Source organism: Anopheles stephensi, chromosome 3 (assembly GCF_013141755.1).
Source record: "Anopheles stephensi strain Indian chromosome 3, UCI_ANSTEP_V1.0, whole genome shotgun sequence".
Classification (NCBI taxonomy): Eukaryota; Metazoa; Arthropoda; class Insecta; order Diptera; family Culicidae; genus Anopheles; species Anopheles stephensi.
In genome coordinates, this window is record NC_050203.1 from 38,611,170 (window position 1) to 38,753,624 (window position 142,455).

Genomic DNA, 142,455 nt, shown 5'->3' on the forward strand with positions numbered 1-142,455 from the left:
CGGGCCTAGACCTCATCTAACAGGATTCGGGTGTTTCCGTCAGATGTATGGGATCTGCAATTCCAGGTTCCGAGCCTCCAATCGTAAGTCCTTTTTTCCATGCGGGGGTCTGCATCGATTTAACTGAATAAGTTGAAATCCACTGCGTTCAATAGAATTTGTTGAACAAGTCGTCCAAGACGGAGACGGTGTAGCAATGCTAATGCAAACCATTTAAGATTTCACGGAATCGGGTGGCAATATCTTTTGTAAAATTGCTTCTAAAACGAAGAAATCAAGAGAAGTTGAATCCCTTAGTTTTATTTTCACTCAATTTTCGGATAGCGCAAGAAACCAGTACACACTTGGCCAGCATTACTTTCAACGTAACCATTTTATTATTTATCGTTCCTACGCAAACTGGCAGCTGCGCAGCTCACCACCATCGGTTATGTACAATGCTCCCTTGAACTACATCTTGGATAACATATTTGCGTCATCAGCATCAGGTGCGCAAATTGCGTTTGTTTTTGCCCATTGGGAGATATGGGCGCCCCATGAAAATCCCATTCCCCTTAAACACACAGCTATATTAGTTTAACCCAGTTGTTTGCCCATCTCAGCATCATCCTTCTGCTGACACAAACACTACTTAACAATCAGTGCACAAATTGAAGCTCAATTTATTGTGATAGTTCATCGGGTGAGGCATCGAAAAGATCGCCCTTTCGGGGGAGTGGGGGAAAGGGGAACGTTTTTTTCTTCTCTATTTTTTAGTTAGCTTAACCATTGTCTACTCGACATGCAAATCTAACCTTATGCACGCCTTGTTCGAATGAGGAGGATTCTGCTATTCGAATAAATAGTAATACACTGAACCCCGCACACACACACACATACACAAAACCGGTCAGTTCTGCCTCAATCCCTGCTTATTATCAAAAACACATGCCCACATGAAATCAGTCCCTTGCCTACCACCTTGCCTACCCTATCCCTTAGACAAGAGGCAAGGTGTTTTTCGGTGTTTGTTTCGGGCTCGTCCAGCCGCTAGCCGCACCTGTCTACACTATGTACAAACGAAACGTTAAACGCGCATGCAACGAAACGATACGAAACGAACAAACGAACAAAACAAACAAAAAAAAAAAAAACCCTGTAACAGTAACGTTAATGCGACCGCTTCTAATCGCCCCACTTTACAGCTCCGTCGAGTATTCTTCCGAGTTGATCGAAAACTTCCGCCAGCAGATGTGATCGCCACCACCACCGGTCGGTGCGTGCCCATTGCTGATGAAAATGTCCCGATTGTATCCCGGCAGTCGGTCAGTGTCGGTGGACGCACCACCCGCGTGCCTGGGTGCTCCACCCCCGTCCTGATGGTAGGACACGGGATTCGGTTTGGCACTGTGGTGCACCGGCACCATACCGTTGCCGTGGTGCTGGTGATGGTGATGATAGTGCCGTGCGGCTAGATTCTGCTGATTCTGGTGGCCGGCTTTGGCAAGCGGATTACGCACGATGGCGGTACTGCGACCGAACGCGTTCGTCACCTCCTCGTCCGTGGGCATAATGTCGATGCGCGACCCGAAACTGTTGTCCGAGCTTTTGCGCACGCTGGGCAACAGATCCGCCTGGCTACGTTCGCTGGGCGTGCGCTTGGTTTGGTCGGTCGCCCGGGAAGACTTCCGGGAGCTGGCCGATATGCGGGGCGAACTGTCGTCGGTAGTTTCGGTAAGCGGGAGCGGTGGTAAGGGGGGCGGTGTGTCCAACCCATACCCACCACCCACGTGTGCACCGGTCGTGTGCTGCTGCTGGGCGGAATGTTTGCCGTAGTGCGGATACTTCTCCACACTCATGTCCTCCTCGATGGCCGAATCACCAAACACCGAGCCGCTGTAGTTGGGCGAATTGCTCCCGGCAGTCGAAAGGTTACGGTTGGAGGACGCACCGTACTTGTGCGAGTGCGTGTACTGGCCCTTCTTGATGGAGTTGGTGTAGTCTTTGGTGCCGCGCCGGCGCAGCGTAAAGTCCCGCTCGCCCGTATCTTCGCAAACGGATTTCCACTGCTTCCAGGCGTGCCGTACCAGCGGATCGGCTGGACCCCAGTCCTTGGACGGTTTCGTTGCGCCGTGTATCATGCTGAACACGTTGTAGTCCACCTGCTTGCTGATCTCGACACAGGCCAGCAGCACGATCACGGACAGGCTGAACACGACCGGCAACCACTTGGGGAAGTAGTCGATCAGCAGATCGCTGTCGTAGTACGTGATCGACCACCAGCAAAGCAGCGCCATCAGCAGCACCGGTATGAAGCCCCAGATAAACAGCCACGCCTTCAGGACCGGCCGGCCGAGCGAGAACTCGAGGTCGGTGTAGAGATTCTTCGACCCGTACACCCAGATGATGAGGATGATCTCGAAGATCATTGCACAGACGGCCAGCGAACCTACGATGCGGGTGTCCAGGATGCGCGGGAAGATGTAGTTGGGACAGAGCAGCCCGGCAATGGCAACCACGAGCCCTGCGAGACAGACCGTGTAGTTCGGGTGCTTCCGGATAATCCGGGTCGAGGTGTAAACGTAGATCACGATCGATACGAGCGACGAAATGAAGATCATCGTGAAGGACAGCGCCGGTATGAGCCGCTGGAGCGTTGCGTCCGACTCTTGCACGCTTATTGCCCGATCGTAAATCACGGTCAGGGTGCTCAGCTCCGGGTAAAAGGGATGTGATTCGGTGAAGCTGTTGTTGAACTGGAACACGTAGAACAACACCGCGATCGCCGTGATGAGTATGTTGAAGAACATGTACACGAACGAGGTCCTGCAGAATGGGTGAAGTTTGTGAGTGAGTTACCGGTGTTGAGTGTTGAGTCCGCAAATAACACTACTCACTTGATCGCATCGCCTTTGTAGAGGAACTTGCCGGTCAGTACCGGGACCGCTCCGAACCCGATGTTGAGCGAGTAGATCACCTGCACCAGCGCATTGAACCAGACCGTGCTGTCCGCAAACGATTCCGGATGGAAGGGCCACAGGTCGGGGAAGTATTGCTCGTTGATCGCTTTCGTCACTTCCCAGCCGGTTTCGAAGATCAGCACTACGAGCGCCACAAAGCCGAACAGGTAGATCGATCGGCGATTGATTTTCCCGCTGTGCGTGCTGTAACGCAGGTATGTAGAGAGGGATTGAGAGACCCTGGACCGGGCGAATGGGCTGAATGCTTGATACCTACCACACCATCGATATGACCCACAGCAGTATCAGGCTCAGCGCCAGCAAGCCAAAGTACAGCGAGCTTCTCCACACTGGACGGAGAAATGTTAATCTGTGAGAGGGTGAAAGTAAGCAGAAGGGAAACATTGTTCAGTACCGAACTGTGTCACGCGATCGATGAATGCGCAAGTACGGCGCATAGAACGACGCTTACTTCAAACATTCCTGTCCACTGCTTTGCTGTACGTCGTAGCCATTCTGCAAGAAGCGAAGCGGTGAAACGAATGAATAAAAAAGGGACAACATTTTGGCTAGAGGCGGAGTGGACGGAATGACTCACATAGATGGCTTGCGGGTTGATCGTAACCGATTTGGAGCACTCCCGCAATGGCACAGATTTGAATGCTAGCATTCCGATGTAGAGCAGTGCAATCACGGATTGCATCGATGTCCATATCGCCGCCAGCCACGAAGCAATACGTCCCACCAAACTGGCACCTGTTGACGAGGGATTTGCAAGAGATCGCATAATGGTTTATAACAACGGTTGCGTAAATGTAATCGATTAAGAGCCAAAACCAAACTGTGCATGATTGGTGTTTAGTATCGATTTTGGTGTTTGCGACATAACCAGTGTCACTAACCAAGTGAAAACTAACTTACCCTTCAGAAAGGGAGCAGCGCGCCACATGTGCGCCGAACCTTGGCCAAGAAACTGGCCCAGCGATATCTCGAGCAGCACCACCGGGAGGCCGACTAGAAGGAGCAGTATCACGTAAGGTACTAGGAAGGCAGACCCGTGCAGCTGGAGCTCCCGCGGGAACCGGACCACGTTGGCGAAGGTAAGGTTCAAGCAGAGACATAGTATCACACCGCGAAATATTGATGATCTTGACTGTGGGGAGAGAGAAGGAAAAGAGCAAACACGAAAGACTTCAGTGATGGTGCACACGACGAACCTTGGACGAAAGAACGGGGCGGCCGATAATTGTTAATCGACGATCAGGAAATGCATTATTTATCGAAAGGGGCTGCGTCGATTGGTACATCATAAATGCAGTGGAGTTGGATGTTTTATATAATAGCTCCACATTTTACATTACAAAAATTGCTGTTGCTCTTGACACAGTTCAAGCGATCGATGCAGGTTATGGCAATAATGCGCATTGGGGTTTAAATGTATTTGTAATGTATTTATGTAGCAAATATCTCTATAAAGGCAAGCATTTCAACTACGTAGAATTGATATGTTATACTTGTAGCTCGATCACGTTCATGTCCCGCTTTATTTACCATGTCCGCGCACCAAATAATGTCCCGCTTTATTTACCAAAGTACATATTTATATATTCTTGTACTCTATCACACCTGACATCTTAAAGTCAGTCCTCACTTCGGGGGAACGGTTCGAACGGGATTCGATCTCTGATCCTGAGGTGTGAAGATCGACGCCGTTACGCCGATCAATCGCTGGACGTGCAAATATTTTCTGACAACTACACAACAACAACTTCGAAAGGTTCTACAACTTCGACAGGCCTCTGCCTGCCAGTTTTGGATTTCTTTAACTTGATTTTACCCTTAGCGTATAGGGAGGCTATCGCCACGACCACCCGACAACCCGCTCCATATTTGCGCCCGTAATACGATTGAATGTTCAGATTCCAAAAAATAATATGTGAGTGACTAATAAAGGGTCAGGTGCGGTCCGGTGGCCGAGGCGTCGGTCTTAACATGGCAGAACCGGGGTTCTAATCCCATCCAGACCGCCTCCCCGTACGTAAGGTTGACTACTTTACTACGGGTAAAATTAAGTCACAAAAAGCCAGAAATGGCAGGCGAGACCTCCCGAGGTTGTAGTTAGTGCCAAGGAAGATGAAGAGTTGCATAGTTTTTGGTGCGAGCTTCACCCATTTCAGAACAACTAAACAACTAAGATAAGGACAACGTTTGCTAATGCGGCGTACGAAGCATGGCTTGACAATAATGCTAGTGTTGTACATGCTGGAACCTTTGTCATCGTCATCCTTGTTTCTGACGTAAACGTCGGACGTCTTCCAGGAACATAATTTTTTATGTCAATAATCCAGATCACAAGTATTTTTAATCAAAAAAAGACTATTTTATTGCTGTCCAAAATCGTGTAGAATTTACTTCTGTTCATCACCAAGATTTCCGTTTGGGGCACGGATGTTTCATATGTTTTGATACTTTTTCTAATGATAAGTATCGACCTCCCATTATTACGACTAAGTCTTCAGTATCTTCTATACATATATTTTTTTAAGGATTTTTAGGATTTTTTTAAAAGTTGCTTGTCCTATTGTCAAGATTGCTTTCAACTAGTTTTAAAAGTTGCATGTCCTATTGTCAATATTGCTTTCAACTAGTAATTGCCGGGACAGACAATCGAATAGAATAATGCCCCTTTGATATTTTCAATAGGTTTGGGAAGTTGGGAAGACGCATCATCAACATCCTTGGGCCCAAGGAGCAAAGGCGGTAATGGCGTCGGTCTTCACACGGTAGGACCGGGGATCAAAACCCCGTTCGGACCGATTCCTCCTTTGGAGCAAACTATTCAGCTAAGGATAAAATCAAGCTAAGGTAGCCAAGGTAGTCAAGCTCTGCGTTTACAGCCTGGATGGGATTTGAACCCCGGTCCTGTCGTATGAAGACCAGCGCCGTTATCGCCTCGGACCCATTTCCAATAATGAAAAACTTCCAACTTAAAAATAAAAAAAGAACTAACAGACTTATTTTATTGTCAAATGTGTATTGGCCATATTTACATCAGCATGACAAAAAGATCGTTTTTCCAAAATCTTCAACTAAGTTTTAACTTCAACCAGTGGTGGGCCCCTCTAGTTGTGGGGGCCCCGAGCGGCAGCTCCTTCCGCTCCTATGTTGATCATCCGCCACTGACTTCAACTAAGTCAATTCACTGAAAATCAACATCTCATAAGCTCATTTTTAAGTTGTGTCTGCGGCTGCAGTTCTTATCTTCAAGACTCAAATATTGTTCAAAGAAATGTATTTACATCTAGTGCCTAAAACAACTATAACAGTATTCCTTTAATATAGGCCCAGAAGTATGATCTCAGAGTCAAAGCAGCCCTTGCATTTAAAATCACCCTGCAATAAAATGAGCTTTACACAGATTCCATTCAACTTCTCGAGATTCCATTTGATGGAGTTTAATAACACGCTATAGGACATCCCGGACGACCGTTGAACCAACCCCAATACACTTAAAAAATAAGGCGATTGAAAAACACTTTCCACATTGCTTACCTTCTTGTAGAAACGAAACTGCTCATCATCTCTCGTGTAGTAGAGATAATCGAGCAAATATTTTGCATTGTTCACGTCCATCTTCCTCATTGTGACTGGTCGGGGCGTGTGCAGTTTATGTAAAAATAATGCTGGCCAATATACTGGCCGTTCTTCCCGCCCGCCGTTACTTCCTATATAAAATTTGTCACACAAACTTCCCCGCAGCCTTTCGCTTGTTTACCCTTTGCCTCGCAGCGCGCGAGAGGCGATATTTTTAAATTAAAACTTTTACTAACATTGGCACATAAACATTTGCGGCTAAACAGCTGTTGTCGATGCGTGTGCGTCGCGGAGTTCGCTTCCGCACTGATCGTTTGTGTGTGTTTTTTTGTCTGCCGTTGTTTTGTTTGACTTCTTTCGTTTTGCTGAACGGTTCCGGTTTGTGGGTTAGATTACGTGTGCGATCACAGTTTGTTGACACTCCATTTGTTTGACGAGGGAACAACGAAAACAAACGGCAAACACTCGGCGAAAAACCAATGGGACCAACGAACCAACGGACGGCCGCCACTTCAATTCACGACTAATTGTGCGTGCTTTGCGACTGCGACAAGTGATTGTTTTTCGTCTATTGACTCCAGCCGCGTTCGGTAAACAGATTTCCCAGCCAAGGGTGATACACGTGCTGGCATCCACAAACATACGCGTATCGACACTTTTCTTCCACACTTTCGCTCTCGCGCTTAACGACCGCGTGGCGTCATCTCGATTTCAAAGCTACCACGCCGAAGAGTTAACAACAATGGCCATGAAGCTTCTCGCCCCCGGGGGGAGCAAAAAAAAGCTCCGTATCTCCGCACAGATTGCTTCACGCCCGCCGGTCACAGGGTGGTTAGCATTTCCGGTGATCCGGTGATCGGTCGATCCGATGCACTCGGTGGATTTGCACTCGTTTCGTTCTGCTCATGCGCCACCGGCAGCAGTACGCTTTCGGGTGCTTCAATGACCTCAACGCCCCAACGCCGACGGTACGCCAGCAGCATTTCACCGGCACAGCGGCGATCGTCTTCCGATTTGTATTGCCATCGACTGGTGCGAATGGGACTGCTAGGGTCCGATGACAGCGCGACATAATTATCGATTCCGGAGCATAACGAGGACGCACAGTACTTGTGTTTTGTTCACACTCGGTCCCACTTGTGCCCTGGGTCAGTGTTCCAGGAGGGTTGGCACTAATCACATTTTCACACACCGTTCAATAATAAGCGGCTCACTACGACAAAGTGCTAAACGGCACGGGAAACAACACTGAGAAGGTGGAAGAAAAAAGCACGACATGAAGCAAAACCCTTTCCATTCCAGCATCCATTCCCGAAGCGCCCACTGAACCCTGCTGCCGCTGGCCACCAACAGCACCACCGATCATCACTTTAGTCATGCATCTCTTCCAAGGCTCATCCGTGTGCACACGAACTGTTCGAAAGTACCCTAAGTACGTCCCATCCTCCTAAGCACAGAAAGTGCTGCCCTGCTGTGCAGCTCGCTCTACACCGGAGGGCACAAAACAAATTGGCAAATGAAAGCTGGTTTGTCCGATGAGCCACAGCAACGCGATGGCACAGCGGGGAACGAAAATTACAGCAAAACAAAACTATTTTCAATCACGCCATTTCGGTTTAGATAAGCTTTTCGTTAGCTGATCCTTATCAACGGTCATTAACAGTTGCATGTCTCTCGGAACGGTTTGACTGCGGGGACGTATGTCAGCAGGTCTTCATTACATGGTAGGCTCACAATTGAGAGGATAAAAAGGAGAAAATTGAATATTAATTCAATTGCTCATTTGATTGTTATCCATGAAAGGACTAATTACATGCAAACAGCTATGAATCGCACTGTGGAGTTTCCTGTTTTGATTGAATTGTGAAAGTGTAGTTCATGTCATGAACATGATACCGAACAATCTTTCCAAAAAAGTCGTTTTAGTATTCCTTTTAGTTTATGGAGATCATGATAGAATAAACTCAAGAAACATACTACAAGAATATTGTCTACCAGTCCCAGCCGGCCGTATGGTAACTATCTAGGACCAAGGCCATGGAGGCCTTCAAAAATTAATGTTAGCATGTTTAAACTCTCTACAGGCTTTACCAATCAGATGATTTAGCATCTAGGACTCAACATATTTAACAAGATCCTCTGATAGCGGTCTTTGGTCAAATAATTTTATTGGTGCTTGCTGAGGTCATTTGACAAGTCTTTTTCGATCGACGACTCAATTGGCGACGACTCAGCTAAGCTGCTTATTTGGGGTGAAATTCTCATGAACGAATCTACCTTTCTGCTTTGTATAACAATGCCCATGATATCACAAATATTCTTCACAAATATATATGCCATGTTGTCTGGACCTTTGCATGCTAGACTAAAAGTGAAAGCCAACCGGTCATACCAACAGCCTGAGGAATACCCAGTATTCGCATACTCCTCTGAGATATAGGGTCGTATCAGCCTTAGCAATGTATGAGAGAAAGATGCCCAGGACAATGGATAAGCCGTTGGAATGAGGAGGCTTGAGGCCGTCCACATAGACAGAGGAGGCTTAGAAGGACCCAAATAGAGAAGGATTAGTCCCAATACTGATTAGTCCCTTTAGCTTGATACGCGCTGGACGCTGAGTTCTGTTCAGTATAAGTAAGTATACATACAAGTAAGTATGTAAGCTAAACAATCATGAGATAGAACTTCGCTTTTCTAGATCATTTTGATTGGAACTACAAGACTGTCGACTGGAGACGTTCTGGAGTTCTCCAGAAGAGGGTCTGCCTTCCACGGGAGGACAGGGTATCAAATCCTGTCCGCCCGGTATCCTCAACAGTAGGACCGACTCTCCAGCTAAGGGGTATTATCAAGTCCTGGATGTCAGAAAAAAACCGCGGATATTGTGGGATCTCGGTTTATGCCAGTGGTAATCCTCCTTCTTCTTCTTTTGGTCTCAGCCTGTCATTTCTGGCATTTGTTGACTTGAATTCAACTCAGAATCTTTAATGACTTGGGCCGGGTTAAAGAGTACGGAACTTACAAATAGAAAAACCTTGTTCCTTTCCTCCTATTTTGAACAACTTTTGGCTCCTAATCGATTGGAAGCCCTATGCGATTGTGTTTTTACATTATTTGTACTTTTCAGGATACAAAAGAAAATAAATAGTTGGATGGATCGCTAGCACATAGGGCCATCGCATGAAAAAAGTCTCTGAAACGTTAAAGTACCAAGGTCAGTCTTGAACATGCCTGCCACTCATAAACTCTCCTAATATTCCTTTGGCATGGAAGAAAAAAACTCATTTTACAATTGTATCTAATAACTTGAAATTCCCACATTAATAAATCGTTTCTAATCATAAAAATCTTCATGCCATCATGCCGTCGTACGCCATCTAAAGCAGGACACGCGATTCGTTCCACAGCAAGTGTGCCCGTTCCTTGTGCTGTGCTGCAGAGTGGTGACAATAAATTTGTCGTTACGAATGACACCGCCCGGCTGGCTGGCTGGTACGTACGTACCCCAAGCCGTCGGTTCCAGCCCGATGTGCAACGGTGCGCAGCAAAGACGGTCCACCGAACGATAAATGTGAGAAATTGGATGCTTTTGTTGTATCTCATCTGCTCCCACTGCGGCGGAAACGGGACGGAGAAGGCCAACTTCATGCATCAGCTGACGACGGACCGCAGTCCCGTCGGGCGTTGATGATGAGGGCGGCATGCATATTGAGATCAAACTCGCCGATGCATGAAAAATGGTTACAGTGGCAGCAATGGACCAGCGCTGTCGTTCTGCTATCACCATCGACAAGTTGTTCGTTGTCGTTGGTTTCAGGTGTGTGTACTGAGCCCGATACGTGCGAGAGCGTCGTCGACTGATTGCTTAAGATTGGGGCGTCCAGTGGGAAACCGACAACTAACCCTGTTGTGGGCGAACGCCACTCTAACAACAAACCCAAACTGCTTCCCGCTGTGCCGTTCGTTCTGTTTAACAGCACCAAACGTTCCATCCAGCTGAAACTGGCGATGGATTCCAATCGAACATACGGATCTCCGGCCGGCTCCTACACGAATCGTTCGATCAAGTCATCGTACGAGACCGGGGGGCCCGGTGTTTCGTGTCGAAAGTTAGCCTTCGAACCACAGGCCGCATGCATCAAGGCGTCAAAAACAGTACCGAACAGTTCCGCGTTTCCGCGGTGTATGGAAAACAAAAGCCCACATCTTCTCGAGGAGGTCACCGGTGCTGTGAAATGAAGCACTCCCACACGATCATTTGCTTACTTTCTGTACGATCGGGCGGGCTGGCTGTTTTGGAGGACGCTTTCTAACTTCCTGCATGTCTTGGCGAGCGCGATTGAGAGTTTTGTGCGTGGAATTTGCGGCATTAAGTTGTAATTGTCATGCGAATAAGCAGAACTTGAACTTCCAATGCTGACTGTGGCGTAGGGAGAGTGACTGGTAGCTTTAGAAAGCTTCACACATGATTGAACCGACAAGCCTCGCACCGGGAACTGGTGTAACAATGCTGCAAACCAATCTTCCAAGCCGTAGCTGAGCTGAAGGCAGGAGAAGTGCATGGAAGGACAAACCCCGGGACAAACTGGTTCTCGGCTAATACAAATATTCATTCATCGAAGGCTGGTAGAGATTGCGTCACCGTACAGTTATTTTTGCTTCTTTTGTTCATGATCTCTCCCAAGCATTATTCCAAAACTCCTGACGATTTTTTAAAGTTCACTCCATGTTGCTCCACCACTCGTCTGCAAATTCTTACCGGTTAATGTATCTGGAGTTGTAAAGTGCCCTCCCGAAGCTAACTGCAGCACCAAAAACCTCTACGGAACCTCTGCCGCGGAACAGATTTATTGCATACTGCAATGTATGAAAGATGAGGCCTGCATTCTCGCCGCAGGCAAAACAATAGACCCCACACCAGAGTACACTTTCATCCGCATTGTACATAAATGCACACGTGGTAAATATTTTATTAGCATAAGGGTAGCATGGGTCTAATGGTCTGCCGATAAAGTAATTAAACCCCCAGGTCAGTGTTTCAAAAACCAAACCGTTTGAAGCGCTCGTTCCGATTGTTCCGCTAATACTTTCGCGGTGGCAATAGATGAACAGAGCTATGCATAAGCCCCCAACACCATGGGAACAACCGTGCAAAACAACAGCACTCATCATTGTAAGTTGGGTTTGCGATTAATAGGAGGATGAAATGGTTTGAACTAAAACCTCCGCCCGAAACGAAAGTCTCGATAGCCCCGGGTTGAGCGGGGCGCGAGTTTCACAAGAAGATGAAGCCTCCGGCCAAAGCGTTATGGTCAACCGGGAAGAATCGATGAGAATCGCTCCAGTTTCTTCCAGCTATGGTCCAGCGGTGAAGCTGCGAAGGCACCGTTTTTCTCGCCTTTATTACATTGCCAGTAATTTTTCCTTTCGAAAGGCGCAATAAGCTGGCATAATTGAGACAAGATCTTATCAAATAAGTGCTCTTCAAATCATGATGCCTCGACCGGCAGGGGCAAAATTGATGGCTTCTCGCGGCGAGAGAGTTCCGACAAGAATCTGCAAATTGTGAGATTGTGTTTTCTACTTTTAAGTGTACTAACAGTGGACATAAGGACTTGATCAAATTTCCTACAAAGCACATTGCGCAATAAACATAACCCTAATGCCAAACTTATCCAAAGTAACAACCTTTTACAGGATTAATTGCTGCCATAAGTTAGTATGGCGCGCACCCGATCGCTACCGGATCCGAAAGTGATCAGCTTCCGAGCCACAGCAAATTAATTACCCTCCGCCACAGGTATATGGCGCCTCATAACGATCTACTCTCGGTACCAGGGATGATGGCTCATTACGGGGTTTTTGCACGAAATTTCAAACATCAAACATCGGCCCACGGAACCCTCCCTTGGACGTGGACGCGGATAGATCAGCAAGCACACGTCAGCTTTAATTATGTGGCGCTTTTGGCAAGGCCGCTTTCGTTCGATGGGTGCTTTCTTTTTGCTGCTGCTCGGCGTGATTTGTGGCGTGAGTGGTGGCCGGTGGGACAAGATCCTCTGTCGGTATGGTTAACATAACCGCAACAATAATAGGTTTTTTTGTTGCTGCTTTGTTTCACTTTTAAACCCCGTACTGGAATGGAGTTGGAGTTGAGGGATACATCGATTAAGGGGTAGAAAATCTCCCAATATTAACTCATGCCGACTCGATCGATATACACATACACTATCACTGCTTCACAGACACACACACATACACACACCGATGGAGTGAAGGTAAAATGCACTTGCTGCACTTTCTGCACCCGTCGTCGATCGATCGTCAACAATCGTGTCGCGCTCAAGGATCGAATATGACCTTTACACATTCGTTGGCATTTTTCTTCCTCAGCACTAGCTCAGCACACCTTCCTTACGGTAATTGCAATCAAGATTCGCCAGGACACCAACAAAACCAACTGTCGGGCTATTCTACTGCACTTGTTTCACTGCCCGGCCAATCGCATGGCAAGGCAGAATATGGAAGGCAAAAATTTCCAAAAACCTTGGACCACTTTTTTGGACACTTTATTTATTCAACTTTTCAGCGACCTTCTTTGAGGGAGCTGGTGGTCACTTTTGCTTTTGGGTTCGTTCCATCTCATTGGCACACGGCACACGCGGTCACCATCGCAGTTCGATTGCCGAAAAGCACGACGCAGCGGACAACGCAGCACGAACGATGCTGCACCATCCGTATCCGAGAGAAAACTGAAGCGAAGGCTCGCCCGCCCGGCTCGCACAGCCGCTCCGGTGTGCCGGTCACGGAGTGCGGCGCACGCCAAGAAACACGAGAAGGCTAACAGGCCTTTCCACTTCCACCGGTGCCAACCGTGGCTGGGGTTTACCTGAAAGCGCTCTTAGTGTAGCGTAGTGAGGAGAAAAAAGCCAGCCAGCACAACACGAAAGAATATTCACCAGTCTGGTTGCAACAAGGCAGACCGCCGGCCACCGCGCTGTTTTCCAATGCACTTTGGAGTTTCGGTTGTGTGTGAGAATGCAATTACTGTTTCGCTCACGAGCCCAGTACGAGAGCGCGAGAGTGGCGGGTGATGATAGGCAAAGCTCAGCAGTTTTTTTTTTTGAATATCTCCCAGAGCAACAGTTGCTAAGCAGTCGTGGATGATTGTGCTTGGACTGCACGGTGCATCTAGAAGCGAATGGTGAAAGAAGGAAGCATCTCCACCGAGCTGGGGTTGACTTTCACGCCCGATGACACACGCACTTTGGCGATCGACCTGTCACTACAGGCTGACTGGGTACAAGAACAGGCAGGCAGACCCCAAACCAACTCCAACGAAAGGCATCGGGCCGCGAAACGGGGTTTAACATACAAACGACGATCACGTTGACAGATCGTCGCACGGCAACGTCACCTCACAAGGGCCGAACCCTGGGTTTGGTTGGAAAGGCTTGCCGAAAGAATATGACAAGCACGGAGAAAAGTGGCTAGCAAATCAAACAACAAAGCGTTGGAAAGGGAAATCATCAACAACAGCAACAGGCGCAAAAACCCATTTCCCAGCACAAGTGGGTCAGGTTTGGATGCGTATAAACGCTGTTTCTGTGTTTGTGTTTTTTTCTTTTTCTTCTTCATACTCTCGCTCCCCTTCGGCTTGGAATTGATACAGAATGTGTGTGTGTGTGTACGCGCACGCCGCACAACATGATTTCGCAAGCTTCCGGCCGCATTTGGCTGGTGTGCTGGATGGATTTACCACAATTACTAAGGTGTTTATGTTTGTGAGGGGTGGCGCCGGCATGGCTCACCTTCCCCAAACCACCCCTCTCCCCCCATTCCACGATATGTAAGGGGTGTGGTGCACCTGAATGATTTAATTCTATTTCCCTTTTACGCTGCGATTTGCCTAATTGTAAATGAATGGGTTAATGAGACAGAGAAAAAAAAGCTGAAGCATTAATTTGCAATGAGGCAAAGTATGAGTAAGATAGTGCGTAAGTGGTTCGTATAATATGGTTTACATTGTTTGTTTTAGAAATGGATATATAAATGAGTGATAGAGTAATTAAATTTCAATCATTTTTTGCGTATTACTCGCGTGTAAAAACAATACGGCATCAGTCCGTAATACTTAATAAATAAATTCGCGTGTAAAATTAGCATCATCACTATTTTAACATACAGCAGTTAATAATAAAACAGAAATTTATTTCCCCCTATTAAAGCTTACAGCTATCGATGATGATGATTATGGTAATGATTTTTTTAAATCTCCCTAAAACAAGGGTAAAAATATTCACATCCCTACTAACTTTCAAACTATTTCCAAGCAACAAAATTCCCTAACGTACCTACCGTTGCAACCCACTACCTAACAGAATAACAATAGCGCGCATCAAAAGTCCACCTGAAGTATCCCATTTCAGCGCCACCAGCCGTGGGCAGAAGACGTGGACGGGCGATTCCTCCGACACACACTTCTCTCTACAACTCCCCCCCTCTCTATCCTCTATCGGCCACCCACACGTGTTTCATTGAGTGTCGGTGTGCATTCATTCTGCCGGACCGTAATCCAACACCAGGGCCCAGAAGAAACAAGCTTTAAAAAGCTTTCTGCTTCGATACATTCGCGCGAACCAGCAGCAAGACCCGTGCCGGTGCGTGCGTGTTTGTGGATATTGCCCGATTCGATTGCCGATTGCTTCTCGTGCGGGTGTGTGCAAATGGACTGACTGGATGCAACGTGTCCCAATAGACGACGAAGGGGGGTGGGTGCTCGTGCGAATGGGCATCCCAACCGCAATTAGCGATGCGTTGTTGGTTAATCGTAAATGCATCCACCAGTCACTGTGCACAGTTATTGGTCGGCCAGAACAACATTCTGGGTCGGTGTCCAAAGAATTGCTGAAGCTCTGTAGGAAAGCTCGAAGGCGTTTGGAAGTTGAAAGCTAACGAAACTAAAGCGAATGATGTGCACCTCGAACTATGGGTTAGCTGTAATGGTTGTTAGATGCTAATTGAAACAAAGCCTGAGAGATGAGATGCGTTAAAACAGATGTGTTACATATGGCACATTACCACAAATGCTCAGAAAAGATATTCATTTCTAAGAATGATTTTTCTTGGACAGACCAAGTAACGTTTGGCTATAATAATTTAAAGGTTGGGTTTGAAGCTGATTTACGATTGGGATATTGGCGTTGGAAGTCGCAAACATTTATTCAGACTGCGTCCAATAGTCTTTCAAACTATCATCTCTCAACAGATCTTCCACGAAATAAATAAATCCTCCTATTAGGTAAGAAAAATGACACCTTCTTAACATGGGACAGAACTAATGCTGGGTCAAGTAGCTGTTTTAGAGAGGAAAAGAGAACTAATAATCTCTGACGTTTTTTAGTTGAGGTCTCAGGGAAGTTTTACTCACAGAGCTACTTCTTGAAGGAAGAACTACCTGGCGAAGATGAAGCTAGTTTAGAAATAACTTCCTTGACTTTGGAAAGGCAGAGCTACCTACCAAGGGCCGAAGTTCAAGTAAATAGCTTCAGAAAGCTAGTAAGGAACTTTTAAATCATCCGCAGAGCCATCCATTTATGTTGTTAAGGCCTCAAGGCAGCTTTTGAGGACAATACCCAGCATAATCCAGGAATGATTGGATTTCGATCCATTAAAATTAATATATGGAATCGCTACATTATCTGACTCAAAAAAATGACTCGTTCTGGTGAGCCCTTGTATTCGTTGGCGTACCTATCTTAACCAACTTTAAGATAGCTTTGATATGCTTAAAGGGATATGCCTTGTAGTCCGTTGAAATTTGGAATCAACTGACAAATAATATCCTAGATTAGACTACAAATCTTCATGCTATTCAGGGAAAAACTAAATCTACGAGTTCCCGATCGAAATATGGGATACAATATCTGGAGATTGTAGTGTCAAATTGGAATGCGAAAAATATTAGTTCGTCATAATTTATCTGATTGAATTGATGGAAGTCTTGGAGGAAGATATCGAAAATAATAATAATAACAGAATGGGCAAGATAACTAAAGGCTCTTTACTTTTTATAATCAGTTAAGCATATTCTTTAGCTTCTTTTGGGTTCAATTTATAATTCCCAATGGTGGAAAGTTAATAGAGTTGAACTTTATTTACCTAATAAGAACGAGCAGTTACTTGTTCTGCAATCGAGACCTATACTAATTCTACAGTGTCACATGCTGCCATAAAGCTCGAGCTTCTTGTGTCATAAAACATCGAACACCGGGGGATATAATACTTTCTTCACACCGGTCAAATTATATCATCAGCAAGCAAGCAAGCATCACCATTCCTCACCGGTGTTGATTTTTGTCAAACGCATTCCGAAACACCGTCGAACGCGCGCTGTGTGTCGTAACATCACTTCCTGCTTTGTATAGCGTTTGGAAGGTTTGAAGTGCGCCACACCGATCCAAACCATCGCACAGGAAACAGCGAATGCTCTGTGGCCTTGCCGTATGGACAGACAAACAGTACGAGACAGAGAGAGAGAGAGAAACAAAACGGATTAAGTTAACAAAAAACAATCAATCGAATCTTTCGTAAACCTTTAGGGTTAGGATATTGGACAACTTTCTCCCGAAATGTTTCGTGCGTCGTTGTCCTCGCCGACGTATTTTTGGGGAGGATGTAGAAATTTGTATAATCTATCCATTAGAGCTACGACGCGATGCGGCCGTACAGCGAGCCAAATAAGGGGGAAGTTTAAAGGCAAATGAGACTTCCCCGGGCGTCTAGCTGCGGGGTGTCGGTGAAGGACACAACCTTCCATTCCCGGTTGAAAAAGCGCTATCGCCCATGCCCCTGCCCGAACCACCATCATCGTCATCAACTTCTTGCGTGTGTCCCGAATCCCACGATTAGTGCTGGCTTTTATTGGTTTATGAGATGCATTTTCACTGTTTACCGACTGCAGCCGCCGTGATCAGTGGACGGAGACGGTGGAAAAAAGGGGTCGTTCAATGTTGCGCGGGTTCACCTGCTCAACTGCTCAGGCGTGACTTATTGCACTGTCTGGTACATAGCCCTCGCTGGAGCCTTCTCTGGAGCGAGCAGCGCATAGACCAGATTTCACTACATTATGCGGTTCATCCTTCATGGGCGACAAACTCCCACGTCCCCAACAGGCCATGGGGTGCTTTCCTTCCGAACCGAACCACCATATTAAATTCTATCTGCCCATCTGTGGAGCTCCCATTCGTTCGACGCTGTGTACGCTCGCTACGTAAAGTAATTCAATTAGCTTTTGAGCTGTCTAAGGGTGACAATGTGCGGTGCAGCTGTGCCACCACACGATATGAATTGTGGTGGTCGTGGTGGTGGTTGAGATGCATTTTTGAATTTAAATTCTATTCAACGAAATGCAAATACCCGGCATGGCTTGCATGTGGTACGGAGGGAGGCAGCAGCTTTTGTTTAACCTACAAATTGGGAAAATCAACCTATCGCGCTATCTACTGCACACTGTAGGGAAAGATCTTCCGCCTGTTAGTGTGTCGTGACACCTTCAATTTCTACTGCCTCCCCTCCACGTGCTCGCGTGCGAATGCGATGAAGATCGAGGTGAAAATGAAACATTATTGTAACCAAAACTCGCCTGTTCGTTACAAACAGCCGGCCAGGAGAAACTGGCCCGGGTTCCCGGGTGGGAAGGAACCTTGCTAGCTTGAAGAGGAAAAGTGAAGCTTTAATTTAATTTAGAAAACGCTACCACCATTTTTTAACCACTTTTCGAACAATCGACAGTGAAATTATTGTTCCCCCAGTCGACGAGACCCATCCAGCTCATCTGCTCTCATCTGTGGAGCTGCATGTTGATAATGGATGGAGCGTAAAAATTGGGCAAAACGTTGGGCCCAAAGGAAAGCAAAAGTCCGTACCGATTGAGCTGCCCATTGGAGCATAGTATTTGTTGTGATCGGTTTGCAATCCTTCCACGCACCTCGGTTGGAAGCGTTGGAGGCTCTAGCGTGTTTGGCAATGTTGTTTTTTTTTAGCCAACCACTTTTGGGCAATGCAGTTTGGTGCAACGAGACAGAGAAAACCGAACCGAACCGAGGCGAATGGTTTGTACAAATTCGGAGGCACACACACACACACATTGGGTCACACCGGTCCAAAATCGCTTCACTTTGCGACGCTACAGTCGGTGCAAGTGGTCCGATACACCGATTAACCGTGTCTGACGGACTGTCGGTGTAGCCCACCTAATGTCGGGATTACAAAGCTTGATCGCAAACACGCATTTGGCCCGCAGGTCGACGCAATGCGCCCATGGAAAAGAACTAAACCATCACACCTGATTTTATGCTGTTGATTTTTTAAAAGGGCATTTGTTGGGAATAATACACCACCATGATACATATGAAACATTTCTTAAGATACCGAAAACGGGGGGCTCATTATATAAGCATTAGAGCAGAGATGGGCACACAGAAGAAGAAGCGCATTGGACGAGCAGATAAATCTTTGAGTTTGGTTGGATTTGGTAACGCATTTGGGGATGTCACGTCGCCACGTAACGGGCGATTTGCATATTCGGTAAAAGTTTTTGTGTGGCAAAGTAGATTTAGATGTAAAATGTAAAGTGTCAAATGAAATATACTGGAAGTAATACCCTGATTGAAAGCGCTTTCTCCAGTGGCACCAATATTTTTTCCTGTAACTTTAAAGCTACCTAAGAATTTGATCTCTTAAAAATTTAATTTTCTTTTAATTTATGAAAATTGCCGGACTATTTTCGTTGGGTTTTAACTTTTTTTAAGTAATAATTTTTCCAAGTCTGTTTTTTTTTCAAGTTGCTTATATTGCAATAAGTTTAATCACAAAAATTAACACCTGTTCACAAATGATGGTGCACGTTTAACCATATTTTTCTATCAAAATCATCCCAGGCTCCGATTTCTATCATCATCATCCTCCGAGCTCATAACAACTAATATTATAAATTTAGTGACGCAATTTTCTGTATTAATTAATTTTTTAAATGTTTTAGTAAATGTTATTAATTACACTGGCCAGAACAACTTACCAATTGAATGACGAATATAGCATTTCATGAAAATAGTTTGAACAGCTGAGTTTATCGTAAAGAAATGTGGCTTATTTGGAGGGGATTTTTCCATAATGCTATAAATTAGCTCTAGTGCGATTAAGTTGGATTTTTTTTTAATAATTCTGGCCCTATAATGTTTGTATTTGTGCGTCAAACAAGTTCTTAAAGTTAGCTCCACTAATTTGAATTAAGAATTGTCTGTATCTTGATCATCTTTGTGGAAGAATTTTAGGTCGTAATACCGAATTTTATGTTTTTCTGCATAACATGGCATGTCTGGCTTACTGCACTTAATGATATCATGTAGCTGGAGAGTCAATCTTCACGACGGGGGAAACGTTCAGATGGGATTGGAACACCGCTCCTGCCGGTTGAAGACTGGCACCGTTGTCACCTCTAGCACTGGGCCGCCCCGGTTATATTAAAATAATTTTCAAGTTTTTTAGTTTGCATATGGCGAGTCTATGATCGATTTATGATCTGGATGCACTTTATGTTTCTAAATATATTCCAAGACAGCTTCAAAGTAAATTGCTTGCAAGAAGTGGACCAATAAGTGCGGTGATTCTATCAAAATATAACAAATGTCATTCACATTCTATTATTTCTTTCGATTAACTAACATTAATGTTTTCCGGAACTCTTTCGGAGCGGATTTGCCCTTTACAAAACTACAAAGTTTGGCGATATCAATCTAACTCCCCTGTCGGTCGCTCTTACCCAACACTTTGTGATCTCATTAAATGTGCTCGAATGTAAATCATCAACCATTTTGTACGAAGAAAAATCGTTATCGTTTTCCCTAATGATTGTAATTTGAAGAATCCAGTTAAAATCCCTCACCGAAAACGTAGCGAATGCAGCGGCGGCGTTGGAAACTGCCCGAAGCAGTAAACAAAAAAAAATCAGCTTCTTCTATCCGCAAAGCTTCGGATGCCCATTAAATCGTAATTATCCTGTGTGGTGCTGCCGCTGTGCTGATTCTGTTTTTGTTTTCTTTTCCTATCTCGCTCTCTCTTTGGTTGGGGCGTGAAAACCGATGGTACGATAATGAAGCGACCGTAACTAGAATCATTAAAAAACTAGTAGAACATATCCCGAGGCACTGAGCAGACTCGACTGAATCTCGCCCAAGAATGTGTCTGAGCCGGTCCTTTTTTTCGTCCCGTGCTGGAGCAGATAGATAGTAAAACTGGTTGTGGGTTGAAATTACATTGACCCATTTAGTCTGGGTGGTGTATTCATTTTTCTCGCCCGATTCGTCTTCCGATGCTGAGAACCGAGTGGTAGCAAATTTCTTACTCCGTACTACCTATCAACCAACCAAACGAGTGAAATGCGATGCAAAGCCAGCCAGTACTATTAAAATGATCACACACATCGAAGAAAAGTCGGGCCAGATGAAAATTCTCACAGGAAAAAGAGTAGCGATCGTCGGGCAAAAGGAAATATGGTTTCCTTTTTCGCTTGCAGTTTTGATGCTTCCGTGTCAGATAGCAAGTATTTATGCTTGAGATTAAGGCATGAAAGTTTTTACTGTACCGTGCAGCCGGTAAAGGTCGTGCGGGCCAAAGGCAGTAGCGTGTCAATTGTAAATTTGTTTAAAGTGCTTTTTACTTCCGATGGCAAGCTTTTGAAATATGATTTGTTATGGTGCTCATTAGCAACACCAAGCCACTTTTGATATGATAATTTAATTTATTATAATGTAGGTTACTAAAAAATAGTATCATACAACAGATTTTGAACAAATCAATAACTGTGCAATAGATTATTATTTATATTTATAATTAAAGTATGACGGCTAGACGCCGTATAGTTGTGCAAAATATTAGAAAAGAAAAAAAAAAAATTTAAAACTGGTAAAAAAAAACGTTTCAAATAAAATAAATTTAGTCTAAGTCAAATCTACAGCCTACACTACTGCCATCTGATTGTCAAAATTTGAAACAAATGAAACGTGTTTCATATATTGCATACCCTTAGGCGCAAACCATCCAACATTGCAATGCTTCAAGTGCATTGTAGGCAGATTGCATACTTTAGGCGCATATTCCCGACACACGGTTGAAAGTATTTGCATGACATGAACATATTTAACTTACAATATTCATCTTATGAACAGTTATTTCTTAAATAAAAATCTTTTTGGCTATTATGGGCTGCATAAGACATTTTTAAATCATGAAAAAACTTTTTTGAAAGACATTTAAAATCCGTTTCCAATTAATTTCTCTTTCAATGGCCAATCCATGCAATCCATTCTTTCCAAGTTTTATGTAGCATAGGTTTGTATATTCTAAAAAATCCAGAATAGATGCTGTACCAAGTTCCAACAGTTCGGTGTTTACGTGTAACATTTCTTTAAATTTTCAGGTCCAATGTTATCTGCATTTTGTAACAGATGTGGATATTTACATGAAATCAGATTCATTAAACACGTCCATTGATATATTGGACACAGTGCTCCCAATACGCTTGAGGTTTTCCTTGCTCAAACAAATATAAACACGCATGCTTAAGCTTTGTTTTGGTGTCCTGTTTTGTTTTGATTTCGGCGATTCGCGACGCCTCGTTCCGTCGTCCGTCCGTTTGGTAGGCCAACACAAAATAACCCATTAAAAACGGTGGTCACCAGCGCGTATTACGTGCGGTGCGGGGTTTCTCGGAACGGGCACCAAAAATTCCAGTTTTCCAACCGGACGTTCGTGACGTAACGAAGCGTAGCTCGACCCGGTGACTTGCGTCGAAAGGAGACACCGCGAGAGGATTCATCTTTGCCTTGGCGCATGAATGAACTCATGCTTTTGTCTTGGAAGTGTTAAACCCGTGCGGCTGGGATCGTGACTTTGAGAAGATGGCTGATCGTCGCTTCTCCTCAACGCCGAGCTTCGTCGTCGTCGTCGAAACATGATAAATCATCATTCGTCCGAACGACCCTTAAATGACCCGGTGTGTGGCGTCTCAAGCTACGGAGTGACGTCATGTTTCAGGAAGCAGGTCGATACTTTGGTCCTGCCTGTTGCTTCAAACTGGTGTGTTTCTAATTGCGTTGATTTGTAACTTTTTCATGACATCATGAGTCTTTTTTATGTGAGGTCCTATACACACACACATAAAGCTGGCAGTAATAGCATCAACCAACCGGCAGCTAGCCTCTTCGTTTGATCGTGATCAAAGACGAATGCTTTATCACTTGCACAAATGCAAATAAACTTAATTGCGTTGTTTCGGCAGCGTTCGCGAAGGGTCGGTCGGTCTCAGGAACCATATCACGGCAGAGACACCACCGTTGGTCCGTTGGGGTTCGGTCTGTGTGTGTGGTTTGCTCGCAAAAGGCAACAAACAGCACGTAAAAGCCATAAGTAATTACCTAATTGAAAATAAACCAGACCCAGGCCCAGGTAATCACCGGCGACGGTAGTTAGCAGCGGTACGAGTAATGAGCAACACCAAAACAGTGGACGAGGTTGTCCTAATGGAATTGGTCGTATTCGCAGAAAAACTTCAACATTAACCTTATCGAACGGTATTTTGCATTTGAATCACTGTGATTTGAACATGGGTAGGATGTTTTCTCCCTAATTTCTGTGTGCTGTTCTGTGGAAACAAGCGCAGCGCCACAAACTCCGATTGGTTTCCAGTTCAATGCCAACGCTGTACATTTATCAGAACAGAGTACAGTAATGAAATGCAGGTACATCCCAACCCGAGAGGACAGCATCCTGGAAATAATCCTCACCGGCAGCCTCGATGACGCCCACTTGGGGCTCTTCTTTATCGGGGTGGAAGGATTCTCGCTCACCCAGTGTCAAGCAATATACCTGGAATCCTGTCTCAATCAAGCGTTGTGCAGAACCGTATCCCAATCCCATTATTAATTGCTTTATCGCGGAAAAACAAAATTTTTCTCACAACGTGAAGCGTGGGCTTTGCCTATCCTTGTGGGGTGACGCTAAGCATCAGAAGGGAATGGATGTTTAGACGAGGATTTGCGTTCGACAGAAAGTTTCTTTTTCTATATCTCGATCTGGAGTATGTCTCGCTCCGGAGCTGGAGATTTCGTGTTTCGAATAGCTAGACAACCTGTCCTCATTTTCGTTGGTGGGTGGTGGTTATTGATCCTTGGTTTATTTTTTATTCGCTTAAAAATAACCTGCGATGATATGCTGCTGCTGCTACGGACGATGGCACCAGCATCCGGACCAGATATCAGTTGGATGATGCCGGCAGGGGCGGATGGCACCAACAACCAGCAGGACGAAACCAACAAAGAATTGGCTAGACATGGTGGAAAGTATTTTTGAAATCGTTCCAACAAAGTCTCAAAAACATGGTGCACAGGAATGGAAAAAGGATATCATCAATCAATGCGCAACCTTTAGTTTGGCTCTGTACTGGAAAATGCCACCACAAAAAAACCAGTCGAGGGGATTAGTATTCTATAGACTTTATTTTTATGATAAATAAAACAGCGAACAAAATACTGCTTCTGATAGAAATCATGAGTCTGCGTTTTTCTCAACAATCATAATCTGGAAAAAGGTGTCCCGTTCCATCGTTATTTGTGAAATGTCACATCGATTACACATCACGTCCGAATAAACCAATTCAGTGGCCGCCGTACCACCAATCACGCCGACGAGCTGACGAGCTTTGTCGTATGTGCGGGTCATCTCATCTGGAACAAACCCACGAGCAAGACCAAACACACGGCACATGCACATGACGCTCGCATCAGGAAACAAGGTTTGTCCAATTTTGCCATCAATCAAACTAGAGCAAATCATAACCGATAGCTGCTGCTACCGCGTTGTGGCTTTCTAGCGAATGCAAATGTGGCCGGGCGCGCAATAGCCAGGCCCGAGCCTTACCTCCCCAACAACAACAAAAAAAGCCATAGAAAGTGAGGAAATGTGGTGAGAAAAACTGCTAAACCAGCGTGTGGGCTCATATTTCCTCCGGCCTGACGCCTCCACCACCGCCGCCCATTTGACACCCGGCCGGCCGAGGAAGAAAACGAGGATAATGAAAACAAACTGTGCCGGCCGCCCCCAGGCAAGGGTGGCACCGAAACCGAATGAAACAATTCAAAGCGCGTAGCGGCAGCAGCCAGCCAGAAGCAGCATATCTCGTTGCCTCATAAGCATACGCGGCGAAACTGAGATGACCAACAGAGGCTGGGGTAAATAGTGTGGAGCTCAATGAAACCGAGAGAGCAGCCCATAGGCAACACACGATCAGCCAGCCAGCCCGGCGGCAGCCAGCCACTTGAAAGCGGTTCTTATGTTTAGTTTTTGCCTTACTTCCAATTGGTGTAATGTACACGCTCGCGGAACGATATGCGTAAGAGCGGAGTAATAACTGACGTGGTGGAATGGGATTTCAAAAAAAAAACAACGCCTCACAGAAGGAAAGTGAAGCCCACGCATGCTACCAGTACAATTGAGAAATGAGGTATGGATGCATCCAAATCATCATCGTCGTTGAGCACAATCGAACAACACTCACTCACTCACGGCTCGCTCCTGTCAAACAGGGACGGCCCCCATATCGTGCTTCTAATAAGCACGCCGCAGCATGTCGACAGTACCAAGAGACGATCGCGAACCGGCCACAGTTGGCAATCATTCCATGCTGTAATGGATGCGGTGATATCGGCATCGTTCGAAGCTGGCCAAATAATTGAAACCAATAATCTTGACGCAAGAAAGTCCCATCACACGCTAATGGCACCACTCCGAGGCTGTAATCAATGCAAGCGTCCACCACATGCATCCATCACCCGTGGTTCCAAATTTTCTCACCCACTCTGGCAGTGCCACTTTTTCTCCTGGCACTGAAATGCATGACGTACATTTGAGTACGCAACAAGCAACGGCCCCCCAAAAAATATAGGAGACTTTCCAACCCACAAAAACGACTGCAAAACTTCCGCTTTTATGGCGTTATGTTTAGCGTTACCGGCGAGGGAGCAAACAAATGAGTGCGCTGTTACAAGCGGTGATACAATCGAAACATTGTCGGCTGATAGGGCTGGCGAAGATGAGTCAGGTGAGTGCGGTAGAGTGGATGAGTTGCGGGCGTGAGCATTGAAGAATTCGAAAAGAAAGACATAGTTTTTCAACATTCATTTAGATCTTGAGGAAACGACTTTAACGTTTTATGTTTAAGGGATTAAATTAAATAATGTTTGGATAATTAATGATAGGCTAACAGATAACAGACACCTAATATACCGAGGTTGTTTGATGAGATCTTGTGTTTCGAAATGCCAGAGAACTGTTGCTCGAATCGTACTTTGAAGAAGCATTCTAAACAAAATATTACTACCTGTGCTCGAGAGGCCTTATGGTACTTAGTTGGGACCTTGGCTATTGCTGTCCTAAACATAAATGTTCGCTGTTTTTTTTTTCAAAACAATGTTCATTTAGTTATTGGTGATATCAACTATTGAGGATCTCTTCGTTTGACGCACTTACGATCGATCGTGAGCTTTGCTTCAAAGGCATCGTCAACTGCTCATTTAGAGTGATTGTCACATGGATGACTTCGTCTCCGACATAGACCTCTCACCATCTCTTAAAATGAGTAGATGCTATACAATTCAAGGCAGCTGATATCATTTATCAAGGATTGCCTAACTATATCCAATATTTGCGTCTAGCTGTAGATCTCATAGTACAAATAAATCTCCAATGTTCCCAATTCTTTTGACCATTGCTGCACCAAATGAACTGATAAAGCAGTAATATTCGACCTGTGCATAATTAAAAAGACCAGTGGTGGATTGTAGTATAGGCAAACTAAGCAGAAGCTGATTGTTAGATGCTGGGAGCCTCAATCATTAAGAGGGCCTCATACTCCATAAGGGGCCCCGTACAATATCTCCACCAGGCTTCTGACTCTGGGCCAGAGACTTCAGATTCGACGTGTAAGGGACCTCCAACGGACCTGATCCACCAATGCACTAGACAAAGGATGGTTGAGTGGACCTAAAACCAATTTGTACTGATAGTCTGTAGTACGAGGAGATGAATACGAATTGTTTGACTTTAAAAACCTCGTAAAAAGGTCTAGAAACCAATAATGCAAAGCAATTAATAGAGTAATAAAGGAGGAGACATCTTCATCAGCGCACAGCAAGAGACCTTCAAATGAGGATCGTATATTATAAATGAGCAAACAAAAGAGTCCAATCCGTTTTGTACGTTGTTAATTGTGATGGGTTATGAACAGTTTAGCCTGGCCCAGCAATTAATCACTTGATGTGCTCTTAGCAGACTGGTGCAATACCAGCAAGTGACGAATGCAAAAGCGCAGACAGCCAATAAGGGTCATCGAGAGTAATGCAGAAAGACAGCCAATAAAAGCCCCTCTGGATGGAATGAACGCTATGAGCGATCATGAATAATAGCTCTCGTGGAAGTACTACTCTTGGTATCCAGCTATAACAGGGAAGTACAGCATTGGGGATTTTTAAATGTAGGCGATCCTAATAAATAAATTTATAAGGATCTCTTCTAGAGCCATTCCACGAGCCATTTTGTATGAGTTCGGCATCCAGGCGAGCTATTTCAGATTTATTGATAGTGGAGGAATAAAATAAAGCAAAACAAATAAAAACCAATAAACAAAGCATAGTGATTAACAAACAAACAGTAGCTCATACGTCTGGTGAGGAAGTCTCTAGGAATCTTCACACTTCCGAAGTCTATGTTATTACTTTTTTATTTTGCTTCTCAAAGTTCACGTATTCATGCCAAGAGTATCAATTAATCTAAACCCCACTTCCTCAGGAAACAATGGTAAGTGAATCATATAATTGATTTCATATCACCTCCCCAGCAGAAACAGTTCTGCAAAGTGAAACATCATATCTAGAGAGACCTTTTTCCACTACGCAGTACACGCGAGAACCTGTTGCAAACGATCGTGCGCCCTCGAACACAAATCGTCGGCCGTTCGATGATGGCAAATGGAGCTCGAGGTTTCATTTATCTTGTTTGTAGTTCTTTCCCAAAAGATAACGAGCGCCGTGCATCCCTATTGTCTCTATCGGCGAAAGAACGTCGCCATAGTTCGAAGCCACTGTGGAATGGCACGAGGAATGCGAAGCAAATTCTTTCGCTGTCGAGTGGTAGCGCAAGGGATGCCACCAAGCAATTTGCTGTTGGTTGTAGGGCGTTTTAAATTGTGCTTTGTTTTGCTTTTTTGTTGTGCCAGTGAAAGTATGTTTGATATGTTAAACCATCTAAACACGCACAAAGTATGCAGCTTTATTTGTGGAATGTCGATTTCACACACTGCAAAAGGAAAATCACAGCGATATCGATGTGCTCTTCGGGTTTGAGCACATTGAAATGTGCATCGATCGTCGATCATTATCAGAAAAGTGAGGCCACCTGACCGACCAGAGAATCAAGGTCAAGAGGTTCACATTTAAAAAAGAAAACCCCCCGAAGATCTCGAGACACTTTGCGGTGAGCCGAATTTCACTACGCTGGCTTTTTGTTTTTCGTGTGCTCCATTTGACTTGATGGGCGCCACTGTAATTCAATGCGGTACGCCCACCAAGAAAGCGAAGGGCACTGCGAGTCGCGGTCGAACATCTCGGCCAGCGGATATCTTTAATGATGCGATGTTTACATTGGAAGATTAACGGCAAGGTGTTTGTATGGGGCGCCCTACCAAAAGGGTCCACCATCACCACCACCGCAAGAGCCCTCCAGAGAGTGCTACCACTTTCCTAGCCATGACCAATGTGCTCAGGTCAGGTGGCCACGACGAGTCATCAAATACGGTGCCTTATTTCGCACCACTCACAGACAGGAGAAAAACAAAAAGCGTAGGAAAAACAAAGTAATGCCGACCAAACACACAGCACCACCAGTGCCCTAGAATCCGTGATGAGTTAAGTTTTTCTTCTGGCCGCAAATCAGCACTCTAACAAATGAACGAACGAGAGCGCATTATGCTGGGAACAACACACCACCGGCGAGGCAAAAGCAAAGGTGGATATGAAAATTATCACGAAATTTTCCACGGGGCCTACAAATAGGCGGCGGCACGGTGCGGCGCCTGGACGAATGAATGGTTGAGTTTTTCCCGGCGCTTCATGGCGCCCTCCAAAGGGGCCATCCATCGACAGCAACTCTCCCACAGTCGCCCGCCGCCTCATTGCACACTTACTCTCGCTTTCTGTGCTCGAATGGTGATGCTGCTGCGGCGTTTTTATTGACCGCAAACAAGCGAGCGATTGCTCCGTTGGCCCCTGTCTCTCTGTGCGCCGTGTTGGTTTGGGTTTTTAGTTTTGAAGTGGAGTTTTATGAGCCAGAAAATTACTGGCACTGTAAATTGACACCTTCGAATACGGCACACGTTGCCATACGGTTCGGTTAGGCGCGCGCGTTACACAATATCGACACCTGGCGACGGTGTGTGTGTGTGAGCATGCTATAAATTTCCAGAATTACCATAATTTCTTTAACATATTTTCCCACCAACTGCGTAGATAATAAATTCATCACTAAATAAACGCATCGAGTGAACCTTCCGAACCTTTCGCGGTTCTCTCGATCGACCGTAATGTGGCTAAATGTATGCAACACGCAAATCAGAGCGTGCAATATGATAGCGCGCGCCAAGTACAAGCCCACCCCAATCAACCTTGATTGATTCCGGCGTCGACAAACCGCAAAAACCAGTACCGTGTGCACTAGTATCTCGTATCCAGCGCGGTAGCGTTGCAAAGTCAACTCCCGGACACGTTGTGGAAATGGAAAAGCGTCATCCTTCGCAATATATGCCCCCGCAAACCCGATATCCTACGGTGGACATGTTCGGTTTGCGGGTGTGTGTGTGTTTGGTGCGATCCTCCGTAAATTATGGCGTTCTAGGTCGCACGTGAAGTATGGTGACCGGGAGCTTAGTGGACGAAGAAAAAAATTGCTTTCTATGAATTTATGGCTCCCATGCTGCTGGTACTGGACACGATGAATCCTCGCGCACGGTATTATGCCACCGGGCACGCATCGCCGATAGGATGTTCCGTTTATCAAGCGAAGGCACACTCAACCGCACACGTTGGACACGTTCCGGTTTGCGAGGCCAAGACGGTTGTCGATATTCTCAGCGCTTTGTTGTACTTTGCCGACAGTCAAAGGTTCTGATGTTACTGTTCGAGAATTTTTCTGAGCAACTGAGATATTTAGCAGAAAGTTAACAAGAAGCCAGAAACGATTGTTGGATTATCTTAAACACGACAGAATACGTCGGATCTTAAAGCTTGTTAAGCGGGTTTCATCGGCTTGTTAAGGCTAACATATTCATGCCAATTTTCGGTCAAGGTTCGATGCGCTACAATGCAGCCAGCAGTCAGTAATTGGAAGTGTTGAGTGCAATTATTTAAATCAATGCATTAGTGGCCTCTTTGAGAACCTCGTGAGTTAGCTGGAAATTTGACCGAATATCCACTGTGTTAAAAAACAAAGAAGTTAAGGATCTCAAGTGTTGGAAACAGCTATGTCCACCTGTGCAACAAGGGAAAGACTCAAAAGAACTATTGATAAAAAAAACATGGGTTCTGCTTCAAGAAAACTTAGAACATTTTAAGCAGTTGCAGATTACTGATGCCCCTTTGAACAACGTTTTACACTACACCATAAAGTGAGGAGTGCTTTTGCGTATTAACCACCAATTAAATGGAAATCATTTCCCCTCAGACGAACGGCATAACGGCGGTAAGGGCTGTACAACTTCAGAACGTTAATTCTACGTTCTCAGCTACAGCAACGCCACCAACTCAGCGATTACGGTGAAATAATCAACCGATGTGACGACCGTTATTGCAATGGCTCAAAAGCCCCTTCCCCCCCCCGAGCAATCGAATCTGTCCGGCCAAAGCGAATAACCCGTTTCATGTTCTAATCTAAAACAACGTACGAAAATTTACCGGGCAACAACGCCGAAATTAAACCAACCGAGCGAAAGAACCTCCTCAAGATTACGACCGGAGCGGGTCGGTTCGGTTCTGTGGCATTAATATTTCACCCGGTCCTGCCATGCAATCGCCCGAAACACACGCCTCGGGGTGTGCCTGCGGGATGTCGGCGAAAAAAGTTCTATGAATAAAAGATGGTCCACCACGCCATTGGTCCAGATTCGCCACTGTAACGGAACTCGGCGCCTTCCCAATGGGTTAGAAGCAACGCGCGAGAACAAATGACCACCGGCTAAACGCACGGCGGAACTGCGACATCGTGTAACGTTGTGGCACCGAACGCACGTTCAGTGTGTGCACTTCTCTGTGCAGAAACGGTTCGGGATAGCGTAACGCATCCATCTCAGACACGGTCTTCAGGAACCGTTGGAATCCGTTGGCCGCCACCGAAGCCGGACAAAATTGCTGACCGACACGTGTACCGAATCAATCCGCAGCGAGTGTGTCGCACTGCAGCAACGATTGTTGCGACGGAAGCGCTGATGGGACCACCTGGTGGGTGGCACCAGGAAGGAGACAAAAGGAACGGAGCTTACCTGCTTGTTTGACTGATCATCGCTTGCTGCAACGGTGTTGGCGCTGACTTTGGTAGAGATGAGCTTCACGGTAGACCCGTTCTGAATCACGCTCGAGTTGTTCGGATTCGTCGAGGGCGACGATAGATAGCGCAGATCGCCCAGCGTCGGAATGCCGGCCGTCGTGGTGGAACCGCCGCCACCATCGCCATCGGTCGCATCGCCACCGCCCGGGGCAACGCTACGCGGGCGGCCCGCGTGCCGCCGGTTGCTGTTGGTGATGGTGTTGGTGGTGTAGTTGTTGAAGGACGCATTTGTCGTCCAGATCGGGGACGATCCCGTCGTTGCCTGGGTGTACGAGTGTTTTCGCACCCGTTCGATAGTGTGATGTTGTCCTCCAGTGTCGCCGTTCATGGTGCGGTTATCGCCGATGCCAGCGATGGCCGCCGAAGCTGGAGCAGTCTGTTTTGTGTTGGATCCGCTGACCATGGTCATCATGGGGGCACCACCGCCTCCACCTCCTCCTCCACCGTCTAGCACGTTTTGCATCGATTTTTTACGCTCAGAGGTGAACGAGATGGTTCCATCGGAGAAGCGGTGAAAGGTGAGATTTTCGTCTGATAAAAATGACATCGACGTGACGCTAGAGATCTGTGGGTGACATAAAAGTAAGGAAAAACACATTTATTAGTCTAATTTCAGAGTACATAACTCAAAATTACATTCTAAAACAATTTGTCTCTTATTTATAACATTCAGAAATACATAAACGTATCTACATCATCGTAACATGGATCTTTTAAACCTTCGAAAATTACGTGTGCGCGTTCTAATATACTTCACGATCTTCATACTATCGTGAGAAGTTCTGCAGCCTAGTTCCTAGACATACGGTGACAGACAATAAAATAGGACGATCTATTTTTTTCAAATTGTAATATTGATGTTATCATGATGATTTTCAACGAACCGATGTAGTTTTTTTAGTATAATTTAGACATTGAAAACAAACGATCAATAAAACCATTGTACGCAATACTGACTATCTAGCTACGGGTAACATCAAGTCACAGAAAGTGAGAAATGGCAGGCTCTCGAGCTTTCGTGGTTGTAGTGCCAAGGAAGAAGAAGTGAAAATTGCGTACTCCTGTACATTTAAATTGAATAATCTTTTGGTCAAAAATTCATTTAAGTCAGCTTAGATCATTGAAGGGTTGAGGAGTTGGAAATTTGTATTCTTCATAAAAGTTCTGATCAAAGGAGATGGCAAGTGATCCTTAAAAATCCCGAATCTTAGTTACCGTAACGAGTTCAAGTTGAACGCCATAAAGTCAAGCATTAAGAACAACCCGTTTGGCTTGCTTGGCTGGAAACACAAAGAGGCGAAGTAAGGCCTTAGAGACTTAAAGCTTCTACAGGCAAATTAGGAAATATGGTGAAAATAAAGAAATATTTGTGAACATCAGGGGCTTCATCAAAACTGAAGAACTGCTCATCGGAGAACTAATTCCACGCATTTTAACAAATAAACAATAAAACATTGGAATTCTAGGTGATACCTGAGACTAAACATAAGTTGATATTGACTCAGTATTATTGCGATCCAGTGGTCCAAACAATACGGTGTACGACTGATTATCTAGCTACGGGTAACATCATATCATCAACAAAATGACACACTAAAGACTTCTGAAGATTGTAACGCCAAAGCAGGAGAACCAGCGATATGGTGTTGGTGTACATTACTTTGACCTAGATTCCCAAAAAATCCTCTCATACAATTTAACATTCATATCAGCCTTCATCATATCTATATTTAATATTCAATCGCTACCTGTAGCCGTGTCATAGACACAATTAGCATCCCTCACGCATAGCGCGAACTATTTGCTTACTGGTAACATGATCCGCATCCTCAATCAATCAATGCCGAGCAGATCACTGGAACGCTGTTACGCCCGCTGAACACCACCCCCCCGAGTAAGTGTCCTTAATTGTCAGAGCATCGATCAATTAACAAGCACCATCGTTCAACAAAACATCCATCCGCAGGATGGTGGGGGGTTATTAACGCAAGACGATCATTTCTCCCCCAAGTTAGCCGTTGCTTGCTACAAAGGCGTTACAAAGGCGCCGTGGGCGTGGATTCGATTTCTTATGCGTGCGTGTGTAGTTTAGGCCTTGTCGGCATATATTAGATTAAGAGCAGCGATTCACCTTGCCGATCTGAACCCGGTACCGCAGCAGCAGCAAATCGATCACGTGCAAATCGTCCAGGCGGAAGAACTTGCTGCCGAAGAAGGGCAGCAACAGCTCGTGGCGGCCGCACGTAATAGGATAGGGTAGTACTGAGTAGCTGCTCTGAATATTCATTTGCGAAAATGCAAGTAGCTAACACGAGTTTTATCCTACTTCCCCAGTTTGCTGCTGCAAAGGCGGTCGCATTTTCCTTTTTTCCCAGGTAGCAGAGCCCCCCTTTTCTCTCAGTCAGGCTCTTCAGGAGCTCCGGCTATAACATCACCGTGTTATCGAAGTTTCTACTTCCCCGGGCTGCAAATGCAAACCTAGTTGCATCCGGAAGTGTGCCCCACTTGTGGAAAACACTATCATTTTCCGGGCCACGGGATCCTTGCAACCGATGGTTTGTACTTTCCAGAGCCAGCGGTAAAACTTTTCCAGCAAACTGGCAACGTGAGCTTCGCCTGCATGTACCTTTTAAGGATTCGGGTTATGATGCGAGAGCATGTGGCCCGACGAAAACGATCAATGCATCGGTAAACGCCGCGCTGTACCAGGTGCAGAAAACGGTAGAAAGTCGTTTGCAGAAAGATTCGTCAGGCAAGGAAATTGAAGCTTAATTGCTGACAAAGTAGAATGAAATTGCATTCGGAATGGCTTCTTGTGCCATTTAAAATGATGAATGCTGTTCGTAGGTTGTTAGATTTATTTTCGTTCTAAAGAAAGCATACTTTGTGCGTGTGTGAGTACTCCAAAGACTTTTTCCAAGTTGGTTGATTTTAGACAACTGAAAGCAATAGTTCATAAAAGTGTGCCTCTTTGAAGGCCTCTTTCAATATTTGTTGTTTACCACCATTATGCAACTAGCTGTAGCTCCCATTTCGTTTTCATTTACTATAAGCCACAAACAAGCAGTTACCATAAAGGAAACTTACTTTCGTCCCCGTAAGAGCTAGACTCACATGCTCGCAGCCGGTGCCGGTAAAACGAGCGCTTCCCGGTTCGTGCTTCGCGCTCGCAAACACACGCTTCACGAACGAACCACAGGAACAGGCATCGATCCGACTAAAAAAACAAAAATGAGTCTACTTGCAGGTTTGAGGTAAAAAGTAACTGTTACGCTACCTACTGCTATAGGTAGGCTTCTTGCACAGGCAGGGTTTCCGTGCGGTCTACGATAGGCTCGTTCTCGTTCGATTTCGCCTCAAGACGCTTAAGGCGGAAAAGTGAAACACACTAAATCAATACCACGTGTGGTACACACATTGAAGGACAACAACTTAAGCACATTTAGCTGCAAATGGAAAAAAACGCGACGAAAAAAAAAAACAAACATTTATGCATACAAATCGTTCACATTCTTCGGGCCAGCCAAGAGGGATATCTCCTGTGCTTTCCTGTGCTTCCGGCGTCAGATTTTAACGCAAAGTACGCCCCTTGTGTGTGATGGCCGAGAGGCGAAAGTTCCGGGACGGGAGCGACGCGGAGCTTAATCATCCGGAATCCACACCGACAACCCATAGGCACCGATCGATCGATTGTCCGCCGAAGGACAGTCACCTGGACAGGGTTGGATGATGTTGACGTTGAATTCCGCTCTCGTCGGAACAAGTGCTCGCGCGCTCGACTACAAACATCATGTTGGATGAACCGTAACATAACCATTTTGCGGGGAGGAATTTTCACTTTTCGATGTTCGATGTCCGCCCGTTGTGTTGTTGGGTTTCAATTTATCGGAATTTATTGGATATCGCACTAGTGGTGCTGAAGTACCGGGCGACGCCTCGTAAGCCCTACCACACACACACGCCGGATCTCCCTAATCCGGTCGAGTGAGCCAGACTGGAAAATGTTCTCCTTAATGGACCGTGCACACGTGTAATCAGCGTGTACAAATCATGCTCGACAACATCGAGCGAGAGAGAGAGAGACAGGTGACTCAGCGTGGTCATGTGCACCTGTAAAAAAATGCCAACTCCTGAAGGCGATGCACCCGAAACGGAATCATACGCAACATTTCCCACTCGGGTTGGGGGGCGAAGGACTGCCTGGTAAACAATCAAATCCAAACGCCCCTTATCAAAACATTAAAAAAAAAAACCGATCATCCTCGGCTTCGATAAACAATGTCGACATGATCGTTACGATCGACTTCAACACTAGCTCCGGGTATTTAGGGCTGGGGCGCAGTACTGTTTGTTTGAGTCCGCTGTTTTTTCACACAAACCTTACAGGGTAACGTAATCCATATGAAAACATCACTCGCTACTCAAAATCAATGTTAGCCGACGCAGGCCGGTTTAATAGAAAGCGAAAAAGAAGCCATTTCGGAAATGGCTGCTTAATGAAGCTAAAACCATCACTCGATGGGGTACGGATGCCATCGAAGCTTCTTCTTCTTGTTTTTTTTTGTTTGCAACGCTAGTCGTATTTGCCAAAGTGAGTGATAAGCTACCACCCACCGCTACCTCATGGAAGCGGGAATAGCCTCTCGAGTGGTGAGTGATGGGCTTGGGTTCGCATGCGAGAAGGTTGTTTAGTAGCCATTGTTAGTCAATAAGTCAGCTGAGCAAGCAAACTGGTGATGGTGCTGTCCGCGTGATCGTGTTTACATGCAGCTTACATGGAATTTGAAAACCTCACACTGGGGATCATGTTTAATACATGAAGCGTCACTTAGCTAAAGATGCTTTAAATTTTGACCAAATATTAGACAACAGAGCGATGCTTTCAAAGCTACATTGGGTGGTTAACTGGTTATGGTTATGGTGCAAATATCAAATATAAACCATCTTTGTTGTCTTGAGAAACCGAGCATGTAGTAGGATCAATTAAGAAATCGATGAAGCTTTTTTAATTATGATGCCAACTTCTGCCAACTTCTCCACTAAACTGATAAATCCTTTTTAGCTGCGTTCGTGAAAAATATGCTCAGAAGTATTTTTTGCCTCGAATGTACGGAGAAGAACGGTTCATAGTATCAGCAAAGTATGCAGATGCCTTTGTATCGATAGCAGAGTATCTTCCTGTAAGCTAGGTGTTCGATTCTGGGAACCTTAATCATTTTAAAAGCCTCGCACTCCATAAGGGGCCTCGAATAATATATCCACTTGGCCTCTGATTCTGTCCCAGTCAGCAGATTTGATTAAAGCCTCCAGGATAATTCAGGAGTCGTCACAATGACGAGTTCTACGAGGCTTTGGATCCCTGAAACCTCATTTGCCTCCAGAAACGAGCTGTACAGTGATCTCACCATCGTGCACAGAATGGCACCGGACGACGTAAAGTCCTTTTTGAGCATCCACATGAACAGAAGAGGCTGAGTAGATCTATACTGAGATGGAATGATGGCGTTGACGTACCGGTAGACCGTGGATGGTATCGAGGACTGCTGAAGCTCGATTGAATGCTGAATGCTGAATGATTTGGTTATTTCTGAACGAACCCAATCCAAACAAACTAATCAAAATGCACCGCAAAATCTAACAAAAAACGGAGGACTCTCAATTCCCCTTTTACCTCAAGCGTCGCTATAAAGACGCATTGTTATCAAAACCAATTGCACTTCCGATAATGGTTATCAAAAGACATTCACTTAACAGATACGTAAAATGCACTTACATCCTGTTTAGAAAAAACACGAACATTCATTCGACAAGATGTTTTTTAATTGCAAAACGATGTTGCCCTCAGGTGAGCAGCAGCAAAATACAGCTGTCTGTAGTCGGACAACTTTTGAACTCTTTTCAGTCTTTTTTTATCCCCCCGGTTGGCATCCGTAATTGTGCCATTAGGCGCCAATTGATTTCGCATGCCACCCCCGTCAAAAACATGAAAATGACCTTCGCGTCAAGGTGAATGTCAGCATTTTTCATGTCAACCGCTCGTAAACGTATCGACAGCGAGAGGAGGAGGGCCGAAACGCGCATGATGACTTCAATCGATATGGTGCATTTTTCGCTAGAATTTCGCCTTCCTACCGTACTCATTGCATCGTGGAGCTTTGCATAACAGTTTTCAGCTGCTGTCTTGCGTAATTTCACCACGGCCAGGTCAAACAACACACACACACACTTACCGACTGTTTTGGCTCCTTATTTTTCCATTTCATGTTGCCACTGGTGAAAGGTGTCCGGGGGCAACAGTGTGGCCGGGAAAGGGGATAGAATTCGGATTGACTCGTTCTGCGGTTAGTTGCAGTTGCTGGATCGGCTTGATGATGGAAAGCACATACACACACACATCAACACAAACACATTTGGGGATTTAATTTAAACTTTGCACCCACAACACTAGCTCCGACTCTTCCAGAATCTTCACGAGACTTTTTTTCAAAATCTTAGCACAACTTTGGCGATCTTTCTTGCCTTCTTGTTCTCACTTGCTTTGGGAGGATTAGTTGCTGGAGGTTTCACTTTCACGCTTATCGCGGGGACCACTGTGGGCCGATCACACCGACACTGTGGGGCCACAGAGTACACCGTCAGCCTTAAACGCACTCATGTTGGTTTCGCAAAAAAACGTCAGACCCATTCCTGGAAAAATCGGAGAGGAATTATGGAGCCGCTGGGAAAAGGTGGTCGGTCGGAAAAGTGTCGCAATGCCCGGTCGGTGTCACCGGTTGGTGTGTTGGTGGCTGAGTTTTGCAATAGTTTGGAAATGTGTTTCGTTGACAGCAAACGAAACACACACACACACACAAGATGCCGGTGTTTTTCTTCTGCTGTTTCGTTTTGTTTTTGTGACTACCCGAAAAAAAAAACGAAACGAGGAGATGTTGCTTTGAGGAAAACCGTTGACGCCTTTGTCTGCATACGCCCGGACTGGAGGAGGTGTTCGCTAAACAATAGCGCCAGCAAGCATACACATCCACAGGTTCGAGAACGGCTAGGCAGTAGGTAGGAAAGGGACAGCTCGAAAAACAAAAACCCGGTCAGCTCACCGTTCACAACCCATTGCATGATTAATTCAACGTCTATAAATGCTCACTATAAAGAAACGTGCGCCGAAAAACCGGGTGCGGGAAAACCCTCGCTCCGTGTATGTCGTACGACAGAGCAATAATGGAAAACAAAATTCGTTCTCATGCTTCAAGCTAGCCTTACAGGGGGTGGTTGGGGTTGGGTGGCATCGGATGGGGATGGGCGGCAGCTTTGAACGGGCCCACGTGTACTAGCAGTGCAGTAAACTTTTATTCTCCCACAGCAATATTTTGGCTGGGATAAAATAAGAACTTTTCCTTTGTGCTCTGCGATCACGGATGGTGTTACAAGAGAAAAATCGAAACAAAACAAGAAAATTGGAGAAAAACCCTACGAAGGTGTGGGCTATTTGGTACAAAACTTGTGGAAAAGTACTCAAAATTGAGTAGATAATTGGAACAAAAGCCTAAATGATCGTTACAGAAGGTTTGAAATATTTAATTCTAAACTATATGAGACCGAATTCTACTTAATCTGCATACACTTGCCGGCTTGTCCTCTTCAACTCTATCCCAACACACTAGCATTATGCCTCCCAAAAAATATCACGTGTGAACATAAAACACAATCGACCCGCAGCTGATGTCATAACCCTACAAGCTATTCCCTTCCTTCACCAAACCCAGGGCACAGCGCATCCACACAATGGTGCGCTCGTGACGAGGCAATGCGCATTGAGCTCGGATAACTCAATTACGACGAGATACGGATGCATTTGCTAGGAAACTTTGGCTTCGCACCATCGTCGTCGTACGCTCCCGCAAGCATCTTCAAGTGGGATGCGATCATTGAACAGGTCCGCCCGGGCTGAGCTGACTGCGCTGGCTGGCTGGTAAACAATAACGTTTGAAGATGCACTTAATTGTTGGCAGCGCAAGAAGATTTTGCAACGGTGGGCGTTATTTTGAGCCGATGTCTTCATTGCCGTGTTTAGTTTTCCATCTTTTGTTTGTGTTTCGCGAAACCGGACACGGAAGTTACCGTCTACGGTTCGGACGAGAGACGCAGACGCATCGGAATCGGTATGGCGCTTTCTGGTACCCCAGCTAGCTCCACTCGTTGTCCACTGGTGAGGATGAAAACTGCAAAGAAAAAACGGAGTTGGAGAACAAATAAAAAACATACATCAGGTAAACATACAGTGAATGTGTATAGGCAAATATTGTGTAACATAACAACTACCAACCGGAAGCTTTTTCGAACCGTATCAATAGACGAAGCTGGCAAAGTGGAAAATACGGAACCGAGGTTGCACATCGTGTTGATTAACGCGTAATCAATAAATTGGGTTTTGGTTTTAGCTCCATACTGAATTAGGATAAGATTTTATATTGGCATGATAAACTTGAAAACTTCCAAAGAATCTCAACCCATGTCGTTTATGACAATAGAATAGAAGCACATGTGACGTAATGATGGACACGAGGCATGAGAATTCAGAGAGTCGATGCCAATAATGAGCGAAACGTGACATTCGTACCAACATACATACACTACTGTGTGGCTAACTATACAATGTCATCATTGTGGCTGGTAGTCACTGAAGTACGCGTAATTTGTCGCGAACAAAGCAACGCAAGTGATCCCGTGCGCTAGGAAATTCCATTACTAAGGGGATTTTACAATCCGAAACAATTCCACAAAAAGGAAAAATTTAAATCAAACTACAATTTATGTACGACGTTTACTAAATTCAACTATATACTAGCAATATACAAACACCGAACTAATCGAATATTTTTTTATTGTTTTATTCAGCTTGCAAGGCCTAGATTGATGCTAAATTTATTAAATTGTTAACTAAATTCATTTCCTTGTATAGTTTCTTGTATACTATCTTCTTCTTCCTTTTCCTTGGCACTACAACCTCGAAAGGTCTCGGCCTGCCAATTTCTGGCTTTCTGTGACTTGGTTTCACCCGTAGCAAAGTAGTCAGCCCTGCGTACGGGAATCAGCCTGCGGTCTGGATGGGATTTTAACCCCGGTCCTGCCGTGTGAAGACCGGCGCTGCTGTTGCCTCGGCCACCGGACTGACCCTATCTTATCTTGGCATTTTATTCGTCACTTTTGCTGTGAGTTACACTCAATTTGTAAAAATGTTCTTCTTCTTCTTGACTCAACGACCTATATCTGCTATATCTTATAGCGACCATCAAAATAACTATTACAGGCTAGCTATCTAATGGCTTTACCACGTAGTTGGAAAGTCAGCCCTCACTACTGAGAAACGGTCTGGATAGGATTCGAGTCCCGTTCCTGCCGTGTGAAAACCGATGCCCCTAATTTAACCAATAGTCAAATGATGGTTGAAGATTATGACAGTATAAGAAGCAAGACAATAGTAATAATTTCAATTAACAACTTCATTTGTACTAGGTCAATTTGATCACTAAGGACACCAGAATTAGTGGGTGAGACCTTGGAAAATGTTGACGAGGACTCTGGCTGCTATCAGACCCCTCGAGCGAAGGACTTCTCCGTGCCTTCGCATGGCATTAACAGGCCACCAATTAGAATATTACTTCGGAATTCCAGCGCTTTATACGTTTTATATCCCGAAGAAATCCTTGGTACTACTTAATGACTCTTCATATGATACGTTCGTTGAATCCACCTGCTCTTCTGCTATAAAGACTCCATCCAATTAACCTGTACCATCGTTATCCGAATCAATCAGAACGCGTTTCAGGTGACAAAGCTTGGATCGGAGCTAGGTTAAACCGTCTTTCCAGCTGGTAAACAAAACCCCCGTCCATGAACTGCCCCACAATCGTGCCCGACCGATTGCACGCGGCACGCTTCCATGTTCCGTTTGTGCGGAACAATAGGGCAATGAAGTGAAATATGGAGTGCATGTCAGTAAAAATCACAAAATCACGCACACGCCTCCAAGGTGAGCTGGCACCACCTCACCACCATCGCTAGCTATCATCACCACCGGAAGCATGTCCGAAGGCAAAACGAAAGCAAAACTGGACGATTTACATGCTGCCGTTAGTGGTGATGGCGGTCGTTGATGGTGGCGCCCTGAAATCACCATTCGACAGGTAAATTTGCGGCGATAAGTTTGGCCGGGCCGCTATTACTCTACCGCCCCGTCACTGGGCTGTGAGGTGAGAGTTTTACCCGGTAATGGACACTAGCGGATGATGCGGAGAAATGGGCTTGAGGTCAGCTCGATTGGCAGAAGCTGGTCTCGATTGGAAGTGAAAAGGCGATCATTAGCCTAGTGACACTGTGATCTCAATCTTACCTGTGCCACCCTCACACAACCATCGAGCAGCAGCGGCAGCGGCAGGCAAGATTAGGACCAATCGATAAACACCACACCAGTTTAACCTCTCAAACACGCTAGCGGTCCGGGCAGCGATGTTTCCGATTCGGAAACAGCGCCCGGAAACATGACACTGACACCCGGACCATTTACAGTCGGATCAAAGCGACTGACCCTTATCGTAGTTGCTAACGCGAGAGGGGCGAGAGGTGTGGCCGGACGAGCCAGGTGATTTTATAGCCATGTTGGTACGATCAGCCGGAAACGTTCCGACACGCTACACTGGATAGTGCGATTGGTTTTTTTCCATTGCAGCGACTTGCAGCCGATGCAGCCGTTGCGAATGCGAACTGCCGCACCTGAAGCGGAAGATGATCGTCATCGGTTGATAAACGTCAACATTCGTCGCGAAACGGAATGCATGCTACCCTTCCTTGCCCGTCCCAACCAACCAGTTGACCTTGGAGCCATGAAACAGGTTATCCCGAGGTGGATGATTAGACGATTTCACCTCACTGTGAACGTCCGCCCCTCTACCGGTTTAAATCTCCGGCTAAGGTGGTGATACTAAGAGTGCAAGAGCCACACGTAAAAGGGAGAAATCATTAGCATCATTTGCAACTACGTACGTCCGAGCAGAATGAATGCGCTTCAAAGCCCGAAAGGAAAGCTTAACGTTGGGGAGCAACCAGGAGGAAGGACGAAGAATGTCCCGCCCGACGGCAAGTGTCAATGAGGTCGCCAACCATACCATACCTCTCCTGTGCAGAATCACTTCTCCTTTCGTTGGTGACCCCGTTTTCTTCACGCTGATGATGATGTATGTTTACCGAACGAATTCACACACTCCATTGTCGCTCCATATTTAATAACACCCCATCGTATGTGTGTGGAATCTCCGGCAAGTAGAGGGGGGGGGGGGGGGGGGGGGGGTTTGCAGACCAATTTGGAAAATGGAACCACTATGACACACAATCACAGCTCGCACTGAAATCAAATGTCACAGAGGCAGCAAGCTTTGCGAACGGCACGGTAGCTTAATCTTGTTTAGAAATGTGCTGCATTACGAATGGTACCTGATACGAGGAAAATTTAATTTAAATTATTTTACGAGACTTCCCTCTACATGAGTTTTTAAATAAAAATAAATAATGTCAATTTCTACACGTAAGTAGAATAAATCGGAGACATCACCAAACGACAACACACGCAACATTCAAGGTTCATCTAGTAGGGTTTTCGCAAAAGTTGAATGTTTTTGAAAATCCTTTTATACTAGGATCATAAATGGACAAGTTTGGAGATCTGGAGAAGATAACCTAGCTTCATACGAAGGACTAGTGTCTCCATTTCTCCAAGGGAGTAGCCTCTTTGCATATCTAGTGAGCTTCCGTACCGACGATATTTCTGTTGAAAGGTTGTAAGCCCCATTACTATACTCGAGAGAAGATCAAACTTTTATCGTGAAAGGGTCATGAAATGTTTCTTATTATTCGTGCCATTAGACCTAACATTTGATATGCTCTAGAGATTACTGATTCGTTTCGGGGCCACAATCGAAGACTGGCTGTCAGCTTTGTAATCAAAACTAACATGGTTTCTGGTTCTAGTGCACGAAAATAACATTTTGATGGTGAAAGGCATCACTCACTGTGGCGAGTATTTTAATGTCATCGGCTTATTTGGACAGCAATATGGCAACATCTTCCTATTACGATGTGTGACCAGTGACGGATCAACCTAGGAGCGGAAGGAGCGGTCGCTCGGAGCATCGTCGGTTAGAGGAGCCTCGTCGGAGAGGGAAATCCTGCTGTTTCTCTCTATTATCACAATTTGAGGGTCCTCAACAGCCATTCCGCTCGGGGCCTCCAAATATCTTGACTCGCAACTGTGTGTGACAATTTTTATGTAAAACTGGAAGTTGTCGCACCTTCTCTACAACGTTCAAGATAAGGTGGCGCGTTCAGATCATCAGATCAGATCGAAGTCGATAAAGTGCCTCTAGATTCAGTTCTAGACGTAAATTGTCGACATCGTCATGAGTAGTGTGGCCAGAAACTTCTAGGATATTACTAGTTCATCCCCGAACAGTTGGACCTCACCCATAATGTATCATTCGGCTTCAAACGAGCATAACAGCTCAAGAACTATTCACACATCTACCCCAAGCAGGCAGTTGGATAGTTCTCCAACGATGCATTTCCCACATTTCCAAAACTTTCATAATCTTGCAGCAACCTCGACCGTTGCAACCATTACCAGGGAAACTACCCTTTAAAAACACAGCATCCCCACACAATCAATTATTCCCACACTCACATGAACGATTCGCGCGTGTACTTCACCTCTCCGGCTCGCGGTGGAGATGGGCTCACGGGTCTCCACCATGGGAAGGAGGTGCAGAGCGTAAAGAACAATTTTGCGTGTTTAGTTGCATCTTTTGGCAGAGGCCGTGAACAATGGAAATTTTCGGACCAAAAGCTCACCACCGCTGGAATGGCGAAGCGGATTTTGCGTGCGTGTGCGTGCATTAGGTGCGGAACTTCGATCGAGCTTCGAGACGAAAACAACAAACACACAGCTCAGAACGGCAACAATTGTATGCCGGTGTGTGTGATTGTGTTTGTATGCACAATGTAAACGATTATTTTCCAAACCCTCTGCAGCACCGACCACCCCACCCGGTGTCCGACAACCCCACCATTACCGCGAGACACGGCCCAGTCATCGCAGAAACGCAATCCACATCAAATGATGAGTTACGCTCATTACGCGCATCGGTCCCGAGCCTCTCGACACAGGAGGTGACGAAGCAGGTGGTGTGGCGCGGCCAACCTAATAGTCTCCCATTCACGTCACACGCATCCCCCGTTGCTAGCCCACGGCACTTCACCACGCAGCACACAGCAAGCGCCACATCTAAACGAGAGTCAATGCCGCCGCCTCGTGCCTGACGACGTACTTTGGCTGTTTTTCGTACCACAACACACACACACACACACCTGTGGGGATGACCCTTGAGGCTCGTCCCACCGTAAAGGGGTAGGTTCAACGATCACACGGTGGGATGGGGTGAGGTGTTTTATTTGACCCTCCATCGAAAGTAATTTTAAGTTGAAGTTGGGCAGTTATTGGAGCGTGCTTTGGATGTGTGCTTTCAACAAAAACCTATGAAGCTTAACGCCTTAAGCTCTCTGCGTGGATATGGATATGAATCGTTTCTGAAAGAGTTGATTGTTCTTACTATAAATTATGCTAAAAAAAGTATCAAAATTATCTAAAAGGTGCTAAACACAGGTAAACAATCTCTATGTAACAGAAGTGCCATGAGAGTTTCTTTCTTCGTGATCATTTCTTCGTTCGCCCTAAAACCGCCCGAACGGCCTTTCCACAAAAATCAACCTCCGAATCTTCACACTCGAGGTGCCCTTGAGCGCAACTTCTTCACAATTGATTTATGCTGAAAACAAATTTACAACTCTCACACCACACATCTTGTCGGCTAGGGGAGTGTCAGGCTAAACGGTGTCGCAAAGCATCCACGGTTCCATGCACGGCACACAGCAGTCACGAGCACCGGTAAAACTTTATCGATTACCACGTGGCCGTAACGTGGCGTGTGTGTGTGTGTGTGTCTGTATGGCGGCCTCCGGTCTCCCAGGGCATGGATTTGTTTGTGAAAGCTTATTAAAAACTTCCTTCCCAAAGAATCCGGTGCGAACGCGTGGCTGCCGGCACATGAATGACCAATGGTGCGTCTGCCAATAGGAGGATAAGATTTATGGAAATTCTTGCACACATTCCGGCACTCCGGACGACGTGTCCGATTATCGACGGCAGCTAAATTATTGTACGTTGGGATGACCTCAGGCCAAAAGTTTCTTAATTAAAATCAACTTCCCTGTCGCAAGACTAAGTCTTTTCCTAACACCTCATTAGTGGGGCTTGTGTGTCCGGGGATCGTACGATACAGCAAGCGAGCTGTGGTTGAGCGTTAACAGTTTTTTTTTTCTTAATTACTTTACGCATATTATTTGCGAAATATGTTCATAAGTATGTGGCATAATGGTACTAATAAGGGATATTGTACAATGTATCATTGAAAGATCTCTCTTATGCTGAATTTCCAAATCATTTCTTTACTTGCTTGATGTAGACATTTGGATTGATTTTGGAGTGTCCTAATTAATTCCTTGATCAAATCAAGCAAGCTCAATCAAGCTTGCTGGAAGTTTCACTTTCCTCTAGACTGAAATATCTTTACAAAATTAAGAACTTCTTTCGTAGTCCAAACCCGATCTAGACGTCAACCCGTTACGGCACCTGCCTAATCGACAGCATCTTATGTGGCTCTAGACCCTCAAAATGGCCTTGGCCTGAAGTTTCTGGCTTTCCGTGACTTAATGTTACCCGTAGCTAGGCAGTCCTGTGTACATCAATCCAGACGGGATTTGATCCCTGGGCCTAACGAGTTAAGAATACCTCGGCCACTAGACTTAAAAGGGAGTCTAGCATAACCTCCGAGAGTCCTGCAATTTGGTTTGTGCATTAAAGAATTTAGGAAGCATCAGTTCAAGAATTTATGAGTATTAATAAAACATCGTTCGATACGCATAAAACCCAGTTGGTGTCAACGTAGATTCGAGTTAAAGAAATCTGATGGCTAGGTGACGAAATATTGTGATCTTCATCAGTCCTGCCCCAAAGATCGAATAAAATCAGCTAGTCTGCCGGACTTTGCCAGCCTCTGCTCTTCTGAAATAAAGTAAAAGTTAAAGAATACTCGGACAACTCCATCCCATCCCTGCAATTGCTCAACTCAAAGAGAGCTAACAACACAGCTTCGATGAATCATAGCTTACGGGGATATAATTAAAAAAATCTCCGAAGAAATCTACTTTATCATTACACTATGAATAACTTAGTTTTTTTCCACCGTTCGAATTCCTCGCTCACTTACGTAAGCCATTTGTGGCGCAATCGGGGGGAAGCAAAAAAAATGGCTAATATTATATCCCGCGACCAGAATTCGTTATTCTACGGCTCGCGCTAGATAAGCTCACCAAACCGGGGCTGCCCTATTCAGCGCATCCAAGTCCAAACTGCCCTCTGATGATGCTCTACCGATTTTTCCGCGTCAAGCGAGGAAGCCATCCGGGAATGGATGGCAAGCGTTTGTTCAAAAACGGTGCGGTGCGGTTCATGGGAAAATTGTACGGGTCAGTGCTGAAACGAACCAATCACTTTACCAGTAATCAAACGATTAACTGTTCCGCGTGGCAATAAATCAGCGGATCGTTGGCGGGTGGTAAATCAACAATTATTCGCGTGTGCATCGGTGGGCTGTCGTGTCGATTCGCGAACAGAAAGGTGGCCAGCCAAAACAGAGAATCGATTGCGGTTAAAAAGAAGCTCGTCCAGTGTATGCTCTATTTGGAACGCAAATGCAAGGGCTCACGATCGCTAATTTATTCACCCCACTAGCTGGCTGCTGGCTGGCAGGCAAGTGGAGGCACGAAGTCGGGGATCATCACGGCGGAATGGAGGAGCGCTAAAACTAGCAAAAGCATAAGCGGATGAGGTGTGCTGTATGGGCGTTTGCTTGTATGGAGCATTTCCGTAAGGAAGAACTACGAACCTAACACCTCTCGGCGGTTGTTTTGGAGCTTTGCCACCCTCCCCCTTTTCGGCATGTTAGGGAATTGGTGGTAATTGCAAATAACCTTCCGCCCAAACGATGACACCAAACCTCACGCATCCGTGAGCTCGATGAATCGACGCCCGCCTGCCGATGCAGTGTGTTTGGTGAATGATAATTCGATTCAATAAAGCGTACTATTTTACGGGGGAATATTTCTCCGACGAGCAAACAGAAATCGGGGGTTATAAAAGCTTTGAGAGCAACACATCCCGTACCCGATAATCGCCCCGGAATGCACACTTGCCAGGAAGAGGCCTCTCGACACGGCAGAGGGGTCCCGGAACGCGAGACATGATGCGTTGGCAATCGGAAGGAAAAGTAGATCAAGTTGATCATGTGGACGTTTGTCACATGATGCATCGCACACTGCAACGACACGCAGTTCTGCTTTGTATGTTAATGATGCCATCCTAACGAAACAGCAAACAATTAACATTCAATTCACCTACCGAGCGTCTTCCGATTGACTCATCCGCAACAGACAGCCCCCCGACATTGAAACCTTCGGAACGGCCAACGGCCACAGAAGTATGGGCAAGAGTACGCGGTCCGTGAACTTGTCGGCTACTTGCGCGTCGGTTGCTTCCTTACATTGACCATTGGCCGGTTGGAAGACCGTTTTTAGCCGTTCGATTACTTCTTTCCGTCCGTCTCACACCAGGCAGACGAGCTGAGGCTCATCTTCGTTCCGGTGGTTGAATTGGACGCGGTCGGGTCGTACCCTTTCCGACGAAAATAAAAAAAACCAGCCAAGTCTCACCTCACACCGTCGCTCATCGTCAGCTGGAAATTAATTGGTTTATAAGTATGATGACCGTAGCCAAAATTTGTGGTTTTGTGGCCAGCTACTTCTGGGCCTTCTGGTTGGATGGAAGTGAATGTTTTTGACGCCACTTCTTCCTCTGTAGCATCCCCGTGTAAATCGATATTCTTCTAAACATGTACTAATGAATACACATTTAGCGGCTTCCTTACCGTTAAGAATATTGCTGTTTTTGTTTTGGTGTTGATCAGGAAATTCCTCGCTATTATTTTTAGACATCGTAACTACAGCATAACATCATTTTCGAACCAATGGACCTGAGAGTTTTGAAAGAATTATCAGCATTAGTCCTATTCATTCAGACCACAACAATGAAATATAAATCTACAGGCGAGTACAAAGTGAATAATTGAATCGCTCGATGAACGACCAGCAATTGATCGGTAAAACGATCATCCCGAAGGATTCTCGCCACAGGAGGTAACGGAACAACCGTATGTTTTAGGCACGACAGAAGGCGCACATGACGGGTTTCCTGCAGTCCAATTAAAACAATAAACTATGCACACGGTATAAGCGGTCGGAACCCAACACCAACACGGTAAAGACGCTTTTCTTCAAGGCTCTTTGTGGGTCTCTTTTCTACAGACAAAAATAATAAACGTAAGACCCTTTTTTGCCCGTTTGTTTTCTTTGCAAACAATCGGGTTGTCAAAGAAAATATGCTGTTCGGATCGTCTGAACTTTCACCGATCCGTGATGTTGACGAATAGAATGGAAAGGTTCTTGTCATTTAAGATACGAGCAGTAAAGTTTGCTTTAGATAAAGGAGAAAAAAAAACACAGGTTAATCTATGTAAACGATCAAATTACAGTTATTCTTCATCCATGGTACTGTGGGCCTCTTCGAACGAATAGTGGGCTAAAACTATTTTATGGTTTCGATTGTAATTTAAGTAAATTTATCCGTTTTTTTAAACGTAACTAAATATTAAAAGTCCACATCATAGCCCATTGGCTCTTGTGGCCATGAAGGACAAAACTATGCCATTTTAAGCACAATTGTGTTTTGTAACATTTTTTTTTAGAATAATATACACAATTTAAGAGTTGAATAAGAATGATGTTTTTTATTCAAAAGAATGGCCGTCATGCTATCTTTAAAGCAAGTTAACTAGAATAAAAAACGTCTTCATATAATTATTTCAAATTCTTATGCAATTTAAAAAAAAATCGACGACCGAGTTTTCCCGGATAAGGTGCCCTTCCACGGTTCGGAGAAGGAAACCTATGTGAATTGTATTCTTTCTTGTAATTCAGTTTCTAAGCAATACGGCCAGGCCGTGCTATACAAAATTGGGGCGGTTCGGTGGCAGAGGCAATAACGGCGCCGGTCTCCACACGGCAGCACCGGAGTTCAAATCCCATCCAGACCACCACCCAGTACGCAGGGCTGACTACTTTGCTATGGGTGAAAACCAAGTCACAGAAAGCCAGAAATGGCAGGCCGAGACCTCTCGAGGTTGTAGTGCCAAGGAGAAGAAGTGCTAAACGAATAAAAAAATCGCGAGGTACAAAATTGTACACAAGACATTTACATTGCGTTTTCTTATGCTAAATTATATTTGACCACAGTTTTGCGACATCTAGAACACTATTCGATGGTTTTTTCCCCCTAAAATTAAAGGACATTTAAATGGGGCGTTTCGAAAAATTTAAATTCTTAGGTCATTCCTGCCATTTCTGGCTTACTAAACTTATTCGTTCCGCATAATAGCTAAATACTCAGTCCTCACTATGGGCGAACGGCCCTGATGGGATTTGAACGTCGGTCTTGCCCCGTGTCTTGCCGTGCCGGCACCGCAATCGCATAAAATACCTAGCCGCTCCAAACTCTCACATTTCATTTCTTCATCATAAATAATTAGAAAAATTATACTTAATAAAAGTTTTGAAAGGTCTTTTTGACTCTTTGATTAAATTGATGAGCTTGATGACAAATCATAGCTCCATTCCTTATATCGTATCGTATCGATATCGTATATATTTTTTACTATTGGATGATTCTTATCAATTTAATTACTAATTTTCGGTTTTCCTTAATCGACATCCACATTTTCTTTCCAAATTGTTACTTTGCATCATAATCAGCAAAGAACTTCAGATGTGCCAGAGACCCAAAGTTGGGTTTTCATAGTTTTAAATTTGACAGTTAATAACATTTAAACAAAAATATTATAAAAGGAAGAAGCAATAATTTTTCTCAGTTTAAACCTACCGATTTGTAAACTATTTTTCTCGCCAAATGTCCAAAGTGCGGCGTTGGTGACCACCGAAACACAACTGAAAAAGGTTTGATTTACTTATTAAATTTAAAGCAACTTAACCAAAAAAAACAACCTTTTCTTTATTACTCTGAGGAACGGCCAGGCAGTAAAATTTAAACCAACAACATCTACCCGCTTCACACTGAATTTAAATCATTCAGACCATTTTTTCTAAAGCAAAGCACGCAACGCGCGACGTCCACAGTCCAACTTCCATGCCAAGCGGTTCCAATCGAGCCGTTTTCAGTTTTATGACAAAAGTACCACCTCACTCGGATCAATAGTCACATAAAATATGAACTAAAATATACGCAAAGGAATTCACCATTCACCAAAAACTGTGCCTGTCCGATGGGTGACCAACCGTAACGGGCCCCGAACTCGGTAAGGTTCGGAAAGGCTACAAATTGGATTGTCATCGAACCTCCGACATAGGAGTGTTCCTGTGCGAAATCGATTGGAAAAACTGAAGCGACCTGACCCCAAATGTCAACTTACCGTTCCGGTAGTGACCTTACCACCGTAGAGATGAGCTCACCGGGACGGATGTTAAAACCGAAAAAACAAAAATCAATTTTCAGATTTCAATTCAATTGGTGTCCCGCGCGAGCCGGTCAGCCGCCTAACGCCCACACCAGTACTGACTGCACCTGACTGGGTGAGGAACCATTTCCTGCCCTGCGATGCACCTGCGCCGCTGGTGAGTGGTGCGTTTTCGTCGTGTGGGAGAATTTGTTTTACCGGAAGCAAACCAATACCACTCTCGTTTTGACTTGCCCTGAACTATCTCAGAAACAGGGTCGCTTGCCTATCGTATTTACCTTTTTCAAACATTCAACGACCGAGTAAACAGTTTCCTTCGTAATGTGTCACACACCGTTGCTACAACTCCAAGGCGCATTGGACGTCCTCGCGGACGTTTGAGGAACGTCTTTCGTTTCAAACTGTAAGAACTCCATGAAGCTGAAGCCTAGAGGAGCACGATCCAGTAGAATACTGGTGAATAATTCATAATTACTGCGTGCGTTCACGCATCACAGCCCACCATGCGGTGAAAGATGACGCCGACCGCAGCGAGCAAGCGAGCGAGATGCAATCGCAAACGGAAAAGAAGCTCCGAACACCCTCAAAGAAGGAACCTTACCTTCTGTGTGCAGAAGAACAGGCGGACGCACCGTAGGACAGTGCTGTGCGTCCGAAAGCGCGAAGGAACCCTTGGCTGACCGGTACCCGAACACCCGTAAGGAAACAAACGACCCACCAAGAAAGGAAAGAGCAACGAGCAGGGCTTCTTTTTGGGCAGTGGGCGACGACGATCACCTGCTGACCCCGAGTTCGTTTCCTGTGCCGGTAGATGAAGATTTTTACCTTGCTACATTTTGCCCTTTGAAACCTGATGGGCACACAAAAAAGGGAGCCGGACGAAACATTTGGCTTAAGTCACATTTGGCCCGATTATTAGAGCTCGGTTTTTGTTTTAAATGTAGTACGCAAAAAGAATGTACAATAGATTTTAACAGTAAAAAATGATTCATAATCTAGCGTTCTTATCCGAAAAAAAGGAATAAAATCAAAATGTCCTTCAATTCCGGTTTTTTGTTTTGTTTCTCCAAGGCCCAGCAAATCAATCCGGAAATCCCTAAAGATGTTTTTTGTACCTTCCAAAAAAAGAATACCTTCCTCTACCTGTTCCCAGCACGGATTTGAAATGGTGCATTGCCTATCGTCGGCTAAAGGAGTCAGAAAAATGGGGCTAGAGAAGGTCTTAATCTCATTACGCTGATGAAAGGGTTTTCTTAAGGGCATTGCAATGTGTTTGTGTGTGGTGTTAGGAGAGCCGAACTGAAGTCCGAAACCGGTTCAAGGATGATAGCAGTTTTCACCTTCAATTTAAAAACACACACGCTGGCTTCCTTGCGGGCAGGCTTTTTTTTCGTAGTCGGAATTTTTGATTCCCCTTTACCCACCGAGCAAGCAAGTTCAAGCTGAACAAGGAATCGATCGGGATGCGGAGCACGGGACGGGAGCCAATGTAGGAAACATACAAAATTGGGTTGTTTTCTTCGTTTCGTTTCAGGCACGGTTCTTGGTTTGTTATGGTAGCATCGTTAACAATAGGGTCTCTCTCCCTCTGCAGTCACTAATGCGGTGGTGGTGTTGCATGATCTTCCCGGAAGGGTATAAATAATATAATTCAAGGAACAAAAAAATATATATGAATCTCATTTCGGGTTAAAACTTCAAGGATTTTTGAAAAATTATGCCTGTGTGATAAATTAGGCAGCAATGCATCAAGGTTTTTGCTTGCTTGTCTAAATTTTTAAGGAATCAAACGAATCGTCTGTGTTTAAAAAATGTCTGCTAGAAAGCGGATTAGTAAACAGTGCCAGATAAAGGGAAGAACCATTTAGCGGCTTATATGAGACTTGTGGGAAGGTTAGTATAGCAAGAATATCCGATCATGAAAACTTGAATGAATGAGATTTGTTATTAAAGTCGTTTAAAGTTTTACTCTCAGTATTATGCCGGACTTACTATTCAGCTACGGGTAATTTAAGTAAAAGATGCCAGAAATAGCATTTTGAGGCCTCTATAATAAAGGTTATTGGATTAAACGCACTATTTTCCAGTTCAATTTGATTTATTTGATGCTGACATGTGGATCGAAGAATTGGCTAGAAAGTTGCGTGTTCACACTTAGGAGAATTGCCTAGACTGGATAGGTCTTGCCAAGATTAAGACTTGGAAGTTTGCACCCAGCAGTCCTTATATTGGTGTTTTATACTCGCTTCTCTAGGAGTGATCCAGTGGCCTGGACGACAGCGACGTCGGACGTCACACGGCTAAATCCTTATTCTCCGGGTAAACGGGGTTTCATCTCCCATCGGAACCGTTCAAGGATTCTCGAGGACTTATCTGACTTGACTACGTGATATAAATAAGTCCTAGTAGTAGTGAACCGTCGCTCCTCTGATGACATTTTAAGTCATTTGATGTCATTTGACGACATTAAGCCAAAAAGAAGAAGAAGAAGGAATGGAATTTCCATGCTAACTCGCTCCAATATATTCTTAATAAAAACTGTTGTTTGGTATAACTACTTAAAACTAGACCTCGTTGACCACATTAATATCTCTTAGAGACAAGATCTTGTGTTCCTTGTAAGTCAACTCCAACTCTCGCTAAACCTGTCAAAGCTTCCGATATCATCACTCAAGTAACTCTAACCTAAAAGGTGTAGAAAAATGTTTGTTTGAAATGTCACCTTACCTGTTATTAGTTCCTCCTCACAACTCGCTCAGATCTTTTTCTAGTTTGCTTGGTGGCGAGTGGTTGAAATTTAAGCCATCGCTCAATGATCATGAGCCGCTTCTCGATTGGACGTCGATAGTCGATTGCAACATGTGCGGACTGGTGCGTGCCAAACTTCACAGGATCATTGGCTTTTTACGTGTCTATCCGTAGCAGATTACTCGCGCAAGTACCACAATTGCACAAACAAATAGCCACGACCATCGAGCCCACTTGCAGCACACCGTTTTCCAACCAGCCCCGGGGTCGATTGCTGTTGCTGTGGTGATCGATCGTCACGCATTGGAGTGAGACACACCGAGCGCCAGCTCATTAGATACAAAATGAGCCTCGGTTTCGATCACCGGATTGGGGGGGGGGGGGGGACCGATCATCAGCTGTGGAGGGTGGTCTCGTTACCGCGGCCAGACTACGGTGTGACACTTTGCCATCCACGTCAGACGGGAGATGAAGCAACCGATTTTCACGTCGTAAGACACATCCGCTGTGGCGCAGCCTCGTGCTTTTCGGTTGTCTCGATCTCGCTCGCACACTCGCATCGACTGCGCGTGGTAAGTGTGGTGGTTTGGCGCGCACTGATAGCCGATGGAGACGGATGTTTCGATCCGATGTAACACACCACTTGCGCTAACACATCATCACGCTGGTGACGGTAAAGGTTTCAAGGGTTTAAGCCTCGAAGTGACGAGAGATGTTGGATGGCGATCGTCACTACCACCACAAGCTAATGATGGGAGAATAGCTTGCCGTAATCACGTTTTTGCCTATTGCCTTATCGGACAATCAGCACACCGCAAGGATAACAGTATTGATTGCTGGTAATATAACCTACTACAAATTGGCAGCTAGACTGGAGGAACCTTGCATGCATCGACACACTTGAAATACATTGTTTCTTGGTATTGTTTATACAGCTGCAACAATCATTACTTCTACACCATCCACAAAACCGACTGTGAGCAGGGTCTTCTCGAAACACATTTCGTCACTTTTGAGAAATTCTTTCGCCACCACCACCGCCACAACTGTTGTCAGTAAAATAATCTACTGGCACAACAGAAAAGGCTCTACTCGATCTCGTTGCTGTTATCCATCAGCAAAAACACCAAAACCTTCCACGCGAAAAGGCACGCAATTATCGTAAAAGTAGTGTTCTGCGCACTTGTGTGTTGTGTTACCTTCTAGAGCCCCCGGACCGGAGCCCCTGTGCCAGGCGGCATATGGAAGGCACAGGCACAGCACAAACAACCACCAACAACACCACTGCTGCCGGACGAGCTCTAGAAGCCCGCGGTATAGAAGACATAAAACCTTACCCACTTGACGCTCGGAAATATCGTTACGCCACAAACACACACACTGCGCGATAAGCGCGGCACGCGGAGCACGTTTTCGGTTTGGGGAACAAACGATTTTTCTCACGTTAAAAACATTCGACCAAGAATGATTCGGATTTCGTACTTTTAAAACTACCCCAGCACACGAGAAACCCGACAAAACGGACACTGCACTCCTGCAACAATGGAAAACTGCATACACTTATGAGGAGGACATGCCGTTCTTTTATTTTTTTGGCTAACACGTTCTTTTTTTTTGGTGTACAATGAATGCAGTTACAGTAAAGCAGACTGGCAAGCTCGCTTAAAACGGAAACTTTACACAAATCTTCCACTTACACCAAGGAGACACTGGCACGCACACGATGGGATGGGAGGGTCGTATTTGATTCGAATCGAATTGTTTTGATTTGAGCTGGAGGATTCCGGCGAAGGACGACACACACGCACGTTTGCAACCGGACCGCGAAACACAACCGACGGGGCACGCGTATAAAATGAAAGTGTGAGTACGCGGCGAACGCTTCACTGACGGGGGACGATCGCTCACGCACAGGCTTTTTTCCCTCTCCGTGGTACACCTGAGCGGCTAAAGCGGGGCTTACACACGCCGGAGCGGTTATTTGCGAGAGCGAGCCCGTATGCTTTCTCTCCCGTTGTTTTGTGTTACGCAGCGCAGCAACCCATGGCAGAAGCTTGACAACGGAAAAATCCGTTTTTGAACTATTTACTCGTTTCTTGATTTTCTTGATCAAAGTTTAAAACTCGAATAAATTTGTTCACGTTTACTTATCGTGTTTAACGCCATATTATTTTTGAAGTTTTGTCTCTTTCGCACCAAATAACGAACGTCTGTTGAGTGAATGAAATGCAAAGGCACACTTGCTGTAGGGGAAGAATTGACTGTTGTAATTTTCCCGGTGGCAAATGTGTTGCAAAGAGAAAGCATTTTTTTTATCCTATAAAAACGGTTTGGCCCCTTTTCGTAGATATATAGTCATAAATTATTTAAAACATTCCAAATTACGTTGATAAACTAAATACAACCTCGAAAGGTCTTGATCTACCATTTCTGGCATTCCCTCGGCTTGATTTTACCCGAAGTAGGATTATATTTACGGATGGGCAGTCTGGATAGGATTTAGTCAACAAAGTGCAACAAACTCTCAGTCGTACCGTTCTCTTAACAAACAGATCGAATTTGACGAATTTTAAAGCTATATGATTTGTGGTTTGCTGTCGAGAATGCTTAATAAAAAAAAATGGTAAATGTTTACTATAAATGTGGCAATTGTTGTATTTTGAGACTTTAGCACTTCCAACCCCATTGCATATTATTGCAAACGATCTTTTAAATCTCACTTACAAGACAGAGGTTCGTTCGTTAGGTGCAAGAGAGTTAAAACTTATACGCTTCTTCTTACAAGTACTTGCTATGACTCAGGCGATGTGGAGTTCAATTTTTTGAATTGAAACCTAAAAGGATGTGAAATGTTTCCAATTGCGATTCAAATGAAATCCTGATGTATCAAGAAACATATCAAGCTGAGGTAATGTTCTGAGATAATGTTCTTCACATGGTGACGAAAACGCCAGAAACGGCAAACCAAGACCTAGGTTCTAGTGCCAAGGAACCGTTCGTTATATCCTAACTCATTCAAAATTAGTGAAACAAAGCTCACAACCACCAGAGTATCCCGTAGTTCCTGCAAAACGACTCTTTAACGTGTGCGTAGTGTGTGCAGACCGTGCTGAAAAAGCTTTAAACGGTGAGAGCCGTTGGCTCCTCCTGAGAGAGAGAGAGAGCGAACGATGGTGCGAGAGTAATGCAGTTCGGTTCGAACGGCAAAAAAAGTTGTTTTGAACTTGAAGTCAGTTGCAGTTTCTTTGTTGTGTGTGTGTGTGTGTGTGTGTGTATGTGTAGTAATGTCCATTTAAATCGCTCATCGTTGATGTTTGCTTGAACAGCAGTTTCTTATTCGTAAATACAAACTATTTACATTGGGAAATATTATCTTTTGCGCGCGTTTCTACCATTGATCGTAATTTGTACCACAAAATCATAAAATGCACGAAACATATGATCCACCAGTTTCGAACTGCAGCTTTATGCAACAAATCGCTTCCTCAATCCGAGCGCTATCCGGCAGCTGTTAAAGGAAAAGCGAACGTAGCCGATACGCACCGCAGAAACTCTCATTCTCGATCGAATGCAGCCTTAATGATGTCGGCGTCGCAGCATGTCACCGGTCGAACGGTGACGATTTGTCGGTAGCAAAACTGGTAGTGCAAGTAATGCGCTACCGCTGCATGCACCTGCATGCCTGCCTGCCTGCAGAGATCGGGCCCGATCTTGCCCCGTCCCTCAAAGGGAAGCGCAAGAAAGGCTTGCCAACTCCAATTCGCTAAACTAGCTCAACGTGCCCGCTTGCCTAGACTGCCTGAGACTCCGTTTCAGTCTAGCGTCATCAGTCGCTCATTAGGTGCATTTTGCCAATTCCTGGCAAACGCTTCCCTGGCCGCATCAAACACATGGGACGGCTGAGATGGTTCACTTTCAGCTTTTGCTTTCGCTCATTCGCTAAGATTTTCTGCATTGCGGTCATTACGGCGGTTTCCAGTTTTCCGTCCGTTCGACCAAACGCGACCATAAACATCGATATCAATATGTTTTCCTTTCTTCGATTGGCCATTAAAGTGCGTTCAGCTGATGCAATGCTGATTCAAAGACTTTATCGGCCTCTCTCTCAGGAGATAACGCTAGGAAGGAGTGCGTGATAAGACCACTCGATAAAACAATTGATATCTAGTGTCTGCTGAAAGCCATATATTTCTCAATCACAATAAATGTACAATTGATTACCATTTTAAACCGCTTTGTGTAAATGCCTGGATGCTCTCTTTTGTTGTGATAGTAAAAGTACATGTCATGCTTCATATTCCACACGATTCTTATAAATTAGCTCAAAATGTATTATCTCTTGCAGCAAATTCTGGTATATCTTCACTTCTGTGGGACTATCAAATAGAGTACTTTTGTTGTGTAAAATGTTATAGAAAATAGGTATAATATCGTTTATTGTCTGTTCAGAATCACCATACCCTCTCCTCTCGCTAGGCTTGATCCGTAAATTGCAATATTCTAACAATACTTTAGTGTATGTGTGGTTGTGAGTACTATCCATCCTTAAATCTAACATTGCTTTTTCGCGTTTCCTTCATCTGTAAGCCGTGTTGTAAGTGTAAAAGGGATTTAAAATGCAAACAATAGATTAATAGGTTAAAATGCATTATAGGCAAGAAGTGTGCCTGGAATAGTGCCCAATAGTCTTATAGCCATGGAAGTACTAAAGAAACAGTCCAACGGACCACATTGTAACGAGATTTCATTTCTTGTCATCAGATTTGGTTGTTTGTTAGTGCGCTGTGTCGCCTTGCCGCATGCTGTATCACAGCGTTGGTTTAACCTATCTATCAGGGCGCGCGTCCGTCAGTTACGTGGCGATTGGGTGCTGTCGGGTTCCGTCGAAGCGTCCGTCGCACCGGTGCTGTTCCCATTGATCGTATCATCAAAATTATCGTTCACCGAAATACCTACCTTCTCCATCAGCTCGGACAAACGTTTCGCTTTCCGTTCCTCGTTGTGGGAGATGATTGCGCACAGATGTTCGGTTAACATTTCCTTCTTTTCCAGTGCCTGATGGAGCTCTACCTTGGCCTTCAGGAAAAGGTTCTCTATCGTAAGATAATTTTTTCTGCAAGCAAAGAAAATAATACCATTTAGAAAGCAAAATAAACAAACGAGCCGCCGCAAACAATCATCGACTTACTCAACGTTCGAGAAGTGCATACTCGCCGCATCAATCTGTTTGCGCAGTATTGCAACATCCGATGCCAGCTCGGAGTCTAGTTTGCTGAGTTCTGATTTTATCTCCTGAATTTTGTTCGCCTCTGCTGCTGTTTTTTGAGCGCTGGAAAAGAAAGCCAAATCATGGTTAGAAATGTGCCTCCCTGGGATAGTCGTCTACGGTCTTACTGTTGCTCTATCGCTTTATGTAGAATGTCGCGTTTTTGCCTATTCTGTTCTTCCATCATTTTTCGCTGCTGCTCAAAATCCTTCAGCGACATGCCTTTGAATGGTGTTAGCGCATCGTTCGGATTCATCCGCGACCCGGGCACCCCTGGCGCACTGGATGCAACGGACGGTGGTTCCAAAGTTTTGCCAAAGGTTGGCGCTTTCGGCAGTACTAGGATCGACTCATCCTCCGGTGCGTTCATCATCACCGGCAGTGGTTTAAAGGCAACGGCCTGTTGGATCGGATGCTGTGGATAAATGCTTGTGTCGACACAGCTCACTGTACTGAGGTTGCCACTGTTTGTCGTTGCTGGTGGTGGAACAAATTTCACCGCGCCAGGCGGCACTTTCGGTTGCCTGTTGTTGTGGGGACGCGACAAATCTTTAGCTAGAAACAAAAAAAAAAAAACAAATACATTGACCCACTTCATTCTAAAGCTCAACACACACAACACAGTTCAGTGACTCAAACTACTTACCCGGATCTTTGCCACCTGCCTGCCGAGTAATCTTAAAGATATCATCGTCAGAAAATCCTACAAATTGTTTGGACATTTTTAGTTTAAAAAATCAAACTCCCGTAAATGCAACAGTTGTGTTCTGAAAGGCTCCGCACAGTTTGTTTACGTAGACGCTGTCAAAGACGGCTTGCACAAACTGTCAAACCGTAGCGCTTGACAAGGTTGCTGGTACTGAGGTGTGCCGAACAAAACGCATCTCACTGTGCGATTGTTCAAATTAATTTCGAAATTTAATTCGACCGTTACAACACAGATCATGCTGTAATGGTGTATTATTCGCACGATAATAAGAATTTATCAAAATTCGTATTTTTTTAAATTTCCAAACTTTGAATATTGTACAGTATATGTTTATTTCTCGATCTGAATAAGCGCGATTGCCGGGAAGTGATGTGAGTGGGCCGATTGCTCACACGACAGCACCGAAATCAAATGCCATCATTACCTATACTTATAGTTTACAGTACTACTGCTTTCTTTTAAGGCGCTACAAGCGATCGCCGTAATAGTCTGCTGCCATTGATGCTGCTCAAGGTTACCAGTATTCCTGGTGGATACATCGCTATCACTGAGCTAGCTTTGATTGCCTGGTGCAATTCTTCTCCGTGATACTGCAATAAGTGCTGTGTGACTCTTCTTGCATTGGGATAAATGATTCCACGATTTCAATCACAATTCAATTGCATCTTTGCACGATCGTTTTTATTCACACATGCAGACATCGACAGATTGTTCCATATCCATCCACTGTTTCAACATAGATTTAATAGCTGCATTTTGTAGTGTTTCAACCGTTTTTCTTGCTTGTTCTTTTGCAGCAAGTAATTGCTCCTTACTACCGTATCGATCCAACAGTGACAGAATTTTGTGTGTTAAGTCTAACCGATCCTTTTGCTTAAATACTTTCCCCTGCGGCACTATTTCAATGCTGACTATAAGTTCTTCCAGCAAATCGAAGCTTCGAAGGCACTGTCGAACACTTTCACTAGGTAACGTATCCTCGCATAATGTTACTACTTTATCGATAATCCTCTCCTTATTTTCTGCATAGCAGTGTCTGATAATAGCCCGCACGTATCGAGGCAGCCGGCCCATTAGGTAACGTTCCGTTTCCACAGTAAGGTGCACCGTGCAGTACGCCACAACCCAGTCAAAAACGTCTGGGAATGGTTTTCTTATAGCTACCTCCAGTGTATCTTCCACGTCTGGATTCGCTTCGAACAACATGCGTTGAAGTATGCTCCGATACCCATATGCTTCCTCGTAGTCATCATCCGCATACTCCTCATCACACGCTCTGAGCGTCTCCAGCAACAGCATCGTTTGCTTTTCTCCGAGTCGCTTAAGGTTGATGTCGTTGCTGTCGTTCGCGACGAGCTTTTTACCCTGCAGACTGCTGGCAGCGCCAAATCGAAAGCATAACTGCGCTAACAACCTTTTCGGAGCGACCGACAGCAGTAATCTGAGCGTGTTAAAGGTGGCATTGTTCAGTGCCATTCGAATGCACGTGGGAAGGATGCCGCTGTCCATATGGGAGCGGATGATCTGTCGTTTGCCTTCCGACAAACGTTCCGGATCGTGCAGGAAGAAGTCGATAAACTTATCGGCAATGTTGGCACGGGACACACAAAAGTATCGCTTTAAAAAGCTGTGAAACTCTGCCTTCTCAACTTCCTGCTCCAGCAAGCAGTAGCGCACCAGGAAGTAGTCCATCACGGTTCGATGCATAAAATTGACCCTTTTCGACGCATCGCACTGTAGCAGTATCAGCCCGAAGCGTTGCAGTTGCTCGCAGTACGTCAGATCGCTGCAGCAGCTGTACTCTAGCTCGTACGCCAGCTGTGCATGTTTCGCGTAGTACTCGCCTCTGATCAGCTCGCTTGCCCACACGTGCAACCTGTCCATTTCGTCGAACTTTCCACGCAACGTATGCTCGAACTTACTTTCCACGAACGTATCGTAGATGGATCCGATTTCGTAGTTCGTGTGCCACTGAATATTCGGCTTGCGGATACGATCCTGGTATATGGTTCCCATGATTTTGCACAGCTGAGGCACTTCGAGGAACGATTTCCATCCGGCCCCTTTCAGTAGCGCATCAAAATTGGACAGAAAAATGTCGACATTTTGTTCCAGGGTCGGGGTGCGCTCGCTCGCATCACTTAGCCACAGCTGTCTGAAGTAGGTTTCGTACGAAAATGAGGCCAAGGTGTAGTGAGCGGCATTCTGGAAGGCTTCTTTTAAAACCGATACCGATTCATTCCTGGTGCCAATTACCAGACGACATCCTTTACACTGCAACATCTTCAGTAGAAACTTTATGACAGCGTTCTGATATTGCTCTACTATTTCGTCAAATCCATCGACCAGCAGACAAACGGTTCGCATCTGTTCGAGGCACTTTTTTACGATGTCCAAAACAAAACGGCTTCCGGTAGGAGCGGTAATGCTCAACAGGCTTAGCAGCAACTCAAATCCATCCGACGAGGCCACATTTTCCGCTTGTAAAATACCTTTGGCAATTGTGCTGGCTCGCAGATATAGACATACAGTTTCTTCCAGTGCCAGTTTGGCGATCTGTAACAGCTCCATGGTTTTCCCTTGCCCTGATGTGCCACTAACAATGGACACGGTGTGTGCTGAAGCAAGCAGAGACGCTCGATCTGTAATCATCGTTCCACCTTCTTCCAGCAGATCACGCTTAATGTAATGCCTCTCATCGGGTTCATAGACATCCGATCTAACTATTATATCGGTGAGAGTGCTCAATTCTTCAACCTTCTTCACGCTGTCAATAAAATCTTCAGCAATGTAGTTGGCAAGCACCAACTTCTTGTCGTCAACAGTGACGTGCTTGATGTCAACCTTTTCCGGATCTACAATCACGTTACAGCGTTCCACTTCATCCGTTACAAACGTCGGGGCATTGTCGGCAGCTATGCTGTGCACTATTTCGATAACCTTTACGTCGGCTAGCTGTTGTACGATCCATTTCGAACATTCAGCAATATCCGGCAGATCTAGCAGCATTATATATTGTGCGCATTCACCGATTAAGTTGTTAACTAAGCTATGAATAAAGAGATTGTCCTGTTTTACGTTCTGACTAGGTTCTTGAGCCTGTGTCGGTTCATTTCGAATAGTTTTAAGCGCATCTTGCAACTGCTCAAAGTCTGCGCTATTGCTTACAATCAGCGAACGTTCGAATTTTTTTCTAATCCGAACTGCTGTCCACGCTACCTTCGATTGGGACACTACCGCCAACGAGCGCCAATTGGGGTGTTTGTCCGAAAAGGATTTAATTTTCGCCTCAAGTTGTTCGATACTCTGCTTTGTAAAATCTATACCCTTAAGCGGTTGGACGGTTAGTTTACGCTTAAGCTCAATCATGCTCATTACCGACTGTACGTAAGATTTGGTAAGGAGACAGTCCTGCTGTTGCTGACTTTTATCCCTCTCCGCTAATGTTGCCAGCTTCAGTGGTTCCGTTATCAAATGTGTTTCAAACATTTCCTTATCGAACCGGTCGCCCAATAAGTCCTGTACGGCCTTTAACATCCGCTCTCCTTTGGGAATTTTAACGTAAAAAATGAAATGTTTAAAGAACCAATCCAACTCTTCCTCTTCCAGGCCTCGGTAGGAAAAACTGACCCCCGCAACAGGGCTGCCATCGGTAGCCATGGCTGCTTTGCGCGTTCCCATGTTGAACGCAGTGGTGAAAAATATTTTCGATTTTAAGCTAGTGATGTCGAACGTTGGATTTCTGGGATGCGTGTACAGGATTTTGCACGCCACGATAAAGCTTACTCGAAATTGTTTCGCATGCTCGGAGAGACTTGGAGCGTCGTGTAAGAACGTTTCGCGCAATTTTACTTTCGTCGGTGCATCCTGTTGTTCCGCTGCGGTTGTTTGTTCCACCGGTTCCAGAACTTCACCCGAAAGGGCTTCTACTACCGACTCGTTCAGATACTTGAATGGGTTTGTGTTATCTTTCTTCTTTGACGAGCCGGCGTGAGCGGCAAGGTTCTGTGCCATTTCGAACATGAAGAGAGCCTTCCAGTGCTTTATCCGAACCTTCTTGATAATGTGAATCGTAAGCAGTAAATGTGGCTCGCTGCTAGTATGAGCGGCAAGAAATTCTCCGGTAGTTTCGTGAAAATCGCACGTCGTCCAATAAATCATCTCCGTAGGCATGCCGTCCCGTTGGTGCGCTGGCGAATTTTTGTAGATACCGTAGGTCTCAATGTACTTCTCTATGCAGGCATTCCTTTCGTGCAGTACATCCTGAATGGACAGCGTTCTGGTTTCGTCCTGTTTTTGTTTCGCCTGAAAAAAGTAGAGCCCGTGGCTGTCGGCGCCCTCGGCATTGCGGTGGACTTTCAAGATCACATCATCCAAAGCTCCGTACGTCGTTTCGTTTGCTTCGTTGCGTATGGAGTAGTCATACTTATTGTGCAATAGTCCAATAAGGTAGTAGCAAAGGTGCCGTTGGAAATCAACCCCCTCCGTTGAGGCCTTATTTGCCATGGTTTACAGATGACGCAAGCTTCGAAAATAGAGATTGCATGTATAATGAGTAACGAGCGCAGCTATAATCTTCTAGGAATCATTCAGCTATCTTTCTAGGAATTGTGACGATGTTAGCTATACATTTCCTAGCATTTTTCCGATGCTGTATCGCGTACTGTATCGTTTACATTAATTTATTACCTGCAGCGCAAATGCAGCTACAGATGATCGTTTATGCAGGGCAACAGCAAATCAAACGCTCGCGAAAGCACGTGAATTGCTTGATTGTTTACACTTTAACGCACTTATCGTTCCGTGCTTCTACGCGCCACCAACATACTCACGGGGCTTCACTAGACTAACTCACGATGTCGTGAAACTAAGGTTGCACAGTAATTTAATTTAACTATGACTAACTTTTACGTTGGGCGACGGGTGAACGTATTTGATCTGCAGAGACTTGAACGCAGATCAAAACAGTACAGATTTGTTTTGGATTACATCTTTACAACTGTCAAACCAATGTAAGCTTAAGGTGCCCATACACGGCAGCAATTGTTCGGCTGTGTGTACACTGCAGTATCTATGTTGTATGCATTAAAAATTAAATTTAATGAATCTTCATTTGCGAGCGGTCAATTAAAGCCGTTAGCTGCGATAAAAAGAGGAGTTTATGCAAATATTTTTCAATAAAATAGATCCAAATTCCCCTAGAAGCATTTGCCACTGCACTGTTGTCGGCTAATGGTATTCATGGTGGGACTAATCGCGGACAGATTTGGTTAAGTTGTTATGATCCTAAAATATAAAAAAACAGTTTCTTTTATACACTTTACGGTTAAAAATTTTATCCTGATAAAGGGTTTTGAAATACAACACATCTGGAGCACATTTCTTTGCTTGTTGGTTTCGAATCCATGCCCACGAAGCATGGATACAAGATTATGTTTATCCAAAGTTTGGGATACACATTGCTTTTGAAACAGAAACGATCGCAAATAGTATTATAACATTTAAACGCAATAAACTAATGTATTATATTGCTTTATCCTACAGGGCTGTACAGCATTTGTTCGGAGCCTTTTAAATTTATTATCCTTTTAGCGCTGCAACCTCAAGAATTCTTCATCTGCTATTTCTAGCTTCCTACACTTGACTATCTTGAAATAATAAGTAGTACTGCGTACAGACCGCTTAAAATGGATTTATAACATGCCGTGTGGAGTGCTGGCACCGTTTCCTGGTAGAATTAAGCTACAAATTAGTATCGGCCCACGTGTTCAGACAACTTTCAGCATTATTACATTTCTTTTTACCAGAAGAAAAACATACATTTTCTTAAAATAATATTTATTTTTATTTACTGGAATATTACACTTTGGATAGAGCCATTTTTTATCAACGTCGTCCTACTTTCGTCATACTTCCGAATTATTTTGCGTTCCACTGCCCGTCGTGTTATCTGCTGCACAGTTTCCAATTTTTGTTGATTTCGTTACGCCAGGCGTCATAGCCGACTGCTGCCGGTGGAAGGTAATGCTTCGCTGGGTGTTTGTGCTTTTGCAATCGGAGCAGCGAAGAACGGCCCAATAGGCGTTTCTGTGGTGGTAAATAATTCGCATTAGTAAAGCGAATATGAATCATTTTATCGCTCTCGATATACTAACCGATAGTGTCGACTACCTAGCGCATAGATGAAGGGATTAAGTACGGCCGAATGCCAAGTAAGAATCGATGCCAGCACATGTACATCACCTGCCTCTCCGGCAGACTCAGCATCCTCCAACAGCACGTTGGCGATCGTCAGCGGCAAGAAGCAGATCATGAAGCATCCGAATATGGCGGCCGTTGTTCGCGTCAGATGCCGCTCGTCATCGTCATTGCTGGGCCCAGCCGCCATGCTGCCGGGTGTGGCGGTAGCCGAAACGGAACCTTTCACCGCGTATCGTTGCATGTTCCGTCGCTGTCGTCGAACGGCACCGATGATGGCCGTGTAGCACAGCACAATAGCGCAGAACGGTAGAGCGAATCCTACGATGAAGATGAATTTCTTCGGACTGGCGGAAAATGTACCCGTCGAGGTGATTGACGGTAAAACTGTGCAGGAGAAGGTCCGCCGATCGAACCCCAGCCGTCCCCACAGTTCAAAAAGTGGTAGAGCCTTAAGCAAGATGAGAGGAATTGTTGGTTGCGCCAGGATTCTCACACACGCGTAACTTTACTCACCATCAAACCGTACGGAATGGCCCAACAAACGGCCAACTGCAGCGGAACCATACCGGCCGTTCGGTAGATCGATCCATACCAACTCGGATGCACGATCAGCACATACCGATTGACGGTTAGGGCGACCAGGCTCAGCACGGATGTGGCCACCGTTCCGTACAGTGCCACCGGGAACAGTCGGCACCACAAGCTGCTGGAAGTGAAGGGCCATCTTCGGCGGCCGTACCGAAGCGCCATCAGCGGCATAACCGCCACACAGAACAATAAATCCGCGGTGGCCAGCGACATTACGAAGGCGGTCGTTGGCTGCCGGCGCCGCTGTCGCACGGCCCGATTACGGCCCAGTGCCAGTAGTGTCGTCACATTTCCTGTTAGCAAACCACCGTTCCCAAAACAAAAAAAGCTGTGATTAAAACAGAAACCCACGCAACGCGCAAGAGGCGCCTTTCGGTAAGCGAGCGGGGCTTAAGCGGCGCGCGAAAGTGGTTAGATAGATATAAATAGACACAACAAACAAACCGATTGTTCCGAGTGCGGCAATTAGTGTGGCGCTCGATGCTGCCACGATCGATATTTCGGTGGAGCAGAACACTCCATCCGCTGCTGGGTTGGAAGCATCGCCGAGATTCCCGTACGAGTCGTTGCTCATGGTTGCTCGCACTGCTCTGTCACTTCACGCGGTGCTCACTCCGATCACTACACGATCAATATGGAATTAATAAATAATTTGTTTATTCACCACACACCCGATCACCATATTGGCTTGCGTCGGGCTTCAGACACTAGCTCCGAGACACTAAGCCGCTTCAAACAACGCAACTTCCATCGCTTGTACTAGGACGATGGCAACTCACACACAATGCGATCACTACTACCCCGGAAGCCGATCATCGGCCTAGTTTCGGCAGTGATCCTAATTGATTAACCACGGATCAAAACGCTCATTAGAAGGCGTACAATCATTGACACGAAACCGTGTTTTGGGCGTCAGCAGCAAATTCGATCTTTTGATAGTGCAAGCCACAGTTTCCCGCAAGCCAAACGTGAACGCGCCGTCACACGATCACCCCAGCGATCCAGCTCGAACTGCCTGGGTGCCGGACAAACCAGCGGCTCACAGGGAATGGATGCGAAAGTGAGAGTGATAAATATGAAAACGAAAGAACGCCTCCGAAGACGCAGACACCCGTTAGCGGTGGTTCTCTTAAGACTTGCGCGGCACGACACGCGGTCGACTTGCGGATGCGCGAGGGCACGAGAAGAGTGCGCGCGCGATTAAAAGCGGACATCTCACTCCCCGTCCCGTGTGCGCACGCTGGGCTGGAAGATAAGTCGAAGGGTGCTGAACTAGTGTGTAATAAGAACACCACCACACGCCACACTGGAGCGCGAAACCACCACCCAAACCATCGCCCAGCGCGAACTGGTGGAGAAATGTTCTGAACAGATGCGTTTACCATACGACTGTGGGGCATGGGTTTTGAACCGGAGGCAGGCAGCCTCAGGAATGGGTCTCGCGTCGCAGGGAGCAAGGGGGTGGCAGCTGAGCAAATGAACAATACGGGCTTGGAGTACGGCAGCGGGAAGTGGAAAACTGCCGGCAAAATAATGACGCAAACACCCGGAATGCAGATGTTTCTTTTTTTTTCTCTCCCCACGGTCTTTCTTTCTTTATTTTCCACTTCAAGAGCCCAACAGAAGAGTGCTGCTAGAAGTTAGAACGGCGGTAAGGAAAATCGCCGCTACTGTGGAGCGATACCTCCACCGAACCTTGCCGGCAGATGCAATATGCGTTCCCGGGGGCTTATGAATCGAACTGATTCACCATTTGGTTTCTGTTACACGACCCGATGCTCTTGAGAATTTCTTGACGAAAACCGATGCGTACCGGCGTCCAATCGGGTTACGCGTAGTTGTTCATGCTTCGGTGCAATAAAACATATAGCGCGGCAAGCGCATCGTACACGGCCCGGATGACGATCTGGCAAGATCTTCGCGCGGGATCCGTTCGTGGAGGGGTTTTAAGGCGTTGTTGCCAAACACACGTTATCTGGAGAGAAGATGCAACCGAGCAGCAACACTGGTTCGAGAGCCTGTTCTGCATTGTTCCAAGTACTATTGTGAAATGAGGGTTTTTAAACTCAAAACTTGGTTTAAACTTTAAACTTAATTAAAAAAAATGGAGAGTGTGTTGCCTCCTGCAGCCCTTGGTTTAAACTTTAAACTTAATTAAAAAATATGAGAGTGTGTTGCCTCCTGCAGGGTCTATTAGCCGTTCTGCCCCAATTTTAATTTCATTTTGTGCTTTGTTCGATGCCTCCTCCGTGTACCTGGTGGTTATCAATACTTTTATAGATAGCTGAGCTCAAACTTTCTGTGCAGATAATTTCATGTCTTTGATGTAAGATGGCAGAATGTTGTTTCCTAGCGTCCTTACGCCAATTACCTGGCACTTTGACCATGGTTGTCTTTAAAATTAAATGTTTGATTTTTTCAGCTTTTGTCGGGGGGGATTGCTGAAGCGTTGGCGCCATCGCCGAGAGACTGTATGCATAGACGACTTTGTATCAGGCATGGATTATGCACGGCGCAGCATAACAATGCTCATTCTGTCAAAAAACAAAATCATCGAAGAATCATCAGTAATCTTGATTTAGTCTCTACTAACTCCACCGCTCGCTACTGACCGCTCGCTACTGATACCGCTCACGGTTCAGCGCCGTCGTCTGCCAATCCGGTATCCCGCCCGTTCTGGCGGACGCATCAACGCCTTCACTCCATCTCAATTTGGGCCTACCACACCTCCTCTGTCCGTGTGGACGGCCTAAAAGGACTTTACGGGCTGGGTTGTCCAGTGTCATTCTCATGACGTGACCAGCCCACCGGAGCCTGGCGAGCACGATGGTGAGATCATCGTATAGGTAGTAGAGCTCGTCATTGTAGCGGCTCCTCCATTGTTCTCCCACTTCCTCTCGAACGCGGCTAAGAGGGCCAGTCGTCAGTTTTGGACAGAGTCCATGTGTTAGAGTCGTATGTGAGTACTGGGACTGTAAATGTTCTGTACAGTCCCAGCTTCGTCCATCGCGACAGGTATATAGAGTGGAGAAGATTCCTCAGGCTGTAGTATGACCGGTTGGCAGCCAGCACCCGTGCGCGTAACTCAATCAATCTTGTTGTCAGTGTTGGTGTTGGATGACTTCAAAAGTGCGGTCACCTATCTGTACATCACCCCTGCGTAAGCCAGTGCTTGTTAGAAGGGCCGCTGGTGGTGCCACCATCATTTTGGTTTTCACCTCGTTAATCTCCAACCCGAGGTTCTGTGCCGCACGCTCGATCCTTTGATAAGCTTCTGCTACATAGGAGAGCCTCAAACCAATGATGTCTATGTCATCAGCGTATGCCAGGATCTGGATATACTTATAGAAGATGGTCCCCGAAGTTTCCATCTCCGAGTCGCTGATGGCTCTCTCTAGCGCCAGATAGAAAAGGGGACAGGCAAGCCCATCTCCCTGGCGCAAGCCCCTGGTGGTAGCAAAGGGCCCTGATAGTTTTCCATCCACCTTCACCTGGCATGTGATGTTGGCCATTGTCATTCTTACAAGCCTGGTAAGCATGGCCGGGATTCCAAAAGAGCTCATTGCGTCGTACAGTTTTACCCTGGCTATGCTGTCATATGCGGCTTTAAAATCAATGAAGAGATGGTAGGAGTCCGCCATCTTCTCCAAGATTTGCCACATCATGAAGATCTGCTGAAGACACAAGCTTACCTCATGAAAAATATGGAAAATATTTTTTTCCCCTTTTGCATACATTTTGCAGATGAAAGAGGCGGTATTGGGGGGTACGGTCAACAGGGCAAAAAATACCTTGGATTATTTTTTTATTTGCTCACCAAAACCGGTCAAACCTAGACCCATTCTCTTCTTTCAACCCCAGTTTTTAATTAGATTTCATCACTCGTCCAAGTATCAGATATTTATGAAGTGATATAAATTAAATACACCGAATGTAGGATAATTTGGACCATAAATAGATTCTACTTACTTGCTTTTCATGCGCTACAACTTGGCCTGCTGAAGTAGTCCTCCATACCGACTCAAACGGAGCGAACGGTGTCATTCTCATGGCGTGATCAGTCCACTGGAGCCTGGCGAATCCAATTCCCCCCCACGATGGTAAGATGGAGCTGTACGGTGAGCGCCTAAAGCTCGTTGTTGTGGCAGCGCCTTTATTGCTCTGTCTCAGGGTAAATCGATCACTCCTAATGTTATTAATGCTTCGCAATTATTTGTTATTGAAATTTCTTAAAAAAAGCTTTCCTGCTGCTTTTCTCTAAAAAGTATTATTTCTCATAAGAAAGAATTTATCAATGGAAAGCAACATACCCCACCTAAAGTAACATTATTATATGTAACAATGCATAAATGTGGTAAGATTCAAATAATTTATTACATAACCATGAGCGCCACTGCATCTAATTCGGACATGATAAAGGAAGTTACTGTACTTTCGTGTGCATCACACACGCTACCTGTCTACTAGGTCAATGTGGAGCAAAATGTGGAGCAGTGCCATAAACAATCGAGCTATGTCCGTTGCAAGAGATCCGCGCCAGATCTGGCTTACGTGTGAGTACCGGTAGCCCATTCCAATAGCTGTAGGGTGGAAAAGTTGAGAAGAATTTTACCTTGACGAACCTCTTCCAATTGCTGGAGATGGTGAAACCAGCGTGACACATTCAGGTAGCTTTCCTTCTCGAGTGGTTGAAGATTAGCCTGCAATGTATAGGGGAGGCTTAGTTGGGAACGTGAACATGTCAACAATACTCGGATACCTTTAGCCAAGGTACATACCATAGTTTCGTGGATCGTGTGGTAAACGACAACATCCGCCACGCTGAGAGTATCGTTTACCAAATAGGAACGGCTTTGCAGGTAAAAGTTAAGTTCCTTCGAAACAAAAAAAAATTAAAGGCATTCAGGTTAGTAAGGGGTAGCCCGCAATCCGATACGAGTAGAGCACATACCTCTAGCAGGCTCTTGGCGGTGTGTTTATCCTTATTAGATGGTGCCACGAACAGGACAGCATAATCGAGCCACTGCAGTATTTGGCATTCGGTTTCAATGTCCGCATGCGGCTGTCGAACGGAGGGCTTCTTCGATTCTCTCACCAAAGATTGTATGATTGAGGAAAATCCGGAGATGCTCGGTTCCTGGGCGGATTTGGTTCGGGTTAGAATCTGCAAAAGAAACACCGGGTTAGTCAGGGTGTCTCGCTAAGGTATCGGTCACTTGGCTACCTTTTCCGAATTGTAACCCACTTTCCCGAGTGGAACCTCCAGATAGGACGCAATACGTTTTGTATTATCAACGCTACACATGTTCAGATTTTAGAAACAGCCGTAGAGCCAGCCCGGAGAGAACAAGAAATGTTTTTTTGTTCGACAACGTTTCGATTGCAACAACCGGTGCTGTCAAACGATTTGCCAAGGGTTGGTTTGAAGGGCTTCGTAGTCTACTGTGGGATTCTGTTTTCGCGATGAACTGTGGGATTGTTACTCATTATTTAGGAAACATTCTTGTGTTTCGTTCGTGTTTCTCACATGTTTTTACTGCAATTCATCCATCAAAATGAGGTGGTCCGGTGGCCGAGCCACTAACGGTGCCGGTCTTCACACGGCTGGACCCGGGTTCAAATGCCATCAAATGTACTACGGGTACATTGGTTTTGCTCCTATCTTCGGCAGAATGCTCCTATTTTGGGTAGGTTGTGTTCCTATTTTCGGCATCGCGAATACACGATTTAAAACACTCGAAAAGGTGTAGGATTAACTAAAGAAAAATATTTTAAACTGGAAAAAGCATGTAGATTGGCCAAAAAAACCGGGATCAAGGCGCGATTTGTTTTGACACAGTCGGTCGGACATCTTCCTGCTGTCACTTTTGGTTGTCAAATCGTTCTAGATGACCCGACCTGTAGTATAAAAAGACCTTCGCTATAAATACAACCTATGAAGTCAGACGTACACAACCAGTGAAAAAGCATCGAAAAAGGTGCGTGCGACCAATCGTTTTCTTTTTTTGTGCTGGCTGCCACTGCCGTAACTCTCAAGTGTTTTCAACTAACCAACGAACGCGTTCAGACGTGTTCCCGGGTGTGTGTGTGCGCGAGATAAGTTTCGACGAAAGAGCGTTGTAGTTTTGGCCAGATCTCTGCGTACGATCTACGGCCAAATTTGCTGCATTTACATTCCGCTGGACAGTGTGAAACGGTATTGCGAAAAAAGCGACTGCATTTCGTCACATTCGGAACAACCACCGAGCGCGCGGTACCGGACTTCACCAGCTGCACTTAGGAGAAGATTTAATTATAAAGGTAGTACCGTCATTACCCTGCACAATTGTAGTGTGTCAGACAACGATCGCCCGCAATTGATTGGCCAACAATGGATGAGGGTTTGGTGTAAGCTCGCATGAAAAACGCGACACAAGTTTGTGCGTCTTGGGGCAGGCAGGCGGCAGGTGCACGGTGGCTCCTTCGCGAGGGAGGAAGGTGGGAATCAGCACGGTAAAAATTACGTCAACCAGTCAAAGTAAACTATGGCATCGAGAAGCGCCAGCATCTAGCAGGGGTTATGTTCTTGCTGTTGGTGGTGCTGATGTGTGGGCCAAGTCAAGCTCACACCTGTGCTTATTGAATAAAACAACAAGCACGCGTGCAAAGGCAAGAAAGGGTAATTATCGAACTACCACCCCCTCCCAATCGGGTGGAGGAATGGAGTACCCAAGCCACGGTACCGTTCTTGAGCGGGTTTAAAGAAGCAACAGCGTCACAAAGGCGGAGTGCTGCAAGGGAATTCGGAACAGTTTTACTGGCTGAACGTTCTATTGGCCGACGAACGGGGAAGCGAACGAAGGTTGCCTTTGCGATGGAAAGCAAACAGATGTGCGATGATGTCGATGTTGGATTTCGTTATTTCGCTTGCCATTTCACCATTAATCGTTATCTGGGGAATGTATTTCAGCGCTCTGAAAATGCTGATTGAGCTATTGAGCCGTTTTGCTCACTGTATTTCTCTTTTTATTTAAAGTTCAAGTTAAGATTATGAAAGACAATCAAAAATTAGCCGTACAAGCTTGTCGTATGTGTCGATAAAGTCGAGCCAATTCGTTCTGGCCAATATTGTTTTTTACCGGATTGTTGCACAAAGACAGTGTTTTTGGGTGGTTGGTTAGTCATCAATGTTACAAGGCGCGTGTTGGCTGAGCGTGACTTTGAAGCTATAGTGTAGCATCGAACCCATGCTTTCTTGAAGGTTGCGTGCTTACCCAGCGACAAATTAAGCAAACCTTGTGTTCGACTATGACCTCAACTCCCTTTTTTTCCTTTTTGTAAACTTTTCGTAGAGTTGTAATTTTAGTAGCAACGGAGAAGTTTTGATCATAAACTGGTCTTAAATGGATGCCTTATAAATATATTTCAATTAGCTTTAATTAGGGACGTTTGGCAAGATTCTAATTACAATGTTTCCTTTTCCAAATGGTTCTCGTAAACCCAACGCATCGCAGATGACTAAAGATGGACCACCACCGTACGGGTTCGTGGCGCCTCCAAGCGCGCCACCGAGCTATGCGCAGGCGGTGGGAGGTGTACCCCCGTCCAGCCCGTTCACGCCGCAGCAACCGGTACTGACCAGTGCACAGATTGTGACCACAGTCGTGCCGATCGGGCCACAGTCGACGCACATGGTATGTCCCAGTTGCCATTCGGAGGTCGTCACCAAGACGACCACGTCGCCGGGAATGATCGCTTACGTGTCCGGATTCCTGATCGCACTGTTCGGGTAAGTTTCTAACTGTGTGCACGCGTACTCACGTTTGCTCTTTGTCGTTTCAGAAGATTCACAGATTGTCCGATTAGGTGGAATGGAGAAGGTGATAGGAATTATTTTGAAGAAAGGCATCCGCTTACGCGAGGCATGGAGGTTTACAGGAGGTTGTAGGAAGTAATGCGAACAAATAAGGTGCAGGAACCTCATCCCGGCAGTGATAACTGCTAAAGTACTCTATTTTCGTTTCCACTACCTATTTTCATAAGATCATTTTAAGAAGCTTCTCAAGACAATAGTAAGCATGCATGCCGATCACGCCTTTCGAACGCAGACCTTCCACGTTGAAGGCTCGTGCGTGTTATAAAAAAGGAGTGGCGGTGGATTAAGCCCTACGAAGTAGAATGAAAGCGGGAGGCTCCTAATACATCGATTCTGCTGACTGGAACGAAATCACAGCAAAGCGTAGGCATTATGTGAGGCTCTTTATGGAGCTAGTGGACCTTATAAAAGATCGAAGCTCCTAAAAAGATATGCCTCGATATGGACGCTTGACCCCATGCATCTGCTTAGTTTAATCTCTTACTTTAATCCGCCCTGCATCAGGGTGGGCATATCACGGTGTGATACATTGCTGGTTAATAGAACGGCCAAAAGATACAATCTCTAGACCAAAAAGCCCGGCTACATGATGCGAGATGCCAAAAAGATTTCGCTAAAAAAAGGGGGGGGGGGGGGGGGGGGGGTGTGCGAAATCTATTCGTCAAAAAGATTTCGCCTCCTCGAGCTGAAATCTCGGAAAGATTTCGCTTCTCTCTAGCCCTCTCTGTCACTTTCCATGCGTTGCCATGGTAGTTTTCGGTTGAAGAGAGAGATAGCATGAAGTGCTCTAAACAACACGGCTTGATGAACCGAGATGATTTTGAACATTCTCAACTTTGTTCGGTTAGTTAGAAATATATGTACAGCTACTGAACAGCTTTTCGTCGGGGAACAGGAATATTGTATTCTCAGATATCATATCTTCGAAAAAATCTTTCCTAAAAACCATTGGCCTCCCATTCAAGTTTCCATTGCGCAGGCCGATTTTACTATGCTAGGGTTACACTCTTTCATCAGGTCTCCTCTTCCTTTAGATGAGTCTCCCTTTCGTCTCTTTAGATGAGTTCAGGATTATTGTTCAATGTTCAATACACGATAGGACCGAAGGCTAAATCCAACTACGTGGTATCAATAAGTTTAGTAAGCCATTAGATGACCGGCATGGCCTAGGAGGTCGATAAGCCAAGAAAAAGAAGAAGATTATGCAATGTAGTATTTTTGACAATAGTTGCTAAGCAATACGGCCAGGCCGTTCTTTATGAATTAAAAAAAAAAGTATTTTTGACAATAGTTGCTAAATTTAGCAGACAGTTGCATGTGCATGGGTATCTTAAATAATGGCTGATACTAACTGCTTGCTCTGCAGTAAGAGCAAGGGCGGCCTGGTTGTATTGCTAGTAAGAGTTCTTGACAACCAATGAAACATACTTCCATAGCGAGTGCGACGGGTAGAACAAGGCGGGTAGAGCCGAATGGATGGAGGTATGTGAGAACATAGATAGGTATGGAGGAGACTAAGGATGGCACGCCAGTCTCACCAAGAAATCGACTCACAACGAGCAGTGCTTACATCTGATTATGCCTGCTTTCCGTGGTCTGTAGCTCCTCCAATAAAAGAGCCTCAACAGAATCTGGATGAAAATTAGTCGAGGTGTGCTACAGAGCTTTAAACCACAATCGATGCGCTAGCTCACAAGTTAAACGTTCCCTGTGTCGTTCCCTGTGTAGAATACCAGGACAGAAAGGACAACCCGAAAGGTCATATCACCCATACCCCGTGGGAAACATGGTGTTGGGTTTCCGCGTATACTCAAGCTCAGATATTTGGAGCGACATGTTACTGTTCTGTACGCTGGGGACGTTTTGAGTCGTAGTTGGGTATGGATAGCCATACTATAAAGTTGCAGTTAACGAAGTGGATTCCGACGAAGGATTGACGCCGCGAAGACTGGTCGTGCCGGTTGTAGCGTTCGGATCGGACGTAAAGCTTCTTCCTGGATTCATCAGAACCAGTTTCCCCAACGCTGGACCTCCGTTAGTTGCAATTACGCTTCTTCGAAAGATGGCCTGCTTGATTAAGATAAACTTGAAGGCCTTTTTCGTGGGTGCCAGGACAAGTTCCCAACGGTTAACTCTTACGAATTGCGGGCCATGACAGTGCTCCCCGATCTGGGTTATGTGGGATTCACCGTGACACCAGGCCCGAGAAGCGGACTTGGCAACCGGTGGGACCTCACTAAACCACTCCTCGACCTGATCCGACCCCTGCCGATGCGCTGAAGTGCGAAGTACTCCATGTAGGGACGTGTGTGCGGTGCATCCTTGCTGTTTTCGTCGTCCTAGTTGTCTGTGCTGTTGCTGTCTCGCGTCTTCCTTCTGCCAGTGCTGCTCCAATCCGCTCGTCCGTTGCCGTAACTAACGGGCGGGTTTTTGCTCATATGCTCTCCTCATTCCACCGCAGTTGAATTGTTTTGAAGATCATCCGAGCGGCAGTTCGAACCGACTCCCATGTCCGGCTGATGGCACACATTTCCGCCGCTAGATTGTTCATGGTGAGGCGGGTATGGCACTGCTGTTGCATCTCCTGCCGCGCCCGAGCGAACCGTGGACAGTGAAAAATTACATGCTCAACATACTCCAAGGTGTTTTCACACGCCGGGCACTTTGGCGAGCCGTCCAGGAATGCCTTTGTCGACGAAGTAGCTCCGGAGGAATCCATGACCTGTTGATTAGGATAAAATGATGAGCTTACATAGCTTCGTACGAAATTATTAGGTTTTATTGCATATGCTTAACTCTGCGATCACTTTTATCATCTCCACTCGGTATGAGATCGTCTAAATGTTTATGATCTTTGTAAAACGGCTGGAAGATACCCCCCGTTCTCAGCACTAAGTTTTTCTTCGAGACTTCAATACAAACCAAAAGATAGATAGTTATTTATTTGAATGCTATGCATGTAACATTTAAAAATATATATATATATTGAGGCCGGTTTACATTACATCTACACCGGAGCATAATTTAATAGAATTATGCAAGATTTAAAATTTTCTATCAATATACATTACGGCTTACTGAACGTATGAATGAAGCTAATGTGCGTTTCTTTTTCGATAATTTTAGATGCTGGCTAGGATGCTGCCTAATACCGTGCTGCATTGACGAATGTATGGATGTACATCACACATGTCCCCACTGTAAAGCGTATCTGGGACGGCACAGGAGATAAGCCAGCGCGGAAGCGGAGCGTGGCGCAGTACACATCTCTGTGTACACTCTGATACATCGAGCAGTACAATTGCGAGGAGAAGGAAGAAGGAAGGAATGGAACATGGCGAAAGGGTGGAAGAAAATGTCCAATGTGTGTGTGTGTGTGTGCTTAAAGCGATTCCAAATCCAAAATATGCTTCAACAGGAGACCATCGGTGTTCTCTTGTGTTCTTGAAACTTGAGCTACTTTACTACCACTACAACCCAACTACTCCTATCTGCAACCGCGAATTGTTGCTGATTTTGCAGCGTTCATCGCCATGTAGAGCGTGAATCGATGCACCGACGACCGGTAAAGTCCCGAACGAACAAAAAAAAAACAAGAAATCTCTTAACGTGTGTCGAGTGTGCTTATAAAAGGCCAATTTTTCGATGCAAATCTCACATTCATTAGGTGCGTGCGTGTTTGTGTGTGTGTATATAATGAAAACCTTAGGATGTGGTTAACACAATTAACGAGTATCGTATGTGTACTAAACTTTACGTCACTATTAATCAATCGTTTGGTTCGGTGTTGCACTATGCACTTTAACTCCCGCCCCCCTCCTTTCTCTTTATCTTACCACACGCTCTGTATTGTTACTGAGTTTTGATTTACACGACGCATAGAGCTTCCGTTGTATATGGTTGAAGTTTTTTTTTTTTATATTTTTACTCTGTGTGTGAACGTCTGCTGTTTACCGATTCACACATGTACGCGGTACTACTATTAACACAACACCATTGTTCGGAGACAACAGTTGATTTATGCTCGCGTAGGAGGGAATGTGCCATGTGCGCGTGTTGGCCATCGTGTGTTAGGTGCGTGGATAACGTTTGACAAAACGTGCGAGCTGAAACCCTTCATGAAATCTCTGATCTGACGCTGATCTTATTCTGAATCTGACGCTAGGGGCAGCTAAATCGTGTTATAAACCGAAATGATATTAACGTAATAAATATAATCAGTGTAAAGTTTTAATCTGGTTCGTTGGTTGTTTTCTTCTTCTTTGGGCATTAGTAAGTCTGATGATAATAATATCACAACGTGGAACTGATACGTCGTCTAGCGTAATGCACAACTTGGATAAAAAAATTAGGGTGGCTATCGTAAGTGGGGGACCGCCACTTCCGCTCCAGATAAGCCTCAATATTCAAAGGACCTCGTCGTCTGAAGAATCTGAATCCGACAGGGGCCCATCTTTCAGGAGGTCTAGTAGTTGCATTGGCCTACGCGTGGTTAGACGAGCGCAGCTCTGGACCAAGTTCTCTAGCAAAGGTTTAGCGTGCTCTTGTCAGGCTGATTTGATTTATCCTGAGCGGGCCAAGAGAAAAAGGAAGATGAATATGTTTCGGGTAAGGTTTTCAGGTTGACAAAACATTACATCCACCCTTTCTCTTCTCCTACTTTGGCCCTACAACCTCGAGAGGCCTTGGTTTGCTATATCTGGCTTTATTGACTTGATGTTACACTTACCTGTATATATTATATGAGAATGTTATTGCGACGTGCTATGGATTATTCATAAAGTATTGATCAATTGTATTGGAAGGATCTTTTGGCATAAGATACAACACTCATGAAATGCTGGGAATGGATTGAATGGAAAGTTTGGTTGCGAGCATATAACCCCCTGTGTAATGTAAATTGTATAAACATGTCAATGGTCACCTAACGTGGCTAATGATTCCAATAAAAGCCCAACATTGATAGGACAATCGACTGCCAAGTAATTGCCGATTCAAACAGAACGCTCGCTTTGCACATTTGGCCAAGTTATTGTTGGACCGGCGGCAGTACATCCACGGTCATCATTCATGCAAGATGTCGAACGATTACGACTGACGGGTGATGGAATAATTTTGCACCCATTTCCGCCGGTGGCAGGTATAAATGGAACCCCCAATCGCCCGTATCATCCTTACTGCGGCTCACTGGCTGGTGTGATACTGTTGCAACGGATGCCAATCCACCAACTAACAATAATGCATCAGTGGCAGGGCAACCGTGTGATAGTGTGGGGTTTCGCATTGCTAATCCTCCCAGCGGTGGTGCCAGGGCTAGCGTACGGCCAGGATGCTGCGAGCAGTAACGATTACAGTGAAACAGTTGCTACCCTTGTGCTTCGCTTTGTACGTGACCATAAAGGCTTAAAGCAGGGCATCGTTTTCGGGTGTGATCAGAAGTTATTGCTCATTTACAAGGTTTTATCGCAATTGAGCACCGCCGGCGTACGGGTAAGGACGGTGTCTACGGACCCGAGCTCGTCACCGGGCGCGGATGAGGCTGAACGGTTTTCGAGCACTCTCCGACAGTCGCTCGAATTTCATCAATTTGTGCTGCTCGATATGGCATGCGAAAGGGCACCGGATGTCCTGACACAGGTGAGCAGGTTGTTTATCCTAATAGTAGTTCGTCGTGCAAGCGCTGTACCGATGGCTGGCGGGCCATGAACAACATGCGGTGCGGTTGGTCAAGGGAACAATACTTTCCTCCTCATCAACGTGCGTGCATGGAACAGGATCCCTGGTGCTACTCTCTGCCTCTCTATAAAACGGGGCAAAGATATTCCATGCTGGTAATAGTGTTTGTAGCTATCATCGCAACAAGGCTTAACTTCACCGGTGACTGACGTTATGGGCGAAGTTATCGTGTTGTGATAAGTGGAAGGCGCAATTGTAACTGGCAGCCCCGGATCTCATCTGCAACGAGGGGTGCGCTACTGACCGGGATCGGGATTAATATTTCTGATGGCTGTAATTGATCCATTTACGGGCGCCATATTTGTTCCACTAGGTTCCACAAGTCCTCAAACAAATTAGCGTAAAACTGCCGTTAAATGTATTCTTACCTTAATTCTGGTTCTAGCACCGATGATCCTGTTCACATATATTAACCTTTCGCCATTAATACTGTGCCTATCTGCATGCAGGCCTCGCAATATGAACTCTTCAACGCATCATTCCATTGGCTGATAATTGATAAAAGTTACAATAGCGCCCTGGATGGCAGCAAGGCGGCCGCAGGCGATGGTGTCCGCTTTTCGACTAGTACGGTCAAGAACGGTGGTGCCGTGTTGTCTGCGGGCAAAACGGTTAGCTCAGTGCAATCCTCCGCCAACGATACCGTGCCGGCGGACACTGGTACGATCGACCGTGCCCGGACAGCTACCGTCAACGAGCGAACGAATGCCAAGGGCGATGATACCTTCGAACTGCTGGCAACAATGAACGTTAGCATCAATGCAGAAATAACCGTTGCACGCCCCACGGATACCTCCTATCGGGGATTCACACTCTATGATCTCTGGTAATCATCCGTTCCCATTGTTTTGGGCACGTATCCTTCCCTTCGGTAGTGTGGCACTGGTTGAAAAGGACGCGTCTCGCCTGTCGCCATTATCGGTTCGCACCTTCTTGCTTGCTTCTTGCTCCACACTTTTGCACACAGCATCATAATCTTTCGCTTTTTCACGTGCGCTGGTGCGATTAGCCGTTATCGGTGCGTGTAAATAATGCACAGAGCAAACCAATACAAACAACAATGCTTCGGAGTGAATAGTCAACAAAAATACGATCCCCGGCTAGATGGATGACGATGAGATGGATGCAGATTAGTCAACTATGGCCGAGAGATGATGGGGTAAAACATAAAAAAGAAACGTGTTTCCGCCCGGGTTCGAACCGGGGACCTTCTGCGTGTGAAGCAGACGTGATAACCGCTACACTACGGAAACGTTGATAGGGGAGGGTGCAATGGCGCATGAAGCCAGGAACGGAGGGAGCGACCACTCGGGGCCTCGCCGGTTAGGGGTCTCGTCACGAGTCGCACCATTCCGCTCGGAACACCTTAATCCCCAACTGGATGGGAGGTAGCATGATTGGTTGCTGTTGGGTGTAGAAAAAAAAACTCTTAGTTCAATTGTTACATTCGTTTTTCCTATCACATTTCTTACTTACTAACGTTTTAGTAATGATTATTTACTTTTAATTGATGCACTAAGAAACATTATTTTTTGTTACTCAACATTCTTAATTTGTTGTTCAAATTAGTTACTATTTTATATAAATTTGACATGTTTTTCTACATTGATATCACTTTTTATCATTGTTCGAAACTTTTTTATGAGGATTTTTTTTGGAGTAAATATATTTCAATATACAGTAAACTGCCCTGCTAAATTGAAATTGTCATGTAAAAAAAGGGCTTTTTAGTGTAGTTTGTCTAAATTGTTATTAAATGTTGTTAAGCTTTAAAACCTCACTCCAGTCATTACTTTCAGTTATCAAATCTTACCTTTTAACTTTTAACTCAATAACTAACTTTTTTCTAACTCCTTTTTTTTTTCAATAACTGATTTTCAATTCATCAAGAATGGCCTTTTTACGTCTTGCTCAAACTTTTTCTATCTTTTATCAAAAATGCTTAAAAAATGTTGTTAGCGCTGCTAGTGCTAGTTCTTAGGAGAAAGCATTGACAATTACCTTTAAACGTTGAGAGAGCACTTCTTCTCAGCATGTAAGGCCAGTTCCAGTAAAAGTAGAATAACTGCCGATGAACTACCATATTTAGCTAGTTTAGATATAGGCACCTTTAGATATTTAGCTAGTTTTAGAATAGGCAATGGCTAATGCTTTGAATCGTGTGAATCATGGTCAAGGTTTTTTTAAACCTAGTTAATAATGGACCAAATAGGGTTCGCTCTGGAACGTCGATCCGAGCAATTAAGATAAAAATTTGTCTGTATTTTTCTTGTGGAATTTAACAAAAAAAATCATCTTAAATTTTCGTTCATTAATATAACCATTTTGGATTCATTTTCAAATCATTCAGATTGAATATGATAATTCATGGAGTCGCCAGCCTGTAACAGCTGTCTGCTGGCGCTATCTTTCCTATCTTTTTTTAATCAATTTTAATGGTTTTTGATATTATTTTTTTAAGTTTCTATTAGCTGCCTATTTGAAGCTTAATTCCGCGCTCAAGTTTAGGAATTAATCGATGTTAACTGAGATTGCACCAACATGTTACATGAGAGAAAAACTTATACTTCTTTCTTCTCTTTTCCTTACTTTTTATAAAAAAATCGTTTTTTATTTGCTTTCACCATCACAACGAAGAGATTATTGCACACGTTGTTCCTTGTTCTGCTGTTCCATTTTACAACCTTCGCCTCGCTTATGCATTTCGTGCGCTGTGTCACGGTAGAATAAAAATAGCCAACCCTTAGCTCATCTTTTCATAACTCCAATCGTTCGTGCTCGGTACAGGAATCCTGGCTTCATCAGTGGCGGTAAATTGAAAATAGAACCGCTGGGCAGATACACGGCCGCTCGGGGGCTGCTGATACCGCGGCGCGAAACGACCGTGGTCCGCCGACGGAACATGGACGGGCTGAAGCTGAAGATAATGACCGTGGTGACACAGAAACCGCACAGACCGTTCGAGCTGTACCTTACGACGCCACAGAACACCCATCTCGATTCCGTCCATCGCTACAACTACGGCCTGATGAGCATGCTGAAGGATTTCTACAACTTTACGTAAGTCGTTTCGTACGCCTGAGGGGGGGGGGGGGGAAGTTCGATTCATTAGGGGAGCCAGTGGTTCGGTGGAATTGTTGAGCGTTGGGCTTGGACTGCTGCTTGTGGTTTAACTTTTCACACATGATTGATGATTATTATGACGCTATGAGCCACGGCCGGGCAACGTTCGAAGGATGATGATGTTTGTCGATGCAGTGGGTTAGGTTAAGCGAGCGAGCGTACGGTGTGGCGATGTCCAGCCCTTGATAAAGTGGTGCCCGGCGCCCTTCAAGAGTCGAACCGTGTTTGACAGTTTTGCGGACTGTGGTGGCGTTTTTGTTCGCACCGGTTCGCAACTTTCCAAACCACCAGCAGGGGGTAGAGGGAGCTCGGGCGCGGGAATACTGCAAACTTCCGTACTAAAGTCATCAAACTTGTGCTTCTTCTCCCGGCTGGCTGGGCAGCTTCGTCAACCGGCGTACCAAGAGCTGGGGATATTTGCGGAACGGCAAGTTTGACGGTATGATCGGTGCGCTGTCCCGCCGTGAGGTCGATCTCGGCGGTTCACCCATGTACTTTCGCCAGGAGCGTCATCGCGTCGTCAGCTACACTACCCGCACCTTCATCGAGCGGTTAGTAGGATGTTTTTTTGGGCTAGTGTCCTCCGCTATCATTGCTTTGCTACCCTTCCGATACTGTTACAGGCCCTGCTTCATCTTTCGCCATCCGCCGCGGAACGATGCGGTAAAGAATCCGTTTTTGCTGCCGTTCGAAATAATCGTTTGGTACTTGATGGTTGCCTGCGGTGCAATCTTGGTGATGGTTTTGTGCTTCAGCTTCTTCGTGCAGGATGCAGGTAAGCAATATCGCAAAAGTGTTGAAAGAGGGAGATGGTCGTGTAAAAGAGGAACTGTCTGATAGGATCGAAAGATTCTGTTTCATCACTGAATACAAAAATAAAACAGTTGTTAGTGGCATGATTTTAAGAAATTTAAATATTGCATTATAATACACTGATACCATTTGCTATGGCCGCAATCCGAATTAATTAATTAATTATTTTATTAATCTTCTATATATCTACTAAAACTTAGTAAAGGGACCACCCGGTAGTAGAGGCGACAACGGTGCCGGTCTTGATACGGCAGGATAGGGGTTCAAATCCCATCCGTACCGTTTCCCTGTAGTGAGAACTGACTATCCCAACTAGGTGGAAGTATCGTATCATGAAGTCTAGTAAGCCAGAAACGGAATGTATGACCTAAGCGGTTGATATTCCAGGAAAGAAGAGAGAGAGCAAGAGAGAGCGAGAGAGAGAGAGAGATCTACTATAACTACTAAAACCTTAAATCAGATCATGGGCTCTTTAATTCCGCCACAAAGTTATTAAAAATACAGACAATTCTTAGTTTAGATAAGAAAGAGCAATTAACCGCTTAGTTCGAAGAAAAAACACGACCTAAATACTGGTCAAATACACAAAATTAGCTAGGTTCGTAAAGTATGCCCGTGATTCATATGTTCAAAGTATTTGGAGTTGTGGAACCTGATTATTGCAGCGCACGTAGGGCAGACTATCGAAGAGCAGCTTTTTAACATTTATTTTATATTTCGACAGATCTTTTCAATTGGAGTTGATTTGACATGATGAAAGTAAGTCCACTGTGGATGGTTAAGGTGAGCTTGCAGACTGTTCTGGCTCCTTCTTAGGAACTGGGTATTAGTTAGCACACCAAATATGGCTATGATAACGATTAGAAAAAGGTTTAAAGGATTTAAATGGAATTGAAGGTTGAGATCCTTTAACTGGTTTGTAGCATTTAAGTCCAATCACCGTCAAACAAGCTCCCTTTCTGTACGATAATTTCAATTATTCCAATCATTCTGTCCTGATTGAGTATTATCTAGTGACAACAATCCTTATTTGCTAAGCTAGTTACCACAAACTCGGTATTCAAAAGCTCGGGAGTGCCGATAAAACTGCAAGTTTCGGAAGTATTTGATATGAAAAGGTTGAAGAATGACCAGTAGCCCGACAGGTGGGTCTTCTTCTTCTTCCTTGGCACTACAACCTCGAGAGGTCTCGCGGCCTGCCATTTATGGCTTTCTGTGACTTGATTTTACCCGTAGTAAAGTAGTCAGCCTTACGTACGGGGAGAGGCGGTCTGGATGGGATTTTGAACCCGACCCTGCCCCGTGTGAAGACCGGCGCCGCTGTCGCCCCAGGTACTAGCTGTTTTTTTTTTTACATTTTGGTTCTTTATAATTAAAAACATTAACAAAATAAAACATGTGTGGATAAAGTGTGTACTGTGATAACGTTTTTAACGAAAACTTCTATATAATCAAGTTTATACTTGAATTGTTAGTTCGATAACGAACCGTTGTTGAACCGACCACGCGAAGGAGTGATCGATTCGGAGATCTCCGCGCAGATTCCTGGCCTTGTCAGAGTTGCTTGAATCAGGCGGCTAACCTTTTTTCCCGGAAAACCAGGAGAAGTTTTTAGCGGCGGACTCGCACTACACTAACTCGGCGTGGACAACGGGAATGCCGTAGCTCGATCAGACGATTAGCCTTTTTTCCTGGATAACCAGGAGAAGTATCTAACCGTGGTTCTTGCTTGGCTTGATTTCGCCTAATTCTTCCGACGGAGTGGGGAGACACCAAAGTGCGTAACCAATTTCCGGAGGGAAGGCAAAGGTGAAACTTTCCCGATTCTTATTCTTAAAAAATCCTGTCTTATATACTAAAATTCTGTGGGAAAAAGAACATGAAATAGCATTACATCGATCTCCTTTATCCTAACTCGGTATGCCGATGCGTTTGATCCCTGCCTGACGTGAGGAGGTCTGTAACGTTACAATGTCTGGCGATTGTTACCCTATCGTTTTATGACCATGGGTAATGCGCATCTGTGGTTCAAGTGCGTATGTTTATTTTCCTATTGCCTTTTGCCTGCGCGTCGTTTACTCTATTCGTCAAGTTGGTCTTTCCTTCACTGCCCTACGACCGTGCCTTGATCTTCGCGCAGGTCCTTGTTTCGTGAAACTAATCGCGCAACGATAACGTATGCGTTGGGTTCTAGCGTTAACCTTTTTCGGCCTATGTTCTTCACTTTCGTATTTTATTACATGGCCTGAGTTTATGATTACCATATGTCGAGATTTGTCCCTTTTTCGAGATATTTCCAATAACGCATCATACTCTTGTTTTCTCATGCTAGGAGGTCGCTCTGTTAGTTTAGGTTTTTCCTAAAATAATATTTGCCGGTGATAATTTTTCCTAAACAAAGATATTTAGTTATTTAAAGTTTTTCATCTAACTCTTGCATGCCTGTCAGTTTAGCTCAATTTTATTTTGTCGCGTTCACAACATGAATAATAAAAATAATATTTATTTCTAAGAATTTTGTATAAAAGGCTTCATTCTTCAAAATTCTAACTTAAACTCTGAAGTAACTCCATCCAACAATATATGTGGCGACTATAGAAAGTGGTTTCAGTTTATTATGTTGCCGTGCGGCAAACGCCTGCCGTCTGCAAGGCTTTAAACGTCTTATATCTTCTTAAACGAGGCAACAAAAAGCCTACAATGCACATTAAACTACAACCATTCATTCGACGATCTGCGCCATTTTCTTACAGTGATTGAAGGAAGCTTCACGTGCACTTCCCATACGGCACCAAAGACAACGCCGATGACAAGTGATGCAACACGCCCGCTACGGAGCAATAATGTCGCTGCCTTAGCTAACGCCCCGCACAGCACAATATTGAGCAAAGCCGGGACCGGTGCAGCAAGCCGGTCTGCGGGAAGAAACGTGTCGCCGGAAACGTGCCTGGATGGATCGCTTTTAAGCCACCGTAAGCTGTCACCGATGCGACGTACCTACTATTGGCACCGAGCCCCCCCGGCAGGCTTCCGTTACACTGACGACGATGATGATGACGATGATGTGCCAGGACGCGGAGATGCATCAGACGTGGAGGCGGGCAAACGTCGGTAAGGTGCAAAAGATGCGCTCGTTGTTATTGTTTATGTTGATGAGAGTTGTCGTACAGATTGTGGGGCAATGCAAGGAAGCGTGTTCAGCAGGAGGTGTTGTGATGGGGATTACAGCTTCAATAAATCCCATTACATGTGCCATATATGGAAAAAGGCGGATACTGGCCTGTACTCTCGAGCAATTTGAGTTCTAAAAGTTTGACCAAAAATCTGACATTTACAAATGGCATCTTGATCATTAGGCCACTATTCTGGTCATTTTGGTTTAATCAACTAAAATTGATTTCCAAATGGGTTCAAACTTTCTAAAGTTCCGCTTCTCTCGCCGGTACAATAGACATGTGGGATGCGAGGCCATCACTTAGCATCAAATTCAATACCCCAACAATTGTTGGTAGGACCTTTTTAAATAACATTACATGCATCTTGCTCTCAGCATTGATCGTACAGTGGTTTCACTAGTTTTGCTCAGATTTCCCAGAATGTCTCCCAGCTGTCCTCCCCGGTGCTTAATGTTGATCGGATGCACCAGCTTTTTCGGGCTGCATCATCATTAGTGGAATGAGATTTACCTTTTGTGTGCGAGTGCAATCGGTAGTTACGGCAGTTCCAACTTGCAGCATTGTGACCGTTTCACCCCTTTCTTTTTTGGTGAGGTTACCGATCATACACCGGAGAAGGACCCGACGTGGGAGAGGCGCCGGAATTGGTATTGCCCGTTCACCGGAAGAAAATCATTATTACAAGTAACATTTTTCATTTCAATCAGCAAATGCAAAGTTTGTCGTATCGACCCGATGCATCCTCTTAATGGTGTGCCCTATTGCCGGAGAAGAAAAACTAACGATGATCAAAATGATGCCGCTCGGTGTTGCGTTCTCCATATTGTCCTTGCCCTGGTCCTGGTCGTCTCCATTTCCTTGGAGTTCCGTGGTTTTTTTTTCTCTCGAGTCCCGATGCACACTACATGTCGAATAACAGTCAGCTTCTTTGGTTCCGGTTCCCCCGTTTTTCGGTATCTCCACACAGTTCGCCGGGTGCAGCCGGCTCATCTCGTTGGCGATGGAAAATATGCCACTGGCTATATCCGGTGGATTGTCGTCAGCTCGTTCGTTGTTGCAATGGCGGTGACGCTGCTGCTGGATCCACGGCACACAATTGCCATAACAAGACCGTCCCGGCAAACATATCGCCGACGCATCGATTCCATCCGGGAGACGGAAGCGACGGCGCCAAATGCAATTATAAAGCGGAAAAGGTATCGAAAAGCATTTTACTCTTTCTCGGAGGCGTGTGTCAACAAGGTAACTTAGCAAATGGATTTTTTTTTGCACTCTCTCGTGTGTATCTGTTTTTTTCTTGTCTGTTGTTGTTGCGTTGTTGGTTGGTGTAGGGTGCACGCGTTGTTGGAAAAGTTTATGGTTTGTTAGAGGGACTGTGGGGCTGGAAGCCATCGATGGATGGTACGGCTTTTGGGATGTGTGTACGGCAGCTTTCTGATGTTGCTCGTTGCGCCACACATTGTGCTAACTTTCGGGTGGTGGGTTTTTGTGTGAAAATCCCGCACATTGAAACTATTTCGATCTATTTGAATTTCCCGACAGTAGCAGTTTGGAACCAAGTACATGCTATGCATGCGGTGGTTTCGTCGCCGAATGGCCAAAGGTGTTGATTAGACGTAAATTGACGACATCTGTAGAGTTGGGTGATTTTTGTAATGACTTATTTTATTTATTGCTTTTGTGTAGTTGATTTTGAATTGATCTGCAACTAGAAAAATAGAAAAAATACCTTGAGCTTACTTCTTTTTAGTTGCAGGGGCAGGAAAGATTGATTTAAATTAGGACCCTAATTGCGTAGAATTGATTTCCTATAAGTCTTGGAACTGTTATCATTTAATTTCATATTTCTTATCCTTCCAATTCAGATTGTAAGTCCAAATAGACCTTTATAAGAAAATCTTTTATATGATGGAATAATATTGCTTGCTTCGTAACAATCTTCTCAACTATTCGCCATGTTTTGTACTATGCCTTGTAAATACAGACCCAATATTGTCATATTGTTATCAACTGGTTTAGAAGAAGCTATGACCAAAGGGTCGAAGTATTAAGAATTTTATATTTGTTCGTATTACAAATTATTAAGAGTCACGAGTCACAATTAGACCTTAACTGCCATTTCACTCGGGGACTCCAAAGACCTTGATCCGCCACTGTCCTGATGACTGCTTATAACTGCTTCGAGTTTTAACATCTTCTATTTTTTAGAGAAATATAAAAAAATCTAATAGCGGACAGATTTCAGTCATCCTTCATTGTTGTGTGATTGTAAAAAAGTGCAGCACGAATGTTTTTTTTTATCGCTATAAATCATGGATTCTGTTCTCCTATTGGTCAGATCTTGGATCAGATCACTAACAGAATACTCATGACAAACATATAAAAATGTTTGATCAATATCGACTACTCAAGACAATTATAATTGAAGATTTGAAGATATTGAAGATCAAAGAAGCTTTTGATCAACTTTGTGATGAATTAAACTTCTCCATTCAGAATACCTGAATAGTGATCGATAAAGCTGAGACTGTATATAACAGTTATAGCGTAGTAACCACATACGCCTCTGAGACATGGACTCTGTCCAAAACTGACGAAGCACTTTTAGTCTCGTTCGAAAGGAAGATGCTCAGAAGGATTTATGGCCCCGTATTGTGTGGAATGACTATGGAGGCCGTTACCATGAAGAGCTCTATGAGCTGTAAGGTGATCTCACCAAGCACACGTCATGAGAATTGCACCGAAGACACCCAGTCGGTAAAGTCTTTTTAAACCGTCCACATGGGTAGAGGAAGTTTGGTTCCATACTGACCTAGAATGAGATTACGTGTATGCGTCCACTAGAACTTCCGGGCTAATGGGCTGGTAGACGACGGCGCTGAACCGTGCGCGGTATATTGAATTGCAGCAGCAAGCCAAGACCGCGAAACGGTTGTAGCGCTTGATAAGTAATTAAGTAAGTATTAGTGGACCTTATCAGTCCTTTCTTTATCCAAGATCGAATGGCGGACGGACCACAAAGGCTTCAAAAGGGCCTAATATAATCGTTTATTTAAAAAAAAAAACCATGGCCAATGTGTCGATTACTTGAAGTAATACCTGTTGAGCATTTTACTTTTATTTAAAATATACTGACCAATAATCTTGTAGAATGCATTTTCTACGGAAGATTCAAGCAAATCTATCGACAATTTATTTTTAATTCAACAAGAACGGCATGGATCGATAAATTTCACAAATTATCGCTTTATCGCTTGAGGGATCAATTGATCTCAAACAGAGTGCTTTATAGAGCCTTTTCTTACGCACTACTAACATCACAGACTAACATCACAGACTAACATCATGAGTCTTTGGCCTTTCATGCTACCATTACCTTGATAGTTTGTCCTGTGGAAGTTAACGCGATCTAGACAGGATTCGATATCGGGTCCTGTAATAGTCTTGAATAAATCTTTCTTTTTGTATAAAATATGAACAGTATTCAAAGTACATTATACTTACTTCCATTAAAAAAGACAAGGCTATTATTAACTACACATCCAAACCAACATGAGCACGCTGCAACAAATGGAGTTGAAGAAGAAAAAAAGGTAACAAATAAAAGTTCAATCGCAATGATTGATTCAGCCATTATTATCGGCCGCTTTCCAACTCTTCACCGTCCCGCAGCAAACCCTTCGGTTCTCCCGCGGTTGCAGAAGTAAAGAAAATGAAGTTTTGGAAAAATAAAGATAAACTCACATTACCAACTCCTCACATGCCTTTCCCGTTGGGTATGATTTGAAAAGTTTAACCACCCAGCCCAGAACCGTTTGCCGCATCGCTTGATTCGCGGTATTGTTGCGCTGTCAGTTCGTTTTGTGTTTCGCATGTGAAGCTGAAACTGACAGCGCAACATTTCTTGACACGGCGAATATCAATCATCTGGAGCACATCCGGACGCGAACGGAAACACTTTCCCCGGAAGGCAGGGCGGCTAGGGCGGCTGGTGCAGCAAAATTGGCCCAAGTAACAGAATCGATGAGGAGATGAACGTTCGGATCGACGCTGGTTACTTGCCAACGGTTGGGACCCTTTGGGGGGAAGAATCAATTGGGAATGATTTTTATTTGTTGCTTATGTTCCAAAATTATTTGGCAAACTTTTACACACATCAATAGGATGCTTTAGCATCTACTCTTATTTAGAACTTATTTGAAGGTGGAGGGAAAAATTAGTCCCATCACTAGCACGTGCATGGTAAATGGCCGACTAACAGAGGTTGACTTACGGTAATAGCTTCGAAAAGCCTTGCACCTCTCACCACACACACACTGTCCAACGTGTACGATGCCACATTCAATAAACAACCGACGATCGGTTCGCACTGGACGCCGCGGTGTGATGATGTGACGTCTAGCGGCCGTATTGTGTGAACCCAGGCAAAAAAAAAAAGCTTGTATCAGTTTTCCCGCACCCATCACCACCTCTAATGTCACCCACCACCACCTCCGCCGCTGGTCTGAAATGCTTTTTTCTCGCATTATTTTCGTTCCATTTAACAGGATTATCCGAGATACCGCACCTATCATCCGGCAGATGTACGTCATTTTTCATCCTTCTCTTCGGCTACCTCATGTACCAGTACTACTCGGCCAGCATCGTCGGCACGCTGCTAATGGAGCAGCCGAAGAGCATAAAAACGCTGCGGAATTTGATTGACAGCCGGCTAACGCTCGGGATCGAGGATATTCCCTATTCCAGAGATTACTTTGTGGTTAGTGTTTGATTGAAATTTATGCTATCTGGGCGCCCTCCGGTGGTCTCACAAGGCCGCGCACCGATCGCCTGGGTCGAATGGTGGAGCCCGGGTGGACCTGACTGACCACCTTGGCGAAACCTTGCCTGAAGCCATCATTGTTTTTCCTTGCTTTTCAATTGCCATTTTTGCACACGCCTCAAATGAAGTCTTGGACTTAAGTGCCTTCGCCAAACCAAACCCGGGCGAACCGATTCCGGACAATATGCCCAGAATGGCAGACTGTGAGGTGGATGCAAACGAAAAAAAAAAAACGAAATGTGGTCCAAAAGACACGAAACTCCGGAGCTCCGGAGCCAGAGAGAGAGAGAGAGAGGGAGAGAGCGAGCAATTGCAAATATTTTCAGTTGCATCAACCATGCTGCCGTTCACGCTACATCGCACGCCTTTGGAATGCACGCAAGCACACAGCTCCAGCTGTGCAGTGCAAATAGATTAGGAGAGCGTGTACGCAAATAGATTAGATGGGAAGCACAAATACATCCGCCGATGCATCCATCCATCCATCCATCCGTCCACCGAAATCGCCCGGTACTGTCCGGTGTCTATATATATGTTTTTTGTTCGGTCCAGAACCTAGACTCGCTCTCGGACTCCCAAAAAACTAGTGCTAAAACAATGGCCACCGTTCTCGGCTGCAGCATTCGCCGGCATCACCTTTGTTCGCTTTTCCGTCCGAGGGACACACGGTACGCGTTGAATGTTCCGCATCGAAAGTGGTTCTCGCATTTATGGTTGTAGCGCTTTTTTATTCGCGTTTTTTTTCTGCTCCCCCAATGTCGTTCTGATACTTTCCATTTGCACTCTTTCTTCCTGCATCCTTTCCCGCGTGCCTGTATGTGTGTGTGCGTTTGGGGGGAACGGGAGTTGCTTTGTTTCGATGGAACCTCCAAAATTGTCCTTAAAAACACTCCAAACACGCACACACGCTCGTGGTGTACCAGCGCACGACGGATGCCGATTCGCTGGAACTGCACCGGACCCGAATCGAGTACTACGAGCCGAAAACGGAACGGAACGAATCCCACTTTCTATCGGCGGCCGACGGGTTGCAGCTGGTCCGCGAGGGTGGTTACGCCTTTCACGTGGCCATTTCGGCCGCCTACCGCATCATCCGGTTGACGTTCAGCGAGCGGGAAATTTGCGAACTGAGTGAAATTGATATGTTCCCCGTCTGGTCGCAGTGGATGGTGGCGATCGTGCAGAAAAACTCACCGTATCGCGATGTCATAACGTACGGGTAAGGTTTTTTTTTTTTCCCCCGGTGGGAGGGATTTTCGGGGGTTAAAAGTGCACACACACACACACACACACACACACACACACACACACACACACACTTGGGCTGCACACCTATTAGCACGCTTTAGTACAGCCATGCCGTGGGACACTGTTGGCGAGTGGGACTTGCTTTCCGCCGCGCTGGTATTCGCGCAGCAAAAGAATTGTTTTGATACGATTCTTATCATTTCCAGGGCAGTTCTGGGAAAGATTTATTAGCTCCATCTAGCGAGGAATGCTATAGTGAGCTTTTTATAAAGACATGTAGACTTTAGAAATGAAGTCAATGTCTTTTTAACTGGTGGGACATTGTATATGTACCTAAACGCGTTAATAGTTAATGATCTTGACTGCACTTAGATTGTTAATGCTCTGTTTTGCTGATCTTTCTCCATCTTAGTTTGAACATCGTTCAACAATAGAAATTTATGTCAAAGTATGGTGTAGATTTGAACACGTTTCGCCAAAGCTGACATGAAATTCCATGCCTCCGTAATATTAGTGATGGGAAAAATGATTCCCAATAGAGATTCCAAGTTTCGAATCCTAATCTTAATAGAATCTCAGAATCCAAATTCGAAGAAACTCTACCATCTCTAGTCCAATCGAATCCCAATTGAATCTCAATCGAATTCCAACCAAACCCCAATCGAATCTCAATCGAAACATTATCAAACCCAATCGATTCCTAATGAAATTCCAATCAAATTCGAACTGAATTTCAATAGATTATCAATCAAATCTCAAACGAATCGCAATCGAATTCGAATTGAATCACAATCAAATTCCAATCGGATCCCAAACAAATCCAAATCAAATCCCAATCGAATCCCAAGCAAATCTCCAACGAATCCCTATCGAGTTCTAATCGACTTCCAATCGAATCTCAATCTAGTACTAATTGAATCCCAAACGAATCTCCAATGAATTCCAATCGAGTTTTAATTGACTTTCGATCGAATTGCAATCTAATCCTTATTGAATCCAAACCGAACCCCTATCGAATACTAATCGAACCCCTAACGAATCTCAATCGAATCGAATTTGGATCGGATCGAATCGCAGTCGGATTCGAATCGGATCGGAATCGAATCCAAATCGAATGCGAATCCGTCATTTAGGAGGAAAAATAAATTCGAATCTTTCTAGGGATCGGATTTTCGAATCTCCCAACGCTACTCAACATCCCAAAGCCACAAAATGTCGTGTGAACTGTGTGATCGGGGCACTATTTCTTCTGGATCTTCTAGAATGTCGAGTTTTATGCTCGATTTCAATCATAGTTTCAATAACGCTTCACCTGACTTTCGTCATAGCGGTTGAGCGGCTGATGCAGAAAGTCATTCCTGCTGCCGGCAAACATGCGACGAGGTCGTCTATCGACAGGAGATGCTGTCGGTGGTGGTGATGGTGGTGGTTCGCCAGTGTCCTTGCCGATAGACTGTGGCCAATTGGTTTTTACTCAGTCACCACAGGCAGCAGCTATCACGATTTTGTTTTTTGCTTCCTCATTGCCCAGTGTTGTCTTCATTCGCTTTTGCACTGTGCACCTGTGCTCGAGCTGGAAATGGAAAATGCACCTTTTTTGTTGCTGTTGCTATCGCGCCGCAAAACGTTTCCGCGATGGCGTTTCATGCTTTGATGGTGAGGAGGGCGATGATGTTTGTTCTGGGTTCGTTTTGTATCGTTTTTCCTCATGTGCTCGGCATTCACCGTTTTTCTTTTTTTTTGGGTTCGCTCTCTTTCCACGCTGTATCGGGATTATCCCGGTGTCCTATGGCCTCCACCACGTTTACGTTCGGGGCCACTAAATCCGCCGGACTAAACTCACAGATTACGCCGGTTGAATGAAGCGGGATTAATGCAGCGGCAGAGACACGTTTGGCAGGAACCGAAACCGAAATGCGTTCGCCAGATTGCCCCGACCGATTTGATCGTCGGCTTGAACGCGGTAGTATCGGCGTTCGTGCTACTGTGCGGCGGCATTGTCCTGTCCGTTTGCGTGCTGTTCGCCGAAATCCTCTGCCATCGGATCGAACGTCATCGGCACGGATGTCGCCGGCGGCGGCTGGGACGGAATCGTTTTGTAATGATGACGAAGCAGCACGGCTTAGTGACAGCGGCTGGGAGGCATGGTACGGAATTGTTTTACGTTGAATGAGCCGGGTCAGAGCCGGAGTCAGATTTCATCGCCCCGTTCGCTGTGTGGTTTGTGCTTAAATTGAGGCAAGAGTGCTTCAGCAGTGTCTAGCTATTGTACCGTGTTTGGAAGTAGGGAAGAATGGTAAAAGGAAATGCTTTTCGTGTTTTAGAGTGCAGAGATGTTTGACCTTCGGAAGCTGTGTTTAGCTGAACTTTTGATTTAGCATTTAGCATGAAGTTGCATCAAACAAGTTTAAGTTATTTATCACCCTGGATGATCACATTTGTAGATTAATAGCAGGAAACAATTGTGAAAATCCTATGCAAAATGCTTTTCCTGAAATTAGTAAAAAAATGTTCACAAGCATAAGATATTGAAATAATGCATGTCTACACTATAGACTACACGAGAAGCCATAGACTACAAGAGGAAGAACACAATAAATAGCATTTTAACGTACTATATTGAAACTGTTAAGCTTATTAATACCTGGCAGATACCTACTCTGGCATGTGCGAAGCCTTCGTCAAAAGATTCTCTGACGCCTTTTTTTTCATATCATCCTGATCACACCTTCGTATCTCGCTCGATCAGTAAAACCCATTTTATCGATTGTAGCGACTTCCAACAAATCATCATTGATTTAAACACTATTGCGGCTGTTCCTAGCATTTACTCTGGTAGTTGTGCTGAGACAGGATGAGCAATCAGGATCTACAATCTATCCGTGGACCATGGAGAGATCTCGGATATTTGGAAGACTTCACTTAAATCATCTCCCTGTACAAAGAGTGACAGACACCTTGCAACCAGCCTTGGAGGCATCACATTGTTGTACATGTGTGTTAAGATAATCGAAACATCCATTAAAGAATGCATCATTAAATGCATGCAGATCTTCCCCTCTGCATTCCACCTCTAGAAAATGTAATAGCCAAGGATTTACAAGTCGATTATATCTACACCAATCTGGGAGTCAGCTTCGATAGCATATCACACGGTATATTATAGCAATTTAACCTCGCTTGTTTAAATTCCTACCTCCGTAGCTGAATGTATCGCCTGAAATTATGGAATCACACCTCTCCACTCCTTTGTAGCCACTTCAGGAGTTCTCAAGGGCAGTGCTATGGTCGTGCGGTCACAGATGGTGATACAACCTGTAGCGATCGATCGGGCTTTCAGCAGGTCCCAGGAGTCTCTCAGCGCGATCGTTTCCCAGCATAGAACAACGAGGATTAGACTGACGTTTGAGAGGTTCGATCACAAACTTGTTCTCTTAGTTGGTAATAATTGTATTATCGTGTAATATAAAAATACTAGTAAAAATAAGTAAAAGTGCTGCACATGTATAACTAGCAGCTACAGTTGGTGCGTTGTAAGCTGCTTGTCTTAAGAGCATTTAAGAGCATTAAGGTTCCCAGCGACGACTACCAATTGAATCGTTTCGTAACACTTTAGTGTTAGGTGTTCTACTTGACCAAAAGTTGAGGCTTGGACCTCATGCTGACAACTGAGTCGTGCCTTTAACGACGCCTGGTGTTTGAATGCTTTTCAATTGTTCGCTAATTAGATCGCACCGCGAGCACTGCTCATCAAGTTGCTGTCCTCAAACAAACGAACGGATATGCGGACTTGAGGCTATCTAAAGAAGGCTTGCACGGTACGTTATCCGAAAGTTAGGATTAATCGATAAATCCACCCTCCCATCCTGCTATGAGCGTTGCCAACTTCTAGGCCTCTAGACATTACATCATTGCTGTCATTTGCATCATAAGACTTTAATTGGTGATGATGATGATCCCAGCCAAACCCTGGCATTGACTCGAGATGGTCAAAATTATTAATAAAATATTTTTTATTTACAGTTTTTTAATGTAAATTTGCGCTTTTCAGCAGTGTTTTGTATAATTAAAACATAATAAACAAATAAAATAATGTACTTTTGAGGATTTCAGACCGATTAGCTCCTCAGCCAAAAATTCCGTGTGACATGTAATAAAATAGATAATTTCTAAAACCTGGTTTACACGACTATTTTTATGCAACATTGACCATTATTGTTTCCTCACAGCTGAGTTTAATTTTATAACATCTAGATCTGTCTAACTCTCATTCAACATGGCCGAAGCATTAAAGCTATGAGCCTAGCTAGTCTCTGCCCAATTTGATCTAGAGCATCTGGTCGTCATCGGTAAATACTACATGTTCTGCGTTCGTGTTCTGAGTACGGACATGACGCTTCCCTAAAAATCATCTGCTATTTTACTAAGTATTCTCATTCTTAAAGTTTTTTTTGTTAATCCTATGCCTCGGTAAGCAAAAAACAGCAAAGTATTTCTGCAATTTTCTAATTTCTTGTTGAGTTTCACAACACCTTGAACGAATCGCCAGCGAAAGAAACGACACTACCTTTAACCATCTGCCTGTCCAGCATCGGAGCACTTAAGTGCCGGGCATCTTCACGTACAAAAATGTCTCGCCAAAGCATTGCGTGCGAAAAAGCACATGTCTCTTTAAGCTCCTCGCATTTGACAAGTTTATCTCGGGCTGGAATGTGCGCCATACGGAAACGGCATCCTGAAACCCGGAAACAGTTCGTTACAGCCACGGGGCTGTAAGCGGGCAGGCAACAGTCTTCAGAACTGTTTGGGGCACGCAGGCGAAGTTGCCGTACGGGACGTGCAGTGTACGAAATGCATTCGGTCCAAGGTACGCCCCGCCATGGATGGGCGAGTGGATTTAGAGAGTGTCAGTAGTTTGGAGTGGATTTGGAGCGCTTGACTAAATTTGGGCCTAAGTTCGGGCGTTGACGTTCCTTAGCGTCGACCGTGCGAAAATTGAATCGATCCTAAGCCCGCACCGTTTGACGGCAAATGGATATTGGATTTTTGTGTCGTCCCGTTCATCGCTCGCTCTGCCCACGGACGATGGCCGGAAGAGGTGCATCTCATCTCCCGCAGCTGATGCATTGTAGTTGCGCGTGCTTTGTCCGTAGGTGTAGTGAGGGCGCGTGCTGCATGACGATTGTAGTTGCCGTGACTCGCCGTGAGCTGAAGCTGTCGCTGCTGGCTGCTGGGCTGCTGGTTGCCGGGCAGTGATAGTGCGGCCTCATATCCGGAACACCGGAACACTGTTTGAAATAAATTTAATTGAATTTTCGATTGGAAATAGTTGGTGCAAAGTTGGGAATGTGTGCGCTACCCCCTGTGGGGTAGCTTTTTGCATCTATCCTAGCGCTACTAGCATTAGCAGTAGCTGAAATAGCGCAGTCCGGATGTAGCGCATGAAGGATTGATGTATGACAACTAATCGAATGTTTTATTCAGCTAGGAAATGGGCTGGACGGAGGGATGAAATTATCCCGTTCGCTGCACGTTTGCCCGTTCAATCATGGATGAGACTTGGAAATTGGGACAAGGAATGGATGCTTCTAAGGATGAGTCAATTTTTTTGGCGCGTAACATCAGATTAGTCCCGATTATTTTAGATTATAAGCCCGAGTTCATGTCAATGCCCTGCTTAACCGCCGCTAAATTTGCTGTGCATTCTTTTATCAATTCGAAAATCTGATTTCAAAAGAAATTAGAATCTCGAGAAAAGGTATAAATGCATAACAAAACAGCACAATTAAAACACGGGTTGTGCATCAACTGTCCACTTCAAACGATATCTTTGTCTGATCTGAGTCGTAAAACCGGAATGCATTTGGCAGTATCCATCGCTCCGCTGTACACGATACAGTAGAATACATGCATCATAAACTATGAAGCCAACCCAGGGGCTGATAAATATGTAATAAGATTGCCATTGCCGTGTGCAATGTTTGAAATGCGGACTAGACTATATCCATATATTTTTTTGCAGAATTAAGAGTCTCCGTTACAAAAAAGAAAAAAAAAGCGCCAGCAAAAAGCCAGAGAATGCAAGCATTAAATATTTATCTAACAACCGTTTCGTGCAGCAGCGAGCAGCCAGCAAACGACCAGCTGGCCAGGAATGCAACCATCAAATGTGCAAACACCAACCGGTTCAATCGACGGCCTTGTAAGAAGGCGAAGTATATCGGTACGTTCCGGTAAGTCCCGTCTTAAGATCCTGGATCCGATTCCGGGAGGGCGGGCAAAAAAACACGGGCTGGACTCAAAAAGAGCATAAGCAATGCGGACTCTGCTCGTAAAGTGTACTGACGGCGGCCCGTTCAGTTGCACGCGGTCGTTTGCTACTTGAGAATAAGCAGCGGTGTTGGCGGCACGCAAGAGCAGGCAGGTACCAAGCTCAAGAAGTGTGCATCTTTTAACCTTTGTGTGGAAGCATTTGTCCCGAAGTGTGGCGTCCAAACGTTGTTGGCGATGGTGTAGTAGTCGATGGCGCTAAGATGCATGAGGGTAATAAAAAAGAAATATTGTACAGCCCGCGTGTATGGGTCGGGGTTTCACCCGACTTGAAGTGAACCATACTGCACCGGAGTGCAATAAAGACCCAGAACTGATACCAGGTTTCGATCAGGCTGCTGGGGATTTGGTTGGTGAATAGGTTTCCAAAGACTCGGGATAAGAAGCATTGATTGGAAGGTACGGACATGGGGCGGTTAAGAATTTAAGGAATGTGTACAGGCGAGTGAAGTTCCCGTTTTCGGTATCGAAGCCTTGTGACTTGGGGTAGCGGGCTGCTCAAGCTACTGGGAAAAGCGATTGAGTGTTCGCAGGCGTTCCAGCGATGGCGAATTGAGGTGAGATGAAAGCAGATTTTGCTGCATGGTCTCTTTCTCTTCACCTATCTGCTCCGAAGATATTCCGCACCGCAGACTCGATGCCGGGTATGCAAAGTGACTGGTAATGCTTTGCTCGGTAGGTTCGTTAGAGTTGTTCGACAGCTGGATTTCCGGTGTAATCCGCACGTAGCAAAACCAGGGAACCTGAAAAATCCTCGCGCCATGCACGACGATGCAGCAGCGACCAGGCGCCTCCATTTTATGCCGGCCAGTGAGATGGCCGCTTTGCTCTCGTATCACCTTTGCTAAGCCACCCACGAATGCAGAGGTAGCAAGCCTGGTCGGTATTTGCAAACTTAAGCATGAGAGTGTTATTTCCCATTTCTAACGAACGTACGGCACCGAATCGCGATGCTCGATTGCAGGACCTCGGAATGATAGGGGGTGTAGTACTGCACGGCAAGCTTGTGAGGCCAGGCAGGTAGTGTCGATTGAATGTAGCACTTGTAAAACGACAAGATAGTTCTCGTTTCAGTTCGTGTGTATGTGTGTGTATTTTTTGCTGTTGGAAGCCGCTCTATCGTACCACGGTATCGTCCAAAAAATGGCATACGAAGGGAGGTTAGTGACTAGGAGAATGAAATAATGCAAGGATTTTGGAGGCTTGATTTCTGTTGCGGAGAAAATCCTCACTTAATCGGAGTGAAGTTAAAGGTAAGCGAGTAAATTGTATGTGGAAGCTGCTCTGAGCAAATCAGAGAGTTTATTTTGTTAGAATTACTTAGGAGGAGATTGGGCATGGGGCGGCCCGGTGATAGATGCGACAGCGGTGCCGGTCTTCACACGGCTGGACCTGGGTTCAAATCCCATCTGGGCCATTTCCCCATAGTAAGGAATGACTATCCAACTACTATGTGGACTTAATGATAGTCTAGTAAGCCAGAAATGACAGCCTTGACCTAAGAGGTCGTTAGGCCAAGAAAGAAGAAGAAGAAGAAGAGATTGGTTATCTTTAAGACGTTAAAGATACCTTCTTCTTGGTATGCTCAAGGTGAAGGACATATATAAGACAATACCAGATCACCAATCCTTTGTCGGACACTCGGTCCAGAGCTGCATTCCTCCAACCAAGGCTGTATCGAATCTCTGACAGGTTGGACTCCATTACATCCAGGAAACGAGCTCACTATGCTCTTCTAAGCCTCTTGTCGAACGGGTCAGTGACGAGCACCTTTCAGGCGGAGCATAAGTCCTTAGGACAAGCCCCAATCACACGCCACTAAAGATAGTTATTAGCACCTTCCGTTCCAAAAAGGCGAGTGCATTGGCATCTTTTGTCAGCGTAGTCCAGGACTCGTGCCTGTAGAGAACTACCCGTAGCATCAATGTGCGATTTATCGTACATTTCGTGTGTTGTTGGTGTCCGATAGATCGCTAGCATTTGTCGAGCCCATAGTAGGTACGATTCTCCTGAACAATGTGCATTCGTATTTCACTGCTAACGTTGTTATCCGTATGCAGGACTAAATTGCCAGCTAGGGAAAAATCAAGTCACAGAAAATCAGAAATGGCAGGCCGAGACCTTTCGGGTTTTGTAGGGCTTTGTTAGCCGAAGATGTTATCCGATCGTTCCAAGGAAGCAGAACTCCTTATCCACCTCGAGATCGTCGTTGTCAACTGATACTCCTCTTCCGAGGCGGGTACTAACACAATCAGAGCCTAGGCCAAGCAGATACTTTGTCTTCGTCACATTGATCCTCAAACCAATCTTATAGGCTTCGCTTTACAGTCGAGTGTACGCCTCGCACAGATGTCCTCCCGCTGATATCAATGGCATCTGCAAAGCTGAGGACTTGGCAATATTGAGTGTACATTGTGCTTGAGATGTCGAAGCTTGCGCTTCGCACGTCACCTTCTACAGCAATGTTAAACAACAAACAGAAAAGTAAGTCCCCTTGTCACAATTCCCAATGAGATTCTGACAATGCCGACAGCATGGTAGTTACTCTCATCTTGCACTGTTCACCGTCCATTATGACTCTCAACGGCCGTAACAAATTCCCAGAGAATCCGTATTGCTACATGATGTTGAATGCCTCTGCCCGCTCTATGGTATTGTATGCCGCCTTAATGACAATGAACAGGTGACGGAAGACAGAGGGAGAGGACAGGTGTCCCCGGAGTTTCTGGAGGATCTGCCATAGAGTTTCCTCGATGAAATTCCGTCTGGTAGCATCCGACGAAATCTGTCGCAAAGGGAGCAGGCCTGCAAAAAAGTATTAGGGACAGAATTTTTAGGCAAAATTCAGGACTGTGACAGCATGGAGGCACTGTCCAACCTGTTCCCCTTTTTGTAAACTAGGTGAATAATACCCAGTTTTGACTCGTCCGGAATTTCTTCCTGATCCTAAATCCCTACAATTAGCCAATGCATGATGTATTGTGAGTTGTTGAAAACGTGACTATTACAGTTCAAAATCTTCAGATCTCGCTTCTGGATTTGGAATCGCGTCCGGTTTGATTCGAATTTCTTGGATTCGAATTCCAGAGTTATATCCGAATTTTTAAATCACTTGTTTTGAGTGTAGAAGGAAGGTACGTACAGAGCTTGACAGCTTAAACAGTTGTTGTTTTTTTTTTACTTAAAATCAGTTAAACAACTGATAAGTTTTTCGAATTTTTCATATTAAGTTTTCTGTGAAACAGGCTTCATCAAGGTAAGCAACACTAGCAACAATTATCGCAACATTTGTTACGTTAAATAAGAATACCATTACTGCATGCAAACATAAACAAATTTGAAAAAGGAAATGAAAAAGCTAACACTTTTAATGAAAACGAATGAGAACACTTCAAGTTGCTAATTGAAACAAATGTTAGCAACAAAATGTACCTTCGCCCGTACATGTGTTTGTCGGTCAAATGCAAAATCCCCGTACTCGGGGGTACATTATCGCATCACCCAATCAATCGGGCGGACGTGGCGACTTGGCGATGGATTTGGTACCGAACGGTGCCATTGCCAGCGAAATGTGTGACGAAAAATCCCATTAACAGGCGAAAGAAATGCGCAAATGGTCCGATGGCGCGCGGTTGGCGAACGGTTGCCGCGGCATCATGTTTTTGACGGGCGTGAGTTCAAGTGATTGAGTGGGAATCGATTCAGATTAAATGAGAGAAAATGGGAAAAGTGCGGACAGCACTTACGGATGTAAGGTTGGCCAAGGTAGCCGAGGCCCAGTCCGGGAAAGTGGTATGCGAGAGGCGGTATAAAATCGAATTAAAAGATTAACAGACCGAGAGAGAGAGCGAGAGAGAGATGCAGAGTCGTCTTTAGTCCGGTTCGGGACCGGTCAGTGCGCGTGGAAAATTCTCATTAGTTTCGCCCCACTTTGATTGTCCAAACTGTCGGGCTGCATCTGTGGGCTTTAATGAATATTTAATTAATGTGGTGTGTAACAAACGTAACCGAATGGGACGAGATGAAGCGGAACTGGGAACATTCACGCCCCATTCCCACCTTGCTGCTCGACTGCAAATTGAGGCGTTGCCAGGCCTTGCCGCCGGCCTGATCTTGATAGGCAAATATTTACTTTTAACCCTTATCTTTCGTTTGCCGGTGGGCTTCCAAGCCCGGGGAGGAGAACGTTTGATACGAAAGACAAACACATCAGTGGACGAGAAGGTGTGGAAGTGATGATAGAGGAATTAAGGGTGAATCTCACCAAAGCAATTGATTTGATTCGTTCAGATTGAAATCGTATTAAATTAATATTCATACGAGATCAGTGTGTAGATTCTCCGAGGGTTCCCCATACTTAGTCAATAGCAATATAATAAATCTTCAAATTAGTGGCACACAATCCGAGAGAGAGAGAGAGATAAATACAAATCACGCACCGCAATGCTCCTACTCACGTCGAGGTACCTTTTTTGTTCGGGTCAGCAAATAAATTAGCCACACTTGTAACGGCCAGTTGACAAGCGAAATAATATATTGCAACAGAAAAAAAACACGAGGAAAACGATAGACTCTTGAAGTTCATCCCGGTCCGTTTTGCAAAACACGAAAACAAGGGAAAGTTTATCAATATTGTACGTTTGCCAGTCACCTTCCATGGTCAAGTTTTCGTCCGGGGGTGTTGGTGAACGACCATCGTGCCCCGAACTCCGCGCCCGTGCTAACGTTCCTAACGTCAGAACGTAGAATGAATTTCCGGAATGAAGGAAGAGTGATGTTTGGGCAAAGTTTTTCTTTTCCGCCTTTTGCACGGGGTAAGATTTCGTGATTAATTAATGGTGGCGGAGTGCGCGAGTGTGAGTTGAACCGCCGAACCGAATTGCACGCAATTTCGGCGAGTCAATAAATTATTACCGAGGTGTTTTGCAATATCCCGACGCAGGGTAAGGTCCTCCCGTAACGGGTGTTTTTGTTTTTCCCTTAAGCGTGATGGAGTTACGATAGTTACCTGGTACCTTCATCACAACTCACGGGACACACGGGTGGGTGGCCAAAGATTTGGTAAAGTTTCGTTTTTTCTTTGCTAGAGTTGCGGCGCGAAACCACCGCGTCTTTGTTCGCCCGGCGGGAGATAAATGTGGCGACAACGAATGATAAATAAGATTATCGTAAGTTCGAATCGTGCAATGGCCAGGTGGATTGATCCACTTAAATGGAGACCAGCGGACGGCAACAAACGACCCTTCCGTTCCGGCTGCATTGGGCGCAGAGTTTAATGAGGTCTCGTAAAATTTGCAGTCGTTTTGGTGGCTGATCGTTAAAAAAGGAAAACCCGCGGTGGAGGCATTTGTTCGATTTGTCATTGGCTATTCTTTGGAGCGTTGGTTGGTTCGTCTTGACGGGCGTTCTACAAGGATTCTGGTTGGCGGCAAAAAAAGCAGGTCATTCGATTCTATTTATGGGATGGTGAAGGATGTTAAATCTGAAAACCAATGTGCTTGATACAAATCCGGTTTCATGTGGCAAATTAGGTGAAGAAGGGAGCAAGCAATCGATACTGTGTGGTTTATTGTACAACCCTTACGGCATTACCTCACATGTTAATAAATGTCTTACTCTCCTACACAGGGCAGAAATGCTCAAAGAAAAAATACCAAAAAATTGTGTTTATGAAGGATCCTTCATACTGTGCTTGCTGCTGAATATAATTCTTTTAAATATGATGCAGATGCTTTCGTTAGGCCATTAGAACAAATTGCATTTGCTGGACAGTTGAGTCACTAAATTGAAATAGAATTTAGATTGGACGTATTTCACCTTAAAGTTGAATAATTGAAACTGTAGACAAGCCTATGACTAGTTGACTGGTGACGTTTATTTAAAAGTTTCAAATCACTAGAACTCTTGCACATAAATCGAGCTGAGGTTTTGCATGTGAAATGTTGGCCATGAGGGAATCGGTAGTTCGGAGGCTAATTGCCAGAAAGCAGCAAGATTATACGCAAAAGTTAAGGGAGTTAATAGTCTAGCTTGAACCACATACTGTTCACGTTCAATTTCGAGCAGAAGAGTAATAGATCGAGAGCAACCGGGGGCGGCCCGGTAGCAGGATCGGGGTTCGAATCCCATCTGGAGCAATCTACCGTAGTGAGGACTGACTATCCAACTACGTGGTATCATTAAATCCGGTAAGCCAGAGTCGGCAGGAATGGCGGCTAAGCGGTGGTTAGATCAAAGAAGAAGAAGAAGTAAGAATAGATCAATAGCTTGTTGATAATGATGGCGTCACTATCGTCGAAGATGCACTGGATCAATGATGTCTCCGACTCCCAAACAGTAGAGCCAAAAATCAAACAATGGCATTTTGGGGATGTTTAATCACTTGATGGGCCTTGTGTGAATTTGATTTTTCCCAAATTCCGTAAGGTTATTTGTTCAGATATCGTAAAGAAAATGGCCTCGAAGCTGAAGAAACGTTCAAATCGAACGTTTCAGGATTAAACTTTATATAATGGAATTTTTGGTGAACTTAGGAGTATATTAAAATTCTTTTGTGAAACTTTGAAGGTAAATAATTTAATCTATCAAACAGATAAGCAATAAGATGTGAATTCCAGAAATCGTAGTTTAAACCACATTTCCGATAAATGTTCACGTTGAACTCGTGTCCGAGAGGGTAATGACATTTGAAAAGTTTATTAGAGGCGAATGAAGTCTCAAAGACCCAAAGCCTCTATAAATAAATGAAAAAAAAAAATTGACAAGTTTAAAGTATGATAGGGATGGACCAAAGGCACCACAGCTGATAGCAGATTTGTTAAGTCACGTTACAAAACTCTCCTAACTGTATGTAAGAATCCACTATATGTTTGCAAACTTCCACATCGAACCTCCCATATTCCATTATTCATTTTAAACATTCCCCTGAGCGATTCTGAAGTTCCATTATAAGAATCAAAACTGTTGATCAGCAAATAACTGAAGTTATGTGGAGTTCGCGGCTTCTGGATTCATCGGATGTAGTATGTTGTATCGGTTCAGGTAAATTTACTAAGTTGAAATTCGAGAAGCAAAAGCACGAGTTCTTGGCGCAGGATTGACTGTCAGGACCAGTTTCTATGCATTTGTTCACCACCTTGTGGAGAGTCAAATGGCATTCCATTTTAATGGAACCGTCAAATAGCTCACACAGTGGGTTCTGAGTGCTAAGTACTAAATAAATATTAAAAACAGATACTAAAGACCTGTCCTGTCTTTGTCGTTATATTGATTTCAAGGATAATAATGATCCTAACCCTCCTGTTACAATCTCCAACAAAGCTAAAACATAACACAAAATTATTAAGGAAATAGCAGGCCTCTTAAGCATATTGTTATCCTTCAGAAAACGCTCGCCTCTTTCGTACACGTCTCGCCTTACGTTTCCACACTTATGAAAGCTTATCCAACCGTGTCAAAGGGTAGTATGCGAGTGGGTCTCGCCGCCCGGTGAGTGTTGGATGTTGCACGTGCTTTGCGCCAGCGACGACACATCAAGAGCCGATGGCAGGAATGTAAAAATAAACGCTCTTGCTCGCAATACTTTGTGATTCGTACGTTGCACTCCCCGGCCCCGGTGTTGTGTGCTGCTCATATTTTACGGCATAAATGAAATAGGAAGGCCCCGGGAAGGCCTTCGCACTGGAGCGAAGCCCAAGCAAGTTTGCTCGAGATCGGTGCTGGATTAAAGCGACATTGCTCAGGGCTTACGTTTTATGATCTTCATTCGCCCAGCAGCAGCCGAACCACCACCGGACGAAGAAACCGAAGATGCCGACAGAAACGTTGGGGCCCATATTCCACCATATTCACCAGTGCCTAGCTAACGCTGCCCGGTAGCCGTGCTGGGGACGGTTGCCGTCGCTCACTTTAGCATTCCATTTTAATGGAACCGTTCTGGTGAAGGTTTGCGTGTGTGTTTGTGCACAGTTCCTCATCCCATAAGGTCTCAGGCCGCTGGAACGAACGGCTTGAGATTGCTGGTTGCGCTTTTTTTTCCCTCTTCCATCTTTTTCTGCTGCCACGTCTAGGGCTCTCAGCGACAGGCGGGTTTGCTCGCAACTTTTGGAATCGTCTCGAGGATGCTCGTCGAGTCAGGATGCTGTAAGTGATACTATCATCGTTTATGCTTATGGAAAAGAATATTTCCGACCCCGTTTGTCCCGGGTGAAGGATGTAAGGATTTAATTTTTCAAAAGGTAGATTCCGGGAAATGTGTGGACTGTGTGCACGGTTTGGGCGAGAGAAAGTTTTTTTTTTTAATGCGAGAGTAGTTACCGTACCATCTTACGTTCATCATGAAAAGTGTACGGTGGATCGTCGTGGATGCAATTCTGGATAATCATTCTTTTTTTTTTGTTTTTGCTTGCTCGTGTGACTTAGATAATGACCGAGGCAGGTATGGCGAAGGAATGTATTAGTTTGTATTAAATTAAATACAGCATAATTTTGCATTAAAAAGTTTGAATTTAGAATTAAGGAAGCACCTTGATTAATGGGATTTTCATTAAAACCTCGGATTGTATTGTCTCACTTACGTACAGTACTGGACAAAATAAATCACACGCTTAAATAAATCAAATGCTTTTTGGTCGTTATTTTGTTTATTTTTCATATATATCGATATATTCGTTCAACATAATAACAATTTAATAAAGAATATGCCGTATAACATTTTTTTATTTGTTTATTAATTATAACGGACTGATACCGCATTGTCATCACCGCGTGTGATGACTGCGAATCATAAATTCACAAAAAAAAAACAATTAAAGAAAATTACCAAGGCATTTCCTCCTTGTCATTTGCCATATCCCGGGCATGCTCGGTTGTGCGGGGAAGATGGGTGGTTCATTTCTATTGTTTGTGTGTGTGTGTTGTAGGTTATTTGGTCCGGTTCTTTTGCTGTGGTTATGGCTTCGATGGGGGTTGGTTTATTCCGGTCTATTGTGGATCTGGAGTTAAAAAAAAAACAGGAACAGTTATTTGGACAGTACAAACATGAAATTTCTGCGTAAAATGATCCCCAAGTAGATCAGCAATGACACAGCCCGTGATCGACCAAGTCAGCATCGAATCCAAAAGCGACCGGCGAATCCCACCTCGCAACAACAGAAGTGACTCCACTGTTTACGAGGCTGTACCCGCCGACGATTCCCGGACCCAACGCCGACACAGGTGGACCCGCTGTACCAAAGCTGGACTAACCTGGAGCACACTACTACAGACAAAAAAGCCTGCCTCCTTTTAACGGCAGTATGAATATTGCCCTCGAATACAATTGCTCCGTCAACGGATCGTACGTTGCACAACATAAAACACTTATAACAAAGACAGCACTACGAATAACAAAAAAGGATAGAACATTATTACATAAAGAAATTATTATATATAACAGTAAAATTATGTATAACAGTTTTTATTATTAAAAAAATAAATCCTGCACTTCAAATGTGTTTTTTTTGCCATTCCAGTGAGACGTCTCCAGCAAATCTAGCATCACTGTACTTGACACTATCGTAACTTGCCAGTTCTTTTGTTGGGAACTTTTTTATGATTTGGGAAATCTGGAAATTTGCGATCGTAAAAAGCTAATTGTTTCCGGACAAATTGATGAAAAATACTCAAATCCCTAGCGTAACAGCGCAAAACATTAGGAAAAAATTGAGGCACATGAATTAGTGCCCATTTTACCTGAACAAACACGACCTCGTGTGACAAGCCTTCGCAATGAACCTGAATAGTCGTGCCACACGCCGGCCTCTCAATAAGATTGGTTTGAAGAACAGCAAATCTTAATAAACGGAAAATTTTGGAATTCGTCAAGAAGTAAGCTGAAGTGAACCATGTATGAGATGTCTGAACAGAAAAGTCGATCAAGAGTATGGCGCAGACCAGCCAACGCCCTTAGGGAACCATATTTTCAGAAGATTGTGAAGCTTGGAGGAGGACTTGTGGACAGAACAACGATTTCAAACAAATTGCGAAAAAAACAATTGCACTTTAAAATTTACTTGCCAGAATGGTCACCCCAGTATTTCTATTTGAACTCATTTTATTATTTGTGATGTTGTGAAAAAAAATTAAACTTTGTGAAATCCCTACATTGCCAAGCTTAATTTTTTTATGTGACAACTGGCGACATGTTGCTTTATGATAAATGCCCCTTTCCTAAAGATAATTCTCTGGTCTCTATTACATTAATTAATATATAGAGCATTATAAAAAAAAACATAATGAAAACGTATGCTTTATTTCGTCCAGTACTGTATTGTAGCGAATGCTTTATGTGAATAATGTATGACCGTTCTAGCCTCTCCGTGCCTAGTGCTTCAAATATGCAATGAATTCGAGGGTACTTAAGTAGTACCAAGCAATGCATAGAAGATGCATCAACTCTTATTTTCTTGGAAGCTTTTGGAGTTTGAGGAAAAATATTAATTCTTGTGTCAGGACATTTGCTTGGAATGTGCTAAACTGCTATTGTGAAGTTTCTGTGAAGAGTTCAGCACTTATATTATGAGGTTTTGGGTTTGAGCTTCCTATTGTCATTCATACACAAAGAAATACAGTATTACTGTTAAGGTTTTGGAGTCCCACTTATATTTAAATAATCTTTTTCCTATTTATAATATATGAAAGCTTCATATTTGGGGATTTAATGGTATGTCGATTCCATTTGAAGATATTTTTTTCTTAGTATCCACTTCTTTTCTATCCTATTTCGTACTTCGGTCCTATTCCTCGAGGGACCTCAAATTTTATTCATAAGCCGAAGCCACGAGTGTAAACTCAAGGCGTTTACCTACGGTAAACCTTAACAAATGGTATTGATTTTACATCAATACAAAGCTATAAAGCCTTCTTCTTGACTCTTTCTATCACACCGATGGATAGTCATTCCTTCCTACGAGGGAACGGTTCAGACGGGTTTCGATATCCATCTTAGCGTGTGAAAACCGGTTCTCATCCACCGAGAACAGCCTAGTCCGCTCTTTACTTTATGATGATGAATTTGTACGGAGTGTCAAGCTGTCGAGCTACCACACATGCGAGCTCTTCCAATTTACAGTACGTAAATTCCTTCTTACTCCTCCCTGCGATAGTTATGCTTGGCGTAAGATCTATCGTATCAGAAACTATCTGCCGCAAGATGAGTGTAGCAATCTCAAAAACAAACCCGTCTCATCATCGAAAACGATGGTCGTGCGGTCCAGCCAGAGTAGCAGCAGCAGCAGTTCCCTCGGCCACGTCCCAATCGCACCAACAAAGAGCCGCTCCCTCCGTTTTGCATTATTTACGAAAGCGCACGTTGATGTTGATTGTGCTCGAAAAAAGCTGCAATGCAGAAATTGAGTCCATATTAAACTGGGCTCATCTGGGACGGTTATAATAACTTATCTTCGGCGTCGAACCGACGAAGAGGCGACGAAACGAAGGGCTGGCGGTGGCTGCGAATGAATGCTGCCAGCCAAAATTGGAACTATGCAACGTTGTTGTTGTGCACGGTTGTGGTAGATTGTTTTTTGCTTATCCAGATGATGGTGGTTGCAGCTAATGTCAGGGGCATAATATATGTTGGAAAGTTTGTGCAACGGAACAGCACACAAAGAACGCAATCTTGAAAATCTTGCAAAGCAGTGTCAGATACGGCATGAAAGGAGCTGTTTACATGCGACATTGGTTGCAGGGCGGTTCATCAAGGGATGCTGTCTTGAGGTGAATATTTGGTCCCTAGTTGATAGGGGTAATGAACTATTTAAAGCTTCCAGAGTCACGGACGTCTGCATAATTCTGATCTTCACTAGACACTAATTTTTGGCATTTGTTAAATTTGTTATTGAAAATTCTATTACCTCTTCATCTTATCAGACATTAACAGTTCGTTTGTTACAAGCCGAAATCGTAATCGCGTGTGTATCGATTCCGATCAAACCTTTTTTCTGCAGCTTGTTGCGTGTGGTCTCGGAATGCAGAAGGGCGTCCCCAGTGCCGACGGGGATCAAGGAAATTGATATTAAAGTGTTTTATTTGGCGTTTAATATCAATCGTTCGTCACCCGAACGCAAATCCCGTAATTCATTCTTTGTATGGAAAAGCAAACACCATCAATCGGCAACCGAGGGACCAAGTGAGGCCCTCGCCGGACCAGGAGGGAACCGGGTGCGATTGTAGTCTGTAGTCGGATTTTCGATTCGCCTCCATTTTATTGCGGTTTGGTGCAGATTGAACGACGAGATAGTGATGTCACAACGGATTTGTGAAGTGTTTTTTTTTGGTATTGTTTTTTGCACAGCGACTTCCGGCTGTGGCACCGGAACGGACGAATCAACCCCGGACCGTTGCATTAACGCGACGCGATGATCGTAAATCGTTCGGTTGGCCATCAGTTTGTTTTTGGTTTCGTCTGAGAAGAAAAGGGGCTCGCCCAAAGGGATAGATAACCTGTGTGTGCGCACACAAAAACACGAAACAGTGCTCCCAAGTGATAAACGGAAAACCGAATACGATGACGGCTCAATCGGGGGGGTAGGTAAGATAGCAGTACGGTTGAGTGTTCCACCAGGGGGTCTCAGCCAGGTCTGAGTTGGTAGTTTGACATTCGTTCACGGTTCAAAGGAGACATTTATTCAAAGCGCATTCGACAGGCCGGAAGATTTATGGCAACCGTATTAAGCGCGCCGAAGAACGGCCAAAGAACGGGTGACCGTAATTAAGCTATCCTGGATGAGCGCTGCAACTGAAGCACCCGAAACTCGGTCCCAGGTTGGTGCTTCCGGCTTGACGTTCTGGATCTGCTATCGACACAATAAATCTCCATACACAGAGACACGGGCCGGTGTGTGTGTGTGTGTGTTTTTTTTGGGTTGTTGCAACTCTCGCTCTATCCAATTCACTCGGTAACACTGCTCGGTGGGCTGCCTGAAAGAGTGTCCCAACGTGGCTAGAGAACAGCTGCCAGCTGGAACTGTTGGAAAATCTGACAAACTTTCGTGCGTCCTCGTGAGACTCGGCCCGCATGATGGTAAGAAATGGCACTGTTGGGACAGTTGGTTGGGCTTGACACCGCTGGCCTGGATGGTCGCCTAGCTCGGAACGGTAATGGTGCATCAAGCGAGGTGTGCTATTTTGAGCGTAAGACGACATGTTAACACCATTACAGGTAATTATGGATTAGCAAAGATGCAACAGAGCGGAGAATTTAAGCACTTAATCTTTCCATGCAAACGTGAGCAGGATTAGGTTTGTGGTTTTAATTTCGTAACAGACCATACAATCGTTAGAGGAACTACCCACGGTGCTATCGGAGCATTCATTGTACACTAATTGTACACTTTTTGAAGAGAAAAATCTGTTAAATTAATCGTATAGAATAATACTGGTAAAATATTTTTTTACGAAATTATGGATTCAGAGCTTACCCATGTACTGGATTCTTGCGAATTATAATTCCTTCAAAAATTGTGTTTGTAAAAATTAAATTGGCTATTTTAGTAACTCACGATGTCTGAATCTCACACTCGCAATTTGAATCCACAGTTTGTGTTGCCCTAAAGCAGCGTTACTTGCCAATTGCCCTACGAGGTTCGACTTTGAACCTAGCCGCTTAAGATAATCCTTTCTTATCCAGTGCTACGCTGTGAAATGGAGGCGCATGGTATTTCACACAAGACGTGGGCAGCTTTCTAGAGCATACAGCAAACAGAACGCAGTCATGTGTTGCTGTTGTGTTGCTGCTGCGTGCATACAACACCTATGTGTGCGCACACCGGGCAGAGTTCATTACAACCGGACGTCTTGATGAACCCCGGTTGGCACATTCACGAAATAGCCCCGGCCAACGCATGGGGAAGAAGAGTTTTGTATACTTTGCCGCTCTTTGCGGATCGTTAGACAAACCTTAGGGTAAACCACTTACTGCCAACGGTCTGAGTGCTTCTCAAACAAGCAGGCTGCTGTTGCTGCCGTGAGCTTCGTGCTGCTCCGGTAGCCGGTGGATATTTCAGTTTTGGTTTCTGTAAACTTTTGATGAGTTTTTACGGTCGGCAGCCAAAACGTTTGCTGCTAGAGCGAACCATCGGACGTTGCTCATATTCGGCAGGGAAAGATGTTTGGTGATTTGGTGAGCTGACGCCTGGCAGGATAACGCGGCAAAACAGCTTCCTTGTGTGAAGCTTCGATCGATTAGACCGCATCTTTGGTAGATTTTGCAACAGATCGGAAACTCCGAATGTCCGCTTTAAATGCATTTTATGAAGATGGAAAATCGGGAAAACCGCACGGCAAGATGTGGGTCAGCAAACGAACCGAGGAAGTTTACATAGACATTGTATACAGAGAAATGAAGCAGCAATTTCATCATGAAAGCATCATTTTTACGATCGTGTGGCTACCTAACGCGTACGACGGAAGTGGATGTATCCTTCAGATGCCAAGACGTACACCGTATGCACCGTTCCGGAGTGAGATGAATGAATAGAAAATGTCAATTTCTTTCCAAGAAGCAAATATTTGCACGGAGAAAATCACATTTTATCAAAGGACGAGCGAGCGCTAGTCAAACGGGGGCACTGAAGGAAGGCATCGATGGGGGATCGATTTCGTTAGCTTCTGACCGTAAGATGCCATCAATTTCTAGGGCAAAGACGGAGAATCGGCACTTTCAATCCTTTTCCTTCTCCGTTCCGAGCGAGAGAAAGTGAGTAGCGGTGGGATCCAATCAGGGAACCAACCCGGCTCGATAGCCTAAACCCGGCAACCACAGTGTTTAGCTGGAAAGCGCTGAAAGAGTTCAATTTTACAGTAGAGTAACTCTCCAGTGAGCTACATATGGGTGTGCAAAAAAACGGGAGTTCATCATCGATATTATGAGAACGAAGTGCGGGAGAGAATGGTCCTAAAATTTGACTCCTCGAGGTACAATTGGAGCGGTGACGCATAAAAATATGCAGCAAATAACTTCCGGAGATGCAGTGGCGTTTGGTTTATGCGTGTGGTTGGTGTATTGGAGGTTTGAAGTTAGTAAGAGTGCTAAGACAATCACTTTCAGTAGTTAAAAAATTACTAGAATAGAGTTAGTTTAAGTATTGACTTTTAAGGATTATTCACTAATGCACTACTCAGTAACATCTTTTTTAGATTGAAGTCTAGGAGACAACACACCGAACAGTCAAGTTAGGAAGAAGTTCCAAGCTAAAGCTAGTGTTTTGAGAGAGATCTCTATTGAAAATCCATTAGAAACATTTGTGTTAATGATTTGATCGGGGATTTGAACCCCGCTCCTCCGTGTGAAGACCAGCGTCGTAATTGCCTCGGCCTTCGGACCGTCCCGGTATAAATTCAATGTCGTTATATAGTTAATGACTAAAATTAGGGTGGACCAGTGATGTATGCGACAGCGGCGCCGGTCTCAGTACGCACGCAGTCACGCAGTAGGACCGGGGTTCATATGGAATCTGGGCCGTTCCCCCATAGTGAGGAGTGACGACTACCCAACTATGCGATATCAATAATTCTAGTAAGCCAGCAATGGCGGACATGACCTAAGAGGTCGTTAGTCCAAGAAGATGAACTAAAATTGTAAGCTATAGATAAACTTATAGTCTAAAAGCTGAACATATTGAGGTTGAATTATACGAGGATCGAAGAGGGATTTGAAAAATGAGGAAAATATTGCAAAATAAGTATTATAGATACGGTATTGCAGATACAGAAAATCGCGGGTTCTAATATTACAGAGGTGACCATTGAAAGGGACGTAGAGATCAGGAGCGTCATCGTTACTCAAAATAAGGATAGCGAAAAATATTGTTTGAGCCCTATTACGCTTGAGTTCAAGTTAATCTAAATCACGGATAAAACTATCCTTAATGGAGCAGCGCATTGGAGCATCTGATATTGATCGCCAGACTATCAACATTCAGAAGCAGAAGTTCTAGGCTACCAAACAGCAAGCGGGATGCGCGTGTGGATTGTTGTATTGCAAACAAGGTTCGCGTATGGAGTAACTTACAGCCAGTAAACGGCGCGTGTGGAGGAGGATCATTTTGCAAACAATGTACGTGTATGGGACATTAGGTTTCAAGCCGATGCGTGGATGCTGGAAGAATCGCATTTACAAAGTAGAGTCAAAAAGTGTATTCAAGAACAGTTCTAGATCGGCTAGACAGCCGAACGAGGCAGATCAGGCTAGCACGTAGGGAATGTAATTGTTTTTAATATATCTAATCGTTCTTTGTCAACGGTAGACTGTGTGGAACTCCATCAAATGCAACCTTAAAATCTATGTAGGCTACGTCAATTTGGTTACCACAGGCAATGACCGAGGTAGATTGAGGAAACAAACTTCCTTAAATTGGTTGAGGATCGATGGCCAGGCAGAACACCATGCTGCATAGGTTTAAAACTTAGCATTGAACTACCAGCACAAAGAAGACAAATACCACGATTATTCACAACCAGATGTAAACGCGGGACATAACCTGACGATGTTAAAAATGCTAGGACAAGTAGATGATGCAAGTGATAGATTGAAAATATGGCAATGAAAAGGGCAAGGAAATCTCTACATGTTAGACAGCTCTACGTAAGAACAGAGGCGGGAGTCAGGACCTGGGTGAAAAGAGAGCGTAAGGAGCCACAAGGCACGCTTAACCACATCTACTTAGACTACGATTTGCTCGACGTATCGTACATACTTTCTGAAGTCTTAAGAAGTAAAAACTCTAGAAAAAATCGGTTCGGGTGTGTTGGAAGCGGATGTGGGCACGGAATGGGATTTTTTTTGTAGTTTAAAAAAGGGTTTGGAAGTTAACGAACCTCCGGAAACAACAAACAGTATTGTGATGCTTTCGATTCCTTAAAATTGCTACAATTCGTTTTAAGATGCTGGCATTGTTTTGTAATAAAATCTCTCATAAAGAGTCCGCAAAGTAGAACAAACGATTGACGCGTATTGTACATTATGTGCTGTGTTTTTAGCCACCCAAATTTGAGAATAGAATCACTTCTTTGCCGAATAGGGTTTCGCCCAACGGTTTTACCGATACACGATACAGTCGCCGAATACAGTCGCGAGACTTAACATTCATGACCTGCTTCATAAACATGAATCAATGGTTGAGGTACGCAGCATTGACTTACATCCAGTGTGTAGAAGATAAGCGATAAAAAGAAAACTTCATCCCCCCCTACATGTATTGCACCATTCGTGATTCACCCAAGCACCAATTCTGGCAGCTGCGGTTGTGCCAGCTGGAACGAAATGTGTACGCAGCAAGCAAGGATGTTCATATGTGATTTATGTGGATATGGTAACCATAAGCGCTTTGCCGTAAGTATTTGTGTCTGTTGGAGGGCGTTCGGTTTGTAACGATGAAATATTCATCGTCACAATAGCTGTCTCCAAGCATTGTACTATCCCAATCTGAGCTGCCAAAACCCCTCGCTGGTTGGGTCCGACCATCGGTGCGCCACCGAGCTGGAACGAGACGGAAAACGCTACGAAACATATGATAATGAAGAATACATTATTTAAAATGCACTCTTCCAAGCATCATCATCGCCGTCATCCTCACGGCCGTGTGTCGCTGTGGTTGGTGCTGTCTGGGAAGCGTCGAGGCCTTAAGGGAGTCAACGCGGAGTTCTAAGATGTTTGCGAATCGCCGCGCCAAATCCAGTAGTGTAGGCTGCCGGGCCCACAACAGCCGAGCGGTGGAGGGGCGAATGATTTTGGCATTGACCGGATAGCAGACGTAATGCTATGCAGATGGAAATTTGATCTTATTCCCACATGGTATCACGCCCGGTATTTCTTTTATCGAATGTCGAATGCAATCACCATCAGCGACCGACAGAGGCGAGCTTCGATGAAAGTTCGATGGAAAACCCAACGCCACGGCTTAAGCTTCCCGTGCAGCCGTTCACATCTATTCGCAATCGGAACAGCTGCTCTCGATCTCGAAACCTTCGATGCCATAAGTTGCATTCGCTGAAATTGAAGTAACACCAGTGTGTCCTTTTTCTGTGTGTGCGTCTTGATACAAATGAGCAGACATCTGCAAAATTCCTTTAAAAAAATCTAAACTTGGCAATTATTAACCAATCGTTAGAAAAATAGAAATTTACTGCTTTTTATTAACTTTTTCCCGCTTCATAAATTGTCTCAAGCCACAAACACGTCCGTGCGACTCCATAAAAAACACCTAGCCAAGATTAAGCATTTAAGGGGTTTCTCCTTGGTCCATTACGCCAATCATCAGCCACCGAGGCAGAGCCAGAGCCAAGGTACAAGCGGGAGTGCTAAAACTTTCACCTCTCTAGCTTATTTTATCATTTGTTTTACTCTAAGTGCCGTTTACCGTGTGCTGTCTTCTGGACGATTGGGGCGGCGCGCTTTATGTATATTCTCCGGGACGCGCCCGGTAGCCACGCTGCATGGCCACGAGGTGATAAACTTTGCAAAGAAGCTTACTGTCAGGTCAGGTTTGCGGGTAAAGAATGTTGCGCAAAGTTTTGGTCGCAGTGTATTGGAACATTTTCCCGTGACAGTTTTCCGGCTGGCGGCTGCATTATACACCAGGAGCACCAGGACGACCATCCCGATATGGTACGAAAATTGTAAAGCCAGGATTAGACCACGACTGCTATCTTGGTGCGGCGAACCTGACGGCTTGATGTGCGGCCAGCTTCCTGCTTGCTTGCTTGCCTGCTTACTTTCTTCCGACAGTTTTTGCTGCGGGCGTTCGATACCACGCCACCTTGCTGGATGGCCAATATACGAGCGCTCTCTATATTTTACTCAAATTGACGGGTGCATTAAAATTCAATTTATCTACCGGGTTTTGTGCTGGGGTGATGTTTTAATAAATACCACTACGAAAACAACGAATGTTTGTTCATCCTATGTAAGCACGAACGAAAGCCATGGTCAATTTAACGCCAAAAGAATATTGAAACAAAGGTTTAACGATGCATCCACATGCTAGGCTAAGAACCTAAGAATTAATGATTCTTGTTAAAACCCATTTCGAACGATCACCTGATGCCTTTATATTGATTTTTGACTGCGGCATGGGATTGCCTTGTTGGATGAGTCCCTTGAGGGCTTTAAGCTCCATTTTCTGCAAAGATGATGATGTGTCACACATGACTGGAAAAGGGTCAGTAATGTTCCAGCACATCGCACTAATTTATCACTCTAAGGATAGCATCATCTTGGGAAAGATCTGAAATAGCGCTTTAACTACGGGAAGCATTTTTTATTACAGAACTCTAATATGGATACAAGTTTGAGGAAATTTAAAAAATAATTGAAAACATTCTCAAAGTTTATCAACCGATTTTTTTTTTTTAGTTTATAAAGTATTAGAACCTATTTTAATCTTTTTAAATCATTACGCTGTAATTTTTGTCGGAACCGTTTGCTTTTAAGAAGGAAAAGTCGTGAAAAAGAGTGTGGAATAAGAATAGCACCACTGAAAAGTACTAACTGGAGTTATTATTTAATTGAAAAAATTGAAGAAATAACCTTTATTTTCTTTGCTGAGCTATGGTGTAGTGTTAGTAGATATTTGTAGAAAATTTGTGAACTAGAAGAGGACGACAGCGGCACCGGTCTTCACACGGGGCAGGGCCAGGGTTCAAATCCCATCCAAACCGCCTCTTCCCGTACGTAAGGCTGACTACTTTACTCCGGGTAAAATCAAGTCACAGAAAGCCAGAAATGGTAGACCGATACCTTTCAAGGTTGTAGGGCCAATGAAGAAGAAGACGAAGAGGATAGCATCCTTCGTTGGTGTAGAATTGCAATGTGAGGCTCCCACAAGACCTGTGTAGCATATGTGTTCTGTCAGGAATCTCTCTCGACTCAGGGTAGTCACGAACAGTTCTACTTCAAAGAGCGACAGAGCTCGAATTAATTCAACTGTACTACTGAACTACTGAATTCAAAATGCTAGAAATTGAGCAAGTCTTGTCAGTGTCTATACTTCCTTTAGCAACATGAAAAGGGCGCGATCCATAGCTTAAAACTGACTAAAGCATGATTTTCGTAATTTGTTTTGATTGATTAGTGCACTCTGCGGGTCTTAAATCATTACAAAACGTTAAGTCTATCCTGCCTCATGGCATGACACCTGAAAATGATTAAATAGCTTTAAGCAACTGTAACGTCGTACTTGTGAATACTGAGGATTGATTGAGCTGTTTTCCATTGAATAAAAATATTTTTTCCCACATAACAAAAGCATATTGCACTCACCTCTAAAATATTGCCAAAAACCAAGGGGATGCTATTCTTATTTCGTTTGGTGTATTTCATTCAACAGAGAGCTATATTTTCCACTTCTGCTGTACCGTAGTCAATCAAAAGGATGTTCTCTGGATTGTACTCTTAGCTGAATGGCTAGCCCCTGACTACAAGGAGCGACGGTTTGAATGGAATTCGTTTAAATTCGAATTCGACAATTTAGCGCTTTTAGTGCAGGACCGGATCAGATCACCTAAACATTTATTTGCATTTTAGCTAAAAAGATAATACCAGATTCCATTAAAGAAACTTAACGAACTTGAACTACATAAATTGTGAATATTGAAAATATTCAAATAAACCTATAACACTCCGTGACACCTTCAAAGGCCGATCATCGAAACGAGCGCTGATACGAGTCAACGTCAACGGTAGCAATGTGTCAACTGGTAGTTTAGCACATGGTGAATTTGAGGCAGAAATGTTTCTGCTTCCATCAATCAAAAATTCTCTTTTTTTTCTGAAGTACCAAAGCGCATTCGTGTGAGCTTTTAAACTTTTCGATTATTTTCCATCTAATGATAGCTGACATATCGACTCGAAACGATGGAACCAAGCTCACCGGATCGGATGCTGTTAGTGGCATACGCGTTACCGTCACCGTCCGGAAAGCTAACCTGTTTTGGCTGATTAGGTCCGGAAGGGTGAATCAAATGTATCTACTAACACCATCCCGTCCGTACACTACAAACGTTCTGCTGAAGCTGAAACGGCAAAACCTGCACAATATCAGACATGCTCATACATTCGAAAGCATCAAGAACTCTTGGAGCGAAAGGAGATGCACTGGTACAAGATTGGATCCCGCCACCGTTTGGGGGTTTTGATTGATGTTATGATGTTTTATTTGGCATTTCAAGTCCCCACACTGGATGCACACAGCCCACAGTTGACGAGCACGGGCTCGTCTGATAGATGATGATATAAGCCCGAACGAAATGTTGGCTGCAGAAGCTTTGGAGGAAGTAGTACTGTTTTTTTCGGGTAGTGCCAGCACAAAGATCAACAACGTCGGTCACCAAACCATTGGCATGCCCTTGCAACGGGAGTATATTTTTGGCTGGCGTAACTATCGGATTTCGGTGCCGTACGCTTTGTGCCAATCGATTCGAGTAGCCGATCAATGTCAAGTGTTAACTTGTTGGCATAAGCGTCACAGTACGGGGCACCGTACTACACAGGGAGCAGAACTCGAGGTCCGATGGATGACCTCTTACTGGAGCGCTTTAAACGAAAGAGCAAAAGCTGGCGTAGACAGAAATGTTTTTACGTAAATTGTATGTCCAATGTCGCACAAGTTTAAATGTGTAAAAATATTTCAATTTTTATTGCCTAATTTATTGAAACAAAGCCTTCAATGGCTCTCAACATTATTTAATAGAATAAGATGAACAGTAAAGTAATAATGACTGCAAGTAAGTCTACAGCAATCGAATCTGATACATTTAATCAATGAAAATCAAAAAGGATTAAAAAGTTGCTTGACCACAAATTCCAACTCATAGTAAGCAAAAAGCTGTAATTTTTAATTGGACTAAAATTAAAGAATTCTAATTGGTATAACGGGGGGCGGTCCAGTGGTAGAGGCGTTAACGACACCGTTCTTCCTACAGCAAAACCAGGGTTCAAATCCCATCCGGACCGTTCCTCCGTAGTGAGGGCTGACTATCCAACTACGTGGTATCATTAAATCTAGTAAACTAAAAATGGCAGGCATGACCTAAGAGGTCGTTAGGCCAAGAAGAGAGAGAAGGTGAGAGAGCTTGTTGGTGGTAAACAATGGTGATTGTTGTTGTATATGTTGTGGCTTGTTTCTATTGCTCATGCTATTGCTGTTTTTGAGTATTGCAGTCCCTCTGATGTGTCTGGATGGTGCTGCTAGTGTTGTTGATAGCTTCGTTGGAGCTATTTGCAGATTGGTTCATGAAAATATAGCAAGATAATTGATCTCTTTTGGTTTGAATTCATGTCGATGTCTCGATCCGATTTTTAGTTTTGAAGATATAATGAGGCACTGACAATATAATTTTAGATATTGGCATTAAAATCACAACTTTCAACGAAAAAATGGGAGTTAACATATACTAACGGAGGGAGCGAGGGCTAAGGGATGAAAGGATTAAGCCGTGGTTAAGTGGTAGAAATGCCCCATGTACCTCATGTCTATGCAACCCAGGATGTCTCGTATCAGAGTTCCGGGTTGAATCCATTGCATCCGACGAGGAAGGTTTGGCGGCTACGAATTCCATGCAGAACGAAAGTAGATAAGTCAAGTCGACAGTAGCCTAGGAATCATGCGTAAAAGCTCACGACCAAAAGAGAGCAGAGAAAAGAGATAGGAAAAGTTTCTGTGGAGAGCGAAGTTGGACGGAGATAGGTCGATCATCTCAAAATGTATTATAATGTTTATTGTTAGGTTAGTTATTTTTAAAGGATACCTGAACAAGTTTGCTAAAGGTACTAATTATTCAAAATTAAAGTAGTTAAAAAATGTTGTTGGACTGTCAATTGAGGTTTTGAATCACTAAAAACAAATAATAAAAAAATAATAAATAATAAATTCTGCAACAGACCAGATTAAACAAGACTTGTATTATTGTTAAGGTCTACATCCAGCAGAAAACAGCAAGCGTTAGATTTTGTCATGATTCCACGTCAATATTATCAGTGTAATAGTGTCAGTGAGAATGTCGAGGTGAATTTTTTGAAACCTGTTGTCTTGTGGTTGAGATTATAATGTTCATTCTTGTTGCAGGAGTAGTTAATTCTGGATATTTAATCCGTCGCAAGAATTCGCCTTTGTCCTTGATTCTTCTTGGGTGGATACGTCTAGCAAATCACAGAACGATAACATGTCCAACAGTTTTAAATCTCACCTCCCTCGGAGATCATATTTACGTTTCTTTACCCCACAAATCACTCCAAAATGGTGTCCTGAGCATGTGATGTGTATGTGCTGATACCAATGCGGACCACATATCATAGAGATTTGTACGGAAAATCGCGGTACCATTAACCGACCGTGCAGCACGAAGCGACCACCAGCAAGGGCACAAGCATAATTAGTGTGTTTAATGTACAAACATTAAACTCCTCCTCAGCGCATTAGCACACCATCTTCGGAGCAGGGATTACTTTCTGCTCTCTTGCAGAATTACCACCTTCCGAGGGTCAGCAATGCGACTGCGAAGGTGTCGGCAGAAGATTCCTCCTGCGACACAGGGGTTTGGGTGCTCTAATGAAGGAAGAAGCATCAGCCCTTCTTACCTTCGGATTGTGCCAGACGGTAACGACGACGACCACGACAAAGTACGCAATCCGAGGCGTACTAGGCGTTCGTATCGTGCGGATTCGTTAACGACGCAATAAAATTATGATAATGTTCTTCCGTGCCGCTTGCAACGGGCGGCTTGGGATTAATTAGTGTCACATAATGAAGTTCTTCGCGCGCCGATGATCTCGACTTCTTCCGGCACGTGTAAACCGTCCGGTGTCTGGGGGGAGGGTGGGACTCTGGCATTTGTCAACTCGATCGTCCGCTGACGGCGCTGAGATGTGCATCTCCAGTGGAAGATCCTACCTTCCGGGTTTGCTTCGGACGTCCGGTAGTGCCTACCAGAGCGAGGTGGACTGGTAGTTGCGTAAATGAAGTTCCTTTTCTCTCACCGTATCGAGCATTGATTCTATCCGGATTTCCTGGGCGCCCTGTGGCGTACCTTGAAGTTCCTTTTTCCACTAAGCGTGTGATGCATTTGTTTCTTTTTTGTCACTTACAGTTCTGCTGCGCTCGCACTCCCATTCATCCGGATCATGGGTCCATTTTTCTGCCCGCCTGTCATCTGCGTCGACAATGGGTTCGTCGGCGTCGGCAGGCTTTGGGCAAAATCGATTTCCGGATTTGTCTTTCTTGCCGCTTTAATTCCAGCACGGCCAGTGCTGCAGCAGCAAGGAAAAAAAGGAAAGCCTTTGCCCAGGGCCCGCGAGTCAGCACGAGTGCACGAGTGTGAGATTTTGTACGCCGGTTGCTCACTTTCGCCGGGCTGGCATTCTTGTCCAATCCTTGAAACAATATTTCACTTTCGAACAATCCTCCAGCACTCCCTGGAGGATGGTTGTGCGGTGTGCCTGAGAAAATCGGGCTGGCGGTGGTGTGCCTTTCGACAGATGGCTCCCGTGTCGTGCGGTGTGCCAGTTCCGCCAGCAAAACACTGCCTGCCTACCGTGATTTCGACGCTGGCCACCTATGACGAACACTAAGGGAATGCGCGCAGGAAGCAGCAGTGCATGGGCTGTCTTGCGTTGCAACGGTGATGTGGCGCACCGAATGAAAAGCGACGTTCTTGAAATATTTCCTAAAGGATTGAGCTGACGTGGGAAACGCTCACGGTACGGCGCTGGCCATATTGTGAAGGGCATACGTTTGCCGGCTTCATGTTTTAATGCTGCTCAAATACGGCACGCTCTGCCAGCGGTACAAGTGGTAGGTCCGCCATATTCCCTGGCGAAGCATCGCACCCTTGACTGTCGTTTTTTTGTTGAACGGCTAGGGATTTATATGCCGCACCGTGCAAGGCGTTGCAATTTGCTTCTGGGCGTGGAGAAGTGATGGAAAAACATGTAGTTGATTTGCGAAGCGGTGAGAGACGTAAGAAATGTACATCGTTGATAACACCTGACCCACTGTGGCAGAGTCGTAGCCCTTGAACAGGCTCGAAGGCTTCGCCAGATAATGTATTGATGTTCTCATCAACGAGCTTTTTTGGCACATTAGTTTGAACAGTACTGACGGGGGAAAGAATACGAGACAAAAAAGAGGTTAGAGAAAAGATACCACAATTGCAACACTTATTTTTTTATTCACAAATCGCATAGAGCGCTGGAGAAGATAAGGTGTACAACTTTTATTCCTAATGAGTTGATGGTAAGCTGTTCCGGAAGGTGATCTTGAGTCATTGCCTAGAAGTAAAACATGATGTCATAATATCAGCAACACTGTGCTAGCAGCTGATGGCAATACGATATTAAAGCAATTATTTAGAGTGGAAGTTTGCATTGATAAGAATCGATATTGACATTTACAGGGTTTGCTGTTTCGAGATCTTATCGCAATTAAATTTTGATACGTTGAAGCTTTCTTCTACTGCATCAATACGAGTAAAATTTTACTATGCTCAAATTATCTACTAGAGCACGAAACCGGCAGTGTGCACAAAACATGCCTTAAATAATATATTATTTATTTATTTATTTTCGATTAGATAAATAATATATATTCAGATATTTATTCGTGACATGTTCTGGCTCTAGAAATGAAACACCCTGCATAATTGATAAGGAGCTCTATCGATGTTGAAGTACGGCAGAGTCAGATCAGTAGTAGAGGAACAGTTGCAGCTGTAGTTAGGATGGTAAAAGATGATTCCAGGCACGATGAGCTCTCCTTCGATGACTGACGGGCATCTCGCTGACGGAAACAGGGTGTGAGTATCTTTTTAGCTAAACATTTTTGTAAGATTTTCTACTGTTTTCCAATACCATTCTGCAGGAGCAACGCGATTGTACAACCCGAACCAACACCGCCAACGCTCAGTGCGCCGAGTGCTACCGGCAGCTCCGAAGAAGAATACGACACAAGCAACCCACGTCGTGGTATGGCCATCATTTTGCACCATGAGAACTTTAGGCTGATGAGCAAACGTACGGGAAGCAGCAGGGATTGTAGTGCCGCCGTCACAGTCCTAACTAATATGCAGTTTGATGTTCGTGTTTACGAAGATCTACCATTCGCGCAGCTTTGCGATGTTTTGAGCGATCTTGCCAGCGAGGATCATTCGGATGCTGACTGTTTGCTGGTGATGATCATGACGCATGGCGATGACGACGTGCTGTATGCCTTCGATAGGCCTTATGAAGTAGACGTTCTGTTTAAACACTTTATGGGTGATTCCTGCCCAACGTTACTCGGCAAGCCAAAGTTGTTCTTCGTGCAAGCCTGCCGAGGGACCGCGTTTGACAAGGGTGTGCAGTTGGGTTGTGGCGTGGTGGATAAAGACTGTTTCAGCTCCAACAAATATGTCATTCCGACAACGGCCGATCTGTTGGTGATGTACTCATCGTACCAGGGGCATGTGTCGTGGAGAAATCCCGTTGGTGGTTCCTGGTTTATACAGGCGCTGTGCGCGGAGTTGGAATTGAGTTGGCGTCATATGGAGCTGTTGCAGCTGCTGACTGCTGTTTCGCGCAGGGTAGCCTACGATTATCAATCGCACGTGCCACAGAGCGGGTCGATGGACGCCATGAAACAAATGCCCTCTATTGTATCGATGCTAACGAAGCTTGTTTACTTTCCGGTTAAGAAACAGATGCAACAATAAAGACGAATAATCCACGGTGCTCGAAAGCGTTCTTCGAAAGAAAGTTTCTTACTAGCTTACTTACTTACGGGCGCTAAAATCCTCGGTAACCGATCCTTCCCGATCCTCGCAGAGCTTCATAACAATGATGTCTATGTTATCAGGGAATGTCAGGGTGTAGATTTACTAGTAGAAAATCATCCTCAAAGTTTTTGCTTTTGAGTCTCGGATGACCTTCTCTAGCGCCAGATTGAAAAGAAGACAGGTGACTGGTGGTAGCAAAGGACCCTTTGCTTTGAGAGTTTTCCATCCACCTTCATCTGGCATATGATGTTACTCTTACAAGCCTGGTAAGTTTGGCCGGAAATGACAGATTGCGTCGTATAGTTTTACTCTGCTGTCATATGTGGCTTAAAAATCAGTGAAGAGATTACGAAAGTGGAAGGCACAGCTGCTGCTCCGCCATTTCTCCAAGATTTGCCGTATCGTGAAGATCTGGTTAGTGGTTGATTTTCCGTTGAATCAATACGTGGGCTATCTGGTTAGAAAAGGTTCCATCCGAGGATTCCCAAGAGGCTTACTGGATGTCTCTATGCACAATCTTGGTACTTTCCACTACCAGATTACTTGCAGCTGCAAGTTGCGTCAATCTACTACCGATATTGTTCGATATATTCTGCCGTTCAAAAGTCTTCATTGTCTTAGGCGTAGTCTATCTGGTAAGAAATGGCTCCATATGGGGACAACCTTAAAATACCTTTTCCTTGCAATACCGTGTGCTATCTGCCTATGCTAAAATCTGCTCAAAAGATCCGAAAAGCTTACTATCCTGGGTCCGCTTGTTGCTGGACGCAACAGACAGAATGCAGCTTTATTCACATTTTGTTTGTGTAGTTTTTGCGATACAGCAGCTTTAATTCTTAGGAAAGTAAACGAGCCTCGTAAGCATTGACACAATGCAGGGCATTTGTTTCTTGCTGTTCAAACTATTGTCATCGGGAACGTTGGACTGAAATTCGTATGCCACCTTGCGCGATACGGCGGTCAACAGATGCAGCAGCTCCTTACTGTTTCCGTGCATCCGTAGCTCATCACAAAGTGCCTGAATAAACCATGATCCGCGGCTAGGATTACGCCACGAGTAATGACCTTTGTAGGTTGAGTACATCACCAACAAATCGGCCATCGACGGTATGGCATACTGTATCGACTTCGATCGTCCCGGCTGTATGCTTGGTGCGGGCAGTTCTCTTGCAGCGGTTGTAGCATCAGTTCGAGTCGCCTGTTTGTTGGATTTTTCCAGCCGAACACCGGTGTCGGTGTTGTGTCCTCGACACGCCTGTATGAAAAATAGCTTCGGCTTGCCCAGCAGCGACGGACAGGCTTTTCCGATGAAGTTTTCCCACAGGCGATCAACGCGAAAGGTGCGATCTTTCGCGTACAGCACATCATCCTCACCGTGTGTCATTATCACCACCAGCAAACAGTCCCGGTTCTTGTGATCCTCTTCTGCCAGCTCATCGAGCACTCGAGTTAATTCGCTACGCTCCAGATCATCATACACACGCACCTCAAACTGTAAGTTTTGCAACGCTTCCCGGATGTTGTTGCAATCCGTTTCCGTACCATGGCGTACGGGTTCGTGCAAGAAATGCTTATGATTGAATATCACTGCTACTCCACGCCGGTCGTGTCGCATATCGTAGTGCGCATCATCAACAATCTCTATGCTGTGGACGACCGACGAGGAAATTATGTTGGAAGTCGATGTCTCTTGCGCTCTAAAAACAAGAGAAATTACGTTTAAATAGAGCTGAAAACAAATTCGTGTAGCTTTACATGGGAAGCGCACTTACAATATTCGGGCATTGTTGTCCACGGCGTCAGCATCGCAATTCGGCCCAAACACATCCATTGGGTTGACAACGAAAACTACACCTTCCGTGGAAAGACTTGTCTCATAAACGAATGTTGGATGGTGACTAACTGTTGCATTGGCGATAATGGTGCTTCATATCAAGTGTCCAGCGTTATCAGGTATGACATCATATCAAGAGATGAATGAAGCAATAGCTCAAAGAATCAACAATCTGTTCGTTACAGAGAAATATAGTATGACGTCATATACCTGTTCAGTTTATTCAGAGAATTAGGTAGGTGAGCACCTTATAGCTTTAGGACAGAATTAGATACGAGAAACTAAATAAAAGCCACACACAGACACTTTTACGAGTTGGAAGCACACGTTTGATAGTCAATGTGGCTACACACTGCACCGCATACACTGACAACACTTTCTATAGCCACACCAATATTTCCTGTAAAACTTGAACACTGGGATAAAGTTTTTTTGTTTAATTTCAATACCTTTTAAAAATGAACATTTCGTAAACATGTGAAGTAAAAAAAATTTAAATATCAAATTATTTTTTCATATCGCAATGCGAAGAAAAAAAAACTGCTAATTTGTTAAACTTTTAACAAAGTTAGGACCACACTTGAACAATTTTCATCCATTCTGTGGCAGTGAGACTATTTTTTCTACATATTCCAATATTCTGTTTCATTTTATAAAGCAAAGTATCTCTTCACTTGTATATTTTTTCACCATGCTTGTAGTAATCACTTTTCTAGAAAAAATACATACTTTGAAAGTTTATTAAAAACGCCTTTAGCTATAAAAAATGTAATAAAACATTCTATAAAAAGGCGTATTTTTTCGTGAACTCTGAATGGCAGGTAGTGAAAAACATTTAAAAGTCGTGGTTAGAATAATATTTTCGTTAATGAAGGTTGTTTGCTGCATATTGTTCATACAGTTGTGTTATGTGGCAGCATTTGGGATGAACAAAAAAAATGTTAAGGTGTGTGCAAATTTGTAATGGTTGTTATGTGTGAATGCTATTATTCTGCACTAACTAGACCATAAATTATAAACCGAGCATGCCCGGGATATGGCAAGTAACTAGGAGGAAATGCCTAGTTAATTATGTTTAATTGTTTATTTTTTTGTGAATATATTCGCATTCACCACATGCGGTGGTGACAATACGGCATTAGTCCGTCATCATTAATTAATAAATAAATAAATAGACCATAAATTATCTTATAGTTCATCTTCTTCTTCTTTGGCACTACAACCTCGAGAGGTCTTGGCCACATTTCCGGCTTTCTGTGACTTGATTATACCCATAGTTAGGTAGTAGGCTGCGTACGGATGGGATTTGAACCCCGGTCCTGCCGTGTGTAGACTGCCGCCGTTATCGCCTCGGCCAGTCCTCACCTCTTAGGTCATGACTGCTAATTCAGGCTTAATAGAGTTAATGATAGCACCTACTTGGATAGTCATTCGTTACTAGGGAGAAACGGTTCGGATGGAATTTGAACCCGGTCTTGTCGTTTAAAGACCGTCGTCATTGTCGCCTCGGCCACCAGGCCAACCTGTTTTCACTTTTCAACCTTGAATTTGCTTTCATCAATTTTGTTTAGGAATTTGAGGTCTTATCATATAATTTTATGTTTTTCTGCATACTACATTATTTCTAGTACATGGGATGCGATAAGACGCCATTTGGAGAAGTTTATAAATGATTTAAATTTCAAATGGCAATATTCAACATGCCGTGTATACGCTCGATTTATAATTTGGAAGAACTTGTCTAATCACAGTTTTTGCAACCAATTCCGACTGTTTACGATTTTAAATTGTTTCTAACAATAATCGTTAGAAACCGTCTCTCTTATCGAACGCCTTGACTTCAACTTAAATCGATAATGGTAGCTAAAGTATAATTTTTTTTTAAGCTTCTTTACAGCATATTATGGAGTTTATCGAAAATGTTTGTTTTGCATAAAAAAAAAGAAAATAAACCCAAAAAATATCAAGAAGAAGAACGACGCAATAGTGTGTAAATTTAGGATGTTACCATAGAAAATAGTATCAGTGTATGTGTAAAAAAATTTGGAACATTTTCACTATTATATTGGTATTGCATGGCGGTATTTTTTAAGTCAAAAAAATAATCCCCCCCCCCCCCCCCCCCCCGTTTTCCCGTGCTGTAGTTTAGATTCCACACTACAATTAATTATAGTTCTTTACGACAGAAACCATCGACAATTAATCTAACTATCGAAAAAGCCATTCAATCTGCACCATTAGTCGCCTTCATATATGGTTTCTAGAGAAGTTAGCAAAAAATAAACAAATATTTTTTGTTTTTATTTTCTTTTTCAATGAAATGTTTTTCTACCAATTTTTGCTCCCAACATTTTCGATAAACAGATAAAGGAGCACATACATCTCACGCGTGGGGACAGTGTGACCTTTTGGTGAGCAGTCCCGAAAAGTGGTCATAAATATCCAATTGACGTGATTGCGTAAACATACGCGTGGCTTGGCATGCTCTTGTTAATAGATGGAGTAGATTGTGCCCGAAATTGTAGCACCATACTAATGTTTTCCCGGGACCGAATCGATCCCGGTTCCATCAAGTGGCGGCAGTATTGATCCCGCCAGAGCCTGACATCAAGCTTACGGGGAGCAATTACTCTTACTATGGGTGAAGAGTAATTTGGAGCGTTGCATGATAAATCAAAGTCTATCGGTCGTAAAAGTCTGCTGCCGTTCCCTGTGGTGAGACAGATTTATTGAGAATGTGTCGTATTATCGCACTTTGCTCGTGTGTTGATAGTATAGTACAATGGTGCGTGCGTAAATTAGCGATCATCCTTGCTAGCAGGTGTGCGTTTGAAAGTTAAAAAAAGCCTCCAATAAAGCCTTGTTGAAGTTGAATGAAAATCATATCCAGACCTTAGATGATTTACGTTTTCCGTTGAAAGAGGGCTTGAGGACATTCGCCAACATTTTGAAGTCCGATGTAATCTCAACGATGCTCCAATAAATGTCAATGACAGAGGATCATTTTGAAAGAATACACAATTCACCTACATGAATAGGTTTCGTGCTAATCACCACGTAACTTACAATGCTTCTCGGTATAATCCTTTGACTAGTCAATAGTACGAATGGGTTTGACAGGATTGCCGTCAGTACTGTACCCGCCAGTAGAGCTCTTTCGTTGAGTCTAGCATTGGCAATATTCAATAGATCTTAAATTTGAGACAAAGCTAGACAATGCCAGTGCAAAGTGAAGAATAGTTTCATCATTATTGCATCAGCAGCCCAGGAAACGTTTCCCAGGTTTTTATGTTTCAAATTTTGTCTTCTTAAAGATTTGAGTATATCAATTCTAAATAGTTTTACTATGACCGGTTATGCTGCTAAACAGTTTTCAGTGTGACAAAAAAAATTAGGAAATTGATTTTTAAAACTAAAATTTATTGTATGTCGAAATCCTGAAATCATTTCAGATGCCATCTCTCCAAATCATCGAACAAAGAACAGCGTTACAATAAGAGTAGGACAATCGAAAAGAACAGTTTATAAGCTTTTGAAGCAAATTAGCAATACCAGAAATTTCAAAAGCAGAATCTTGGGCCATAATTGGTAACGCCAAAGCGATGCTGCGACCGCCTTAAAGCTTATTCTTCAAACCAGATAAAGACTTTACGTCTAAAGATCAGCATTTTTTTCTCTTATAGACATCATGGACATTCATTCTGGACATTTATAGACATTCTCGATACCATACCATAAAACATAAAAACTAAAGCGTAACAGCGTGTACTGCGCTTAATTTTTTTTCCAATTAACGTAATTTTTGAACTGCTTTAGAAAGAGTTTACAAGTCTTTGTTCCATGTCATCTTTTGAGTTTCGTTTAGTCTAATGATGCCTAGACTTAGACTTTCGCAAATGGGCGCCCAACTCTAGCGTATAGGGCAAGTCGACTCGAAAGTATGCGGCTACGGCCTCAGAATCAATCCCATAGATCATCTTCTATGGACCTACCTGGCTGCTCGTATTCTTATTGGGCTAAAGTCTAAATAACGATCCGAGAGTGGTAGTCACAGGCACTCACTTTTCACCACTGAGATAACTAAAATGTAGGTATAGGCTGGGCTAAAATGTGAATAACTAGTAATGCACCTCCTCGGGAAACTCCGACTAATTCAATCAGAGTTTAGCCCCCTTATTGTTGCCTTGTTAGACACATTGGAAAGTTGTAAGAAACATTCCAATACTGGAATCTACTGGAAGACGCAGTTAAGGTGAACCTAAGAGCTATCTTTGATTTTTGCCAAGTGAACGGATTATCAGTGTGAATCCATCTCTTCCCTTCCATAAACTCCTACTGTTTGTCTGTCTTATACCTCGCGTGTATTGGATTGATAATGTATGACTGGATGAAGGAAGAAAAGTATGAATGAGTATGATATGGGGTGGGTTCAGTGCGACACAGAGGCAGTTGCACCGATTGAAGTTCGTACTAATCCAACACAGAGAAGTGAGAAAGAGGCCACACCTATAGCTCTGAGCGCCGAAGCAACGAATGTGAACCACGATTATGACTCTGTTTATGGACAGTCACATACTAAGAGTTGAAAACCATCAAAAAGTCCGAATGCAACCGGAAGAGGATGGACCCTTACTAGGAGCAGGACTTTACCTATGGATGACGAAAAATCCGGGGTAAGGTGCTCTTTCACGGTTCGAAGGCAGTGGCGGATCAACCTAGGGCTCAGGGCCTCGTCGGTTAGGGGTGCCTCGCCAACGAGGGACATCCTGTTGGTCTTACTCATAAACGTGTTGCAATTAGAAGGCTTCAACTGCCATTCCGCTCGGGCCCCCCATAGACCTTGATCCGCTATCGTTCGGAGGAGGGGAAAAAAACGTGGAGGAATAAAAGCTTTTATTTGAATAAAAAAAATGTTTGTGGTATGCTAAGAGTTCGAACCATACTCTAGTAACCTTACACGATCTTCAGGATATTTCTACGAAGATTAAGTTTAAAAGTAATAAAATAGCATCGCTCTGTACTGTTGACATTATTAGCGCTGTTTTCCATCTCTCTTCACCATATCGATGTTTCAGTCAAGTGTTTCATAATGTCATGTGCGATATTGAATATTTTGATATTGTAACTGATTTGTTCATGTCATGGGAATACCCTGTAGGTGTTTTTAAAGCAAAGCTAGGGTATTTAAAACAAAAAATACAACATATTGTTCGAAACAAATTCTCAAGAATTAACCATTTTGGCAAACATTGTTTGAGAGAATCGAGTAAAGTAATGTTAATTTGTCTCTCTAGACAACATTGAAGTCTGAAATGGGTTTGAAGAAACAGTTTTAACAGCGTTTTGTAGACTGGGTCTGAAAAAGAGTTAAGCCCTGTTAGTCGTATCAGAGCTGAGTTATAGTTTTATTAGGACGTTCAAGAAATTCAGGTCTTGAAATAAGTCTCCACAAAATAGCAATGACAGCATTGCTATCACTTAAAACATTTCTGAAAAGTAGACGTAAGTGTCCATTCTGTCCAACTGGCCTCCCCTGGTTATGCTGTGATGAAGAGATCTTAAAGAGAAGCAACGGCTATATCGCGTCTACTTTGTCCCGTAAAGCAGCTACCGTGTCATTGCACCACACAGGGTAAAGCAGGAAAATATCCTTTTGAAATGTCGAAACAAAACGCCATTAAGCAGCACCCGGTTACATACATACGTGCGGCAGAAACCCCCACTGGCACACACACACACACCTCGTTCCCAGTGTTTACCCACCGTGCAAACATATTCATCACGTCTCAGAAATCACCACATGATAAACATAAATCGTACCATGATGCTGATGGTTTGCCGTAATGCGTTTGCGAAGTGGGAGATAATGTAAACTTTGAATTAGATTTAGATGATGATTTCGGTCTGACTTTTCCGTCTGGCCTCGGGTGGGAAAGGGGGAAATGGGGGGTGGAAAGGGGTGGGAAATTGGAAACGTTCAACTCCGTTGGGAATGTTTGGGTGATGTGGGCCAAAGTACTAACCCAGGTAGCTTCGCAGGGTCGTGCAGGTGAATTTCCATATTTGTTACTTCTTGTGAGCTTCGGTGCTGATGCCGTTGCTTGAGCTGCCGGAGCCTACACCGGATTACATCGCGAAACAGGCTTTTGTGGCACGTTGTTTCGCGCTTTTGTTGCCGTGCGAGCTGGTGCTTCATGAACGCGCGGGCAAAGGTAAGTAAATAGCAAACAGATGAGAAGCAACAGCAGACAAAAAAAAAACGTTTCAAGAACGAAACGAAAAGAACACACTCAGGCTCCCTGGGTGGTGCACACGCCTGGGAAACGCGTGTTGCTGCGAATTGTTCCTGACGGAAGGAAAAAGTGTTCAGGGTGGCCTGAGGGGGTACGGGAGGGAAAAGTGCTTGGTGGTGGGTGCCGTACAAGCAGCAAAGGACACTCGAGCCCGAAGTGTCTTGGGAGTAGAATAAACACACTTCTTTCAACATCACAGCCTCCGGAGAAAGGCTGCCCGTGGAAGGCAAACGACTCTTAGCGTGGAACCCCGGGGGGAACAGTTTCCACCGGGTTTCCGTGGGTGTTTGCTTGTGTCGCTGAATGTGTGCGCTGTTGTGCAGTGTCGAGTGGATGGTTAAACCTCCTCCATCGTTTACTTTTATGCGCCTATCATCTATACCCCGACCAACCGATAAAGATGGTCGGGGAACACCATAAATGAAGCACAATCATGACGTGAATATGTGTGTGTGTGTGTGTGCGAGTGTGATTCGCTCGAGGTGGGTTTTCGTGGCGTGGCGGCCCCAAACGCCAATAAAGTTACATGAACCTCCTCCCCCCCATCCCCCCATCAACCAACCCCCAGGAAGTAAACGTCATTTGCGATGTCGCTGCGTCGATGGTGAAGGCGTGACACGGTCTCTCGCTACCTTTTGACACTTCCGTCAACAAACATTCAAAACCCCGACCACCCTTTCTTGCTTTCGGTTTGCTGATGTTTTTCTTTCTTGTGTGTGTGTGTGCTGCACTTTTCTTCACCCCGGTATCGGAAAAAATCTGGTTGCGAAATTTCATCGTACCATCGAAATGATGCAAAACGAACCGCGCAAAACGCGTACGGTGGCACAGTGTGTCTCACACTTCCCGGGGCTTCTTGGTGGAAGATTCGTTGCCACGTATCGGTCGTCGTGTTTATAGTTCATTTTGTTGTGTTTTGTGATTGTGAACCTGCAATGAGCTGGAGAAATACACACGATTGACACGTTTGCAACGGTTGGTTATGTTGTTTGACGTAAACTGGTGGTGATCATAAGCATCGTACAGATGGATGGGGTAAAAGATCTTCGAGGGGAACATTACGTGTCACATAAGTTGTAGGTATATGAGGGAAGAAACTTTATTTGTTTCTATGATGTCAAATGAATGAAGTACGAACGTTATGGTAGTAAGCAGCAAATGACAGATCATACTTTGAAGAGATAAAATAAAATAAGGACAAGCGGTTAGGAGAGTTGAATAAGGTATCAATAAGAACAGCTTTCCTGATTCTATGGCTCTACAAATTAAAAAGGTCTTGAGTGATCTTGCAGCTAATTAGACTCACTAGGCTACGATGACGTCATGAGAATGATACCGGACGACCCAGTCCGTAAAGTTCCTATGAACGGAGAAGGTGTGGTAGGCATAAATAATGGTGGATTGATGGCATTGATGCGTTAGCCAGAACGGCCGAATGGTGAGCAGTATTGAGAAATGTCGCAAAGGAGCAAGTCCTCGAAAATACCTTAACATCTGCTTAACTGACTTTCACAATGCTACTGAAGACAAGGATGAAGAGCAGAAGGACCTCTTTTACATCCGCTCTTAAAAATTATTGACCACTGCGCCAGGCAATACGTTAAAATCATTCTGGGTGACTTCAATACAATAGTCGGTAGGGAGCTAATGTATTGCCAATACATTGGATATTGCAGATATTGCAGGTTGACAGACCACGTGTCGATTAGCCGCCGAATCGAGTCTGGTGAACGTCAGAACGAATAGATGAGCTAACACTGATTCGGGTCACTACAAGGTTAGCTTCGCGGTGCGCAACAGAATCGCTCATTTCCACACCAATTGGATCGGGCAGGTTCGTCTTAATATGAACTCAAAGAGTCAACCTCTAGGCTTGTAAGAATAACACTGTTCTACAGTTCATGTCAGGTGAAGGTGGATGGAAAAATTTTAATATTTGAAAACTCTCAAGGCCTCAGGGACTTTGCCTTGTGACTTGTCTGTCTTCAGCTCAAGCTGGCGTTAGAGAGGCTCTTCCGAGACTCAGAAGAAGAGGATTATCTTCTATAAATAAATCCGGACCCTGACATATACATAAACATCATTCGTTTGAGGCTCTCCTATGTAGCAGAAGCTTACCAAAACTTCCAGTGAGAGGCCAAAATGATGGTGGGGCCACCAGCAGCCCTGCTAAAAAACACTGATTTACGCAGGGGTGATGTTCAGATAGGTGACCGCACTTTTGAAGTCGTCCAACACGTCACCTATCTGGGGGGCCAAATGTCAGCACCGACATTAAGATTGATGTTGAGTTACACGTAAGGCTACCAACCAGTCTGAGGAATCTTCTCCATTCAAATTACCTGTCGCGACGAACGAAGCTGGGACTATACAAGTCTTTGTAGTCTCAGTATTCACATATGTCTCTGAGACATGAACTCTCTAGCAACTGACGAAGCCCTCTTAGTGGCGTTCAAGAGAAGGATGATCGAGAAAAGGTTCTTTTGAACGACCCAGTCAACTTAAAGTCGTTTTAGTTTGTCCTCATGGACGGAGAAAGTGTAAATTAAGATGCAGTGATGACGTTGATGCGTCTGTCGGAAATTCCGTGACATTGACTTGATAGACGACCGTGCTAAACCGTGAACGGCTTCGAGCACTTCTTCAGCATAGTCTATACCGCTGCTCGGATTACATGCCGAAATCCAAGTTTCGCGTGAAATCCAAGTTTTTCATGATGTGCATGATTTGATAACAGTCCTCATAATTGCACCTGCAAACAATGAACGAGTGAAACAATCAATCAAACATAAAAAAATCATTAAATATGTTTCACCATTAATTAGACCCTACATAATTTTCTCTTCGCTTTTCGCTTCCATTTCCCGACTTTGACCGATGACGCAAAATTGCTTTTTTTTTATTAGACCTTCATTTGTTGGAGTTTCTTAATTAACCGTTGATTAAAGGATTGGGTTTTGATCAGCCTTCCGACACTGAGGCTGGAATGAGCTACGATTGCTATATGCTACAGTTAATGTTTACTGTAACTATCAACCAAAAACTGACCTCCTAGGTAAACTTGTTCGACACACAACGTATGCTACATTCAAATACATGTGTGGCCGAAAGCATCCAGCAACGCAGTCGAGTCAAATGAGTCACCCCACTCACCGTTTTCCTCTCGCCATTTGCGCGTCATGAGGTATTTTTGTGCATATGGCAACGATTTTTAATAATACAGAAATGATTATTCCCTGGTGGAAATTATTAATAATTCCCATTACAACCCCCACCGACAGCTCCAATCGCACACACACACGTGGGTGACGACGATGATGATGATGATGATGGGAAAGAAAATCAATTCAACCCACGAAAACCCATTTCGCATGAGTTATAACACACGCCCTCACGCGGCCACACCGGGCGGAGATGGGAAGGTTTATTGAGGAAATGCTGGCATTTTCTTTCGATCGGCCGTTTTGTCTTTCGTGCCAGGTGCCAGGGATCGATGGCAAGGAACCGAATCGACTAGCGACTGGTGAATAAATTTCCCTTTCGCTGCAAAGTGTGATTTATGAGCCATACGTTCGGATGCTATCTTTTTGTGGATTTATTCTTCCCGAAGTTGCCAGCCTCGAGCTCGAAGCTCGAACCTCCGAGCCAGTTAGCCTACGATTGTTTTAGTTCATTCGCCGGGCCTTCGTTTTAATAGAAGTTGAACATAACCTTTTTTTGGGGGGCTTCGTCTATTCTTCGCCAATTAGATCCACAGCTTCCAGGATGTCCGAAGCATCTGGCTGCGTATTGCTGGACAGGGTAGGACAGCAACAAAAAAAAATCCACTTCGTAGCGTACATCGCCGACAGCGATGAAGTTATAAATCATGTCCATAATTGATTATTTCGACCCCCGAGCACATAACACCATGCCAGTCCCCCCCTCAGAAAATGGTGGTGAAAGAGATAAAGTTTTGTTCGGCAGTCAGCGGACTGCGGTTTCGCTAATCTTAAACGGCTAGATTACCAGGCGCAGCCCATTATCATGTCGACCAGTTAGCGTACTGATAGGAAGGAGGACTACTGTTTGCCGTGCGTTGCTGCAGAGCTAAATGAGATGCGATTCCTACCGACTACTGGTACTTGATGCGCGGGGATCATCCAACTTTCTAGCAGCGTGGTGGTTGTCGATTCCGAAAACATCCCCCACATCCCAGTTCCACAGTTTCCTTCCGGTGCCATCACCGACACGCCGCCTCTCACTTTCGTCTACCTTCCGGCATTTTCCGATTAGATTTTATGAACCCCGGCGGCAGTTCCCAACCCTACGTGGGTCGTGGAGTTTACAAAAGATTTCAGCCGTCATTCACCCTCGTTGGAAGTTTTTCCGCGTGTGTGTGCGTGTGTACGTGTGCCAGGGTGTCATGTTGTCGACTTTAACCGAAAACTGGCACCACATCGCCATCGCCATCATCATCATCATCCGCTTCTTCATCCCGATAACATAACCGAAAGAAAGATGTTAAGCGCTCGTCAAGCTGGCTTTCGGTCGGTTTCGGTTTGGGGCAGGATATGCGCGAAGCATAGGACCGGCAAATTCCTAAACACACTTGCAAAAGAAGCCAATGAATGCTGGTGGGCTGCAGGTCGCTGTAACGCGTAGGGTGTTCCGTTGTTCCCGAAATCGGTTCCGCACTGCCTGGTTTATGGCTTGTTTATGTTCGCCTTCTGTCGGGTCAAGATCTTATCGGGCTGGCGTGGGGCTTTTCACGAGGATTCAAATATCTCTTCTGCTGCATTAAGCAACCGTTTGGTGGTGATTATGTCGCGTAAGCAGTGCGGCCCCGGAAGCTCCCCCACCGAGGGAGAGCGAATGATTCTGTGGTGCGTTTAAAGGCTGGGCGAAAACTTTAATGAGCTTAAAATTGATGTGCCTGTCCAAATGTCACCCGAGAATGTATAGAGATTTGTGCTGTATGACGGGAACTGGAGCAGATCGCAGAACAACTTTACCGGTGTCAACTTCACTATTAAATTAAGAAACTCTTCAAGAATTAATGCACAGTTTACTTTTAAGATGTGACTTTTGTAGAACCGCGGATAATTAAGTCATCCGTTAAATGTCTGGAAAGGTTCTTTATATTTATTTTTTTCTTTCATCCAGGATATCCCATAACGGAAAATCAATTTGATCTTGAAAATCGAGAACTTAGCATTGAAGCTAGCACACACCAACAATCATTACTTAACGATCGTGTCTCTTGAAACCCCCAAAACATTACACCATCTCTAACCCACGTACATATTAGTGCGTCCGCAGGTCCGTATGTTTATCCGCCTGTGCCCGTACATCTCTCGTCTTAATCATCCTAATCGATGGAAAACGGTCTTCGGCCAACTTCACTTCTTGGACGACCGCTTGCTCTGGGGCCTCTCAAGCCCCTTGTTTTCCGTCTGCTTCTCGTCCTTTCGATGGAGACACCGGCCAGAAAATGGTCGCTTATTGCTTCTGTCAGCCGTTTCCGACCCGGTCCGGGCACATGTGTGTAGTCGGATATAAATTAGATTGGGGGATTCCTTTGTCATAAAACGTTTTCCAATAATCCCGAGGATGACATAAAAAAGTACGAAGTGAAATATGCCAAGCTGACCAGGGAGCTGAGGGAAAAGGGATGGGGAGGGTCTCGGTCCAACCCAGCAGAATCCCACGACCGGCACGAGTGCGCCCATGTTGCCTTCGTCCATCTCCTTTGGGGGATGGAGTCAGCCGCCTAGACTCCCTAAACGTGCGGAGATGTGACTGGGATTGGGAACAGGGCTTTTACCATGAATCATCGCAACCCCGTGAGGTATTCAAATGGAATTGGTTCCCTTGTTCCGGGAGCTTCCGACCGGGCAGGGATAGGTCCGGGGCGCAACACACAAACGGCCAAACATACATTTATCAAACCCCGCCGAGAAACGCCGAAACATAACGAAGCAGCAGCTTACCGCAAAACGGACACATAAACCATCACACATCTGGTGTCCGAGTGAGATCCCTGGGCAGGATCCCTGCCAGGTTGGGGGGGGGGGGCTACCCCCGGCGCTCCAGGTGTGCCGTTCGGTAGCCGGTAGAATGTTTTGCGACGAACGCTCCTGAGTGGCTTCCGCAGTGACCTTTGGGGAAGGGCCAAAAGATGAAATTATTAACTGCCTCATACGCAGTGTATCCTGCTCCACCGCGTGTACCTGCCCGTGCTGTGGCATTCGGATGGGGAACCGCCCCATCCAACCGAGCCTTCACGAAAGGTAAGGGCGAACAAGTTGATTAGGCCGTGGTTTTGCGGTGGTTGGAAGATGGTCCGGTGCGTTTTGGCCGAAAGGTAAGATTTGATAGGACGGTGTCCGGATAATCGGAGCGGTCGTTGAGCAAAATTGTGTTGCCCACGCTGTTTAGAGCGATCCGGGCCAGCTAACAACTCTCTTAATCGGTGGATAATGAAGCATAATCCCGGCGACGATTTGCCAGTAAAAGGGAAATTCTTCATCCAACTGTGGGAAGAAGCAGAAAGATGGATCGCCGAAACTGGACGATGGGCATAAGCGGCAAAGTCAAGTGTGAGCAGCAGTAATCACGCTCGCGCGAGTACACCAGCCAAGTTCACCAGCAAGTCTGAGGACTGGAGATTATTGGGAGATTTCTACCACCGTACTGTACGCGATGGATTTGTTTTGGGGTGTTTCTTTTACTGGTTTGCTGCGAGCGCCAAACGAATGAAGATGGATGAAGATAGCGGCTTAAGATTCAGTCAACAGCCGGAGTACACACAGAAAATGTATTAATAAAAATCACCAGATCACCATTCTAATGGCGAAGCGCACTTTTCAAGTGTCCTGTGAAGTGTCCAAAAAAGACCTTGATAAAGAAAACACTCGAATAGCGGATTGTCCCAGTGTCCCTCTCTCTCCTTCTCTGTTCTTGTCTCCGTGGAACATTTTCATCTAACTTACTGACACAGCTTCCCTTAGCGGCCGTAGAAACGCGGTCAAGTGTTTGCGGTAGAATTCGGTCGGACGTCAGGGCCACCATTGTTTTCCTTTCGCCTATCGCTTCGTTTGCACTCGAGATTATCATAAAGCAATATTCGCGCGAGATATTGTTTTGTGTCTCGCGCGATTCCCGATGCTGATGATGGTCTTTCGCATTCATTTCTTCGAGTGCAGCTTTGATTACGTGAAATGGGGCCAGCATAATGTTCCCCGTGCCAGCCAGCTAGCTTCCTTTGAAGTGTTTCAAGGCGTGGTTTTGTGATAGAAGAAAGCGTCGGTGGTCATAAGAAGGGGGACGATAAGCGCAGTGTGGAACAATGTTATTAAATGTCAAATGTAAGACGCTACGGATACACGGCTGACGTCAGTTGAGCTATCGGAGGATACATCTGGTGTGCAAGCCAGCGCGAATGCCATGTTTTAACTTTCCCCAACAGGCACACACAGTATCCACCGGAGAGTCCTGATTAAACGGATCTAAACGAATACAACGGATCGAACAATGAATGACCGCACTGGTGTGTGCTCGGATAAGTCTCACGGCCATCATTAGCAGAGCAACATCATCAACATCGTGACAACGGGATGTAATAATCAATCAAAGTTACTTCTATTCCAATAACTTCCCTTCCAGCTGCTAATAACGCAACGAGTTTCCGGACGCAACGAGCTAATTTCGATGAGCATGGGTAAGGGATAGGTCCCCAACAACGGTCCCCCACATCCTTTCCAATCCCTCCTGATCGCTCTGGAAGCGAAAAGGATCGGTTGCAAGCTGCAGGACAAATTACGCTTCAACGGTGATGGACAGAAGGATTGGAAAATTAATAACCCTTGAATATTAAATTCTACTTCGCTGACCATCATTGAGGCGACCGTTGTAAGGGGGCTTTTAAGGTTTTTTTTTTAACGTTGCTTGTATATTAGTAAGGCAAG

The 142,455-nt window shown here is 44.6% G+C and overlaps 9 protein-coding genes, 1 long non-coding RNA gene and 1 other non-coding gene across 22 annotated transcripts; 4 read left to right on the forward strand and 7 right to left on the reverse strand.

Moving 5' to 3' along the window:
- Positions 1 to 354: 354 nt before the first annotated feature.
- LOC118511876 (sodium- and chloride-dependent neutral and basic amino acid transporter B(0+)) lies at positions 355 to 55,603 on the reverse strand. Of its 7 annotated transcripts, none has more exons than XM_036055493.1 (9): positions 55,426 to 55,603; positions 37,469 to 37,925; positions 31,174 to 31,803; positions 3,861 to 4,092; positions 3,538 to 3,695; positions 3,412 to 3,455; positions 3,217 to 3,309; positions 2,877 to 3,143; positions 355 to 2,805 (listed from the first exon to the last, which is right to left on the reverse strand). In XM_036055493.1, the coding sequence occupies exons 2-9, from the start codon at positions 37,499 to 37,501 to the stop codon at positions 1,179 to 1,181; spliced, it is 3,084 nt and encodes a 1,027-aa protein (XP_035911386.1). In that variant the 5' UTR covers positions 37,502 to 37,925; positions 55,426 to 55,603; the 3' UTR covers positions 355 to 1,178. The 7 variants fall into 7 exon arrangements, with proteins under 7 accessions (XP_035911386.1, XP_035911388.1, XP_035911390.1 ...); XM_036055495.1 differs by having other exon boundaries at positions 55,409 to 55,603; XM_036055497.1 differs by lacking the exon at positions 55,426 to 55,603 and adding an exon at positions 55,070 to 55,204.
- A 2,290-nt stretch (positions 55,604 to 57,893) lies between these two features.
- On the reverse strand, positions 57,894 to 59,815 carry LOC118511878 (RAB6-interacting golgin). Its single transcript, XM_036055501.1, has 4 exons — positions 59,641 to 59,815; positions 59,123 to 59,549; positions 58,917 to 59,057; positions 57,894 to 58,841 (listed from the first exon to the last, which is right to left on the reverse strand). Exons 1-4 carry the CDS (start codon positions 59,714 to 59,716, stop codon positions 58,577 to 58,579), a joined length of 909 nt encoding a protein of 302 aa, XP_035911394.1. The 5' UTR covers positions 59,717 to 59,815; the 3' UTR covers positions 57,894 to 58,576.
- A 536-nt stretch (positions 59,816 to 60,351) lies between these two features.
- Positions 60,352 to 64,702, reverse strand: LOC118511877. Its single transcript, XM_036055500.1, has 2 exons — positions 64,393 to 64,702; positions 60,352 to 64,228 (listed from the first exon to the last, which is right to left on the reverse strand). Exon 2 carries the CDS (start codon positions 64,207 to 64,209, stop codon positions 60,385 to 60,387), a length of 3,825 nt encoding a protein of 1,274 aa, XP_035911393.1. The 5' UTR covers positions 64,210 to 64,228; positions 64,393 to 64,702; the 3' UTR covers positions 60,352 to 60,384.
- Positions 64,703 to 65,529: 827 nt separating this feature from the next.
- Positions 65,530 to 70,703, reverse strand: LOC118511880 (protein trapped in endoderm-1-like). 3 transcript variants are annotated; one of them, XM_036055503.1, is made up of 5 exons: positions 70,462 to 70,703; positions 66,937 to 67,113; positions 66,418 to 66,785; positions 65,859 to 66,352; positions 65,530 to 65,790 (listed from the first exon to the last, which is right to left on the reverse strand). In XM_036055503.1, the coding sequence occupies exons 2-5, from the start codon at positions 67,064 to 67,066 to the stop codon at positions 65,610 to 65,612; spliced, it is 1,173 nt and encodes a 390-aa protein (XP_035911396.1). In that variant the 5' UTR covers positions 67,067 to 67,113; positions 70,462 to 70,703; the 3' UTR covers positions 65,530 to 65,609. The 3 variants fall into 3 exon arrangements, with proteins under 3 accessions (XP_035911396.1, XP_035911395.1, XP_035911397.1); XM_036055502.1 differs by lacking the exon at positions 70,462 to 70,703 and adding an exon at positions 67,272 to 68,943; XM_036055504.1 differs by lacking the exon at positions 70,462 to 70,703 and adding an exon at positions 67,788 to 67,806.
- A 137-nt stretch (positions 70,704 to 70,840) lies between these two features.
- On the reverse strand, positions 70,841 to 71,890 carry LOC118511881 (eukaryotic translation elongation factor 1 epsilon-1). Its single transcript, XM_036055505.1, has 4 exons — positions 71,717 to 71,890; positions 71,444 to 71,656; positions 71,271 to 71,366; positions 70,841 to 71,192 (listed from the first exon to the last, which is right to left on the reverse strand). The coding sequence occupies exons 1-4, from the start codon at positions 71,795 to 71,797 to the stop codon at positions 71,040 to 71,042; spliced, it is 543 nt and encodes a 180-aa protein (XP_035911398.1). The 5' UTR covers positions 71,798 to 71,890; the 3' UTR covers positions 70,841 to 71,039.
- A 470-nt stretch (positions 71,891 to 72,360) lies between these two features.
- Positions 72,361 to 78,581, forward strand: LOC118511882 (LITAF domain-containing protein-like). 4 transcript variants are annotated; one of them, XM_036055507.1, is made up of 3 exons: positions 72,361 to 72,792; positions 73,986 to 74,260; positions 77,474 to 78,581. In XM_036055507.1, exons 2-3 carry the CDS (start codon positions 73,986 to 73,988, stop codon positions 77,577 to 77,579), a joined length of 381 nt encoding a protein of 126 aa, XP_035911400.1. In that variant the 5' UTR covers positions 72,361 to 72,792; the 3' UTR covers positions 77,580 to 78,581. The 4 variants fall into 4 exon arrangements, with proteins under 4 accessions (XP_035911400.1, XP_035911401.1, XP_035911402.1 ...); XM_036055508.1 differs by having other exon boundaries at positions 72,394 to 72,470; XM_036055509.1 differs by lacking the exon at positions 72,361 to 72,792 and adding an exon at positions 72,835 to 72,984.
- Positions 75,061 to 76,635, forward strand: LOC118511883. The gene is made up of 2 exons (XR_004906187.1): positions 75,061 to 75,574; positions 75,639 to 76,635. It is a non-coding gene; the product is annotated as an uncharacterized LOC118511883 (long non-coding RNA).
- Positions 78,582 to 80,457: 1,876 nt separating the features above from the next.
- LOC118509037 (ionotropic receptor 75a) lies at positions 80,458 to 95,599 on the forward strand. Its single transcript, XM_036049077.1, has 9 exons — positions 80,458 to 80,909; positions 82,871 to 83,143; positions 83,590 to 83,757; positions 83,830 to 83,981; positions 86,773 to 87,130; positions 88,163 to 88,437; positions 91,743 to 91,954; positions 92,941 to 93,236; positions 95,111 to 95,599. The coding sequence occupies exons 1-9, from the start codon at positions 80,527 to 80,529 to the stop codon at positions 95,436 to 95,438; spliced, it is 2,445 nt and encodes an 814-aa protein (XP_035904970.1). The 5' UTR covers positions 80,458 to 80,526; the 3' UTR covers positions 95,439 to 95,599.
- Positions 81,264 to 81,336, reverse strand: Trnav-cac. The gene has a single exon. It is a non-coding gene; the product is annotated as a tRNA-Val (tRNA).
- A 29,677-nt stretch (positions 95,600 to 125,276) lies between the features above and the next one.
- LOC118511885 (caspase-like) lies at positions 125,277 to 126,342 on the forward strand. Its single transcript, XM_036055512.1, has 2 exons — positions 125,277 to 125,422; positions 125,488 to 126,342. The coding sequence occupies exons 1-2, from the start codon at positions 125,358 to 125,360 to the stop codon at positions 126,314 to 126,316; spliced, it is 894 nt and encodes a 297-aa protein (XP_035911405.1). The 5' UTR covers positions 125,277 to 125,357; the 3' UTR covers positions 126,317 to 126,342.
- Positions 126,343 to 127,116: 774 nt separating this feature from the next.
- On the reverse strand, positions 127,117 to 128,303 carry LOC118511884 (caspase-1-like). The gene is made up of 2 exons (XM_036055511.1): positions 128,152 to 128,303; positions 127,117 to 128,076 (listed from the first exon to the last, which is right to left on the reverse strand). Exons 1-2 carry the CDS (start codon positions 128,208 to 128,210, stop codon positions 127,209 to 127,211), a joined length of 927 nt encoding a protein of 308 aa, XP_035911404.1. The 5' UTR covers positions 128,211 to 128,303; the 3' UTR covers positions 127,117 to 127,208.
- Between the last annotated feature and the right edge of the window lie 14,152 nt (positions 128,304 to 142,455).

Bases quoted from the DNA above. Each gene is read 5' to 3' on its own strand.
- LOC118511884 (XM_036055511.1), bottom strand. From the start codon at position 128,210: ATGGATGTGTTTGGGCCGAATTGCGATGCTGACGCCGTGGACAACAAT. The intron at 128,077-128,151 runs GTAAGTGCGCTT...TCTTGTTTTTAG, and splicing joins GACAACAATGCCCGAATATT to AGCGCAAGAGACATCGACTT.
- LOC118511882 (XM_036055507.1), top strand. From the start codon at position 73,986: ATGACTAAAGATGGACCACCACCGTACGGGTTCGTGGCGCCTCCAAGC. The intron at 74,261-77,473 runs GTAAGTTTCTAA...CGATAATTTTAG, and splicing joins TTCCTGATCGCACTGTTCGG to ATGCTGGCTAGGATGCTGCC.
- LOC118511876 (XM_036055493.1), bottom strand. From the start codon at position 37,501: ATGAAATGGAAAAATAAGGAGCCAAAACAGTCG. The intron at 4,093-31,173 runs GTAAGCTCCGTT...CTCTCCCCACAG, and splicing joins ATGATCAGTCAAACAAGCAG to TCAAGATCATCAATATTTCG. The intron at 2,806-2,876 runs GTGAGTAGTGTT...CCCATTCTGCAG, and splicing joins TACAAAGGCGATGCGATCAA to GACCTCGTTCGTGTACATGT.
- LOC118511880 (XM_036055503.1), bottom strand. From the start codon at position 67,066: ATGAGCAACGACTCGTACGGGAATCTCGGCGATGCTTCCAACCCAGCA. The intron at 66,786-66,936 runs GTTTGTTTGTTG...GTTTGCTAACAG, and splicing joins TGCCGCACTCGGAACAATCG to GAAATGTGACGACACTACTG. The intron at 66,353-66,417 runs GTGAGTAAAGTT...ATCTTGCTTAAG, and splicing joins CCATTCCGTACGGTTTGATG to GCTCTACCACTTTTTGAACT.
- LOC118511878 (XM_036055501.1), bottom strand. From the start codon at position 59,716: ATGTCCAAACAATTTGTAGGATTTTCTGACGATGATATCTTTAAGATT. The intron at 59,058-59,122 runs GTAAGACCGTAG...TTTCTTTTCCAG, and splicing joins CATAAAGCGATAGAGCAACA to CGCTCAAAAAACAGCAGCAG. The intron at 58,842-58,916 runs GTAAGTCGATGA...CTTTGCTTGCAG, and splicing joins ATGCACTTCTCGAACGTTGA to AAAAAATTATCTTACGATAG.
- LOC118511877 (XM_036055500.1), bottom strand. From the start codon at position 64,209: ATGGCAAATAAGGCCTCAACGGAGGGGGTTGATTTCCAACGGCACCTT.
- LOC118511885 (XM_036055512.1), top strand. From the start codon at position 125,358: ATGATTCCAGGCACGATGAGCTCTCCTTCGATGACTGACGGGCATCTC. The intron at 125,423-125,487 runs GTGAGTATCTTT...ACCATTCTGCAG, and splicing joins CTCGCTGACGGAAACAGGGT to GAGCAACGCGATTGTACAAC.
- LOC118509037 (XM_036049077.1), top strand. From the start codon at position 80,527: ATGCAGGCCTCGCAATATGAACTCTTCAACGCATCATTCCATTGGCTG. The intron at 83,144-83,589 runs GTAAGTCGTTTC...CTGGCTGGGCAG, and splicing joins AAGGATTTCTACAACTTTAC to CTTCGTCAACCGGCGTACCA. The intron at 83,758-83,829 runs GTTAGTAGGATG...ATACTGTTACAG, and splicing joins ACCCGCACCTTCATCGAGCG to GCCCTGCTTCATCTTTCGCC.
- LOC118511881 (XM_036055505.1), bottom strand. From the start codon at position 71,797: ATGTGTAGCGTTGATAATACAAAACGTATTGCGTCCTATCTGGAGGTT. The intron at 71,657-71,716 runs GTAGCCAAGTGA...TTTCTTTTGCAG, and splicing joins TGGGTTACAATTCGGAAAAG to ATTCTAACCCGAACCAAATC. The intron at 71,193-71,270 runs GTATGTACCTTG...TATACATTGCAG, and splicing joins ACACGATCCACGAAACTATG to GCTAATCTTCAACCACTCGA.